At 40.5% G+C, this 110,634-nt stretch overlaps 4 protein-coding genes and 1 long non-coding RNA gene across 5 annotated transcripts; 4 read left to right on the forward strand and 1 right to left on the reverse strand.

Annotated features, from left to right (window-relative positions):
* Positions 1 to 3,522: 3,522 nt before the first annotated feature.
* LOC311005858 (nuclear factor 7, brain-like) lies at positions 3,523 to 5,199 on the reverse strand. The gene is made up of 2 exons (XM_083998468.1): positions 5,107 to 5,199; positions 3,523 to 4,997 (listed from the first exon to the last, which is right to left on the reverse strand). Exon 2 carries the CDS (start codon positions 4,980 to 4,982, stop codon positions 3,582 to 3,584), a length of 1,401 nt encoding a protein of 466 aa, XP_083854594.1. The 5' UTR covers positions 4,983 to 4,997; positions 5,107 to 5,199; the 3' UTR covers positions 3,523 to 3,581.
* Positions 5,200 to 7,886: 2,687 nt separating this feature from the next.
* Positions 7,887 to 8,881, forward strand: LOC311003929. Its single transcript, XR_014596290.1, has 3 exons — positions 7,887 to 8,022; positions 8,153 to 8,263; positions 8,785 to 8,881. It is a non-coding gene; the product is annotated as an uncharacterized lncRNA (long non-coding RNA).
* A 2-nt stretch (positions 8,882 to 8,883) lies between these two features.
* LOC311003918 (G2/mitotic-specific cyclin-B2-like) lies at positions 8,884 to 10,409 on the forward strand (the record flags this gene model as incomplete). The annotated part of the gene is made up of 6 exons (XM_083995830.1): positions 8,884 to 9,075; positions 9,147 to 9,305; positions 9,417 to 9,653; positions 9,852 to 9,992; positions 10,082 to 10,192; positions 10,268 to 10,409. Coding segments are annotated over 6 exons (951 nt in total), but the record flags the coding sequence as incomplete, so codon positions are not given.
* Positions 10,410 to 13,116: 2,707 nt separating this feature from the next.
* Positions 13,117 to 47,802, forward strand: LOC311007715 (CD82 antigen-like). The gene is made up of 9 exons (XM_084000998.1): positions 13,117 to 13,277; positions 24,482 to 24,554; positions 34,007 to 34,079; positions 39,013 to 39,134; positions 39,975 to 40,049; positions 44,110 to 44,208; positions 44,739 to 44,912; positions 45,001 to 45,084; positions 46,402 to 47,802. Exons 2-9 carry the CDS (start codon positions 24,492 to 24,494, stop codon positions 46,477 to 46,479), a joined length of 768 nt encoding a protein of 255 aa, XP_083857124.1. The 5' UTR covers positions 13,117 to 13,277; positions 24,482 to 24,491; the 3' UTR covers positions 46,480 to 47,802.
* Positions 47,803 to 57,906: 10,104 nt separating this feature from the next.
* Positions 57,907 to 88,442, forward strand: LOC311002130 (tetraspanin-18B-like). Its single transcript, XM_083993375.1, has 9 exons — positions 57,907 to 58,056; positions 69,908 to 69,987; positions 84,332 to 84,427; positions 84,632 to 84,826; positions 85,866 to 85,940; positions 86,377 to 86,475; positions 86,580 to 86,747; positions 87,074 to 87,157; positions 87,953 to 88,442. The coding sequence occupies exons 3-9, from the start codon at positions 84,365 to 84,367 to the stop codon at positions 87,998 to 88,000; spliced, it is 732 nt and encodes a 243-aa protein (XP_083849501.1). The 5' UTR covers positions 57,907 to 58,056; positions 69,908 to 69,987; positions 84,332 to 84,364; the 3' UTR covers positions 88,001 to 88,442.
* Positions 88,443 to 110,634: the final 22,192 nt, after the last annotated feature.

The following is a 110,634-nucleotide window of genomic DNA, read 5'->3' on the forward strand; positions in this document are numbered from 1 at the left end:
GCTCAGAATTGCACTGGAGAACACTTTGGACACATTTCTGGGAGAGGATGATTTTTCTTTTTTTCATTTCCAATCTGGATTTGATTGAGAAATCTGGAGCTGTGTACTCTACCACTTTACCTCATGTCAAGTGAGTGCCTTATTTCCTTTTTGCTGCAATGGACATTTTGACACATGGGAGCAGTACCAAAAATAATTTCACAAGTTCAGTTTAAAATCATTAAGCAGTTGAACTGGGGGTAAAAACTATCAGTGCTAGATTTTGCAGTTCATGTGTAAATGTTCAAGATCAGGATTATCAAATTAATGGAGTTTACAAATTCAGTAGAAAGTGGTTCCGGTAGAAATATTTAAAGTGTAAATGTACAGTAACATGAGCAACACTTCTGTTTGTGGACAACACATTAGGCCACTGTTATATGACAAACCCAGTGAGAGAAGAAACCCTGGCTGTGAGATCAGTAGCTCACAAGTGTCATTAACTTTTTTTTTTTCGTGTGGTTTGAGGTCAAAGAAAGGGGGAGAAATCAAGTTCACCGTTAGGGCCTGGTCAATGTAGCTTTTTTTCCCCTCTATAGCTTTTTGAGCCTGTTTCCTCCCCTTATAGAACCTGCTATGTGGTCTATGCCTAATATCTTTTAAGTCATCGTAACTGCTGTGGTTAGTGACTTTATAATGCAGAGCCACCCTGTCCTAATAGCATGTTTATGATCAGCCAGTCGTGCTTTCAGATAAAAGCAATGGCACAGACATTCCAATCTGTACACAATAAATGAGGTGTTTATGAATTATTTAATATAATCATGCTTGTGACACGATGTGACATCACTGAAGTGGATGGCACAGTGATTGCAGTTTCAACACTTCTGATTGCCTATTAGGCCATGTTTTCTTAGCATAGCTCTTCACAGGTTTGTCATTAAAGCAGAAGTAAGCGGAATATTTATGTTAATATAAGTCTTAAATAGTTATATCTTCCGACAGCAATCACATATATAGAGTGTTTGGTCTGAAACACGGGTCTGTCAGTCACTCTGCTCTGCTGTAAGCCGAGGAGAAAACTTTCCTTGTATCCTACAACCTTTATCCAATGAGGAGAGAGAACGGCATAAAGGGGCGGTCCTCTCTGTGTGTGCAGCCAAGGGATGCGTGTGCATGTGGTGACGTAGGGACGAGGGCAGGGACTGCTAACTCCATCTGCTGATAAGAAGTTAGCCAAAACGACCGGATCGCTTACTTCTGCTTTAAGGGTTGGAGCTCCTCTAAAGCTGATGGTAGGAACGTCTGGAAGAGTTTCTCTAACAGAGCTGTCACATCTCAGTATTTCCCAGTTCTTTTTGATGATTTGTTTGATTGTGATTAGACTCATTTTCATACTGTGTCACAAAATACACTTGATCTGGATTCTGTGGTTTTTGCTTTTTAGGGTGGATTTTTAGGGTTTTGCTTTTTTTTGGGTGGATAAAAGCTGTCTGCCCTTAGTATGGTGTTCCTGTCAGTAGGCTTTCTGAATATGGTATGTAAATCAGCATGCTTATCTTTGGACATCTTTAGATCAAGAAAATTAAAATTCATTAGTTTCGAATTGTTAGTTCTGTTCTGTTCAGGTCAGTGAAGTTCTGTCTCTGATCCTGACCAAAGTAAAATGATCTACAGTATGTAGGTTACCTGCCCCACCAAACAATTTTATCTTGGTGAACATTAAAGCAGAAGTAAGTGATATATTTGTGTTAATATAAGTCTTAAATAGTTATATCTTCCCACAGCAATCACTTACATAGAGTGTTTGGACCGAAACACGGGTCTCTCAGTCCCTCTGCTCTGCTCTGAGCCGAGGAGAAAACATTTCTCGTATCCTACAGTTTTTATCCAATGAGGAGAGAGAACAGCATGCAGGGCTGTGTGTGCAGCCAAGGGATGCGCCTGAATGTGGTGACGTAGGGACGAGGACTGTTATGGTGCGTTCAAGGCAACTCGTATTTTTCCGACCTGTGAAGTCGTACCAGTTCGATCTGGTACGAGTTCACGGGTCGGAAGTTATGAGTGGCCGTTATAGTGACTTTCACAGCTAAAACAGGTCGGAAAAACACGAGTGGGTTGCCTGAAACGCTACAAAATCGTAAGTTGTGACTTGAAGCTGTAATTTACGGTTTCAAAAGCCTGCCTGGAACGCAGCATTAGCCAAAACAACCGGATCGCTTACTTCTGCTTTAAGGCTACAGTAAACAAACTTTTCTTACCAGAGGCCCATAAATAGGTTAGAGTAATTAGGTGCAAAACATGCCCCCATTGTTGTACCCTTTTTCTGTTGAATTGCTTCTGAAACAAAAATATTTAGAGTCCATTCAGTAAGTTGCAAGATGAAAACAGCAGGGGGCAGCAGTTCAGCCCCTCATTATGAGCAATGTTGGCATATATTGCTTCCACATCCATGGTAACCAGAAAGGATGTTTTTTTTTTTTATCTCCCTAATTTTATATAGTACATGTGTGCTGTCTTGAATAAAAGAAGCTTGCTCACAAATGGCTCAGTGTGGAGATCAGAAAATGTAGATGCTGGTTCTGTAATTGATTCATTTGCACTGATTATAGGTCTTCCTTGTGGGTTTAGGAAGTTCTTATGTAAATCCCTGTCCTGAACTCTGTCGGGTTAAATTTAAAGTGTGAAGTTGAAGAATGGATATACTCAACTGTGATACAGACTTGAATAAAATGGACCAAATACACAGTAGACCTGTCTCAACAGATACAAGAAAAAATGTTTCAAAACCAAAACAATCATTACTTGGGAACAACAAAAAAACAATTCCGGTGGTTTTAAGTCTACTCCTCACATGCATCAATAAATTAATAAACATAGTAAATCAATATACAGCTCTGGAAAAAAAAAAAGAGACCACTTCAAAATTATCAGTTTCTCTGGTTTTACTATACGGTATGTGTGTGTTTGACTAAAATGAACACTTTTTGTTTCATTCTATAAGCTACTGACAACATTTCTCCCAAATTTGAAATAAAAAGTATTGTTTATTGGTATAAAATGCCTTTTAAAAAATTGATCTGGAGAAGAATTTAAAATAAAGATTGGTCAATGATAAACTAATCAAATGTTGATTGAAAGTAATTTATCATTTTTTTGGTCATCACGCCACACAAAGTCATAATAACAAAAGTATAGGCTAATGTGAAATGACTCAAAAAAAACAAAGGAAATATTTTAGACATGAAAGGTTGTAAGGACGGGTGCAGTTTAACAGGTTAAATTTAGAGCTGCAACTAACAGTTATTGTCATTATCGATTAATCTGTCGATTATTTAAACAATTAATTGATTAGTCGTTTGGTCAATAAAATGTTGAAAATGATCAATCAGTGTTTCCCAAACCACAAGATGATGTCCTCAAATGTCTTGTTTTGTCCACAAACCAAAGAGAGACTCCGTTTATTGTCATAAAGGAACAAAGAAACCAGAAATATTCACATTTATTGATTATTGTTCAATTAATTTGTTTCAGCTCTAAATTCACTGACTTTTCCCTTTAAATGTTAAACAACATTATAAATATGATTGTCCTCTTTATCTCTAACTGCTCTGCTCCACTGTCACTGACACCTTCACTGGTAACAGCTTCACTGGGAGGTTATTATTAGTCTCAATGTATGGAAACATCTTCTTTGTGAAAGTGTGTGTGAAGGTGTGTATGTGTGTGTTAGTATCAGGATCAGAGAACGACAGTTTTCCTCTGTTCAAATCCAGATTCACTCTGATCCTCTGGTACTTCTTCTGCTCTGGGAGAACAGTCCATGAAGTTGATGGTGAACGTGCTCTGTATTTATTTCCATCGAAACATATCATCCATGATCCAAAGAGTACGTTGAATCCCTTCCTCTCCAGAGACTCTGGGAACACACCCAGTCCCCAGTATGTATTGTCTCCAACCTCGACATCCCAGCTGTGAGTCCCTGAGTTAAAACCCTCAGAGCTCAGGACAGAGCCGCAAGAATCAAACCTCTCTGGATTGTCAGGAAGCTGCTGGTATTTGTCTCCTCGTCTCACACTGGTCAGATCTTCAGACAGGATGACTTCTGGACCAGCAGTGTTTGGGTCCAGAACCAGAGGACTGTAGGAGACCATGTCCTTCATCTTGTTCCAGATGTTGAAGGTCAGGTTGCCCAGGTGTTTGGCCTGGTCTATCAGAGCTCCTGAGTCCAGCTGTGGACAGTCCAGCAGGGGGCGCTGCTGGACTCTTTCCACTGCAGCCTTGTAGTTGAGCAGGAATGAGACGTCTTCAGCTCTCAGCTCGTCCTCTGTGGCTCTGACTGTGTGTGAAAGAGCTGCTATCTCTCTGCTCAGAGCTTCCATCTTCTCCTTCATCCTCTGACTCTTCTGCTCCTCTTCCTCCCTCAGTGCAGCCATCCTGGCCTCCTCTTCCTCTTCTAGAAACTGGTGAAGCTTCTTAAACTGCTCCTTAATCTGCCTCTCTGTGTGTCGGGCCTGGACCTTAATGTGTTCTGCTGTTTGACCAAACTTCACTCGAACTTCTACAAAACCCTTTAACTTCTTCTTTAAGGGCTCCAGAGTTTCCTCAAGTTCCTTCTTGAGCTGTGGAGCAGCTTCATCGATGGGTCTGATTTTATGGTTGGTGTGTGTTTCTGAATGGAGACAGACAAGACACACTGGCTGCTGATGGTCCAGACAGAAGAGTCTGAGTTTCTTAGAGTGCAGACTGCAGAAAGGCTCTGAAGATCTCTGCTCTCTCTGCTTTAAGAAGCTCTCACACAGGTTCTTCAACGCCAGGTTAACAGGTGGATGTTCCTTTGAAGATCTTCTCTTACAAACTGGACACAGTCGCTCTTGTTTCTCCTTCCACCAGCTCTTCAGACAGTCTTTACAGAAGCTGTGGCTGCAGGACAGAAGAACAGGATCTCTGAAGACCTCCGTACAGACAGGACAGCAGAAATCCTCCTCTGGTCTGGAAGCCATTTAGTCTGAGTGAAGCTGAAAACACAGCAGACAGGAAGTAGAGTCAGTCATGGCTCCCCTCCCTCCTCTACTGACTTGACTGAAGTTTACTGTGACTCTGACTCCAGGTTTTAGTCAAACTCACCTTCAGTGCGTGCAGTGTCAGCAGGTTGAAGCAGCAGTGTTGGACTGGACTCACTCACAGGAAGTTTTGGTTTGGTCTGAAGCTGAATCTGATTGTCTCTTCTTCAGTCTGCCGCTCTGGGATGGACAAATTCCAATAAAGTTATAAAGTTGTTCTATTCCTGGGACTTTGACCTCTCTGTTAATAACTAACCTGGTTTATCCCAGGTGAAGCCAGGTGAGGGGGCGGGGTTTTGAAAAATGACTGAATGTTGAACAACTCAACAGTAAAATTTCAAGAAAAAGTTGGGAACCCCCTTCAACCCTCTTAAGGACCCCTGGGGGTCCCCGGACACTACTTTGAGAACCATTGATGTAGAGGGGCAGTTCCATCATAACCGAGTAAAATCCCCAGAAAATTTCAGTAAAAGGCGAACTTAACACCTGCTTAGGGGCCCAATGAGCAATTAACTTTTTTAAAGTTATACTGCATAACTTCTGTAGAAAAAATCTACGTAATTACAAAAACACTTAATTGTTGTTGCTGCACTTAAAATTTTGTTGTTGTAGTTTATTTCAAAGCAAAAAAAAAGCAGATAATGTGCTTACAGCAGTGGTTCTCAAACTTTACATCAGTGACCCCTAAATTGACACAAATTACCAGCAAACACCAGAAATACACAAATATTTGTTCTGAGACTGAAGAACATTACTTTTTTCGTCAATGTACGTTCAAATTAGGGCCACTGGCGTGAATTTCTGGAAATATTGTAGGAAAAAATTCATTAAAAAAGTGGTACAATTTCTCCAAAAACTTTCACACATTTCTAAAATAAAAAAAAGCTAAAAAAATAAAATAAAATAAATAAATAAAAATTTAAATAAAAAAATTCTAGGAAAAACTGGTCAAATTTCTAAAAATAAAAAAAAGTTCTAGAAAAAGTGGTAAAAAGTTTTAAAAACAAAAAAGAGTAAAATTATAATAATAAAAGTGGCAAAAAAAATATCCTCTAAAAATAAATAATTTTAGTAATAGTAATAAATTCTAGAAGACAGTGGTAAAATTTCAAGAAAAAGTTGGGGACCCCATTGAACCCTCTCAGGGACCCTGGGTCCTCGGACCCCGCTTTGAGAACCATTGGTTTACTATTGGTTTATAACTTTTAAGCAGACCAGATGACATTCACTATCCTTACCTTTCAATATTAAGTGTAAGTCAACCCCAGGCTGCACTTTTATCTGAATTTGGTTCTATTTCAGATTAAAAACCATAGATGGTAAAAACAAGCAAAGCTAGGATGATGATTTGTAATGACAGATTAGAAAAATGAGGGGAAATTTGTTTTACACACTAATTTGCTCTGCTCTGGTGTGAAAACATGACCAATCCGCCCCTCTACAGAAAAACCTACAGAATAAATGTTAAGACCACAGATGTTGGGTTGTCATCTGTCTCCTTATGTGTATTGGAAAATTTGATGCTTCGCAACCAAATCCAAGTCTTTATTTAAAATCATCATGGAGGACAAACTGGACAGATCCACATGGGAAGACATGACGTGTCCTCCTTGTCCGGTTTGGGTCACTTTGTCTCTTCACAAAGCAAAGAACAACGCAATAAATGAATGAAGTGAGGTTGTAATGATGCGACCATACCAGAGAAGTGTGTCCATCATATTTTTATTGCATGATTTTTACTGTCATTTACAAATGGAAGAGGTTGTACAGGTGATGTAAGCCTCGGGGCGTCCAGGTATTTTATCTTGGATGAATGCAGTAATGATCTTCTCATTTAGTGTTTTGATGGTTGTTGTTGCTCCTAAATCTCCTGTATGTGCTGAATCCAGGCTGGTTTCTTCTCTAATCTGTCTATATATTTAGAACTCAGACTTGACACTAGAGCTGCAACTAACAATTATTTTGTATCATCAGTTAAAATCTGCCTCTGTGGAAAAAAATAGAATCAGCAAAAATTCATTATGTTTGCAAGGTAGAACTAGTCTGTGTTTATCATTATCAACATAAATGTTTTTTGTTGTTGTTTTTTTACTGCTATCATGTCACCAGCTGAGGAGCATTTTCTACTCTTTAAAAAATTTAATAAAAACTGTATACTCATGTTTTGCTGTGGCTGCAGCAACGCTCTCAGACGGGACAGTGCTCTAATTAAGAGGCAAGAGGTGTGACTGGTTTCCTTTCAAGAAATAAAATTGGTCATTCTTGTAAACGCTTGTGTTGACACTCAGAGGCCAGATAACTTTTTTGCATATACTGTATATATATTTCTTTAAAGAGGTTCACCAGACTAGTGTATCAGTCAAATAAAATCGGTCTTTAACCTTTAATACAAACTGTCTTGTGTATAGATTTACACTGATGGCAATAGGTATTATTATTACATGAGTAGAGTACCTGTACCACCTTCCATAAATACAGCTGATGACTTATGTGAGTATGACTGCAGGAACATTTCTAATGAAATGTTTCATAGTGTTGGATACACACTGGAGATCTGTTTGTTATTACTTAAAATTATACAAAATTTAATCATGACAAGATATGACTAAATAGTTATTATGCTTTTTAATAGTTACTTACCGTAAATAGCATGATACTTAGGCCTATGTATCATGTCTATGATAACGTCATGCAATGTTTTTCTGTGTTTAGCCCTTTAATTTTAGACCTGATGCCGTCAGCCAATCAGGAGCGGCCTACTCAGGCTCTGTCCAATCAGATTCCACGGAGCGCTATTTGAAAGCTGCTCGTGTCTTCGTGTTGTTATCTGCTGCTTCTGCTCACGTCGGTGTTCACGGATCTTGTCGGTGCTTTGTAACAGTCGTTTCTCGAGCTAAATCAGCGAGTGGTCCCTCTCAGTGACGGTCAGACGTCAGTCCTGCCGCCGTTCAACATGTCGTCTGTGGAAGTCCGAGCTGCGGTGAGTGACCTGAGTTCAGGTCGTTGTTTGTTGGTGACGCTGCTCCTCTGTTCACGTCCTCGTGCTCCGCTCTATCAACCGTCGCTGTTTCACCTGTGTCGTTAATTATCTCGACGGTTTGTTGTTGCAGCAGCGGCCGCACGCGGTGAACCCAGCGAGGGGGAAAGCTGCAGTCCCGGGCCCGAGGAGAGCTGCTCTCGGGGAGGTGACCAACTTTCCCGGTGCGGCGGTCAACACGAAGGTAAAACAACATGGCGGAGCACAGACCAGACCTCAACGCCCACCTCTCTGCCCCATAGACAATAGACATGTATGCCCATGCTCTCCCCACTGCTCTCAACAACAACAACAGTAGCAGCAGCAGCTGCAGCTGCAGACCACAGACTGTATGAGTCAGACACAGCCCCCACCCCCCCAACATGTGTGGTCAGACATTGATGCAGCACTGACACCATGTGTTCACTATCAGGTGTCTGACTAATCGATAAAGAACAGTTAATGTCAGTATTTTGATTGGGTTTGTGTCAGTCAGCCCAAACTACACATTTTCATAGGTCTAAGGTTTGACTGTGACTTTATCTTAAAACGCATTACTCACTTTAGCTGCAACTTGGTCCTCATCATCCGACAACAGTTCACACCTCACCATTGTAATCCTACACTGAAGAAAAACTGCATCTCTTAGTTTCCCTCACTTGTTAATATAAGTTGCTGCTTTTCCAAATATTTCTAATTGTACCTTAATCTGACTTGTTTGCCCAGAGGAGAGGACCAGTCAAACCATCAGCCAAAGCAGCAGACAAACCACCTTGTGGTCAGAAAGTCAAAACCACAGCGGTGGTTCCTCCACAAGTCCAGGTCCAGGAACCTGTGGATCCGCTCCCTTTGGTGCCGGAGGAGCCGGCCGATGTGTCCATGAAGGAGGAGGAGCTGTGCCAGGCTTTTTCTGAGACGCTGCTCACTGTGCACGACGTGGACGAGCAGGACGGCGACCTGCCGCAGCTTTGCTCACAGTACGTGAAGGAGATCTACAAGTACCTGCATGTCCTGGAGGTGAGTTATTCTCCACACAACCCAACTGCTCATCCTCTTGAGTTGTCTGACAACGTGTTGCGTCTCCACAGGTGCAGCAGTCCATACGAGCCAACTACATGCAGGGTTATGAGATCACTGAACGCATGCGAGCTCTTCTGGTCGACTGGCTGGTCCAGGTTCACTCCAGGTTCCAGCTGCTGCACGAGACTCTGTACCTCACAGTTGCAATCCTGGATCGTTTCCTGCAGGTGAGACCGCCTCGCTCCAGAATTGTACTCTATATCATTATTCAGTGAGTCTCTGAGTGAGACTGAATTATAGGACAAGAATATAAAACCAATACTCCTGCCGTCCTTCAGGTTCAGCAAGTGTCTCGCAGGAAGCTGCAGCTGGTTGGCGTGACGTCCATGCTGGTGGCCTGTAAGTACGAGGAGATGTACGCTCCAGAGGTCGGAGACTTTGCCTACATCACAGACAACGCCTTCACCAAGTCTCAGATTCTGCAGATGGAGCAGGTGATTCTGGAGACGCTCAAGTTTCAGCTGGGACGTCCTCTCCCACTGCACTTCCTCAGGCGGGCGTCAAAGGTGGCCAGCGTAAGTTTCTGACTCGACGATCATGGTCCAATAATGAAATAAACTACTCAAATTAATTTGTGATAAATTGTCTGGACATTAATCTGTAGGGTGAAGATGTGATTGGTGTCCTGCAGTTTTAGCGCTACTGTGGAAAATAACACGAGTGTTGCAGGTGTTTATGAAATGTGCTCAGTGTGTTGTGGATGTTTGTGTCAGTCTGATGTAGAGAGACACACACTGGCCAAGTACCTGATGGAGCTGACCCTCCTCGACTACAACATGGTGCACTACCGTCCCTCTGAGGTGGCTGCTGCCGCTCTGTGTCTGTCTCAGCTGCTGCTTGAAGGGCTGTCCTGGGTCAGTCTGACGTCCACTCACTGTTAATGTTTCTGATTGTGTCTGTGCTGCTGGGAACCAACTGACTGGTTCTGTCCTTCTTGTCTCAGTCTCCCACACAGCAGCACTACTCCACATACGACGAGGCCCACCTGAAGCCCATCATGCAGCACATTGCCAAAAACGTGGTGAATGTGAACGAAGGGAGAACAAAGTTCTTGGTGAGTTGACCGTCAAACAGCAGAGTCGATCGTCTCCTCACACAGATGTGACGTTAACCCTGTGTTTCTGTTCAGGCCATCAAGAACAAGTACTCGAGCAGCAAGCTGATGAAGATCAGCCTCATCCCTCAGCTCAAGTCGGCGCTCGTCAAGAACATGGCGGCTGCTCTGCTCAAAGACGCCTGAGGCCGACTTTGATGTTTCATCAGTGGACATTTCACTTGCACTTTATTTTTAAACTGATCACAACCTGTGGAGAAACTTTTAGTCTGTAATAAAATGTTTTTATAATTTTTAAGCAAACCAATCATGGTGTGTTCATATTTTTGGCCATTGATTCTTTTTGCTTTTATGTTGGAGACATTTTTGCCAAATCTTTCTGGTACAAATTATTCTACTCCACCTGACTTTTATTTTTAATTTTTTTTTTTTTGTGGTCTGAGACTAATTTTAAACCTTCCTGCTACACGATGGAGATCACTTTGGACACATTTCTGGGAGAGGATTTTTTTTTTTTTTTGTTTCCAGTCTGGATTTCATTGAGAAATCTGGAGCTGTGTACCACTTTACCTCATGTCAAGTGAGTGCCTTGTTTCCATTTTTGCTGCGCTGGACATTTTGACACCTGGGAGCAGTCCAAATAAATAATTTCACAAGTTCAGTTTAAATAAAATCATTAAGCAGTTGAACTGGGGGTAAAACTAATCGGAAACCACCAGGTTCATTTTTGCTGTGCTGGATTTCACATTTCATGTGTAAAGTTAATATCAGGATTTATCAAATAAATGGAGTTTAAACATTTCTCTCTTACCTGTGTGAAGTAGAAAGTGGTTCAGGTAGAAATAAAGTGTAGTTTTTTAAAGCTGGAGTAACATGAGTGATGCTACTGTTTGTGGAACAACACATTAGGCCACTGTGATATAAGACAAACTCGGTGAGAGAAGAAACCCTGGCTGTGAGGTCAGTCACTCACATAGTGTCATTAATCTGAGCATCACTTATCTGTTATAAAACTGTCTCCAGCTCGCCTCGTTTGAGGACTGCGCTTTGCATCATTACATTAAGACAATTGAACATTTAGCTCTGCAGGGACAGAGTGTCCATGTTAGTGACGTCGGGGGCTGTAGAATAACATCATTTATTAGGGCTGCTCTGACTGGATGTGCTGTGTGAGGAGGAGTATTGTGCTCTTTATACTGACCCTGACCTCACCACCACCCTCCTCCATGTAGACAGGTCAGTTAGGACCGAATGGTGTGACACAACAGTGATGTGAATGTATATCTTCACTACTGTTATCTGAAAACCCTGTACACAGGCCTTCCAGCATTGTTTAAGTATTGATTTTTTTTTTTTTTTTTTATCTATACAACAACCTGTTTACTGTGTTCATGAGCCCCAGTTTGTTTATTCATTTAATTTTTTAACCATATTTAGAACTTTTGATTATTATTACTAATAACTTTCAGTTATAACAAAACATAATTTAATGAATCAGGTGAAAAACAAAGTATAGTTCACAGCAATGCTAAAAGCTTTAAAGCTGCACTGGGGGACAGAGGTGCTATGAGCTAAATGCTAATGCCAGTATGTCAACAGACTCAATGAAAAAAATGCTGATTAAAAACAACTTTTGAATTGTTTAATTATCTTACCAAATTTAATCACATTAACCAAAAGAAATGGTGCTGTACAAATAGATAGAAATAAAAGTTTTGATTAGTTGACTGTATGCTAACATGCTGCCATTAACTGATCTGATTACATTTAATCACAATCTTAAACAGATTAGCATGCAAACCTTTGCAAATAAACAGCATTTAACATAGTCCAACACCACATCTTCCAGAAATTATTATTTACCTACTGTAATACTTGAGCAACATGTACCAGAAGATACACTTAACATCCTGTAGGTGACATACTGGAAGATTTCCCCCATCAAATTATTATCTGTCAATATTCTTGTCTGGTATCAGCATATAGGTCACGATTTGGTTCAGGTCATGTGTCATAGTAATCATATTTATTTTCAATTAAACATATATAAAACACTTAAACAATATTTACTCTTAAAAGGAATAAGGACTATTGTCTTAATATTTTTGATTAATGTATCCACCAGGATACATTGCCTGATTAGGAGTACAAAAAAAGGTTGAAATTTGGTCAATGTGTAGCCTATTATTCAAAATGTTGTATCAAATTGGAAGGCATATAAATATTGATTACAAAAACATATCATGCAAAATCATTTCTCATTTTTCACACAAAATTATTGTTTTGTGGCTATGCCTTGTTTCTTTTGTTTTTGTAATATTTTTGGGCAGTCGCTTTTTACTGCACAAAACCGAACTGGTAAAACTGAATGAAATCAGTTCAAAAACTAAAATGTATGATGCCCAGAAAAAACAATAATGCACAATTTCTCCCCATCAATGTAAATATTACTATGTTTACCATTTTGATGCTTTTTATAACCTAACTGTGCAACGTATCCTGGGAGATACAATTCACAAAATCAAAAATATAGCCTACAAGATATTAAGAAAAAACGAATTGGAATGTTTTACTTTGGTCCAAGAAAGGCCGTGACATTAAATTATTTTTCACTAGGCTATTCATTTACCATTCCTCCCCGACATTTACTCTTAAAAAAGTCTGTGTGATAATAATAGCCCACACACACACACCCACACACACCCACACACACACACACACACACATACACACACACACAGGCAGAGCAGACTTAATCCTGTGTTGTGAACACAGTCTATGGTTGTGAGGTCGCGTGCGTTGCGGGTGTTTAGGGGTTAAAGGTTGTTGTTTTTTTGTTTTTTAAATTCCCATATCTGCCACACGGGGGGGCAGGTGGAGGTTCCTCGGCTGCTGCTGCTCTCCCTGCCTCAGCTCAGTCCGCTCACTCCGCCACCGCTGCCGCTGCTTTGTGTTTCCCCGTCGAGCCGGAGGTCACTCAGTCCAAGCAGCAGTCCGCTCCGCTCAGCGCGCACAGGACACGCACTTCTGCCCCGCAACGCAGCCGCGACTCTTCTCTCTGCAGGAAAAGAAAACCCCACAACACGTAAGTAACTGAATAAAACTCCGAGTCTGGTGTAGAAGTGACCTGCAGACGGAAACTGCTCCGTGGTGTTTCTGAACACGAGGCGTGTGTGGCTGCTCGGGTGATTGGGTTCGGACTGATGATCAGATTATTGATTGATTGGTGCAAACGGCCACATGTCAAAGATGTTGTATGATTTTAATGAAGTAAGGAGGATGGTTGTTATTATGATGATAAATGATGATGTGGCGCCTGTGTATGATTTATGTAGCCTATCTGAGACAGGAGCTGATCACGGTGTGAGCCACTGAGATTCAAGTTTTTTTTTTTTTTTTTTTTAATGAAGCTGAAATATTCTCAGATTAAAAAGTCATGAAATATGTTTTCATGTCTAATTCACATCTCAAAGTTTGCTAGAACTTCAAAACGTGTGACCTCATATAAACTCTGTATTATGCAAACTGATAAAGGTATGAGTTTACGACATTGAACCTGGTGCAAACAGAAACTGAAGGTAAAGCTTGGTAGGGGAGGACTTTGTTATGGACAGATATTGATAACAGGTCTGAGCTTGATTTGTCCCATATCCAATATTATAAACTGGTATGGGACCATTTTCTTGCCTACAAGATTGAAACATTTTACAGCCATGAGATGGTACTCTTACTCTTTGAAGCTGCATGTTGAATAAAGCAGTATCAAGTTTCATGTGTCTTCCTTTTTAAGCTCTGCAGATGTGGGACTGTCCCATATTTCACTAGTAAAAAGGCAAAGAGTAAGAGAAAAGTCTTATTCTATGAAGCAGTAATGACTGAACATGCTTCTCTTTCTACTAAACTGATCTCATGGGTCCAGTGGACTATAAAATGCTCAAAATGAGACTTGGGTTAAACGTCTCTAACTTAAGCTGAGGAACAAATTTACCAAAAATATGTTTAGACAATACAATGAAACTGAAAAAACTTGATAGTGCTAAAGTTAATAACAGCAGCTGGAGACTGTTTATCCATCCATATGAACTTGAACAGTTTGAACTCAACATAAAGGCGCTTTTTTAAAGATTGCTTGATGTAGTTTGGAGTCAGTCGGACCTGTTGACCTCTCAGGAAACTCAGCTGCGTAATTGAAAATGGAGCACAATCACAATGCAAAAGTATTTTGCCGCATTCAAGACGAATCACACATTCGCAGTTAAGGACCTTGAGTTTAAAGCCAACTGTTATCCGCTCATCTTTTCATGTGTCAGAAAATGGTTAAACTTACCGTGGCCTGGCTGAGACAATTACTGAAACTTATGAAAATGAGAAGAAACGCTACAAATTCAGTAAACATCATCAAATTTATAACACATGCGTTCCAAAACGTGCAGTTTTGTTTAATGCTTCTTGACTTCAGAAGCGGTGAAGACGGCTTCCTGTGTGGTGAGATTGTTTGGTTTGTTATGACGTCAATATCACATCATTCAGGTAATATTTCTATACTGTTAGCTTAGCCAAGACTGTCACTTATTGTGTCCCTAGAACAACACACCTCTGTTGTGTTGACTTTTTGCGGCATGTCAGAGTTTCTGTCAAATTGAGGAAGATGCTTCTAAAATAGCACATTTGTGTCACTGCACGTGTGTTCTTAAACTGCACTGCGTTGAGCTCTCGGGGATGCCATATTTTATCTCTTATGTAATAATCTTTTATTAATATAGAAAGCTAATTAAATTTCTGCTCTAGAGGCCCCTCCCTTGCTGAATGAATTGTGTCTGCGGTTTCAGACCTTGGACATCCTGATCCGTGGACGGGGCTGTGTCCCCTTTAAAGCTGGCCGGGACAGTTGTGTGTTTACGACAGGACTCTGTATTACAGATGGAAATGTGGGTCAGTGTTTTGTGGTGCATGGTGGCATTGGTCAATATTTCATCTCACAGCTCTTCCACCGTTTCCTCAACATGTGTGGCAGTAAATCAGTTCAGCTCAAACATGACCTTAATTACCTTTCCATGCTCTGGGAACAGACCCGCGTCCTGTAGATGGGACTGTGCTGTGCAGGAGTTGGCGAGTGGCGCTGGACGGTTGTCAGATGAGTGTTTTCAGAGTCACCGACCGTCCTGAGCTCTGGACCAGTTTGGCCACATTCTGGTTGCCTTCGCTGTCAAGATCCTAAACACTACCTCGACGCCACAGCCAAGCGTTCGCGGAGAGCAGTTACATGATTGGCACTCAACCCGCATTGGTGATGCATGAGTCCACAACCTGTTTACCCAGTCTGGTGGAATTGCCCTGAAGGTGATTATAGGTTTGATGCAGTTGGAGCTGCTCACATTTCTCCTCCACTACAAACAAGCAGAGGTTTCCAACAACAAGGCAAAGTTTCCTCAACTCTATGGGAAACTTACAGTCAATCAATAATCCGCACTGTTTTGATGATTCCAACCAAAAAAGTTAAATATCTCCTACAGTTTATTAGATGTGAGGATTCACTGCTTTGTCTTGTCTGAATGACAATTTAATTTATCGACAGACGAATCAACAAAACGGTTAATTCACAAAAGACTTGTCAGTATTGAAAATAATCAATAGATGCAGGATTAATAAAACCCAGACAGATTCAGCACTATGAAGTTGTTGTAGCAACTGCAGTGATGTGTTTGAGTGTGAGAGGACAAAGGAGAACTGTTCTGTTGAGGTTTGTATCCTCTGGTTTTACAAGTTGCTCTTTCAGCGGAGTGGGAAAGGAGATGTCTGGGAGGCTTCAAACTGGTTTTGCCACCGAGTGGTCGAACGTTGAAAAAATTATGGTGGGTGGGGTTTACACACTGACAAGCTCATGTTTCTACTAGTTCCATCTTTTCGGAGAGGTTATCACAGTTTGCATCCTTCAGAAAGGTCAGCACATTTAACATCTTTTCAGAAAAGTAGTTCTTTCAGAGTGAATTCTGCTGTTAGTACCTTTTCAGAAAGTTCAACACAGTCTGTATACAAGTCTCAACATTTATTGTTAGGGTTACAATTGCCACATACAGTAACTTGTAATGTGTGGTATTCAAAAATCCCTCATAAAGAAGATGGGTTAACACAGTCACATTGTTTCCCCCTTGCCTATCTGGCTGCCTGGGTGATTTTGGACGTCTGCGGCGCACAGAGAAAGGAAAAATCTCAACTTTTTTGAATACACACTGCATATCATGTGTGATGCAACATGCTACCCAGCTCTCAGTGCTGTGCTGCGTCAGATCCCGGTTCCCCCCAGGGTAGGGCTGCACGATATATCGTTTGAGCGTAGCGATGTGTGCATGTGTGATAGTCACATCGCAGGACGTGCAATGTTTTCCTTTTTTTTTTTTTTTTTTTCCTTGTTAACTTCTGTTTTAAGGCCCCCACATAGTTGGGCGGAGCGGACTCCCTGGACGTCCGCGCATACTAGAGGCTTTTTATGACCGTGCGGACTCAGCGTATGCACAGTGTCTGACAATACAGCTATCAAGATCTCCCCCCTGCTATACAGAACTATAGGTCTCAATAACCCAGGGAAAACCTTGCAGGCAGCATGTTTTAGGTTTGTGATGCTCTCTGATGGATCTGTGTGAGCCTGAGCTGATAGTGAAATAACAAGTAGTTTCAGCCCTAGTGTCTTTGATTATATACCTCTCTCTTCCAGATGCAGCAGGTTAGGGGTTAAATTGATCATGTTGAGTTTAACATGTTTTGATGCGTTCATAGTGCGTCTGTGACAATGGTGTTTTTGTGTTCACACTCTTGTTTTCAGCTTGAGTTCCTCTCCACGAGGTGTGGACCTGCTCCTGAATCTCGGGGCCGATTCCCGACGTCTGAGGTGTAGCTGAAAGGCGGGTGGGGTCAGGGAGGTGGGTGGGAGGGGGGTCAGGTGTCTCCAAAGAGCAGGTCCCACGGTGGTAGGTGGGCTATTTCAAACGGCTGCGTCTGTGTTTTATTGTGCAGAGGAAACGTAAGGCTGCAGCGACCGGCCTTGTGTCAAGTTTCCTCTTTTGTAGCGGGAGAGAAGTTGGTGTCAGAGAGCTGCCTTTGTTTTGTGGGAGGGGGATGGAGGGAGTGGGGCTACTGTTCAGGTGGGGAGAGGAGATGGAGGATCTGTATGTGTGTTTGTGTGCATGTTATAATGAAAATGCAAATTTCAATTTGGGATGTGATGATTCTGAGACAAAAAATAAGAACATGATCTCATTCTGTAGAACTGCACATCTGTATGCACCTGTGTGTCACATGACTGTTGTGGTCCAATCATGATGCAGTGATCACACCTGCAGTGAGACGATGGCTAGCTTAATAAGCTCCGGATGGATAATTACCTTGAGATAGTAAAACTACTTGACTGATATATCATGTTATCATTTAGTTTTTATGGATTTTGAATGGGTTAGTAGAAGACAGATTGACATGGGCAACAATAAAATTAAATGGCTAGAGGATAAAATAAATCCAGGTGAGAGAGGCCACAAAAAAGTGATTATCATCCACAAAAACAATTCAATAACTTTAAATCTTTAAATTGATAAATAAAGACTAAAATGAAAATAAAAATCAGACGGAACAAGATAAAACAACCATCATATTTCATGGCTTTCAGGCCGGGTGATATGATTCCAGAGAAAATCATGAAGGGAAATAAATACTAAAAGTGAGAAAAATCAAGTGTCGGGTCAAATCGGTGTCATTTTTTATTTTGTGGATTCAAACTCTTGAGGGTTTTTGAATAATGTGAGAAGTATTTTGTTCTCTGGTCATGTCAACTCTCTCTCTGTTGGTCCTAATAATCAGATTTAAATTTCAGGCCACAAATAGATTCTGAGCTGTTTATGAAAACAACAGAGGGAGAAAACAAAGGGGCTTGTTGTTGTTGTCGATGCCCCACGAGCCTCCTCCACATGTCTGCATGAGTCAAAGAGTGTGTGTGAGCTGGCGGAGGGCCGACGTGGGGCCAACGTACCACCAACGCTGCTCACAGACACTGAGGCTTCCAGTGCTGCCACTGAAACTTGACTCCACAGAGACTTTCATCCAGTCCACGGAGCTTAACGTCACTGCAGTGACATGAACAATTTCTCAATCTATCAACATAATTGATCCTGATGAGAATCCCATCACCATCAGCTAACGAGCTGAAGAAATGACACTGAAATTTAGAGAAACATTCCTGAATCAATTAACCAGCTGCTGGAGAGAAAATGAATGAGCTGGTGTTTGATAATTCATCACAAAATGAAAATGATCAGAGATTTACACTCACACTGAAATAACAATATCTGCTCATTTAATCACAATAGGTTTTTTGCAGCAATGCGTTGATAAATGTACAGGGCGTCAGTGTTTGTGGTGTTGATGCTGACCAGCTTCCATCTCTGTACATGACAAAGTTTTACCGGCAAAGACCTGATGAGGGTTCGTCCCAAACACTTAAGCGGTGGTTTGTCTCGCTCTGTGGACATTCAGTTAAATGCTGCTGCTGCTGCTGCTGCTGTCACAGGAGTTGTTCAGGTGATGCCGTCACCTGTTGGACGCTTCAGTCATGCCGCTGAGTGTATGTAAAACAGAAACACAAGCATATTGAGGCGTCGACGCAGCATGTGGGGGAGTAGATCAGAGAGACAGAATGAAGTAAACAGGGTAACATCAAGCCAACAGGTGACAGATAAGCGGAAACAAATACCACTGTGTGCAGGCAGGTGCATTTAAACAGCTCAGATATTTATAGGAGGAAATGGAAAGTGAAAGCAAGACATTTGTGATAAAATGTGTGTGCGTTTGATTCTTTAATTTGTCAAGAGTTTGCAGGTGAGAACAGACAAGTTTTTTTTTAACAGCATTTACTCAAATGTCAATGTAAGCTCTGTGTACAGATAAGAGAGAAACATTTTCTTAGCAACAGTTGATTTTCACTTTGTGTTGCATCATCCTTTGCAACTGGAGCGTGTGTGTGTGTGTGTGTGTGTGTGTGTATGGTTGTGCCTGGTACAAGAGGAGGAATGAAATCAAAGGAGAAGTAAAAACACTCACACTGATGAGAGGGCGTTGTTTCAGTTCACGTTTGTTTCAGTTGTCAGGAAGGTAAAGTGTGTGTGTGTGTGCTGTGTGTTTATTGCATCAGGAACAAGAAAATGATAATCACATAATGAGGATAATAAAGGAGAACAGAGATGAAACCCTGGAGAAGAACTGGACTTGACATAGTGTAGTTCCGGTTATAGGAGCTATGTTTCATAGCATAAGTACAATACTCAGATATTGTCAAAAGCTGCCTGCAAGTGTCTCTTTATGACTGACAAATTTTTAGTTTTGAGTCAGACTCGGTCTCATAACTTCCTGTTGCTCATCATGTTTGTTTGTGGTTATTTCACCATGACCTCTGTAATTAGTGCGACGCTCCGGAAACGTTTGTGTTTGTCTTTAGATAGAATCACTTGTTCATTTACACTACAAGCACAAGGTGCTGCTCTCCAGCCAGCGCATGAACATGTACACTGAACTAACGCTGAACCTAAGGAATCGGTTTACAAATGATGGACATAAACGTGAGCCGCTCACGCTTTACAACAGTTTTACATGGCGCGTAATGTATCCACAGTCATGGCCCAACATGGCCGCCGCTAATGGTACAGAATGATGTATCTACTACTGCTGAACACAGTTTGAGCATTTGAAGCAGTTTTGAAAACAGGCAAATGAAGTCGGACAGAAAAACCACATGTTTTTATGCAAATGTTGTCGCCAGGTATTTCCATACACAGAATAACTTACCTGTACCATGTTTTTCAGAATGGGACACATTATTTAAAGAAGAACTATGCAACCGACAAACTACGCAGAATTATTTTGCCTTAAATATGCTAAATTTTTTACCTGAATTAAAAAACAGTAATTGTAACAGGGAGAATGGAGACTTTCTGCCTTCCACATAGCATCTCTCGGCTGAAAACCAACCTTGCAAGATCAGAGCCCCCGACCCGGTGTCCCAGCTCTCACCTTGGTGGCAACACAACCGCGTCCCCTGACCCTTAATCTCTTGTTTATGACAGATAAGACTACACAAAAATCGCACATCATATATGATAAATAACGTAATCCACCACTCCATGGATTGCCTTCTCGTCGGCTTTTTGGTAAAGAAATGCACATGGTTGGGAGGAGGGTTAGCAAAACAGCAGAAAAGCGTCCAGACTTGCATAGTTCCCCTTTAAGTGGTAAACTGTATTCTTTCACATTTGTTATCTCATGTCTGTAAATCTTGACAGTTGATGGATTGTGCAAGATGGTTTTATTGAAAAATATGAGAAGCTTAAAATAAATAAATATTCCAACATGAATTTGTTGATTTTTATCTGTATGAATTGAACTTTGAACTGGTTCATTTTAACACTGTCTATATAATCCACTGGTCGTCTTGTTGTGAGTTCTGGTCATTGTGTGCGTGTGTGTGTGAGGCATTGGCGTTGGAGTGTGTGTGTGTGTGTTTGAAGTGTGATGGCTGCATCACTTGGACACACTGCCATCAACAGTGAGCTCTGTGTGTTGAGCGGGACGCGTTCCCTGTGACCGCCGAGGCCAATCGGAGTCGACACTCAACCCAGATTCAGCGTCTGTGTGAACTGGGTCAGGACTCGAACTCATGGTGCCTCTGATCTCTGCAGCAGCTTCATGACGTTTACAGTTTCATAACGTAACATCCACCAGATGCTGTAGCAGGAACCGAGGGGAGAATCGAGAGTGTGTGTTCCTATTTCTGTTCTTGTTGCACATTTTTAAACCAAGGTTTTTGTTTGTTTGTGTGAAAAGCAGCAGCATGCGTGCGGTCTCGTCCCTGTGGTTTGATTTGAAGTTAATTTCAAGACGTCTCCATGTTCAAACACTTAGAGGCCTGTGAATGAATTGAAACGACGTGTGCATTCCTGCTGCAGCATTTCCATTCAGCAGCTGCAGCTCCGTGGCACTTGTACGTTTTAACAGGGCCTTTGTTCCACAAGCACATAAAAGCCTTTGTCATGTTTTACAACCACCAGGCCAGAATTCAGGGCCTTGAAGGCACCATGTTGCAATTCTAAGGATACTGGTGATATTGTGTTATTTATTTATTTATTTCTCGTTAACAAAACTTAAGCTGACGGGTAGCAAGTGTCATTGTGCTCCAGTGTTGGACCGATCTTATTCCTCTGACTCTCAAGCTGTCGATGACCTACTGGAGCTGGTGAGCTAACCGCTAACATGCTAGCGACCGAGCGTTCCTCTGTTTTCTCCTCCTGCTGTTTCATGCAGGATTTCATCCAATAAAAGGTTTAATTAAGAGATGGTAACAAGACTAAGTTCATAGAGTTTATTTAAAAGACCTCGGCTCCTCTGTGTGAAGACTCTACAGCACTTGATGCCAAGGCCAGTGTGAAGGTGGCTTGTAACGGGGAATTGGTGGAAATTCACAGGTGATTAGTTGGGCATAGTATCAGGTTATTATCCATTCACAGACACCAAGTATCGATCTGTTAGAATTAAAATTGCAAATACAAATTGAAGTTTTTAGCACTAGAATGGCCTACTGGAGTATGTTTCATGACTCTTTTGCTCCCCTTTACAGAATGATCCATATTTTCAGTTTTACTTTCCCAATGCAATTACAAAAAAGAGCATAACAAGGTTATGATAAATCAAAGTGAAAATCCTTCATAGACCAGACCATTTCATGTCGGTGTGTGATCCCTGATGGCTACAACTGGGGCCACGGGTTCAGGGACACTGCCCTTTTATAGGAAGCAGCCTCTGAATTAAGACACAGCTAATATGGCAATAAACACCAAAAGAGCTGAGAAAATGTTAATATGATACATCGGCTCAGTTTAACAGCTAATGGTTCGAACTGTGACAAACTAAGGGCCTGAAAACCTTTTGGTCAGAAATAGTGTGATCAAGGTTGCTAGGCGAAGAGGGGAAATCGCCCATGAAGCAGTCTGTTTCGTTGTGGTTCACAACAGTGCAACTGGGCCGCCATCAAGTCTCCTTCTGTGTCTATTTCTTGGACCTTCAACCTTTGTGGTCGGGGGCTATACATGTCCCCTGCATTAGGAAACAGTTGTAGATGTGTTTTGGACCCATTCTAATCTTTGGTTGGAACTATAGACGTCAACCAATCGAGGCTGTGATAAGAACGATAGTTTACAGCAAGAAGAAGCTGATAGTCGATTCATCGGCTGACGGTCCAGACAGCTCGGTCAGAGTCAGTGCAGTCAGTGAGTTGGCTACAACTCTTTTTAATCACAATAACCTCTTTTGTCCCCAGCAGTCTGCAGCAGAAAAGAATGTGTCAACACAATTTATTTGTATTTAGTTTATCTTTAGTGGTGCCACCGTTAACGTCTTGCTGCAGTAAGACAATATCGCCAGACTGGTGAAAGCAGTGAAAAGCTATCAGCCACTATAGGAGCTAAAACCCCTGCCGCTGACAATTTGTTTATACTTTATAAAAGAAATTTTAATCAATTAGTTTGTAAAAGTTTATTAAGTGTCATCAGTTCCAATTAATCAGCCAAACAGTTGTGGTTAATCCAAACTGATTAATCGGAGCTGTAGTAAATATTGAGAGACACTGTTTGGCTCCACTGCATCAACTACAGTTTAATCTTCTTCACTTGGTTATTTTGTAAGGTTTCATAAAAACACAGTAAAGTTCAGTGAAGTAATCTGGGTCCAGTCTTGTAGCAGCAGGATCAGAGACCTGCTCTTTGTTCGACTTCGGTCTGCTCTGTTTACTGACTCTAATATCTTCCATCTGGTCTCTGGGCAACACTTTGCCAAAAATGTCTTTCCCATTGCATATTCTCTTCCCTCTGTCATCCCTGCAGGTGCCCCCCTCACCCCCCCCCCCCACCCCAAACTGGCACAGGCAGCGTTGTAACAGTAACCCATTTACAGTGATGGGGGGGAATGTGGGTCAAACACTTCATTGCCAGGAGGAAATATTGAGCTCGGACGCCACATTTCACCCAGATCCTCATAGATTTATTGGACAGTAAGAGGCTGTTAGAGAACGGAGGAAGGTGGGAAAATTCATCATGTCAGGCTGAATTTACAGGAAATATGGGCCACCAGGCAGGAGAAAGCTTATCGACATTTTCCATATGCTGAAAACGATGCTGTCATTCATCACACACATGTACATTTACTCCAGTTATTATTTGTTATGGTGATGACAAAGAGACAACTCTTGTACAAACTAAGACTGATCTCTGTTCCCTACATCGCTTGTTGTGATCAGGTGAAGGTGAAATTTTACAGCATGGATGGATGCTGATTGATTTTCTACCTTATTTTACTGAAGTCAGTCGAATGAATGTAACTTTATTTTGATAATAAACATGTTTAGGTTTATTTCTGTGATTAAAACTGAAACTGGCATTCTTATGATATCTCTTGACTATTTATCAACTCTTGTACTGTTTTTATTATTTTAGCCTTATGCTTTTTCACTTTATGGAAATGCATTAAAGGAAATCTATGTGAATATATGAAGTCATGAGTTTATGGAAAGTGTTCAGAACATGTGCAGAAGTTATAAACCTTGGCTGAGGCAGGCAGGGTAGTTGGGGATATACTGATAATAAATATTTTATTTTTAAATCTGATTTTAAATCTTGTTTTTAACTATTGTGACTGAGAGATGAAGTAGCCTGACATACCGTGACACTAATTTCAACCATATGTTTGGTATTTCTGAGGTTCATTTATTCAAATATCTCTGCACAGTCTCGGTGTCTCAACACTGTTCAGAGTAACTTCATTAAAAACAGTAAAGAAGAACTTATCACCACACAAATCTGCAGTTTTCTGACTGAAAATACTCTGATCTGCCACATTAATGTTGATGTATTGATTCCCTGTATGAGTGCTTGAGTGAGGGTGACGAAGCGTGAGAGAGCAGGGCCACAGAGGGGACGACTGTGGCCCCTCCTCCCGTCATTGTACTGGTTTTTACGGTTGTAATCCTGGAGATTTGAGCCGCCCCAGTCCCGATCATGATCATCCAGACCAGCTTAGCAACACAAGTCTGTGCTTCTTCCAGCATCTGTCACCACTTGTTGACATCAAGCTCATCTCACAAAGCAGCTCTGGGTCTACGCTGTGTTTAACCGTATGAGCATGAACGCACCATGATAGAACGACTTCACTGCTGCTGTTTGTGTCGTGAGCCGTGTTGTAACCCTTGTTTTTATATGTTTGCAGATAAGACACCATGGGGAAAGGCTGCGTGACAGCGACCAAGTACTTTCTGTTCCTCTTCAACCTTATCTTCTTTGTGAGTATTTTTTATTTTTTTTATTGTTACCTCCTACCTCTGTCAGAGAGCTGCTTCATGTCTTTCCTATTTTTTGCTCTATGGAGTTGCCTTTATATTTATAATGCAAATGACCATCGATTCAGCACCAGAGCCTGCAGTGAATGTGCTCAGCACGTGGTCCAGTACATTCACAGAGCTGATGTCGTGACATCACATCTGGACGTTGACTCAACCAACTTCTGTAACTCAACATGATCTCTGATTCAGATGATAGAGCATCTCAGGCTTCCTGAAGAACTCACATTAAACATTGACGACTTTGTAAGCATATAACATAACACTACAAATATGGCATGCTATAGAAACTTTTCAATCTGCAGCTGTGAATTCAAAAATACACAAGAAAATATAAAACAATTATGACCAGGGAAATGTGCTGCAAATGAAGGAACCCACCGCAGGAAGAAGCCAAAACAAATCCATCAACAGAAATGATGTTGGTCTAAAAACAAAGATGCACAAAACCTCCAGAACAAATTCAGCATGTCCATACAAGACAAGTCAGACAAGACAGTAGGCTACACAAGAGAGAACATACGACCGCTGGAGTTGTAGGACATTTCTTCATCTATTTCTTAATCTGCTAAAGTCTATTTTTATATTTCTGTATCTTCTTGTAAAGTAAATTGTATCAAATCACTTTGTAAGATGGTTTTGATAAGTGCTGCGCAAATAAAGATAACAAGAACAAGTTATTGGACAAAAAAGTCCACTTAGTGTTATAAATATAATAGAATAGCTACAGTATATACAGTAGAGAAGAACAAACTATACAAGACAAAAATATTGCAATGTGTGTTCACTGGCCAGTAACATGTGAGAATTACATCACTGGTGCAAATGAATAAAGAAACAACTGAAAATTCTGTATAAAAAATTATCTTTGTATTAAAGGTGCATCTTGGCACGTGTCAAAGCATCATCTGTGTCAATTTTTCCATAATCTCAAATTTGTTTATCTGATAAACCTAAATTCTCTGCATGCATTAAAGCAGGTCTATTCAAATGGCGTCCCGCGGGCCACATGCGGCCCAGAAGCAATACCCAAGTGGCCCAGCTCGTGGTTGAGCCAAAAAAAAAAAAAAGCTGAGAAAAACACATTTTGCAAGAATGAACTCAAAATCCCTATAGTAAGGGCAACATATGAAAATCTGGGAACTAAATCCTTACCAAGAAATTTCTTCACAGTTGTCTTTAGGAACATGCGTAGTATGACGTCTTAAAATGTTGAAATTCAACTCCCGTGGGAAACCCCCTAAAAAACGACTCAAAGTTGGGGTACCCGGTAACTGGATTTTTGAACATTCCGAAATGTTAAATTTGGCCTTAAGTAACTTGTGAGGGGTCAAACTAGGGGTTTTTCATGATTCTGAGTTGATTGCAAACATTAGTTTTACACCCAAAACACTCCTTGGTGGAGAAAAAAACAGCCACACCCACTTTTCTTGTTCATCGGAACCCCCATCACCACCACCAATAGAATGTTGGTGCAGGGAAGTTCCATAGTGCAGTTTCAGCCGACGCGACCCGGCTCAGGCTGCAGCGGCAGCACCATTCATCCTATTAACCATTTTTCTACCATTGCAATGAGTCTGGAAACATTATTTTAAGGCCGAAAAACTCCGCAATGTTACTTTAATGCAAATTCAATCATGAATTCTTTGGCCTTACCACTGCAACTTTTCTGCAAATTTGCTATCATAGACCGCTGTGGCTACTAGCTGTGGTCAGCTGTGGCCACAGTGTTTCCATTACGTTTTTTTGCATGTCTGTGTTTTTATTACTAGTTATTGTTTTCATATAACATTAAAGGGATAGTTCACCCAAAATTCAAATTTCACTCATTATCTACTCACCCTCATGTCAACTAATAGCTGTGAGAATTTTCAGAGTCCTCCGTTCCTTCTCTGAGTTACGGGGGGGTCTGCGCAGCAGTATTTGTCCATATAATGGTTGTGAATGGACACCACGTTTCTTCGTCCAAAAAGACACACCAAAAAACATCCAAATACCTCCATACTGCTCGTCTGTAATGTCCCTCTTGTATTGAAGCCCCGACATGAGAAATTGTTCCGCCGGTCAGTGCAAATCACGTGAGATTTGCACTTACACAGGCAGAGCAGTGAACTGAGACACTGGGAGCTTCCGCTACAAACAAGCTTAAAATATAGACTTATTTAATTTTTTTCGGAACAATTTCTCATGTCGGGGCTTCAATACAAGAGGGACATTACAGACGAGCAGTATGGAGGTATTTGGATGTTTTTTGGTGTGTCTTTTTGGACGAAGAAACGTGGTGTCCATTCACAACCATTATATGGACAAATACTGCTGCGCGGACCCCCCGTAACTCGGAGAAGGAACGGAGGACTCTGAAAATTCTCACAGCTCTTAGTTGACATGAGGGTGAGTAGATAATGAGTGAAATTTGAATTTTGGGTGAACTATCCCTTTAAGTTGTATGCGGATCGGGAGCGAGAGAGAAGGAAAGACATGAGGTGCACACCAGATTTCACATACCAGTAAAAACGGAAACATACACATAGCCTACACACAGACACACACTTCTCACTATTGGGTACATGTACATTAAAAGGTTGCTTTCTTCTACTTTTTATTTATTGCCATGGTAAATCGGCCTAAGTATTGTTTAGTGGTAGTTGTAGTTGGTTAGCATTAAAAGTGAGGAATTTTGGAGTTAGCTAGTGCTAGACATGTTGAAGCCATATACAACCTTAGATCATTGACAGACACTTTTTACACCTTATGTGAGAGCATAAGAACTTGAAATATGTCATGTCATTGCGTTGATAACATGCATAAGAAACTTAAAAATTGTGGTAACACTTTATTTGATGCCTATCTCTATAATGCATTATTGTCATACTTATAATGGGTTATAATAATAAAAGTTATAATGCAGTTATAGCACTGTATAACTATGGTTATAAACACTCATAAATGATTATAATGCTTTATAACAATAATCATAACACACTATAAAGCATTTTATCTTGTCTTATAAGGTCAGGTATTAATATATTATAACTATTAGGAACTCACTGACAATGCCCACATTGATAATGCATTAAAATATAGTTATAATGTGTTACAATTGGCTTATAGTTGTGTATAACTATCATAATAAACACTCATAAATTACCATAAGGCCATAACAATAACAATAAGCATAACATATTATAGACCATTATAACTCTATTGTAATACTTGACCTTAAGCCATTATAAAATGCTCTATGATGTGTTATGCTTATTGTTATAAAGCCTTATGATCATTTATGAGTATTTATAATGATGGTTATACACTTTTATAAGCCAATTATAACACATAACTATATTTACGATGTATTATTGACGTGGGCATTGTCAGCCAGTTACTAACAATTATAACGTATTATTATACCTGACCTTATAAGTCATCATAAAATGTTTTATAGTGTGTTATGATTATTGTTATAAAGCATTATGATAATTTATGAATGTTTATAATTATAGTTATACAATGCTATAACCACATTATAACTCATTATAAGTATGGTTATAATGCATTATAGAGATAGGCGTCAAAGTCTTACCAAAATGGCTGTTAGTTGGTAAATAACAGTAAATAATATGGTTAGTTAGCCAACTCCTATGTGCGACTGAATCTGATGACCATCTCTGACCATTTTATTTTCCTAAATGCTAGCTGACTGCCCCATTAGCTATCAAGCTAGGAAAACATGGTGTAGGCCTATTGTCATCGCAAGGATTTTTGCAGAACGGTTTAGGCTATTATAATAAAGGTGATCTACTATACTCAATAGAATACATTAGAGATCAGCTATTCCTGTGTATGACAGAGGTTTTCTTTAATGTCACAAAAAAACTTCTACTATTACTACTGAATATTTAATATAACTTATATTCTACCTTTTTACATTGTTGGACATTAATCTAGCACACACGTCAATGTCATGTCAAAAACCTGGGGGCCAGATCTGTCCTGCGACACTTTTATATGGCCCTATTATGTTAATAATGGCCCACCAATATAGCATTCACATTACTCACATTACAAATCCCATAATACACTACAACAGCTACCACGGCTATGACCAAGCAATAGGCCCAAGCTGGAATGAACAAGTTTGTGACACACTGCAACATCTTTTTCCATTCTTCAAAAACGACCCCTTAGAGCCTGGATGCTCGATGGAGATTGATGCTCAGTGTGTGTGCAGATTAACATTATCATGTTTGCAATCAATGTAGCACCACTGTGTATTTTTTGTACTTTTCCCATCTTCATTTCGAACAAACTTGTTTCAGTTGTTGCTGGTATGTGAAATCTGGTGCATGTCCACTGTTTTCTCTCTCGCTGCTTGCTACCGATCTGCATAATAAATTACATCTATAATAACTTTTTTAATAAATTTAGCGACGCCACAAAATCCTGGAGGGTCTGTAGAAATATAATAGAAAAAAAAATAGAAAAAAGGGTAGAAAGTTATATTGAGTATTTAGTAGTATTATGTAACACAACCTCTGCAATGATAAGGAATGGCTTCTCTGCAATACATTCTATTGGTGGTGGTGATGGGGGTTCCGATGAACAAGAAAAGTGGGTGTGGCTGTTTTTTTCTCCACCAAGGAGTGTTTTGGGTGTAAAACTAATGTTTGCAATCAACTCAGAATCATGAAAAACCCCTAGTTTGACCCCTCACAAGTTACTCAAGGCCAAATTTAACATTTCGGAATGTTCAAAAATCCAGTTACCGGGTACCCCAACTTTGAGTCGTTTTTTAGGGGGTTTCCCACGGGAGTTGAATTTCAACATTTTAAGACGTCATACTACGCATGTTCCTAAAGACAACTGTGAAGAAATTTCTTGGTAAGGATTTAGTTCCCAGATTGGTCAAATATCTGCTAAAATGCCCTTACTACTACTGTAGTTCAGAAAGTGAATGCAACACTCCACGTAGCCTAGCAACACACAACCCACCCACAATGTAGTGTGTTGTTTTAGAATATGCTGATAGAACCACAGCCTGTATATAACATATAGATGGATAGAATAGATAGGATAGAACCCAGGCCTGGTCGGTCAGCCTGGTCTCGAGAAACACTGTGTCGTGCCACAGCTGCTTGTAACGGATTGCTGCGGCGGACGTCCGTCATAAGACAGCCAAGGTCTCGCTGCCCTGTGCTGTGGTGTGCCCCAGTCAGCGAGACCGAGTCTCCCCGTCTGACGACGGACCTCACACTCCGTGGCAGGCGGCTATTTTCGTTGTTTTTGTTTGGTTTTGCTTTTAACTTAAGCTTGCTGCTTTTAATTGCCCCTTGGGGATAAATAAAGATTTTGATTGATTGATTGATTGATTGATTGATTGATTGATTGATTGATTGATTGATTGATTGATTGATTGATTGATTGATTGATTGATTGACACGGGAACCTTTAAGTGACCCCCCCCCCCCCCCCCCCAAAAAAAAAAAAAGTTCCAGAAACTAAAAGTCCCTGGAACTTTTGGTTGTAAAGCGCCACATGTTAACAACTCAACTAAAACTCAAAAAAGTAAAAAACATTTATCATAGGCCTACGTCTTCACTACCACTACCATCATAATTCTTTTACTGACTTATTCTCTTTTTTCCAGCTGTGTAGATTTGTTTTTAGTATTGCTGGGTTTTAAAAATGCTGCTCATTTGTCTTTACCTCCTCCATACTGACAGCTGAAAATGTCTGGCCCAGCTTAAGGTCTCGGTTTTAAAATCTGGCCCAACTGAATTTGTAATTGAATAGCCCTGCCTTGAAGGCATGCTGATCCTGACACTCATGGTGGATTTGTGGTTTGGGGAGGGATGTATAATACAAAAAACAGTTTTCAATTAGACACAAAATTAGGAAAACATCAAATCAAACGTTTTACAGGAAGAGAATAATAACGTTAGATAATAACTTTTTGACATGATTTTGGCATCGAGACATACATGAACAATTAACATGTAGATACAGGATTAAAGCTGAAAAAACTGTTCTTTCCTATCATGGGGCCTTAAAAAAGTGTAATTTAACTGAGCTCAGGTTAAGTTGTTGGTTTAACGTAATTTCAGGAGTTAAGTTCACTGGAACTGATAAAACAACTTCAACAAACTTTAGATATAAAAGTTGTGATCAGTTGGAGTGATTCCAGACAGATTTGACTGAAGGAGCTGTTATCTGTTTATCAGAGTAGATACAAATTTTTTTTTATTATTATACTGTACCTCCACCTTGAAGCTCTGGTTTCACATTCACTCTATTAAACATTGTTTGTTAATGATCTGCTGTTTGGTCTTGATGTGCTGATGACAGCAGCTTAAACTACTGTGGACACACTGAACACACTAGAAAAAACGTGTAAACACATGAAAGCACTGTAAAAACAACATAACAGAAGTGTTTCCGGGGACACAAAAAGCGACAGACACGGCTAAAGACTAATGAAGCTAACAGTACATATTTGTGATGTGCATCAGTCACAGTGAATATTAGTGTTACTGTACAGTGTTGAATGTATAAGTATCTGAAGTTGTGTTTGTCCGCTGTCAAACATTCCGTCTATGAGTTTTAATTACTTTGCAGACGATGTGTTCATGGCCTAGTTACCATGGCGATACTCCCTCACTTTCTCATTTCCTCCCTTGGTGGTGGAAATGAAATCTGTGATCTGAGGTCAAGAGCTTCTTAGCAACCTTACAAACACATAGTACATGGCATGCACGCAGTGTGAGTAATCCTGCACAGTGAATACAATACTGTGAATGGTCGGCTCAGGGTCTTTGGTTTGATAAATAAAGTAGTTTAGTATTCCATTTAAAATACTATTTTCATATCAATCATATATTCAATTCAATTCATTTGCACTAAAACTGACAGGGAACAAACAAGTAATGTTTACCACTGAGGCTGCTGAGGTTGAGACCTCAGTGAATTTGTCAACATTATCAAAATGTAATGATAATTTTATATTGTTTCCAAGCGCTGTCCACCTAGACCCATCATCCAACACTTGCAGGATTTGGTTTCTCTAAGTGAAATCTGCTCTATTTGTTGTTGTTTTTTACCTGCTATGTTTTTAACTTGGTTTTTAATCTATTTATTATTATTGCTATGGCACTGCAAGATGCTGGTTGAGAAACTGTACTTTCGTCTCAGCCTATATGCGCACACATTTGGAAGAAATTACAATGAAGTGTGAAGCTGAAGTTGTTTGGATCACTCAGGAAACTGTCAGCCAATCAGATGAGAGGCTCAGAGCCTCGTCTCTTCGGATTGGCTGACGTCGACCACTGAAAAGCCTGAGAGAGGAGATGTAGAACTTGCAAGTAGTTGTTTTAAAACCTCTTATCAGGTTTCATTATCTTAGCTTCTGGTCGGATCTCTGTGGTTTCCCCCCTTCCTGCCTGTTCTTCATTTCAAATATCAGCTACATTTCACTATCTGAGATGGATCAGCAGTAAATAAACACTGAAGCCGCTGCCTCACTGAACAAGTTTATCTTCTGGGAAACCAGTTCAAAACTTTTACTATGCAGCATCCACCAGGAATTGTAAGGAGTCATGTACTGTAACTTAACAGGAGGCGTTCATCAATGACAACTCATTCATGTTTAGATGTTAGATGAAGAGCTACACATAAACCACGACAATGTTAAAGTTTATTTATATAGCACATTTAAAACAAATGCTGTCATCCAAGGTGCTGTACAAGCTCAATATAAAATGAGACGACAAATATGAAATAAGATAAAATTAGAACCAATACTAAAAACACAACACAACAAGAGCCAAAAAAAGTTAAACAAAAAATAGAAAATAAATCTCAACCTCACCAACTAAACAATAAAACTGAGTTGTAACCTAAGTAAGAAAATAAATACAAGTATACAACTGGAGCTGCTTCTACAATTAATTAGTCTGGACTGAAATATAATCACATTATCTGGCATTTTATGGGGAAAATGATTAAGCAATTAAGATACTTACTTAGAAATACTGATAACAAAAAATGATATATTGCAGCCAAACATCAACTTTTGTGAATGAAACTGTGAAAGAACCAGAAGCTACAGTTCCTCTCCTGACCACCAGAGTGTGTCTTCAATAGTGAGTCAGTCTCCGTAAACTCTGATGTTAAAGCAACTTAAAGCAGAAATAAACATTTACATCCTGGTACAAAAACAGATCTGGGAAAGACACACATCTGAACTGACATGGTAACAAGAAAAGCAACCCTTTTGTTAGCTGTTGTTGTTTGCGTTGCTAGATAATACCAACCGATAACAATAGCTACACTGTGATAGTTTGTGCATGTACCGGTAAGTAATATAATACGCCTACAGGTGGAAGTTGCGCAATACTGTCTGTGCGGCTAATATAGAAATATATATATATAGTAAAATAGTGACTCAAAATAACACACAGTGGCTGATAAACAGCTTAATGTTCAGCTTGTATTCACCTTGGACGCACAGAGCAGCCATCTTGGGTGGTGAGCCTGTGGTCACTGAAGTTCGTCCAAGTTTCAGAGTTGGAAGTCTCGCTTGAGGAGGCGTTTCTGACGAGGTAGCCAACTGGGAACTCTCAAACTCGTGCAGGATGGCAACAACTCCACCTCAGCAAAATCCTTCACATGTGCATACACAAGCACATGCACTGGGCCTTCAACTGACTGCTGCCAACACATTTTTACAAGCAATATGTTTTAGTGAATCCAAAAAGATAATGAAATATAACAGGAAAAGTCACAATTCAGTTCAAAAATCTGTTTTTGCCAGTTGAACATTTATCCAGCTGATATTTTGCTGAGTGAGAAACTTTCAACTTAATTTAAGCTTCTGTCTTTTTACTTTTCTTTGTCCAATAATGTCTAAAAACCACAAAGTTAACCAGAAATATTGTGAAAGCTGGTCAGGAGTATTTGTGTGAGCTCAACAGACTGCAGCTTGAGAAAAAACATCTTCATCAATTTGGCAACAAATGCACAAAAAGACACAACACAAGAAAGTGTTTCTGGGGACACAAGAAAGTGATGGATAGAGATTAATATTAAGATAACAACAGTACATATCTGCAATAATCTCTGTATCATGTGTTATTCACCCAATGATACACCAAACTATCCAACCTTGTTTTTCAAACGCCCATAACTCAGGCCATTCCTCTTTGCCCATTTTTGAAACAACATCAAGTTAGGCTTTTCCAAGATGACTAAAGTTACTCACTCACACAGCGTCCATCTTTATTTACAGTCTGTGGTTGTTGCTGTTTAAAAAAGCCAAACCGAGCTGCATGTGTCCTCCAAACACACCTACCCACCTGTTAATGAGTTCTTCTGACCAGTGTGCATGTGTGTTTGCTCTCCAGCTGTTCGGGGCCGTCATCATGGGCTTTGGACTGTGGCTCCTCCTGGACAATCAGAGCTTCATCGTAGTCCTCAGTAAGTTCTTGTTTAACATTTTTTCCTGTGAGTGAAAGTGAGGTAGGCCGAGTGTTTTTGACAGTAAAACAGAAAACTGTGGCTCCAGGTTAATGTTGCTGCAGCTGTATCATCAGGAGAAAATCAGCAGGTTAATTCTCCTCAGCTTCTCTTATTCATGTGACCTTTTCATTTATATAGGAGTGTGTTTTAGGAGTGTTGTGAGTCAGTGTGTGTCTGATGGTTGAACCAAAGATTAGATTAAACCCTCATCATGTTGTCTGGCTCAGTTTTAAAGCCACAACTATTAAAGCATAAACCAAACAAGTGGCCAATAGATTTTTTTTCCAGTGGACTCTTCTCTTTACACTAATCCACATCTATAGCTGATGTAGGCCAATACAAATGGAGCAATGATGAACAGGCTGAAAACAGGCCAAGTTCTGGCCGCAGGCTGAGTGTATGTGGGTGCGTGCGTGTGTGCGTGTGTGCATGCGTGCGCACTCTTTTCTCATTTCAGAGAAAAAAAAAAGAAAAGTCATAATAACTTCTGAAAAACTGTAGCTTGAGTTTCCCTTTCTCTTCTTTGTTAACTCGACTGGAGAGTCTCAACTACATTTATAATGAACGTCTCAACCATCAGTATGTTTAATATTTAATATAATATTTAATCGCAAATTAATTGCAATTTTAAAAATGTTTTATAATGGTCAAATGTGCCAACTGTCATGTTCTCCAAGAGCTGGACACAATTTTTTTTTTGCACATCAAAGTGAGTTTACTGAGTGTGAGCACATAATTGAAAATAAAGGTACAGAGAAGTAAAATGAAATAAACCCTCATTAAAATCCCACCAACATGTGAGAACTAAAACCATAAATTAGTTTTCACTTCTGTTTCCTCTGAATGGGTTTTTGCTGCCTGAAATTAGATCTGTGGTTAACACAAGCTCCTGGTGTTTTTACTTTCTTTAAATCTATGAGAATAATTAAGTAAATACCCAGTCATCATTTCTGAAAATATTTTTACTCTACATCTGAGTGGTCCATGTAGCAGAGAGGCTGAATGCATACAATCCTCTCAACAGAGATAGGACTGTGGTCTCTACACAAAAAAAGACTTTAAAAACAGTTTTATTTTACTCTGCAATAACGTTATCATCATGACTTCGGCCAGATCAGAGGTTAATGACACATTGTTCTTATTCACTGCTCACACAACAGCCTTAACATCAAAACCTGACTTGGTTTGTGCTGAGAGTCGATGAGCTGATCTTGGATCTCTGTCCTATTTTAGGAGCCAAACTCTTTTCACTTTCAGTTTCCACTGAGTGCAGGACATCTCAGCTGACAGTTTTCTTGTTTATCTCTGAGTTTCCCCAATCTCGTCTTATCTACCACAGTTTCCCAGCACTGACGTTTCACACAGAGGACTTTACGCAATGGACGCTTTTTGATATATTGTTATATCCTCTCCAGCCTCAAAGCTCCCATGGCTTCAACCCATGGTCAGTTTCTTGGGGACAGACAGACAGACAGACTTTTACTTCACGTCCTTCACCCTCTCTGCTCTGAACCAGCACATTCAGTTCTGCAGCAGCACGGCCTCCAAACTTGTATTAATTGTTTCTGTTTTCCAAAAAGCATGTTTGATGCCCACTGTTTTTTTATGTTCGGTCTGTGGAGGTCGCAGCAGGAACACTGCGTTCATGTGGGACTTGTGCAGGATGGCAACACCTCCACCTCGGGAAAAAATCTACACGTGCACAAACACATGCACGTGTCGTGCACTGTTCCGTCAACTGGCTGCTGCAAACATGTTTTTACAAGCAACACGTTTTAGTGAGTCCTCCTGAGTGATTTCCAAAAAGATATTTAAGTATAACAGTTTAGGAGAAGTCATGATTCAGTTTTAAAATCTGTTTTTTTGAACATTTGAACTCGCTGTTGATAGTTTTTCCAGCTGATATTGCTGAATTTTTTAACTCTTTAAGCTTCTGTATTTGTCTTTTTTCTTTATCTAATGTCTGAAAAACACAGTTTAGAGGAAATTATAGCTGGGGAGGAATCTTCTACGGGGGCCCTGAGGGCTCAAGAAATCACATGCAAACGCAAACGTGCTACAAATTCAGAATACAACAAGTGATGGAGGGACTGCTTGCTGAAAAACTGTCCCTGAAGGCAACGTGCATCAGCGGTTACCTCTAAAACGGCTCCGTCTCGTAACGTTCCGTTATTATCTCAGAGCGTGGTGAATGTGCAGGTCACAACTTGTCCACAAGAGCGTTTTGGAGTTGTTGGATTGTGTATTTGATGAGTTTGATGAGGGAAACCAAGAAATCCCATTAGCCTCCGTAGCGTAGCTCTGAGCAGCTCGCTGCTTGGCTCAGCGGTTCTAAAAAATAGCTTGCACCGACAATTATAGGTAACGAACCTATTGCTATGACTATAGCGATTATGGCAATGGGCTAATTTGCCAAAATGTTGAACTATCCCTTTAAGTTGCAGTGAGTTGAGCCCTCAGGGCCACCATAGGATCCATTCAGCCCTTTATTCCCTCAGTATCAGCTGTTGGTTGTCAGACTTTTAATCTGCTCTGGATGTGAGATGTCTCCTCTGTTGATGAAGGCCATGCTGAGTCTGACATGTCTTCAGACTGTTCAGTTGAACACAAGTGTCCAACACATTTCCTCCATTTTTTTTCTTTTGGCTGTGCTGCTTCTGGACTGTGTTTAAAAAAAGAAAATTCCTTTTAAGCCACACGGCCTCGCAGCTCATCTCTCTCGCTCACTCAGCCTTTTTTCTTTACTTGTGCAGATCTTTCTCATCATGGCATCTTTGACCCTGTTCAGTCCTGGAGCATCTCCTCTTTACTTCAAAGTAAACAACATTCAGTCGTAGTTTCAGATGAGCTGGTTAGTCCTGATCCCCATGTTAAAAGCAGATGCATACTGTGATTTTCTATAAAAAGCAGATGCATACTGTGATTTTCTATAAAAAGCATCTTAACTGTTTTATGTCACCCAATAAAATTATATTTTAATGACAGATGTAGTTATGATAACTGGATTCATACAACAGGAACAATGCTGCTCCTTTATTCCCATAACATTTTAATATGAACCAGCTGTGTCAATGGCAGGAGCTGTTCTCCTGTACAAGTCAATGAAATTCAAAATGATTTTAAGGAAAAATAGTTACTCAGCAATGCTTTAGACTTGGTCACAAACAACTTTTACTTTCTGTTCACTAAAAGACAAACTGCAGACTTTTCTGCAGTCTCAGCTGGAAATAGTGTGAGTGTATCAGAGAGAGAGAGAAAGACAGAGAGAGGAGCAGTGTCAGAGATGACTGAAGATGGGTTGATGCTGAAATATAGAGACAGACATTGAGCAAGTGTAATGGAGAGACAGAGTGTGTGTGTGTGTGTGTCTGTGTGTGTCACTGCGTCACTGAGGACATTTGTCCTCTGCAGGTGTCCTCCCCTCAGACACTGGGCTCTTTCTGCTCCGTCCAGCATCAGCAGGCATCACATCAGCCCAGTGCGCTCACCGCCTTACTCATCACCACACACACACTCACACACACACTCATACACACACTCACACTCACACTGACCACATCACATCAGTGGTCTGAGAACAGACAGTGTGAGTCCAGGCTCTGTGGTCATACGAGGGATAACGCTCTGGACAGTTTAGCTTTGTGTCAGCTCATAAATGAGACGTATTAACGCTCAGTGGGACGTTTTACACACCAGGCTCACGGTGAATGAATGAATCAATGACTGGTGCAACATGTGAGAGATGAAATCAGCCTGGTGCTGCTCCATCCTGACCGTCCAGAGGCCGAGCTGAGTCACAACCACAGACACACAGACCCTGGTAGTTTACGGCTGAGAGACGACGAGACGCTGCTGAGAGGACGGACGACGTCAGCCGCCCAGTGTGAGAGACCAGCTGCAGTCAAGTTCAGTTGATCTGTAGCAGGTGATCAATAGCGATCAATGATGATCAAAACAGAGCAGTGGGTCAATCACTGAAGCTCACTAATCAATGTCATCAACACAGTGAACAAGTGAGCACATGTCCATACCTTCTTCTCCTCCTGCTGTCACACAGATGTTTGGCCTGTGGTGTTAACATGGAGGGGGCTGCACTGGTCGCTTCTGGTTGCCCTACATGTTTACACTACACACGTGTACATGTGTACCCAGACACATGCGCACACACACAAGCATTCATTTCCTGTGCCACAGCCCCTCCCCCCCCTCAGCCTAATTTTCCATCATAAACTCGTTTCCCTTTGTCTTGGTTCCGAGCTGCGTGGCCTGTATCCCAGACCCACCACCACAACAACAACCACCAGCAGCACCCCGGGGGTAGTTCATGTTGTTTCCTTGAAGCCTGGGGGACTCTGTTAGGGGGGCTTCAGTCTGCAACATGTCTGCATTGGCAGACATCAACGCTCCTCAGATTGTTTTTGAAGAGAGAAGAGGAACAGTGAAGCCTCGCTGCAGCTTCACCAGGCTGTGATCACGCAGCATGAGTGCAGCTCTGCAGCCGCACATTTGTTTCTAATTTCATTCATTTGGACAATCACAGGCACTTCTCTGGTTTCAGTTTCCACTCATTTTCGGAGTTCGGATCTGCTGCAGTGTGCATGTGTGCGTGTGTGTACAGTTTAACACTCTTCTTCATGAGGTTTAGAAAATCATAAATTCTGTCAAAACCTTCTGGACAAACTCAGACCTTCATGTACGTCAAACACGAGTGGCCTCTGTTCTTGTTTTTCATGAAAATATGATATGAAACAGTTCAGACGTTTGCGTTGTCATTGTAGCTGCAATTTTTCTGTATGAAATACAAACTCACACAGGCTGAACTTCAAATGCTGGATTATTATAGCCTGAGGTTGGGTGTTTCGGTTCTAACAGCTCTGTTGTTTATTCACAGGTAACTCCACACCTGTGAAAGTGGCCTGTTACATCCTGATTGGCGTCGGCGCTTTCTCCATGCTCATGGGCTTCCTCGGCTGCTTGGGAGCCATTTATGAGGTCCGCTGTCTGCTGGGCCTGGTAAGTGATGATGATGATGATGATGAATAACACAGGTGTGGTAGGTAGAGGATCTCTAAACACGAAGTTTTGAACATGAAGCAGCACGAAGTTCTGAAAAAAGGTCGGAGCCTCAATTGGTGACGCTGGCATCAGTCACTGACACAGAGAACAAATTCATTAGACTCATAATATTAACACTGATATTAATCTGGTCCCACTTCTAGTTTCTGCCTGAGCTGTAGTAGTGTTCAGTAGTGTTTCGAGAATGAAGAGCTGGATACCTGCTCCAGATGTGCTTCAGTCTGAACATACAATTCATTACATACAGTATGCCTAATTATTTTCAGTTTACTTCAGTTTGAAATACATTCTGAGTCTCCTTTCTGAAGACTTAAAGAAACTAAGTCCTGCTAGTGTTGAAAGGTGGGCGGGGCTTGGTCACTGCTTTGTTGTGACATCACAAAGTCACAGAAGTCCTGACAGCTGATTTTAAGGCTCAGTTTCTGAATACAGCCCGTGTGCTTTTCCTGTGGGCTGACACTTTGATACTTTCACAGTATTAATATAGAAACTAGAGCTGATTTATAATCACACTACACATGGACATCTACCTTTATACTGTATGGAGCTTTAAAAACAAAATATGACATCTTTAAAAATAAAAAAGGGGGGGGGGGGGGGGGGGGGGGGTAGCATCTACCTGTCACCTGCACTGTCAGGCATTGGAGAGGGAGTTACCTTTAAGTTTATAAAGGACCCAGAGAGGCCCCTCTGCCACTGACTGTACATATGGGCCAGTTGCTTGTTTATGGTGATGCTGGAATATGTTGAACCGATGTGTGGTGTTTCTTTCTTCAGTACTTCACCTGCCTCCTGCTGATCCTCATCGCGCAGATCGCAGCTGGTGCCCTCATCTACTTCAAGAAGGATGCGGTGAGTTACTTCCTCTTCAACAGCTCTCAACACACACAGTTTTCTGCCTCAGATGCTGCATTGAGGCGACTCCAGCAGCTGGAATGCGGAGGTTGGCAGCACACCTGTTACCGACGTGCCGCCATCCTCTGATTGGCCGATTCACGAATCATCATAACCTGTCATTATATGTTCTCTGGCTGCGGATAGAAACTAATTCTACCCCTCACTAGTTAACCACAACAACTGAGATCAGTGTGTGAGGTGGCATGTGCTCCATGTGACACCAGCAGACGGACTGTTTGGTGTCACAGCGCCCCCTGGTGTTCAGTCTGAGGTCTCCTCCACAGGGAGCGTGTGATTTATATAGTGAGGTTTTGTCACTTTCTGAACCTTAAAGCAAATCATTTTCAAAATAAAAGCTTTTTGGTTCAAGGTAAGGCTCTTGACAAGTGTAACTTGAGCCGTTCACCATGACATGTCTAATAGCATTATTTTCTTTCATATACAGGCCAAAGAACTGCATTTCACTTTCTAATTCAGTTTCCCATTGACTTCAGATGCAAGACATTTTTATTTTCAGAATGAGCAGGCCAGTTTCAAAACAAGGGCATATTTGGCATCAGTAATCATACATCAAGATCCAACCCAACCCTAACCCTAACCCTAACCCTAACCCTAACCCAACCCTAACCCTAACCCTGTTTTCTAAGCATTTAATATTATGAAACTTAATATTAAAATGCCATTTTAACCATGAACCATGTTTCTAACTTTAGACTTCAGACTTAGAAACAACCTAACTTTGATGATCATTTTGTTTAAATGATCACAACGACACCAAAGGAGGACGTCATTATGACTATTAAACAACATAACATTTTAATTTGCTTTAAAGGACCAAGATATTTGATTTGTGTAATGAGACACTCAGTGTTTAACTGTTAAAATCTGTAGTATAAACCGTGTCCAGAGCTTTTAAGACTTCCTGTTAATGTTTGCATGTTCTTTCCACTAATTACCCTAGGGCCTAATGCAACACATCTGTGTTTCCCACACACAAGGACTCAGTGTGAAAGTAATGACCCTTAAATAGTTTTCATCAGCATCGGTGTTAAATTATGGCTCAATATGTGAATGAAGCTGCCAGTGAGAGTGAACTGAGACAACGACACAGGTAAAAAGGCAGCAAATAAAAATCAATGAGGCTGTGAAAGACATGGAGTGATTCTCGTACTTGTTGCTCTTTACACGTGACATGTTGTAAACAAATTGTCTCATAATGAACACAGGCGTGACATTCACTCACTGTCCTCTGTGGCTGTCTTCCTGGCACTCTCTCCCCACCCATTCATAAAACTCCTCTGTGTTTAGTTTAGTTTATTGAATTCATTTGTAAAGGACCATGTACAAAAGGAGCACTGATCTCACTTAGATAAGATGCTCTGCACCAGATTATTGCAATTAGCTATTTCCATCTGCAAACCCTGGGCACATACAGTACAGTACAATATGAATATAACATGTACATCCCTATACAAATACATGTCAGTGACACATTATATTTTATTCATGTACACCACATACTCACACATAAATAAACAGGTGAAATCACCTATTGATTTAAATATAACAGCTATACTAATAATAATAATATTAAGTGTGATTAATGCTAATTGCTAATCATTGTTAATTATCTTATGCGCTAAACAGAGATAATACCATTAAGTTGTCAAAGATTAACGTATATTATACAACAGTTAGTTCCGACCGGTCCCAACCGAGCAATTTGATTGGACAACGAGACGTTCCATAGTGCTGATATACAGTATAACAGCACTGGGACTTTTTACAGACAGTATCACTCCGCTGTTCAGCTGGACAGGAGCTAAGTCAGAGCCAGGCTCCCCATACAGGAGCTGCTCCATCTCTCTGCTGCTACTGCTGCTGCTACAGTTATAAACGGACGTGAACATTAAAACCTGGACCTGACCTGGTCCGTCTAATTGGCGATACATCTCTACTAAACCCGGCTGGGAAAAAATCGCCGCGGGGGCAACTACGTTTTGACGGTGGTGTGTTTTGATATTAGCGTTAGCTGTTGTTAGCCACGTAGCTCAGCTACTTAGCTTCAACTGTGTTTATATTGATTACATAGCAGATAAACAAATGTAATATACGGTATCGATAACGTCTCTGTATGTCTTCACGCTGGTCCTGTTGCTCCGGTGCTAATCAGACACCGGCTCAGAACCAGAACCAGCACTGGAAGCAGCTCGGTGGAGAAGCTTGTAGCTAGTAGCAAGCTAGTATGAAATGTTGCTGATATACAGTACAACAGCACTCCCTCTCGTGTGATATTGCTTAAATATTTGAAGAGAGTGTTGCAGCGGTGGGGACACAGAACAGTGATGGACCTGGATAAAGACTAAGGCTACACAAAGATAACTTGAATTTGTATTCAACCTGAGGAGGTGGTCCTGAAAGGTCAATATATTGCAGCTTAAGGCCATACATGCAAGCCTTTTGTTGCCCCTGGAAACACTAAGGTTGTGTTGTGAGTTTTTGCAGCACATATCAAATTGTCCAATTGATTAAGTTGTTTTCTCTGAGTGTACATTTGTGTCTTTTCATGTGTTTTCTCAGGGCCACTGTAACTTTAACCTGCTCTTCATGATTAGAAAAAGAGTACTGCTGTGTTGGTATAACACAAATACCTGTTGAACGGGGATGTGATACAGATGTTAATTCAAATTTACAACCATGACCCACGTACAGTATGTCTCCAAACTAAAATTGCTGCATTTTTCTGATTTGCTCCACTAAAAACAACAGAGTCAGAGTGCAGGAAGCTGTCACAGTGCTGATCCAGGTTCAGACCAACAGGAGTCTGAGTTCTCACGTCCTCACTGACTGCTGCAGCTGTGTGAAACATCTGCACAAAATGAAACGCAGTAAGAGTGCAGGAGGTGCAGAGTAGACAGCTCTGTTTATTATATCTGAACATTTGGTGGAAGCTCTTGGATCCATGTCTGAGCCACTGTTCTCTCTGCCAGACAGAGATTCAGGGCAGAGCCCCCCACCCCACTTACTTCCTATACCCCGCTCCCCTCCTGCTCTGAGGAGGAAAACACACAACTGTGCCTGGTTTTCAGATATGCAGAGCTGTGTTCACTAGAGACCTTGAATGCCTCAACATTCAGGTCTGAAGCAAGAAAGGTTTAACAACAAAACACACAGATTTCCTGCATCTGCCTGTGTGTGTGTGAGAGAGAGAAAGACAGAGAGTGAGACAATATTTCTACCTCCTGCCTCTGTTCTGCGCATGAATTTGCAGGCAGCATTGCAGTTGGAAATGAGTGGTAAAAGCAACCATTTCCTTAGCTTGGCTTTTGCTGTGTAGAAGTTTCACAATACTGTCGCTAGACATAAACAAGACTAAATGGCTGATAAGCAGTGTAATGTTCAGCTTTTACTTACTGTTGATGCATGGAGCAGCTATCTTGGATTGTGAGCTCAGGGTCACTGAAGTTCGTGAGTTGGAATTCTGATTTCATGCTGACGAGGCCAAGGCTGTCTTTACACTATTTTCTTGACTGTCTGTTTAAATGTTAGAAGTGATCCATAATGCGTGCCAGTGAACTATGCATTTAAACAACATGGAAATTGTTGTCATGTAAACATGAAAACAAGGCTCTGTTTAGATTACAGACATATGAAGGAGGCCTGAATCCGATCAGACAATATCCGATTTCGTGCGTGTTTTTCCTGTTTACTCGTTCATGTTACAGATCCGATATGTTCACTTGAGAGGAAAAAATGGGAATTGTGTCACTGGAACCATGTAGTGTTAAGACAGCCTAGAGGCTAACTTGGCTAAGCTTGGCTGGGTAAAGGTTAACTGTCTGCTCCTGAGAGCTGCTTCACCAATTGCTGATGACACAAACACACACTTTTCACCAATATCTTCACAAATAAATTATTTCATCTACATGCAACAGTTTACAGTTTACAGCACACTGAAAAAGTTTTATATCCTCAACACGTGTTTAGCTTCTAACCTGAACCTGTTTTCTTCCAGTTACATGGTGAGATGTCCAAGATGGTCACTAAGGTGCTGAACGGCTACCCCGGGAACAACTCCACCACAGAGCAGGCCTGGGACTTCATCCAGAGGACTGTGAGTCTGAATTACTGACCTTTTAAGTTTACCTGCGGTCAAATGCAAACTGCAGATACCAATATCTGCAAAGTGAATTTTGTCTGTAATATTTTCTACATATACCATTAAATTTTAAACTGTTTCCAAAGATGTCTGCACATGACTAACCAAGCTAACCAGTCCCACTTTATTAGTCCTACCTAATTAGCATAAGGACAAAGAAATTCATAAATGAATAAAAGCAGAAATGCATAAGTAAATAGAAACTGGCATTTTCATAATCAAAATTAATTGATTCTATGCATTTAGTTCATTTATTTCTGTCATTTTTCGTTTTTTTACACTTTACACTTGCACAGCCTAGGACTTATAAACTTTACTGTATGAGTGAAACTAAGTGGACTGTCAGTCAGAAACCTGATGAAGAAGCTGCTTGCTAAACTCCCTGTCTCCCAAAGTCCACTGTTTGAGCCTCCAAAGTCAACACGTCGTCTGAACCTGTGGCTCTTCATTTTACTTCGCTACTGACCACTGTCACCTGTCTGCAGATGGAGTGCTGTGGCTGGACCGGGCAAGAGGACTGGAACGGTAACATGGTTGTCACCAACAGCTCCCACCTGCTGTTCCCCTGCTCCTGCCAGAACGTCTCCATGGCCACTGGGAACTTCTCCGACAGCGGCTTCTGTGATGCCGCCGGGCCCGACTGGCCCGTCTACGACGTGGTAAACAGCGTTGCTCGTTGTCGTCATCTGTTCACCCTCACCTGCCTGTTGGTCCGTCCTTCATTTTTTCTGCTTTTGTTTTAATCAGGGCTGTGCCTCCAGTGTGGAGAACTGGCTCCTCACCAATATTGGAGTGGTCCTGGGAATCTGCCTCGCAGTGGCCTTCATCGAGGTACAGCAGTGTGATTGTGCATTGTTAGCAACATAGTGCTTCTGGCACAATAGTGTAGAATTATATTTGAAGCTCCATATTTTCTTCCTGTTTTATCTGACATGTTGATCTATTGAAGATCTAAAAACCATCTCAGTGTGGTTTTACATCTCCTCCCTAAGACCTCCCTCTGGAGCTCCAGTAAAAACAGGTCAGCCAATCAGAAGAGAGGAGGCACCAAGCCTCTCTTCTGATTGGCTGACTGTTTTCTGAGTGATCTAATAAAAATAGAGCAGATTTCAGGTAGGGTGGGTCTAGGTCACTGCTTTGTTGTGACATCACAAAGTCACAGAAGTCCTGACAGCGGGTTTTAAGGCTCAGTTTCCGGACCAGTCCCAGCCTGGTCAGATGCGTACAGAACTGATGAAGCCTCTTGGATGAGAGGTGAAACGTCTTCCTAGACAAATAACTAAGTCCAGTTGCTTTCGATTTAACCTCCTTTGAAACAGACTAGTGTGTGCATTTCTGTTTCCAAGTGCAGACCAGTATATGGACAGGAATTTTATGAAGGAATTTGTTTTTGATCACTTGGGACTGAGGAGGCACAGATTAGGAGGTAGAGAATATGCATATTTGTTTTTTTCATACCAAAAGAAAGCAGCACACAGCCTCTGTGTAACAGAGGGGCGAATAAATTAGGAACATCCTCTAAAAATAAATGCATTTCTGTCAGTGTTGAAATCTTGGACTGACACAACAATGTCAGATCTTCCCTTTACCATCTTAAAAACATATCAGTGAGTAGAGGATTCATGTTGAGGCAGGACTCGGGGAACCTGATCCCTGCTTTCAGTATAGGCAGCTCAGATTACTGTGATGGTCTTCACCTGAGTCAGAGCTGCTGCTTTACAGCCGTTCTCTCTGTTAAATTCACGGCTGCTTGTCTGTAAATCTCTGAGGATCAAAGTACATCTGACTGTGTTTTACATCTGAAGCCTCGCAGCTTCTCAGGTCATCAGGTAGAGCTCTGCTTACTCTTCCCACAGAGCTAACAACACATGGGGAAGCAGCGTTTAGTTTCTGCGCACCACAGAGCTGCAACAAACTTCCAGGCATGGAATCTGCAGGACATAAAAAATCTTACATTTCATATTTACATCCCAGATATTTTTCTTACCTCCTGCAGGAAGTATACAGGAAGCTGATGGATTATAAATTATATACATTTTTAGCAAAAACATTCAATCCATCAACTTCTGGGTCCAGGGATAGACAGATAATTAGACATGTTGTTTAGCATCTCTTTTTTGATCATCATCTTTCTGCTTTATTTCCCAGCTGCTGGGGATGATCCTGTCCATCTGTCTGTGCAAGAACGTCCACACAGAGGATTACACCAAAGTGCCAAAGTACTAAAGCTCGACAGAGGAAGGTTGAACTACAAATGTACAGAAAGAAAGAGGGAGCAAAGAAATGCATTTTCCAGCCTATTTCTGGTTAAACGTGTCCAAATGTAAAAAGAAAAAAAAAAGTGAGTTTTTGCTTTATATTTTGTTGGATTGTTCTTCTTCTGTTGAGGAACTTCCATCTTTGTTTTATCAGTCCAGTTTCTTTGGAGCACTTTAGAGACTTTTTAGTTTTGAACTTTGGATCAGAGGATGATGCTGAGATGTTTGAAGACCAGAGGAGGGAAAATAAGTTGGGTAAAGTAAAGTGTGGATTAGCAGGAAATTTAATGTAAGGTACATGTTCCTCAGATTAGAGCCGCCGGTTTCCACATGGCTGTTTCTCTGTAATTATCTCTTTGTGGTTTGAGTTTCCCTAAAAATCTGAACAGACATCATGTTTGTTGTCAAACAAAGCTAAGTTTTGTTTTTCTTTTGAGGTTCTGCAAGACATCTAAATTTGGACAACTGGAAAATCCACCTTGTGGTGTGTTTTATTTTTTATTTTTTATTTTTTATTTTAATACACCAGCGTTTTGAGTTTTTGTGAAATGTTTTTAGTACTTTGTATATAATTTTAGTCATTACGTGTGTGATTCTGAATCCAAAAGAATAGAACCAGTGCTTTCTCCGGCAGCTGGTTTTTCCCTGAAACTTTGAAAAAGTTTTCTTTTTCATGTTTTCTTAATTTTGAGTTGTCAGGATATTGTTATGGAAATAATAGAAATAATGAGGTACTAAAGAGGAAAATTCACGATACTTGTTTTCTTTAAGTATCACTCTCGGTTTACAAATGTCTTCTGACAAACAAAAATAAGAGTTTGTTTTTAAAGAAAGCTTTAAGTTCATCTACAAGCGATATCCCATATTCTACCTGCCATAACCTGAGGAGTGAACTGTTTATTTTTAACCACTTTTGAAGGATGTGAAGAGTTGAGAATTACACAACAGATCATTTTGGAACAGAAGAAATATTTTGGGGTTGAGGGGGAGGGGAGGGTCCATCTGGAAATTTTAATTTGTTTATACATAAAAAATCATCAGAAATACATCTATGTACACTTTTAACATTCAACCAAGATATTATGTTGTTTTTATAATGTACAAATCCACTCTCCTGTTTTTAAATGTACAGTCTGTATGAAAAACATTCCATTAACCTGATGAAAATGAGAAAGAGGGTACGACTGTTTAACTAGATGGACTTGTGGTACTGTAGCTAGCTGGATTAGTATGTGTGTACTCACAACTTTCATTCATCCTATTTCATTTTGCCAATAAACCGATTACAGAAGTTTGTTGTGTGGTGTGTATTCAGTTAACAGTTAGCATGCTCACATTCAGACAGACAGGCCAAGGCTGGCTGGTTAGCATGTTAATTTGAGTAGACAGGAAGGGTCTTGTTGGTCAGAATAACTTAATTAGAGGAGCCAAGGCTAGCATTACCTCAGTAGATAGGAAGGAGCTGGCTGCTTAGCATGCTGACTTCACTGGACAGGCCAATCTACTTAGCTGATTTCAGTAGAAAAAAAGTTATGAGAGTTTTGGTTGAGGTAAAGAATCAATTTTGATGCAGAACCCAACCTTTCTTCAGGTAATGGCAATGTCATCTATGTATAGCTAAAATCTACAAAAGGTCAAATGAATGTGATTGTATGTGTCACTGTTAGCATTAGCACTATAGACTTGAGCACTATATACAATGTAAAAAAGCCCCCTTCAGAGTGGTGATAATCCAGTAGTATGACTGATAAACCAACATAAGCAGGGCATGGATTAGGTCAAATTCAATTTCCAAGACTGATGAAGATAATGTGAAAAAATCAAGAGCTCGAGCAAAAGAGTCTGAGGTGAGATAGTTAAATTGATGATAAAAAAAAAAGCTTAATGACTCCAGAGCAGATGAATGGCATAAGACCACAGCCTGCTCACAGTCAGCAGTTCATGCTCAGACCACTGGAGGGCAATGTCACCATATATTGTAATCCCAGCACAGATGCTTTTTTTCTTGACAACCTACAGAGAAGCACTCAATTAGGTTACTGTCTGTTGAACATTAATGAGCAAAAACTTGTGTGGACAATCTTAAAGCTTGTTTTGGCGTTTTTTTAAAGAAGTGTAATATTTTCACAATATATTGTAATGTATTACTAATACTGTATAATGTTTTTGAGAAAGATGCATCAGATATATTATTTATATTACATAAAACTTGTGATTAAAGGTAAAGGGCTCAGGTAGGCTATTTGGGGGGTAATGACAGCAGCTTCCCCATACTGTTCACACATTCTCTTATAACAGTGAATGGTGCACTGCCTTTTACACCAACGCACTCCCACATCCGTCCAACAACACACACACACACCAAATCCCAAGCAGCAGATCAGCTGACTGTAGACTACAGGTTTTCAGCACTCAAACCATTTTTTGGTTCTTTGAGGTCTTTTTCTCTCCGTGTTCATCTGAGCCTGTTTTTGTCTGTTTCGTGTCTCTATAATACCGTTTGTCTTTCTAGTCATTTTCAAGTTTTATTTGAGAGATTTGTAGCCTAAGTGTCTTTTCACTGAGCCCTGTGACTTTCAAAAAAGAAATTTTAACTGACACTTCTTACAGAGAGCAGACTGGAGGTCAGGGGCCCGCGACCTCTTGGGTCCCTTGGCCTATGGCTGCAGTCAGAATATGGATGAATGCTCATGAGTGCCAGTGGAGTCGTAAAGTTATGTGTGTACAACACATGCTGCCATGTCCACTGCCTGTCAGTAGTGTGTTGACTGTGCTTGTCTTGTCTTGATTTTTGGTTGGTTTGATCCTAACATCTTCTTCTGTACCGTGTGAAAAGCTGCTGCTGATGAAAAGACTAAATAAAGTTACTGTACATGAGTGTGTTTGAACACACAATCACATCAGACGTCCTTCACTGACATGTGGGAAACAACAGCTGACAGGAAACAGGCAAGACCAGTGAGATCATCATCAGCCATGTTAAGCGTAATGTAATTTCACCTCACAATGAGGAGTGTTGAAGGACCAGAGAGGAAGTCATTAGTGATGCTGAAGGAGTCTATGTGGGGTCATCGTTTCATTTGTAACAGCAGCTGAGGATGTTTAAGAGGTTAAAACTCTGTGAAGACTTTTATGATGATTGAAAAATACTCAAACTGCACCACGGTGGAGGTTCATACTCACATCACATACAGGCTTATTCACTCTTTGTTCCTGATACTGTTAAATGACGCTGCACTACTGATGGTTTCCTCACTGCTCTGCTGCTCCAGGTGTGACTGACACCTTACACCTTGTCAAAGCATCCAAACATTAAAGCAGAAGTGAGTGATCCGGTCGTTTTCGCTAATGCTGCGTTCCAGGCAGGCTTTTGAAATCGTAAATGCTTCAAGTCACAACTTACGACTTTGTAGCGTTCCAGGCAACCCACTCGTGTTTTTCCGACCTGTTTTACCGGTGAAAGTCACTATAACGGCCACTCGTAACTTCCGACCGGTGAACTCGTACCAGATCGAACTGGTACCACTTCACGGTCGGAAAAATACGAGTTTCCTTGAACGCACCATAACAGTCCTCGTCGCTACGTCACCACATTCACGGCGTTCCTTGGCTGCACACACAGCCCTGCATGCCGTTCTCTCTCCTCATTGGATAAAAACTGTAGGATACGATAAATGTTTTCTCTTCGGCTCAGAGCAGAGCAGAGGGACTGAGAGACCCGTGTTTCAGTCCAAACACTCTATGTAAGTGATTGCTGTCGGAAGATATAACTATTTAAGACTTATATTAACACAAATATATCACTCACTTCTGCTTTAAGTATATATGTATTATAGTTCACCCAAAATTCAAATTTCACTCATTATCTACTCACCCTCATGTCGACTAAGGGCTGGGAGAAGTTTCAGAGTCCTCCGTGCCTTCTCTGAGTTACGGGGGGGCTCCGTGCAGCACTGCATGTCCATATGACGGTTGCGAACGGAGCTCACTTTTCTTCGTCCAAAAAGACACACCAAAAACCTTCCAAATACCTCCACACAGCTCGTCTGTAATGTCCCTCTTGTATTGAAGCCCCAACATGAGAAATTGTTCAGAAAAAAATTAAATAAGTCTATATTTTGTCTCAATCTCAAATCCCGCGTGATTTGCACTGACACCCAGCCTGTGTCTGTGCAAATCTCGCGCGATTTGCATTTGTAGTGAACTGAGACACTGGGAGCTTCCGCTACAAACAAGCTTAAAATATAGACTTATTTAATTTTTTTCGGAACAATTTTTCATGTTGGGGCTTCAATACAATACAGGTATTTGGATGTTTTTTGGTTTGTCTTTTTGGACGAAGAAAAGTGAGCCCCGTTCGCAACCGTCATATGGACATGCAGTGCTGCACGGAGCCCCGCTGTAACTCCGAGAAGGCACGGAGGACTCTGAAACTTCTCCCAGCCCTTAGTCGACATGAGGGTGAGTAGATAATGAAAGAAATAAGAAATTTGAATTTTGGGTGAACTATCCCTTTAATGAATATCACTTGAGTTTATTCAGGTTTACAGCTGCACTGCCAGCTCTGCAGTGATACCTGTCAGAGGTTTTGGGACTTTGGGAAAAGCTAAAGGGCATCACCAAGTTCCTCTGGAGGGAAACATGGCTGAACATGGTCATGAGCTTTTGAGCTACTGCTCCTTCACTCCAACGGGAGCCAGTTCAAGTGTATCTGATTATTGGATTGCTCCTGGGGTCCTCCCATTGAAGGTCCTCCAGGCACGTCCATCTGGTAGGAGACCACATGGTAGATATTATGCAGAGATTATACTTCTTATCTGGTCTGGGAACAACTCATGATCCACCAGGAGTGGATCATGAGTTGAGGAGGAAAATAGACTGTAATTTATATCTGTAAAGTCTCACTGTCTTTGTACTTTACCTCATCCTTTTGCAGTGATGGATGGATGGATGGATGGATGGATGATGATGGATGGCTGGATGGATGGATGGATGGATGGATGGATGGATGGATGGATGGATGGATGGATGGATGGATGGATGGATGGATGGATGGATGGATGATGGATGGATGGATGACGGATGGATCACATTTCAGTCAATATTTGTGGAGAAATTCCAATAAAATTCACAAATATAAACTTTACTGTGGCTCTAGAGGAAAAGTTAGAGATCACTGAAGTAAATATGATTCATCATCTGGATACCAAAAACTAAATTAATCATGAATGACACTGGTGAGTTCCTAGACGACATAAGGAAGAGCTAAATCTATATAAAGACAGTTACAGTAGAAAGAGGAATTTTTCTTTAAGCCGTGACCTTCAGTAGACATCACTCTTTAATCTTTGCAAGTTGTTTGTGTCAGAAATGATTGGAAAAGAACAACCCTCACATCCCTCCACATCTGAGCTGCTGTTGTTTGTGTAGGTTGTGTTTTGATGGAAAAGCTTTTGAAATGCTGCATGAGTCATTTTTTCCCCCCGTCCTCTGGGCTTTACGCTTGACGCTCACAGCTCCTGGTTCCTTATGCATGTTCAGGAGGCCAATGTAGCAGGGACGACCTCACCAGAGTTATTGACATAGCTGTTAACGTCCACAAGGTCCTCGCAGGTGTGTGTTCCAGCAGCAGGAGAGGGTTTGTTCTGTATGTGCTCAGACCTGGGAGTCTTCATCCTCCCCCTCCTACATCCTGCTCATCCTCTAGGTTCAGTATTAGGAAGATTTATTTTGTGTTTGAGAGTGAATGGACTGAGCTTATGCAAACAATGCAAATGTGTCAGGAAGAAGTGCCTAATGAGTCTGAATATGAAACCTGGTTTCCAGTGTAAACCATACAGAATCTCAGCTTGTCATCATGAAGCACAAAGCAACAATCTGGTCAGACCCCCTAACCCTAACTACTGCTGCTGAAAACACAGTTTCTCAATGAAGTTCTTCTTCCAGACAGCACATACACAGATAGTATATCAGTGTTTATCAATGATGATACCAACTATCATTATTGATAAACAGGTGGAGGTGGAGAGTCAGTAAACATAAGTACCGAAGCAAACAAAAAGAACTACACAGGGTCAACAGGATTTCGGGGTGGATATCAATCAAAAATTAGAATTTTCAATGCAAATTGTTTTCAAATCCATTTTAGGAAGAAAATTACAGAGACATTTTGGTTTTACATAAGCCTATTTCAAGTATGCTTCATACTGACTGGCTAATGGAGGCTGATGAGATTTGCCCATATAGAGGCATCAAACCAGCTCAGTCAGTCCATAAAAGTCTCCATTTGACACCAAGCTCTACGGTAGCCTTAGGGGGTCAATTCACTACAACTTAAGAAAACACATGTAAAGACACAAAGTTCAGAAAACAACTTAATCGATCTGAAAACACATACGCTGCCTGCCAAGTCTCAAAACACCTATAAATAAACAAACATGCTGCAAAAACGTATTCTATTTAGTCTTTAGTCAGGTCTGCCACCTCTTTGTTTCTGTTGTCAGTGTGTTCACTGTAAAACTGATGAAGTTGTCCTCTGATTTCGTATAACGTCTTTGCATGTAGGCCTATTTTTATTTTTTTTGCAGTGCACTGATATTATTATTAACTTCATCAATACTTGCTCTTTTTGAAAAGCTTAAATGGTAAATGGTCTGTATTTACGTATATAGCGCTTTACTATACCTGCAACGATACCCAAAGCGCTTTTACATCATACATCGCATTCACCCATTCACACATACATTCACACACTGATGGCGGAAGCTGCCATGCAAGGCGCGAACCACGACCCATCAGGAGCAAGGTGGGTAAGGTTTCTGCCCAAGGACACTACGACAGCAACGACAGAGCGGGATTCGAACCGTTAACCCTCTGATCATTGGACGACCCGCTCTACCATGAGCCAATAAAGCGTTTCTTACTGAAGGGTTCAAAAGCTTTTAAATGTTTCTTTCCACACGTCACTATGCAAGCAAGGCTTCCAGCTCCTTCAATCACAGCAGCTCACACAGACAAATTTACCCCCTGCTTATACCGAGCCCCAGCAGGCAGCCGTTGTTTCCCTCATGCTTGCTTCTCCTCCGGAGGCCTGTCAGGGTTCATCCATCAGTCACCTGCAGCGGGGACATCTGCGCCCATCACATGTGACAGGGGAACACACCGTGGTAATGGACAGAGACAGAGCAAGCACCGACTTTACTCTAAACCCACAGCTCCTCGTCTCCAAACAAAAAGACTGAATGTCTTTTCTGCAGCCGACAGGACAGAAAGCACGATTCTCAATTTCAGCGGCGAGTGATGTGAGACAGACAAGCTGTCACTCTGGATGGCAGACAAGACGATGCTCTGGGTGGTGCAATCAGAACTAGAAATAGAGTTGTTTGTATTCAGGGCATCTTTGTTTCATTTCTGATGAGAATTTTATCAGTGTGGTTGGACGTGGCTGCTCTCTAAACATGAAACAGCTGCTCCGGCTGTAGAATGTGGCTTGTTGTGTTCGCCACATGGTTTTATGGCCTTGACATGATTTTCATGTACAGATATTCAGCACGTCACCCTTTGTTGATTTTGAGTTTCTGTTGTTTAAAAAAGGAGGTGCTTCACTTTTACATCCTGCACATTAGACACAGGATTAAATGCTAATAGGGAACTTCATAGGAGCTCATCACTGACATAATATGACATTTATATCATACTCTTATAAAGTTGATAGGGTGAATGTTTCCTAACTTCATCTGTTGGCTATTTGGTTCTGAGCAGGTAGTGAACAGTGGGACACCCAGACCATCTGATCCACGAAGGCAGGAGCATAATCAAACCATCAATTTGACAACACATAAACTGCAAAAAACTCACAACACAACAGAAGTTCTTCCGGGAATGCAGAGAGATGACTGACCGAGCTGGCGCGCTCTTTTGTTCAATGCTTCTTAACGTACTTGGCTACCTGTGAGTGATGTTTGAAAATTGTTTGGTTAATCGTAACATCATATATCCCATGTCCCATGATTCAGACATTATTGCAAATATGTATTCTTTGAAAATGACTAATATCTGCATTATTGGTCTGGCACTATCTCCAACAGTCTCCTATAGTTACTAGTCCCTCCAGCTAAGCAGTGGATATGGTGGTTTTTCATCGTATCCCTCGCTGTTTCTTAATGGTTAAAGTCAGTGAGGAGGAGCAGCTGCAGCCTTCGTGCTCCTGGACAAAACACAGTCTGAGATAAGTCCTAGTGATGTGTTATGGTTTCCCTGCTGGGACTGGCTCTCTCGCCCACTGTGAAAGAGGCAGGTCTGTTGCATTATTTAAAAATCACTCTCCCAGACCGAGCCTCTAGTTCCCCCTCTTCTCGGAAAGCGGGAAAGCTGTTAATCTGTGTTTGAGGACGGCGAACGTTCCCCACAGCTGAAAATGTGCATGTCAGTCAGACCACCCGTGGAGTCAGTGGCAAGCAGAGGTCTCACCCATCTTCATCACTGCTCCTGATGGTGTTGAACAGACCGAATCCCCCCCCCCCCCCCAATGTCCCGGACATGCTCGTCCAGATGGTGCTGCTCCATCAGTGGAGGGAACAGAGGTGCAGTGTTCACAGCTCAGCAGCCTGAGGACGAAGCTGCCTCCGAGCCATGACACTGAGCTGTGTTGTAAACTCATTCATACAAGGAGCTGGGCTCCCATATGAAAATGTAATATACATATATGGCCCCATATAAAGGAAAATGTTACCATGTGTCAGATTATAAAGAGATATATTACAGTATCACCTATCCACTGGACAAATTAAGATAGAGTTTTATAACATATGATTTGTTAATACAGGATTATGTGTTGCAATCATATATAAACACTATAATATGTTCAGCTGTAAGAAAAGTGTGCGTTACTTTCTACTCATTATCCAATAACCCCAACAATGCAACCCCACACCTGTCAGTGACAAATTATGATCTGTTCAAAATCTGAATTTAATGCTCACTGTAGTGAACACAGCTGTATTTCCCTCTGCACACCTCGTTGACTCATGTCCAGCTGTTAAGCATCAGCCTCTAGCAGAGGCAGAGCCCACACTTGTGCTCATATTGTGATATTGTGGATCTGTGGCTGCGTTTGGATCTTTTTAAGGAGGGATCTTGACTGAGTAAAATGGACCAGAATTAGCTATGAGGCAGCCACCTTATAAGAGGATAATATAGGATACTATATGTCTGACAATGTCTTCTTTGGTCTCTTTGGCACCTCTCCCATAACCATACTAAGAATTGTGAACCCAGCTAGCTTTTTACTGTATTTAGGTGGAGGTGTTGATGTCCGTGTTTGACATGTTGCCATATAGTGATTTGTGTTTTCACAAGAGAAAGTCGGACATGCAGCCGATGTAACATCCTACAATACCACGCCAGCAGGGGGCGCTGTGTCAATGGCAGGGGCCATTCTCTGTGTTACTGTACTGTATAAAAACAGTTATGTGGTTGCTTTAAATCTAAGGGTGACTGTGCTTTTGCTTTCAGGGTCCACAGTTTTAGAATGACCTGCCTGATGAGATAAGACAACCGAATGACTTGTTAGTTTCAGTTTTGGTTTTGTTATTCGTGCCACATCAGAAGTTAAAAGATATCCCAGAAAACTGAACTAAACTGTGTCGAGCGGCTCCATGAAAACATCTAATGATCAAGCCTGAGTAGGTCACCTTGCCCAGAGGCATCATGGCTGCACTGGCCCATCAACTGCATCCGCAGCAGTCAATTATCCAGAGCCCAGTGTCAGTGAAAACACAGAGTTGCACGAGTGAGCATAGACTCAATGTGTCATTCTTTTCATCTTTGCCCTCGTTTTATATTCTTTAGCTGTTTCATGTAGCGTGTGAGTGATGGCTTCCCACATTTAGCTGCTGAAGATTAACATAGTTTTCTGAGGAGAGAACAAACTCAAGATCAGAGATGAGAACTGTGCATGTGTGGATTCTTTAGAGGTTAATTTGCATTTGTTTTAATATTTAGGACACTTTATTGTTGGGTTTATGAACTACAAAGGCGTAAAAAAAAATAAAAATCAACAGCAACTATTTCACATCAAAAATTCATAACAGCTGTCACAGGTGTTTTCGGTTATTCTGGTTGAGTAGAGTTCAGGTTTGGTTTTGTTGGGAGTTACATGAGGTCACCAGACTTCATGTATTAATTGGTCCCTGACAAAACTCCACCAACACAGTCCCAGTTTGAACCCGATGGCCCTGATTTATACTTTATTTCAGCTCCACTAAACACAACATACCACTTACCCTGAGCTGAACTCAGCAGCAAGTAAACAAAATACTGTGTGCCAACCAGTATTGCAGTTGTTCCATCCACTGGATCGACCTGCTTGCGCTATGAATCAATTCTGAACATACACAAAATAAGGATACGTTGTAGTTATCTTGATTAACTAACTGTAACACTGTCTCTCTATAACCTGTATAATGAAGCTGATTCTCACTAGGCTCAGTTAATCTTGGGTTTTCCTCTCTGGCTGCAAGTGTTCATGTAAAAGAGGCAGAGTTGCTAATTAACGATAGTTTAGAGCAGGAAAAAGTCAATAAACACTTACAAATTACATTACCCTTTTGGATAATGGCAGAAAATAAACTCAGTGATAAACAACCGTTCATAATACTTATTTTGTTCAGCCAGATGAACCCCATGAATGAGCACCACGTTATGATTGCAAATACAATGCCAGAGGTGTCCTAGGCTATAAACCAGCTGGTAACAGTTGGTGCATTTAAAACAAGGGTTAGGGGGTTAATGTGTGATTCATTTGTGATTGATCCTCTTTAACTATGCAGACACTCATACACCTCTGGAAAAAAGCTGCTGACAACATTTCTCCCAAAAGTGAAATAAAATTTTTTTTTATATCATTTTGAGCATTTGCGGAAAATGACAATTGGTCAAAATAACAAAAGATGCAGTGTTTTCAGATCTCAAATAATGCAAAGAAAACAACTTCATATTCATTTTTAAACAACACAACAGTAACTTAGGAAGAGTACAAAAATCAGCATTGGTGGAATAACCCCAATGTTTAGTCTAATCACAGCAGTGGTTTTTATAGCCTACTCTTCCTCCTTAGATAAGATTTGGTTCAGGTGTTCACCTGCCTCAATGAGGTGTGCCTCTGTTTTTAATGCAATAGACACTGACTGCCACTCATGTAGAGATACTGATTTAAAAAAAATAAAATAATGTAATGGTCTCTTAATTTTCCCCACATTTTGTTAAAAACGCCACTTCCGGTCGTGCTTTTATTCTGAAATGAGGAAGTCGTGTCACCTGTAGTACGTAACGTCTACGTGCAACTTGACTGCGGCTCAGCTCCAGCCAACGGTCCACTCCACTCACTGAGGAGCGAGCAGCACAAGTGAACAGAGTCGGCGGAGGCGTAAATCTAGCTACACTGCCTGTTTGTGAGAGTTTGTCGGATTTATCAGTTTGTCACTTGACTTTACTTCAACAACAGATAACAAGTCACGTAACGGACACAAAAGCTCATCTGTCGGCGGTAAGTTACAGCGGTTTATTTACAGCAGCATCTAATCACAGTGTTGTAACCAGCAGAGGTCTGTGATTAAACACCAACTTCAAATCCCTACTACCCTACAACAACACGGGGTTTTAGTTTTTAAACCACGGTTTAACGACTTAGAGTTCAGTGTAGGCCTATGTGACTGATAAAGTAGGCTAATATTCACACAGGTCGTTTTAATGGCAGAGACTAGACAAATGTTTAGGTAAAAGGAGTGGTTGTGAAAGAGTGAGGATCATTACAAACTCCCACATTAAAAAACATTAGGACAACGTGTTGGTGCGCCTTGGATTGAATTCACCAGTGTTATTGTGGAGACACAGAGCAGGAACTGTTGTCTGTTACTATTGATCTAAATCAAATTAGAGCCCCAGACCTCCTGAAGCCAAGTTTACACCATATTATTAAGGTCTGCACCCTTTGATCAAATGCTGATTGGTCTTGAACTTAGAGGTCATCTGTGCTCCATCTTGTAGAGTGCTTCAAAGACATTGTATATTTTTTTTTAACACTTACATGTTATAAAGGTGTTTTATGAAATTATGTCCCCCACCAGTATTGTCTTAAATTGTGTAGGCCTATACTTTTTAAATGTGTTAAATGTCAGGGAGAAAAAAGCAAAACATATAAATAAGTAAATTAATGAATAGATTACAATCACTCCAATAAGCATGTGAAATAAACTAAAATATTGAGTCATGTCAAGAAACCAGCACTTGCAGCAGGCTATAGAGTTATTATTATTTATTTATTTATTTATTTATTTATTTATTTATTTATTCATTTTGCCATTTTTGCATAATAATTATCAAAACAGTTGCAAATTAATTTCCGGTCAATCAGCTAATTGATTACTGAACTAATCCTTTCATCTTTAGAGCACTGGTTGGTTTCTTGGTGTTGACCATGTTAAGACAGAATAGTTAGTACAGAATTGAATCTGGATGAGTGACAGGTGAGCAGGGAAACAGCAACTCGAAAAGGTCCTTCTCCTGATGGACAAAAAATCATTAGTCAAAAACGACGCACATGTGACTTATATTTAGATTTGTGAGGAGGAAACACAAGAAAGATACTGAGCTGTTTGAGAGCAAGACAGGGAGCCACCTCCTCACCACTCAGCTATATTTTTAGAGCAAAATAAAATATCCAAATGAGAGCAGATCACCTGGCATTGAAACCAAACAAGAATTTGGCTGATGGTCGGCGTGACTTTCAGTGTATTGGTGCAACACATGCTGGCCCTTTCCATGGTTTTGTTTTTCTTCTGAATGTGCATCGAAATAGAAAAAGAAAAAAAGAACAGGTCACAATTAGAGCTGAACAAGTATCGTGCTTGTATATGGGCATATATTGCAGAGTGCAATTTCAGTGTGAATGGTCATTTTTGTTTCTACTTTTCACTTTAAAAAATATATGATCGATGATGTGAATTTTGTTTTGCTGAATATTTTGAACATTCTTGAATCCTTTTCTTATTGTGAAGCATTTGTAAATGCTTGTGTCATTGACTGCTGCTTTGTGGAGGCACTTGTTGCTCTGCTTTTTTGAGCCACGCGTATTCATTAATGTGACTGTTCATCAGGTGTTTTTGTTATTGTTAACTTTGGTCGCTGATACAGTTTTTCCACGGTGTTTATTTGACTTCTTTTTGTTCTGTATTGTTTTCACTAAAACTAAAATGTGTCCAGACTATGGACACATCATTTTTCTTTGCTACAAGCATTTTTTTTTTATGGATTGCCCAGTCCTATCGTCAAATACTTTGATGGAACGCACATGTAAAGTCTACAGTATGTGTAGGAGACACTGTATATTTAGCCACGTTAGCACAAACCACCTCCTCAGACTGAAAGACTTCAATAGTTATTGAACACATTACCACAAACTCTTGCACTGTTCCCCCTCAGGATGAATTATAATGACCCCTTAACTTTTCTGACATGTTGTAAATGTTAGCATGCTAACATTTAATACTGCCCTGCTAAACGTCAGGGGCTGGTTGCACAAAATACCTTAGGTTAAGATTTTTCTTGAAATCCAAGTTGAGGTTTCTTTACAAAAGCTGCACAAAACACCCGTAAGTCTTCTCATTAAGATTTCCCCATTTCTTCAGGGAAATTGGTTTAACTGATAACTGAGTTTAAACAAAACATAAGCAACCATCTCTTAATAATTAAGGAAAAAACTAAACTTATAATGACTGTATATTGGCAACAACATACAGTGGGTTTATGGTGATGTAGGAAGAGAATGAACATGTTCCAAGAAGCTAACATTAGCATTTAAAAGTGCCTGCACAGAGCCGCTAGAATGGCTGTACACTTGGGTCTTGCTGTTTAATGATAAACGATGAATTAATCATCAAAATTGCTGCTGATTAATTCTCTGTCACTTAGTCAATGGAGCCTCTATTCTTCATATATTTCTTGTGGTTATGGAGGATGTGGAGCTGTCATATGGGGATAAAGGCATCTTGAGGAGCACTCAGTCTCAGGATGTTTTGCTCTGATTCTTCTTCACCCTTTTTCCTTAACTCTGCCATCGCTCTCATCACTCATCACCACCACCACATCCTCAAAGTTCAGGTCGCGTCCCAGGGCGACGTCGACAGGCACTATGTGGGCGAGGGGAACCACAGGTCCATCTGTCCCTTCCCTTCATGTGCAGCACTGAGGCACTCGGTCTATTTGTGGATCACAGCGTGATGACTGCCGCCTGACAAAAGGACTGACGTGCCACAGGGGGTGTGATCCTCAAAGACCAGCACTTACTTCACTTCCCGTCCTGCCAACAGTGTGTCTCGGGGGTGAATTGAGGAGAGGCTGCTGGAGCTCTGATAAACAGAGACCTACGGGACTGTCAACCTGGGTCGTCTGCTGAGTTTGGATTGCTCTGTTGTTGCTTTGTTCTCCATATGGAAATTTGAGGAGCTCATGGTTGGGTTTTATTGCTGAAGCAACTGGTCAGGTAATTAATGAACACTAGCTGTAACTAACCATATTTTCCAAGTGCCATTTATTTTCCATAACAATGTCAGAAAATAGTCAAGGATGGATGTCAACATCTGTAAATAACTTATCTTGTCTTACCAGCTGTTAAAACCCCAAAGATATTTAGTGTATGCTATGTAAGTATATGTTTTTGAAACTGTTGGAAATGCTACAAATTAATTTGCTGACAATCATCTTTTGTTCATAGATAGGAAATTAATGACAACACTTTTGATAATTAATGCAAAAATATCAAATGTTCTGTTGCGGTTTCTTAAATGTGCGGTTATGAATACTAAATTGAATATTATTGGATTTTTCCTGTTGTACTTTTTATTTTTAAAGCCTTTTTTGCATGTGATTCCTTAAATTAAGCTCTCATCGTGTTTTATGGCTTTAATGTAGAGTTATTTTTCCATCTTGGTTTGTAGGATTTTTTTTATAGATCAAGCAAGATGTGAATGTGTTTCAACAAAAAAAAAAGAATTAGGCTAGACATTTTTATGACTGAGTGACTCAATTAGACAGGAGAGGAAGAAGGAAGACGGAGAGTCCTATCCGTGATTGGTTGATTAAATTAGCAGGTCTTTAACACAACCTCTGCTCCTGTGGACACAATGCCAATGTCCCACTGCTTTTCAAAGGTTTCCAGTTTTAACAAGATTAAATTCGGTCAAACTGAATTAAGAAGCAGATGGTGAGCCCCACCCACCACACAGTGACCCCCCCGTCCTGAACTCTGCTCTGTCACAGCACAGCCACTTCACCAGCCTCTGCTTCCTGCTGGGCTGGATGAAAAAAAAATGCAGCGTGGTTTCCAAGTCCACCACAAAATACTCACTGTGAGTAGCTTAAGGTGTGTAACGGGGAGCAACCGCCATTCCGACATCCCACCAGTCCGACATAGGCCAATTGTCTAAATGACAACACTTAATTTTCTATCAAATGTCCATCATTCATTCATTCCATTCTATGGTCGGAATGACGGTACTTTTTTAAATTTTTTTAAACATCCTGCCTTTCCGACAATTCCTATTATAGCGTATTTTTTCCTCAAAAGATAAATAATAAATAGTGGAATGTCGGAGTGGTGGGATGTCGGAATGACAGCATACCCTGTGTAACATATTCTAAAAGAAATCTCATACCAGAAGCTTAATGTTGTAGAAATGGAAGAAAGTAAATACAGGAGGATCAATTTTGCCTTATGACAAATCAATGTAAACAGGAGCATCAATGAAGAGCCTCAGAGAAAATGAGTTTAGCTGGATGACTTTTTATGGCTGCTCCATAAACTGAAAGACTCAGTAACCATAAACTTATACAAGGTACAGCTGACAGACCTGACGGGCTCAGTGACGATCCGCTAAACAATGGTTCATCCGGGTCTTTAGTCTCTTAAGTAGTGCAAAGAACTTTGATTTAAATGGTATAGTACAGGGGTTGGCAACATAATCATTGGCACGCCGGTACCTCTCTGTGTTATTTGAATTCTTCCATAAATGACGGCCCCAGCCTAAAAAATATAATGGCTGGTTTTAGTTTGAGTGACAGCAAGATCTCCCGCCCACATTCCCAAAGACCTATGCGTCAGATGTGTAAGATGTATTAGCAATGTCAACACCGCCCGCTAAAAAAGCTAAAGTTAGGACATTTCAGCCCTCAAAGACACAATAATTTGCTTTTGTGTTTTTGAAGGGCCGTGCTGTGTGCACTTTATGTTTTCAGAATGTTGTGTGCCGAACGTCAAGTGTGGAACCACATTTTGAAACGAAGCACGAGAAGACATTCAAAGACCAAGCAGATAAAGCCGAATCAGTTAAGCGTGATGTGTCCTGCCTGACACAACAAAAGGTGAAGACGTAACCAAGGCGTTAACTGAACATTTTGAGGAACGAGGGATTAACATCAGGAAAGTGTTTTCAGTGACAACAGACGGCGCACCCGCCATGGTTGGGAGACAAAAGGGAGCTGTCAAACTGATTGAAGAAAACGTCGGCCACCCCATCATGAAGTTCTTCTGCATAATACAGCAAGAAAATCTCTATGCAAAAGTGTCAAATTCAGATCTTAATGAAGTTATATGGCTACGGTGGCAAAGGTTATTAACTTCATAGTTAAAAGATCTGCGCTGACACACCGACAGTTTCAATACCTGGTTGAGGAGATGGACACCGCATACACGGATCTCCCTCTTTACTCAGCAGTGAGATGGCCGACTTGGAGCGATTTGTCAGCTGCTTTGATGCTATCAAGGCCTTTGAGCTGAGAAGGGCCAACATTATCCACAACTGGAAGACGGGAAGTGGATTCTGAAACTTATGTTTCTTTTGGACATTACGGGACACCTCAATGAGCTCAATCTCAGAGGTGCAGGTGCAGAGCAAGGTGCAGGACAAACTGTTTTGGACATGTCTCAAACATGTCCAAAACGGCTGGCAATATTCTCAAATGACATTGCTTCCTCCACTTTCCACTTCTTCCGATACTTGAGTGCGCTGACATAACTGCTTGTAGCACCACACCTTCAACACAGCAAGGAGCGTGACAAGCTTTCATTTTGAAATGAAAGCTCTGAAATCACAGCAGCCTGACTTCACATGGCTTTTTATTTATTTCAGTTCAGACTTAATGGCTGTTGATGGTTTGACTTGTGGGTTGCGGTGTGATTCAGTCAGACACGTCAATGTGGAGGGTTCGTTAGGAATCATGCAGCTGAATTTATGATGAAGAAAAGTTGAACATATTTTAAAACATTTCGTGATGGGGATTGAATAACAGACAAGACCTTTACCAGGGTTCAGCAGGGAGTCAGAAGTCAGAAGTTTTCATTTTAAGCCTAATAATCTAACAGTCAGTCAGACTTTGCTTACAGCGGGTAGCTTTTACTGCACTCTGCCACGACTGAATGCTTTGGTAATTCAGTCATTGTGGTTTATTGGGTACAAAAGAAGTGGAGCAGCTGTAACACAGCGGCTAAATCATGAGAGCGTTTGGAGCCGAGCCATTCGTATGCACTTGGCACGTGGGAGCCAGTAATTCAGAGCAGAGTCTGAATATGGCCGCTGAGAGAAACCAGCAGATTGTAGTTTTTTTTTCTCCACGCGCACCAGTTTATTCACCCAAACCTGAACCAGATGGCCCCAGCTGTAATGATGCTGACGTTTCTTTTACACTGCAAATGCAAAAGGCAATTATTCATCGAGGGAGAGGAATCTACTGCCTGTGTGGTCCAGCCTCAGTCTGAGAGCTGGATGGGACTTGGTGGTGTTGACTGTTAACTGTCTGAAAGGTGGCTTTTAGTCCCCCCCAGGTGTATTGATTTGACTTAATAAACAGCAGTTCATAGAGGCAACAAGAAGCATGCAGCATAGATCGTCCTGCTGTGCATGGCACTCAACCATCTGAGGGAGGCTGGACTCCTCGCTTTCCGCCTCTGCATCCACCTCTTTGGGTTGGAGTGTAATTGGGCCTCTGGAGTATTACGTGTCTACCTCTGAGCTCGACATCGTTACTTTCATCTTATTTAAAGGTTTGGTTTGCTCTCCACTGTCAGACAGCCCAGTGCTCTGAGACGCCGCTGAGGACTGAAGTGTTGGCAGCTATTGGGAATAATTCTCTTTTCATCACACTTCCATCAGTAATAACGCAGAGCCGCAGCTTTTAGACTGATCAAATAACAACTTTTAGTTTGTGGCTTTTCAGAGTGTGATAGTGGTGTTGTTTCAGGAACCATTTGTTGCTGGTCTTCTTTCTAGATGCCCTTTGTACAAAATCTCACCTCCCTACTGTTCCTTTTATTCTGACCTTGTTGATGGTTAAAGTTTTCTGGAAGATCAGAAAAGTTGTTGAATGGAATTGATGTCGGTTGAGAATTTTTTTTTAGAAATTCAGCACTTTCACAGTTACACAATGTAAGATAAGATAAGCTTGTGGGAGCAGCAGCAAAGTTGTACCAGTGGTATATTACATACTAAAAGACAAATAATGTTGTGTAATTAGGGCTCCATGCATTGCAACAATATGTATATCACAACATGTTCAATGATAGTTTTTATTGACCCCTTTCTACACTAAAACTCTGGACATTAGAGACTTAGTGAAAGAAAACCATTAATTGTTTTTTGTTGACAGATCATCAGAAGATTGATTGACAGGAACATTGTGAACATTTTATTTAGTCATGAGAGAGAAAATGATTTGATCTATCAGAGTGATTTGAAGCTGAAGAAAAAAATAAAAATAAAAATGCAAATGAGGCACAAAGTGACAGGACGAGGGATTAAGAATGCAGCTTTACAGACAGGACGTCTGATATGATGTCATTTATTCAAGCAAAACATCCAGACATGAAAGAGAATAAGATAAGCAATAAAGTCTGGAAAGATGCAACAACATGAAGTGAAACCAGGGCATCCACATTGCTGTGGTTTCTACTTTAAATGCACAAAAGTGGGAACTACACACAGTCAATCAGAGCCCTGTTAGTTGGGCAGAGAGATTAACACAACTATTCTGTTACTTAAAGTGTGAACATTTAAACATTTAATCTACATAAACTATGGGTTTCAGGTCACATCTGTTTTTATTTTTTAACAGTCCCCAACTCCCCCACCACCACCACCCACCTCAGCAGCACATTTACAATAGGCCTATGTGATACTGTATGGACACTAAGTAGAATAGCAACACGCAACAGTAAATGTAGGCTACAGTAGCATCTGTGGCCTCTGTCTGTGACCATATGACTCTTGACTCATGAGTTTTAGTAGTTGTGGTTTTTATAGTGTTGCATGACGGAATGGCCTGGATTGTTAGTAGTCTGGATGCAATTGTATTTATGATAATGTCTCTCATATGTATAGCACATACAGTTGAAAGTTTTTAAAATTTGGCCTGATCACAAACCCAAACAATCTTTGATAAAAACAGGACATGTATGTTCATATATAACATGTGACTCTGTAAAATGAGAATGAGTAATCCTGAGTCTTACATCCAGTTACTGTTGCAGCTCTTTTGTATTTTAATGTGATCAGATTTTAAGCCCCAGGTCTGGCTTTTATCTTTTTATTGAATAATTTTTAAGAAGGTATTTAGTATAAAGTTTACTACTGTGTCTCTTCTCAATAGTGGAAAAATGTGATAAATGATATGATGGGACGACAGCTGTGGGGTTCTTTGCTACTTTGGGGCAAATATGACCAAACCATACACGTACAGTCCTGTTGAAGCTGATTAGCCAAGTTTTTAGTTGTTAAACTTTTAGTAAATGATCAACAGGATTTGGTTTGATGATGATTTCCAGAGGCTTTCAATCTGTTTGGGATAAGTGGTCTAAATCATATTATACATCATAAAAGACGACAATCCGTACATCCGAAAAGCTCCACGTTTCATTGTTGAGTGATTAAGAACTTGGTTGGTTTTCTCACCCAGAATGTGCTGCAGACAAAGGCCTGGTCATATAAGCGCTCACAGATCGATATGTGGCAGCCCACAGGACAATAGTCACATCAACAGTTCAACAAAAGCTTTGTGAAACACAAAGGAGCTCCAGAGTACTGAGGGATTAGTTGTGTCCACTTTTATTTGATCTCCAGCGTCGTCTATGTGTTGGTCTATTGTACAAAGACATGAAAATTAACCAGAAGAGAACGTTGGTAAATTTCCAAATTTAGAATGGCAGATTTGTGAGAAAAAACATTCACAAATTTATGTGAGAAGAAGAAAAAACTTGTCTATGTATTGGTCTGTTAACTGCTCATTAATAATCCTCTCACTCTGTCACGACTCTCTTCATGTCTGTTTACTGCTCACACGTCCTGAGACAAAACACGTCGACAGATTGAATCACGTTTTGAAGAAAAACACATGAATCATAAACTCAAACTTTATTTATTTTTTATAAACTAAATCATGTTGACAAAAAACACTGAGCATTAGCATAACATCATGATGAATCACCGCCTTTATTCAACAGCGTTGATCAATTATTCCTAGTGGTTGCTATAGAAACAAGTAGACACTATGTAGACAACTAGGCTTAAGTCACAGTGTTAACATGTGAGCTTTTTGTCCATAGGTGCTGAAAAACTTTAGAGTGACCATCCTGCTTATTGAAGCAGTATGTGGTACTTTTTGTTCTTTTTGTAAGAGAGAAAAACATAAATTGTTTTGTTGTTGTTTTTTCATATAGGCTACACTGAACAAAAACATAAATTCAACACTTTTGTTTTTGCTCTCATTTTTCTTTTTCTATGTACACATAAGGTCTATTGTTGTATAATATTGTTCACAAATCTGTCTGTGTTAGTGAGCGAGCGCTTCTTCTTTACCGAGATAATCCATCCACCTCACAGGTGTGGCATATCAAGATGCTGATTAGACAGCATGATTATTGCACAGGTGTGCATTAGGCTGGCCACAATAAAAGACCACTCTAAAATGTTCAGTTTTATCACACAGCACAATGCCACAGATGTCGCAAGTTTTGAGGGAGCGTGCAGTTGGTGTGCTGACTGCAGGAATGTCCACCAGAGCTGTTGCCCCTGAATTGAATGTTCATTTCTCTACCATAAGCCGTCTCCAATGACCACACCATCCCAGGACCTCCACATCCAGCTCATCTGCATGCTCATCGTCCTCATCGGGGTCTCGACCTGACTGCAGTTCAGCGTTGTAACCGACTTGAGTGGGCAAATGTTCACATTCGATGTCGTCTGGCACTTTGGAGAGGTGTTCCCTTCATGGATGAATCACGGTTTTCACTGTTCAGGGCAGATGGCAGGCAGTGTGTATGGCGTTGTGTGGGTGAGCGGTTAGCTGATGTCAACGTTGAGGATCAAGTGGCCCATGGTGGCTGTGGGGTTATGGTATGGGCAGGCATATGTTATGGACAACGAACACAGGTGCGTTTCATTGATGGCATTTTGAATGAGGTGCCGTGACGAGATCCTGAGCCCCATTGTTGTGCCATTCATCCACAACCATCACCTCGTGTTGCAGCATGATAATGCACGGCCTCATGTTGCAAGGATCTGTAAACAATTCCTGGAAGCTGAAAACATCCCAGTTTTGCATGGCCAGCATACTCACCGGACACGTCACCCATTGAGCATCTTTGGGATGCTCTGGATCAGCGTGTACAACAGCGTGTTCCAGTTCCTGCCAATATGCAGCAACTTCGCACAGCCATTGAAGAGGAGTGGACCAACACTCCACTGGCCACAGTCAACAACCTGATCAACTCTATGCGAAGGAGATGTGTTGCACTGTGTGAGGCAAATGGTGGTTCACAACAGATACTGACTGGTTATCTGACCCCCCCCGTACCCCTCACAGTAAAACTGCACATTATAGAGTGGCTTTTTATTGTGGCCAGCCTAATGCACACCTGTTAAATATTCATGCTGTCTAATCAGCATCTTGATATGCCACACCTGTGAGGTGGATGGATTATCTTGGCAAAGGAGAAGCGCTCACTAACACGGATTTAGACAGATTTGTGAACAATATTTGAGAGAAATAGGTCTTTCGTGTACATAGAAAAAGTTTTAGATGTTCGAGTTCAGCTCATGAAAAATGATAGAATAAAAAAAAAAAAGATTTGCACTGCCTCACTATCTAACCTGGTGTACAGTAGGTCTAGATTCTTGGTGCCTTGCCCTGAAAACGTTGTAAGTGTAGAAACATGTCTCTTTTCCTGATGTAATAAGTAAATAGATAAATAATAATAATTCAAAAAAGAATAGAGTGATTTATAATTTGCTGCAAGAACTGAGGTTGTCTTAAAGGATAATTTCCGTTTTTTACAACGTGGACTTTATTTCCAGCATAAAATACGATCATTTACTCACCCAGACAACTTTGGTGTCATTTAGTCGTTTTGACGAAATTAGCCCCAGTGGAGCGGCGCGTATATCCGTATAATGCAAGAACACGGGGCACGCAATGCAGCCTCTAAATAACACATTATCCGCTGCAAATCTCGTTCATTTCGCCAATATTTTGTTATGATACACTAGTGCTATTCCCCTCCGAGCCCGTGGTGGCATGTTATCAACATCCGGCATCTGTAGGTTGACTACTAACCTCTGATCTGGATGATGTCATCTCCGACCGCTGCCCGGCTCTGATAATAATGATTCCGCTTCGGCATTCAGGTCCATTTTTAGCTCAACTAGCTGGAGCTTTAGTGAGTCCAGGTTGAGGAGAGGAAGCCTGTGGAAGCTGAACTTCATCCAGCTGCTCATTTTGTTCTGACAAGTCAGAAACATGCAGAAACGAACCATAGCATTAGCCGCGCCGCGCCGCGCCGCGCCGCGCCGCACCGCGGTCGGAGATGACACCATCCAGGTCGGAGGTTAGTAGGTCAACCTACTGGCGCAGGATGTTGATAACATTCCACCACGGGCTCGGAGGGGAATAGCACTAGTGTATCTCAACAAAATATTGGTGAAATGAACGAGTTTCGCCGCAGATAATGTGTATAGAGGCTGCGCTTGGGTGCCCCGAGTACTCGCATTATACGGATCTACGCGCCGCTCCACTGTGGCTAATTTCGTCAAAACGACTCCAAATGACACCAAAGTTATCTGGGTGAGTAAATTATTTATGCTAGAAATAAGGTCCAGGTTGTAAAAAACGGAAATTATCCTTTAAAGACACCAGTGACCTGTGTTTGATCAGAAACTAGAGTAGCCGGTGAATTCATGAAGATTGTTGGCTAGTGTGTTTATACAGGGCTGATTGTGAGTGCTGTCTTTACCTTCATGTAAATGTATTTCACATGCAGTACAACCATCCTGACTCCTTGTATCTCCTCTTCACAGCTGATGTAAAGCAGCAGAGGCCAAAAGTTAGACGACTGCTTTTCTACGGCCTACATCTGAAGCCAAGAGCCATTAATCAGGTACATATGGTATGATGCTTTCTGTTGCTACTTCGTCATCTCACAGTCTTCAGTTCACCTCAGTTGTCAAATCCACAGATTACAGTTTGCAGTACACATTTAATGTCCATCCCATGTTTCTGTTCTGATTATGTTTTCCAAAGACTTGGATGTTTACATCCACCCAATGCATGAAAATATTTATTCACTCCCTGTTGTATGTCTGCAGTTAGATGGTATTTTAAATCATTTAGAGACCAGAATAAGTATGAATAAAAGTATAAAAGTATGATGTAACTCATGATGTTAACTCACAGTTAAAACCCCCAAATTAGAACAAATAGGTTAAGTACATAATTCTTCAAAACATACTCGAAGTTGAATAAGCTCTGGAACTGTCTCATTAAAAGCTTTGTGATGAGTGCAGGGCTCTTGTAGTGGATTACACAGTGAGGAGTGCAGATGACATTTACACCGACCGGTCTGGCATTTGACCTTTGGGCAGCGTTACAGCAACATGATGAATTTAAATGAACTTCGTTCATGTGTTTGTATTCAATAATGAAACCTCACACAAGGCTTTGAAGGACAAGCCTTGAAGAATTCTGCATTTTATTTCCAACAATGTGTCTCATTGGCTTACCGTGTCTGTGGCTCACCAATAAGACCATTGGCTCCTGTAGCGCAAGACATGTTTAAAAACATGTGAAAATGCTTAATATTTAGTTTCACCCACTGTAGTTTTAGTTTAGTGTGTTAGTGTGGAAATAGTGTGGTTTTGTGAGGCTGAATCCACATTTGGTGCTGCTGAGTATTTTGGGCAGCAGGACTGTGTGTGAGATACTGGCTGGGACAGGATAAAGTACAGTGTGTGTGTGTGTTCATAGTGAAGGAACATGTCACCCAGAGCGACATTGTGTCTCACTGATGTGTTTTTAATACTGTAGATTTTGACAACAAAGGAGTGCTGTGGCCCAGGGGAGTCTGATGTATCAGGCTTTGATCCACACACACTAACTTGTTAGTGGGAGACGTTCACTGTGGGTTGTCTGTAGGTTTTGTTCACAAGAAGAAAAATGCAGGATATAATCGACATATTCTTCAGCGTTCTTGGGCAGGGTTTAGGTTTTCTTCAAAAGCAATGCTGCCATCACGATGATGGTTTGTCACTGTGGTTATTTTCCTTTGATATATTTTTGGCTCCCACCACAGTGCTTCTGTGTTTGTTGTCGCTTGTGGATGGTAAAGTTGCTCTGTTTTAAATAGTTTGACTGATCAAATAGAATTTAAACTGTCTGGAAACAGAGTAATGAGTGTTCATTCTCCATGCAGGTCACATTGCAAGACCTGATGAAATTACATCCAATTAACACTCATTTATTTACGTTGTCAGATGTCTTTGATGTTCAGGAGCTCTATCAGCTTCAGTAGAGACATATTAGTTAATTTATAATCAGGGTTTATTTACGCAGTATGATTGATGATGGAGATAATATGAGTGTGAGTGTCTCTGTGAGAGTGTGTGCGTGTGTGTTCGCTTCATAGATTTAACCACCTGGTGAAACATGCGGCACACACGTGCTCATGCCCACATACTTATGCTCACACACAAGTGTGACAGTGTGTGACTGTGACAGATGGTGAGTTTGACCATTCAGTCCTCAACATATTCAAAAGATTTAAATTTTCAACTCCATTAGAATGAACTTTTTAATGCATCATACTAGTGCTGCACGATTTTATAAAAATGTGCGATTGCGATTATAGTGGAAGACTGCGATTACGATATTGTACATGTTGCTGTAATGAGTCTTTGCTTTGCTTTATTTTCAACACAGAAAATAACGATAGATTTTAGGAGTGTATTTCTCAACTCAAACATACACATTTTAAGTAACATAAGAAATACAAAACCTGTGGTTTTTACAGTAGTGTTTTCCAAATAACTAAATAAAATATCCTATTTATAAGCAAATAAAAGTGCTTTTGGTTGAGTGTGTAGATCATTTTCTGAACCTCCTCCTTCTCACAACTCAGTGTTTCCCTCATAGTATATTAATGTGTTAATATACTAAGGTGTTAAATAGGTAACTTTTTGTGCAATTTCATAGTCAAATGCGTTGCCACCATGTCATTACACTTTTACAATGCATTCCCCCCCCACCTCCTCCTCTCTTACAGCACACACAGGTGCTTCACTGGTACCGGTAGCACAGATACACCCACCCACACTCAGACAACGGAGGAGAAGAGAGGGGATGACAGATGAGTGTGGCCATTACTGTAAAAAAAAAAAACGGAAAAAAAAACGAAAGAAAGAAAAGAAAACCAAACACCAGAGCTTTCTGGTTCGCCCCAACAGGCAAAAATATTGCAGTTTTTTAAACACACCATACGTGTCGCAGAGGAAAACATTGTTAGCTCTGTAACGCCACTCACTCAGGTCCAAACGCGCTGTAATCATGTAATGTGGGGAGAGGGTCCTGTGAGCATACGGACTGCTGTCTACTGTATGTCAGCCGGGTAGTCATGCGATCATGCCTGCTGCACACACTACAGGAGAGATAGTCCCGTTTACAGGCTGCAGCACTATATTTTCCTAATCCGCTGTGTTTTGTTTTGAAGTGTCAATCCGTAACATATAAAAACCGTCTCAATGCAGTTTTCCATCTCCTCTCTTGGCTTCTCTCTGGAGCTCTAGTAACAACAGGGCGGTGTCACCTCTTTTAGTGATACAATTTAAATTGAGCAGATTTTAGGCAAAACACTCCAAAAAACCTACACATGTTGGATGGTGGGTCCACGTGGGCGGGGCCTGGTGACTGCTTTGTTGTGACATCACAAAGTCACAGAAGTCCTGACAGCTGTATTGGCTGTATAAGGCTCAGTTTCTGAATACAGACTGACTGTGTGCCTGAGGCTTTAATACTCTCATACTCCCACTCTATTAATATTAGGGCTATCAATTGATTAAAATAAGTAAATGCAATTAAATGCAAAGTAATTGCACATTTTTTACTTATTGAAAATATACCATAAAGGGGTATTTTTCAAGTGTTTAATAATGGTTAAACATGCTGCTTTATGCAAATGTACGTACATTAAAGACCTGACCAATGGCGGCTCCATCCAAGTGGTAACTGTCAGCAGAGACGGTTTAGTGTGTGACTGTGAGCTGATTGATTTCAGGCAAGTGACTCCACATATGGATTTGATGGGTTTGGTGACACTAAATGAAAAAAGAAAAAATAATTTAAGGGAAATTATGTGAATGCACCTTAACTGTAATGCCTAATACAGAATCTAAAACTGCTTTATAATAATATAAATAAATTCATAATTTACAGTGTGGTAGCATACTAGCAAATATTTTTGTATCTTATGTTGAGGTTATTGTATCACTGCTATAAAAATAGATAGAATCAAATGAGGACAGAGAAGGAGAGTTGAGGAGAATTCATCAAAAAAAGACACAGCTGCATCTCTGTGTTTTGAAGAACAATAGAAGCTCTGCTCTTTTTGAAGATACTGCAAATCAGTCTTGACGCTGTTACATCAGTTGATGATTCTGACTTCTTAAAATAAGGGAAAATAAATAAATTAAAGTGTCATTATCCTTTAAAGTAGCCCTCAGTATGACCGACGGTAAGCATCTCCCCCCGAGAAGAGGGTGATGGCATCCTCCCCTTCCTCACGTCAACTTTATAACAGCTCCCAAACTAACAGGCTGGAAAAGCAGAACCCATGGCAGCACTCCCTAAAACCTCACCACACAGCTGCCAATACTGAGTGTAGTAGCATTTTAGGGATGTGTTAAATTATTCAGCTCTATCCGAGGGTACAACTCGCCCCTGTGTGCACAGTCAGCACTCACCATTACATCATCTTCACCTCAACTTAACTGTGAGGATGAAGTCATGTCGCCATGTCACGAAAACATTTGCATGACTGGAGTTCAGCCGTGTGTGTGTGTGTGTGTGTGTGTGTGTGTGTGTGTGTGTGTGTGTGTGTGTGTGTGTGTGTGTGGTGTACACATATACTTTTTCTCCTACAAATGTGCCCCATATTAAAAATGAATTGATGTTGTGATTTGTAGTGAAAAAGAATTGGAAATTGAGATTCATGTTAGCATAACAGTTGGAATTAGCAATTTCTAGTGTGACAATTAACTCAAAACTTACATGGTTACATGTTCACATATGCTGCTAGAAGCTTTTCATCCATTGCAAAAAATGCAAAATGCCACTCAGGTGAATAGGGCCCTGATATTGGCAGTTTTTAACAGCTATAATAACCCTGCTAAAATTTCCCATAAAGACTCTGTTGCTACTGTACCTACTGTCTACTTATAGCCTGCTCATTAGAGGTGTTACGGGACGTTAAGTGGGAAATTGTATCATCAGACACACTCTCCATGTGAGCCGTTTAAGGGACAAACTCCTGTAAGTGAGCCAGAACCATCTCTGAGAACCAGAGCGGCTTCTGCTCTCGGCTCTGCAGTCTTTCTTAATGATAGTTGAACTTCTTCAACTTGCAGCTGTTGCTCGCTGCGTCACCATGGCGACAGCAGAAACTGCTCAAGAGAGAGGCAACACAGGAGCTGACTTCACCGAGTCCGAATGGATGATTCTCTTCTGTAGCTTCAGATCTGGAGCTGCTTTAAAGTCTGATCATCTGGTCGGAGTCAATAAAAAACTGTTAAACTACTTAGCTAAACTTACAGAGTGCTGGGATGAGAACAGGTGAACAGCAGCAGCGTGAAAGGATTGGTTAAATAAATGCTAATATAATTATATATAATAGACACCCCTGGTATGTGTGAACGTTTCAAAAATGAGATTATTGAGGCTCACTCAAGGAGATGACTTACATGGGGTCACTGACTAGGTACAGCCAATGAGTTCACAAGACTCCTTTATCCTTTAATTTCTTTTCTCGATTATTATTTGTTTTTTCAGCACAAAGTGTTGCACAAACAAGTACTTGTTTTTGTCTGACCTGCCTGTTTAAAATCTTGAGAAACAAGAATCACGTTATTTCCCATATCAATAGAATCCAAATCCGAATATACTTTATTCCTGTAGGCAAATTTGTTTTGACTGTCTTCATGATACAAAGAGTAAACATGTTCCAAAAATACAAAGACAAAACTAAAACCCAACTAAAATACACTAACACTAACAGACAACAAATATACGTAGCTAAAACCTGCACATATTCTGTATTTCGTGACAGGAGGTTGTTTTGGAGACCAGACAGTTTTGGGTGAGAGAGAAAGTGCAGTGTTGAAAACCATGTCAGTCGTATACAGTAGTACTATGAACTCTTTACAACATAAGGCAGTCGAGCTGAACGTCAGCAAGTTGTGTGGCGTGAACTGTACAGTAATACCTTTTTCAGTCATATATTTTCTTATCTGATGCAGCTTTAGGAAATCTTAAAGACAAACTAAATGGACTCACTTGCCCCATGACAATAAGGGATGAATTGTTGTTTTTCTTATCAATTTTTTATCAATAAAATACAGTAGCAGTGAAATTCTCTGAGAGCTGACCAGACTTGCTTAGTCCCCCCTGTAAAGCCAGAATGATGCAATATAATGGACAAGTCTAAAAATATATTCATTTGTTTCCTTAATTAGAACAAAATTGGTCCTTAAAGGTTTTCTCCAAAAGGTGAATCTTGAAAGAGGGTGAGTGTTGTACATTGTACAACAAAGGCTGAAGAGAAGGGTGCTCTGGGAGTTCAGCTCTTGTCAATTTAATTCTACAACAGAGAAAAAGCAGAAACATCGGTGTATGTTTTTTATCCTGCGCGTCTTTAAATATCAGTGCTGCTGGGTGGTACCTAGTCCTCAAGTTTCCAACTCCTGAGTGTTTAAATTGCTATCATGGTAATGACTGCAGCACTGCAGCTAATAAGGAGAGAAGCGAGACTAAATGGACTCCAACTGGTTTGAGTGCCTCGTTGAAGTGGCGGACAATTTGTGTAATTAAAGTGAAAGTGTGGATGAACCCTTGAGAGCTTGTGTTCTCCCTCTCTTCTCCACTTCTGTACGCTCACATATGTTTAACATTCAAAGCAGGAAAGTCAGTCGATATGGACGCTCGCACCTCCGCCACCTTCAGGGACACCCCTGCTTTTATGTATTCTTCTAACACCTGCTTATATTTGGTATGCATCTCAGGGCCTTTCCTAAATCAAATAGTGTGAAAGAAGATAATTTGATGTCTCCCTTGCCTGCCTCTATTTATGGTTATGACGCATGGTGGCAGTCCCTCAAAGGCAGGAGCTGTCCATGTGACTGGTTTTCATATCAGGTGGCTTTCAGCAAGGACAGAGGCAGAAGGGAGTGGTAATAATTACCTCTTTGAAAACTCTCCCCTGAGGCTGGCTTTGTCCAAGATCTCTCTTCCCCCGGTTCACGAATGTTTCTCATCCACCTTCATTTACTTACTTCACATCAAAATCAAAGGTGAGAACTCACCCAGGATTTAGGGATGTTTACCTCATGAAAACGTCCTAGAGGTGGTTTGAAGAACTCTTTTTATCTGTTCATGAGTTGTGCTCATTGTTTTGAGCAGCGCTCTGAGTCGATATTGTTTAGCTTCTCTTTGAAAAATATGCTTTTTGTGCGATGTACCCAAGTTTTTCAAAGGGTTACTAAATAAATTAAAATTTTGATTTGGTCATACTGTAGGATACATTAATAGTTAGGTGGGTTTGTTGACATTAGAGAAATTACATCTTTACTTACCCTTTGAAAAAACTGACAAAACAGTATCTGTGAGTCTAGTCTACACGAACTGATGAAGCCACTTGGATAAGGGGCGAAACATCTTCAAAGACAAAGGGTAAGTCAGGTTGACCTGATTGAATTGCCTTTGACCTGCACAAATGAGAATTTGCACAGACAGCATCTGAGTGTTTTTTTCCTTAAAGTCCATATTGATCACTTATATTTATAATTTATTGGTTCTTCCTCACACTCAGAGTGTTTAAAGATAACAACAAAATGTCAGTGGGACTGAGAGCTCAATGCAAGATGCAAACATACTACAAATTCAGAAAACAGCTTCATCAATTTGACAACACATTAGCTGCAAAAACTCTCAACACAGCGGAGGTGCTAAAGACTAATGCTATGCTAACAGTACATACCCCAAACTATCTGATTGATGTGATATTTATGTTATAATAAACCAAACAAACTGACCTACATTTTCAACACCAATAACAGGTAGCCGTCTTCACAACTTCTAAAGTTAGGAGGCATTGAACAAAAACATGGCACAGCCGGGTCCCCCACTTTTTTGTCCATTGTTTTCTGAATTTGTAGCATATGTGTGACTTTGCATGTGTTTCTTTGAGTTGCATGGAGTTGTGCTCTCAGGACCACCCGTACACCGTATTCAGGGCACCAAAGCCTGCACAGATACACAACAGTTTCCCCAATGAGGCCACAGCACTGTCCGTGTTTACATTGCTCTTGTTACTGATGTATGGATGCAGAAAGAAAAAGTCCACTGGGCCTATTCCCAGCCACCTGTTCATTGGTCCACAGCACAGCTCTGATGGATGAAGGCGATCAAGTCCAGTGGTTCCCCAGCACTGAGGGAACACACTTCTATATGTGCTGCACTTCTCTCCAGCTTCTGTGACACTGTGATTTATTGGACTGGAGTGTCCTGTCACTTGTGGCTAATGACTGCAGAAACGGTTACACAGACTGGCTGTGGGAAGCCTGGGGATTCACACTGGGATCCTGTTTCATGGTACAATATGCTGACTGTGCAGTCCCTGACACTGCGGGCCAGGGCTTGTATTATAAATGCTAATAAAGGAGTCGAATGCAATGAGCGTCAGCGTAACAGAGCTGAAGTGAAATGTTTGACGTCAGCAAAACATACAACTTTACAGTATACTGTATGGACATTTGTAGGAATAATTCACTGAAACTTTCTACTACATTTCCTGTGTACAAACATGCTTACTTACATATTATAACTCTAACCCTAAACTGTAACATCTTTATGGCCCAGTCTTTCCCAAGATTAATTGAGTTATTAATAAAAAATAATATAGCAGTAAGTAATACTGACAGAGAGCAGAGCAGGGACAGCATTACAATTGTAAATGTACTGTAAGTGTTGGGATTCAGCTCAGTTTAACAGCTAATGATAAAACAGCTGGATTTCCTTAAAGTGATAGTTCAGGTTGTGTGAGGTAGTCAGGTAGTCCATGTTCTCCCTGCTGTAGATTAAAATTTATGGAAAGCTGTCTGTATATGACATTATGCACTGCTCCATTGATTGCTTTCTTGCCAGCTTTATTGAAAACAAATGCCTATGGCGATGAGGAGGGTTAGCAAAACAGTGGAAAAGGGACCTACATAGTTCCCCTTTAAAATTGCATTAGAGACCACTTTAATTGCAGATATCTGCAACAACTTCACTGAAACATTCAACACATCCTAAATGTAAATTTCACCTATCTGTAATTCAGTTTTGACTGGGCATACTTAAAGTGAACAATACTGTCAGAATTGTTGTACATGATATGACATTGCTCATACAAAACTTCCCAATTGAATACTGGGCCAAATGAACAGGAGGAAGAGAAAAGAGGCTTTCCTTTGGATATCCAACCAACAAATAAATCACTTGAACAGTGCTAGTGGCTGTTGTGGAGAAGATATTTTGAAAAAGACATGAAATCGAACAAGCTGGTTCACTTAACTTGAAGCTCTTCAGGCTGTCCTGACTTCATGGTCAACACAAACCGTCAGCTCAATAACCTGAACTATCACCTTAAAACATCTTGTTTTTTCAAAAACAACTCTCGTACATTGTCAAGGCGGGAGGAGATGCACCTTGTAGGCACAGCTGGGTGGTAAGGTGAAAATTCTCCATAGACCTTCTCATTGAAGTTCAGCCTTGAAGTGGTGGTCTACATTTTCGTAGACTGCACATGAAGAGGTGCACAGCTCTGATGTCAGTGTTGTGTTCAGTTTGTGCACTGCCCCCATGAGGCCAACTGCTGGAGCTCAGACTGGTTGATAACATTGTGGCAGTTAGAGTCAGATTAGCAAACACGCACTGAGACGCTAATGCTGTCCCAGTGTTGAGGATCAAACCCAGCACCTGAAGCATCTTTGGTGTCCGTTCACAGCAAACTGGCTCTAGGCTGAGCGACTCTCCATGACTGCAGAGAGGAGAGGGAATTATGTGAGGCCATTCTCTGTTTGGCTGTGTGAAATTACCCAGCTGCCCCCAGACCTATTTTTGAAAGGAGCCACAGCTGCTGAATGGGACCTGAGCACCACTTAGTTTTACTGTGGGTGCCTTTATGGACGTTGCAATGCAAAATCTGAGCAACGCAAAGAGCACTGTCCTTTTTCACTGATGTGCCATACCAAGGCAGGAGAAAACCTCTTGATCCAGCAGTGAGTTACAACCTGAATTAAAGCTGCAGCTTCCAGGTGGCTCACACACCACCACAGAAACCAGGGAACACGTCCCAGCTGCAGCACCTCAGCCCATTCACACACACACACACACACACATTTAGGATGTATGCCGGTGGGAAGCAGGTGAGGGATGGAGGGAGAAGAGCTGTTGGTTTTTGCCACTGCACACACTGGTTTCTGGTCTGTCCAGTGGTGGAGATACAAACAGCTCAGCTACTGAGCCGCTGAAGTCCGTTCATATGAACATTTGAGCAAAACAGTTAAGATTCCCACAGGAAAAAAAAACTCACTGCCCTGAAGCGATATATTGACCACTGATTGAGAATCTGCTCGAATGATAATCACAAGAAGTCATCAAAAGGGGATGTTGTTTAGCTCGATGGGTAGAGCAGGCACCCCATATGCAGAGGCTATAGTCCTTGCTGCAGCAGCCCTCGTTCGATTCCACCAGTGGTCCTTTGCTGCATCCCATTCCCCCTTTCACTGTCTCCCCATTTCCTGTCACTGTACAGTTGCCCTATCGTTTAAAGCAGAAGTAAGCGGAATGTTTGTGTTAATATAAGTCTTAAATAGTTATATCTTCAGATGGCAATCACTTACATAAAGTGTTTGGTCAGAAACACGGGTCTGTCAGTCACTCTGCTCTGCTGTAAGCCGAGGAGAAAACTTTCCTTGTATCCTACAACCTTTATCCAATGAGGAGAGAGAACGGCATAAAGGGGCGGTCCTGTGTGTGCAGCCAAGGGATACGTGCGAATGTGGTCACGTAGGGACGAGGGCGGGGACTGCTAACTCCATCGGCTGACAAGAAGTTAGCCAAAACGACCGGATCGCTTACTTCTGCTTTAAATCAACAGAACCACTCCAACCTTCAGCTGCAAAGCTCCTCCACCTGAGTCAAACTCGCAGCATACACATGAAACATATGCTCACATTTAGGGCTGCACAATTAATTGCAATGTATTTGAAATCGCAATATGACCAAGTGCAAAGGCCTCTCACTTTACACACTCTACAGGTATAATGGCAACGTGACAAGAAACATATCAATACACCAACAAAGGCAGAGCAGAAGACTGAAAGCTCGTGAAGATGGATGTACAAGGCAATATCCAAGAGTTTAGAACATGGTCTTGCAAATATGAGTGTTTTTGTATTTTTAGACTTCAGGATGCACATACTGTGAGAAACACTGAATGTAAACAGATTTGTAATGTGGTTTATTTGTAATAATAATAATAATGGTTTACATTTATATAGCGCTTTTCACGATACCCAAAGCGCTTTTACAGAAACCACTATTCATTCATACCACATTCACACCGGTGGTGGTAAGCTACGTGTGTAGCCACAGCTGCCCTGGGGCAGACTGACGGAAGCGTGGCTGCCAATTCGCGCCAAACGGCCCCTCCGACCACCACCAAACATTCATACACATCCACACAGGGCAAGGTGGGTAAGGTGTCTTGCCCAAGGACACTATGACAGTGACTGGGACAGAGCGGGATTTGTACCTCGGATGCTGGAGCCTCCATGGCTCTAAGTGAAAATTACTACTTCTCTTTATCATTACAAAAACACATATTGTGAACTACATGTTGCTGAAGTGTTTGCGTTTTGTATTCATCACGACACTGTCTGGAGTGATTTTTCCAATGTAGATGAATGTGTAACTTACTGTACAACTAATTACTAAATTTGAAATCCGACCAAAATTACCTGAAAAATCTTGAATTTACAGTTATCAAACCATCAGAAAACCTGGACACCACAGAAAACATGTACAGGGAACTAACCAGTGTCATTTAGTGGATAGAGCTAAAGGACACAAGGGGGTTGATAAAAAATTATAAATGAGAGAAATGACATACCTGCAGAGTCATTTCCACAGGGAAAATAAAAACAGTGACTAAAAGAAAGAACTCTGTGATATAAATTCCTACATTTCTCAATAAAAAGTGTACAGAATCTCAAAAACAAGGAAGGAAAAAAGGCCATGCACATATACTTCATGTAAAACATTGACGTCAATCCCTCAGTTATCAGTGTTTTTTTGTTTTTTTTAAACCCTTTGTCATTTCTAAAAACTTGAATATGAACGTTGTCTCCTGCCAGACTTGGAGGAAAATTACACCCTGGCACGTCCATGTTTCTTCTCACAGAGCCTGTCAGTCTGCAGAAAGGTCGGTGTTTGAAGCTGCTCACTTGAGCATCCAGAGGTTTCTCTGTTATAAATGGCAGCTGTGGTGAATTCACAGCTGCTTTTCGATGTATTTGTCGTCATAATTACAGTTGTAGTAATTTAATTCTGATTGATTAAGTCGTGATTACTTGTAATGGTGACAGCTGTTTTTGCATTCATGACCCCTGCTGGTTTTTAATCAAGACGCCCGTTTATGCCTCTCTATAATTAAGGCAGCACTTTTGTGATTGCAATAAACATGAGTGTGTAATCATGTTTTCTCTGACATCACTACAAAGCTCGTCATGTTTTAGTGTTTTGTATCTTTGACAGCTCTTCATGTTTCCTTGTCTGTTTTTTTTCTTCTTCTTCTTCTAGCCGCTGTGACTGTGTTTGTCTCTTTGTGCATGTCCATCTTTGTAATTGTATGTGTAATTGTGTTGACCTGAGTGATTGTCAGAGATGTGCTAATCCAGGGTGTGTGTGTGGACAAATTCCCAACACACCGTACTTACCCTTATTCTATTAACCCTGACCTCACCCCCAAAGAGGCTGCAATTACCCAGAGTGCACTGATGGTCACAAAACCTGTGTTTAATTTCAGCAAGAGCATTTTACCTCATTAAAGTAAAAGCTCCACTCAGAGCAGTCAAATTAGCAGCAAATACACATTTACATGGCAGAAAGTCAGAGCGAGGTGGTGAATAAGCAGTAACCACTGATGTCAGCCATCGATCAGATTCAACCCCAGATCATATTTGACAACAACTGTTTAGGGAGTAAAAAATTCTGACAACTGATTAATCTTCTGATATTTCTCATGTTTACATAAACACGTTTTTTTTTGCAATGATCCCTCAAATGTGCTTCATAAACGTGAAACAAAAATGCATCGGAGGCTCAACATTTCACTGTTTGGCAATAAATAACTTTTTTTTAATTAATACTGCAGTAAAATCTTGGAAAATGTCCGGTTGTGAAAAAAAAAAAAACAATTGTTCAGTAGGAACCAGTGGATTAAGAGCTGAGAAGTCAGAAAATAGCCCAACAGATTTTTCCCCTGAGGCCAAATCACAGAGACACAAAATTATGCTTGTTATGTTTTGTTCCATGAATAAACTAAACAAATGAACAAGTTTTAACATTATGACTTCAAAAGGATAAAATGACACAGTCATCTCAGTGGTGATGCTCCTGGTTAAACGTGCAGATATTAAACTGAAGTGCTCGTCCCCTCAGATGTGACAGGTGGCTCTATTCTAGTTTTAACTGGTAAACACCATCAGGGCTATAAGTGCACAGTTGGTCCTCTTCACACCCCCACTGATGGCCCCACTCACACCAGCACGTCCTCCTCAGCACCAGCCAACATCCCTCCATGTGTCGCGCTATCCCACAGGGACAGGCTGTCAGTGTCACGTCCCTACAACTGACACAAACTGTTACCGTCCATGTGTCACCTCCGTACGTCTTTGTCCCGCTCCCTGTTCGCTCAGATCAGCTGCAGATAGAGAGACTGAGGCTGGGGTGCCGGACGGTGCTGCCCTAAAACAAGCTGCATGAAGCTGCAGAGCTGTGTGTGTTGTTTCTGGAGCAGGTGCATGATGACTTCTGGTTACAGGAAAACTCACCCATCTGTGTGTGCAGGAAGAAAATCACTGAGTTTTTATAAAGTATCAAAACAAAACAATTTGTCCTGTTTCCTGAACATTTCTTATTTTGGATTTGGAACAAGAGATTGGTGATGCTGCAGTTTCAGATGATTATTCTTCCACACCAGCATCAGTTGCTCTGATTGTCCAAGTTCTGGTTGTCCATCGGTCTGTCTCATTGTGAACATGAAGTCTCAGTAAGAAAGAACTTCTTCAAATATGGTGCAAGCATTCACTGAGACTGGATTGGACCAACAAGGTTTAATTCTAATCTACGATTAGCTTTAATCAGATTTAGGTAAGGTTTAAAATTAAGCCAAACTCTGTTGTAGCATTTAAAATAAACTAGGTTTAGCAAAGCCATGTTTATTCGGCCCAGTCTCCTGTTCAGGCCCACAACAGTTTTCTCTGGTGTCTGGACAAAAATTAATCATTTTCATGAAACTCAGTGGTTTGAGTCTTCCGGATGAACTGGATTTTCATCAATCCATCTCAAAAAGACAGAATGAGCAAAATGTTTACACTTTACAGCTTTGATCTGTGAAAATAAATTAGTTGGTTTTATCATGGGATATAAACCTCTATTTCACTGTGAACAAGTCTGTATTGATGGACAATAATCATTTGCTGAGGTTGTGCTGATTCAGAATAAGTGCAGCACTGATGATGAAACTCTAAAAGTGTATTATTGTTAAAAAAAAAAAAAAAACACTTAAGTTGGAAACAATGTAAAAATGTGACTTAGGACCTAAGAGCCATGTCTATAATAATAAAATGAAGTGATTCCAAGTTTCAAAGGTCAGTGCTAATGAAAACATTAAATCACTGGGTCGACAAAGTGTCAGACCTTAATAATCGTCACAAAGAGTATTGAAGATAGGGAAGAGAGGAATAAAGAGAATACACAATCAATGAATTACGATCCTGTCATATAGATGTAGTGTGATGTAACATTTACTGTTACTGTGTCTCAAACATGTTGCATCACCTGCTGCAGCTGAACACCTGAATGTAACAGGTGGTTGATGGTGTTTGAAGAGGTCTGTGTGTGTGTGTCTGCAGGGGCAGGGGGAGGTTTCAGCAAGAGGCTCAGCCATGGAGGGCGACTGCCTCAGCTGTATGAAGTACCTGATGTTCATCTTCAACTTCTTCATCTTTGTGAGTGCAGCACTTCCTCCTCACTCTTCTTCCACTGTTTAAATTCAGACCTAATGAAAACATGCACAGAGAGGGGGGGGCATCAGTGGCCATTAGATACATCACCCAATAATAGAAATAAATAATCAATGATCCTGTTTTATTCTCATTGCTGCTGCAAAACAATATCAGAATATAAAGTATAAGTGATGCTCTCTCTCCCAGCTTGGCGGCTCCTTCCTGCTGGCTGTGGGTGTCTGGGTGCTGGTGGACCCGATGGGCTTCAGGGAGATTGTGGCGGCCAACCCCCTGCTGTTCATGGGGGTCTACGTCATCCTGGCCATGGGCAGCATGCTGTTCCTGCTGGGCTTCCTGGGCTGCTGTGGAGCCATCAGGGAGAACAAGTGTCTGCTGCTGTTTGTGAGTCGCACTCCACAGTTGATCTGTGATTAATGTGCTAATAATGGAGAGTTACTGGTGGGATGGTCTTCTATTTAACAGAAAGTACTTGAGAAAATATTTCAGAGAGTTTGAGAATTAATGCATCATGCATGTATATGCAAATGTAACTTTATTACAAATTAATCAAAAACAGTGACAAATATTGTCCAGAAACCTTCAAAGGCCTCATCTCATTTGGCATAAAAAACATGCTCATAGAACAAGATGACGGCAGCTGAGGTGTGTGTAAATATGCATATACAGTGTTACTGTAAGTAGGAATACCTGCTGATATCAAGAAATGTTATTAAAGAAAGTACATTGTTTTTTCTGTTAAATGTCTCATAGAACAAATCGAAGAGATCTGCATCAGTTCAAAGCTGTGCAGTATTTGTGAGTCACAAATGAAACATTTGTTGATTTCAGCCTTTTTAGTCGTTTCTATTTGTATCGATCGAGTCTAAAATCTCTGCTGCTTCACCACAGCAGCTACTTCTGCTTTATTCATGAGGCTGTGTGGCTCTTATTTACAGTCACACTCAGCGGACTCTCCACAAGTCAACATGTTCACTGACACAGTGGGATGTTGTTCATGTCGTCATCTGCTCTGCTGTGTGCAATAATGTAAAGAGAAAGACTTGGTAAAACGTGGCAAACCTGCAGAAGGAATGTTTCAGGAGTTTAGGAGCTTAGAATGTTTTATTGTAACGTTAGCCATGTATTTCATAATGAGAGCACACTGTTGTGTTTAAACAGTTGAATGATCCTTTATATGTATCTGATTAAATTTGTATCAGTAAACATTATCAGTAGTTGGATCAGAGCTTCAGTCACTGTGGTAGCTGACCAGAGTGAGACAGTGTGAGGGCGCCACCTGGGGGAGAATGATTGTAATGGTAATTCCTGTCAGTTTAATATAAATCATATTACAATGAACAATGAAGCCTTTGTTCAGACAGTCTAAAAGTTTACACTTGTTATTTACTTTTCTCACTTTCTCTTCTTTCTCTATTCTCAGTTCTTCATGCTCATCCTCTTCATCTTCCTCGCGGAGCTGGCGGCCGCCATCTTGGCCTTCCTCTTCAGGGAGCATGTGAGTGCTACCTCAGTGCAGGCAACTAGGTCATTTCTTTAGATATAAAAACATGTCCACAAGTCATCTGTGCAACAGCTCATCATGACCCACAGGTTTTGTTGCTAGGTGACGTCCAACAGTCGTAGCAGTCATGACAGGAGCAGAGGGAATGGTATTATTATAACCATGACAACATAGGTAGTTTGACATTGTTTCAATCCAAATCATGACTTTGTCCCAAATCCAACTAATGACCCTTATTCAAGTAACCATGGTGAACGTTTGTGGTGACTGAAACCACAATAACTACGGTCCAGTTGGAAGAGGGTTGTTGTGGGAAACGCTACTGTGGGTCGAACCAGAGATTATAGAGAACGGTGCCATTTGGCTGAATGACATTCGGTCTGTGTTTTCACCTGGTGGCTGACTGACTCTTGTGTCTGCGTGTCCTCAGTTAACCCGGGAGTATTTCAGCAGGGAGCTCAAACGTCACTATCAGGGTCACAACAACACCGATGTCTTCACCTCCACATGGAACGCCATCATGACCACGGTGAGGCGTTGGTTCACCAGTTACCGCCCCTCCTTTCTTGTTATTTTCCCGTGATGACCGTCACCACATCATCCTTCCCCTCCACCCTTTTCCTTCCTGCACAGTTCGACTGCTGTGGTGTGAGTGGACCCGAGGACTTTGAGGAGAGCCTCTTCAGACTCCTCAACCCCAACAAGATGGTGCCAGAGGCCTGTTGCCAGAGGAACAGTTACCAAGGAGACATGAGCGTGGAGCAGTGTGTGAGCGGCAGCGTGGCCTTCAGGCACAACAAGGTCTCACCGAATATCAATATCATCACTGTGTGATGAAGCAACTATGCAAATGGTGTCAGGTGTAAAATGAGTTAACTGTTACATCTGTTACTGATGCAGTGATGTGTGAAAGAACATTTGATTCATAAAACTGACAAAACACTATGACTGGATAACAACAGCAAACCTCTGACTTTTTACTTGAAACCATGATTGAATTTAATTCTGTTGCATCAAAACTTTAAAGAGGTTAGTTCAGGCAGCACATTATTACAAAGATGCTGAAATTCACTCTTAAGAAGATTGCAGTGAAGATGGTTTCACAACGTGGCTGTTTTTTCCTGCAGGGCTGCTACTCTGCGATGGTCGATTACTTTGAGACGTACATCTATACAGCTGGAGCTCTGGCCATCGTGGTTCTGACCATTGAAGTACGTGCAATGTCTTCTGACTCCTTTTATTTTAAATCATTGATAATTTATTCTTTATTCTTTATGAAGAAGACTATAAGTTATAAGTGCATCATTTTAACATCATTTAAAGAAAGATTTTATTCAGTGCACATTAACAGTTTCTTATTCTACACTAATAAATGAATAAAAATTTGAGTTTTGAGTTTTTGATAATGATTTATGATAATGTCTTTATTAATAGTTGAGTTTGCAGAATTACTATGTCTTCAGAGGTGCCTGGTTGTTAGCTGTGGACCAGTGGCCTCTCAGGCCTCATACTGTTTTCATTCAGGTTTAAACATTCAACAACTGCTTGTGTGTGTTAAATTAAAACATGACCCTGAATCAGATGTTACGGCTGATTAGAAGCCTAGAGTCTAGTGTCTGGTTTACAAATGGTGTGTTCCCACATTTGTCTGAAAGCAAAATTTAAGCAGCTCAGTAAGGGGAGTTCAGGGAAGCTGAGTTCACTGAATAAAATAAGATTTATCCACAAAGTAAAGGTCACTCGGTAACAGAGTGGTTAGAGTGTAGACAACAGACACTATGAGCAGTGTCCACAGTTTGCAGTCCGCCATTCCCCTTGCAACAGAACACACAATTTATACTCCATTGTTCAGTTTGTGCAGCAAGTGGAGGCGTGTGAACATTTCTTACGAATGTGGCTGTTGTCAGTGAATGTGCTAACATACAGTACTCAAGGTCTTTGACCACCTCAACTGTCCGTCGATTAATCATGATTTCTGATCCGTGTGTGTCTCTGTCTCTCTGCAGCTCTTCGCCATGGTGTTTGCCATGTGTTTATTCAGAGGAATCCAGTAACAGCCCCTGGCATCACCATCATCATCATCGTCATCCGCTGTGGGAAAGGCACAAAGCAGAGGGAAAACAAAGCTGTAAAATATGAGATGTATTTGTACAGTGATAGTTTATGTGTCTCATTGGTTTTGTGGCATCATTTTGTACTTCACAGCAGCAGCTGCTGCTGCTTCGGGCACAACAGACACACAAAGGAAATAGTCTGTGACCTGAGGCCCAGGTTATTATGGCACTTGAAGGGTTAATACAGGTGAGTCCAGGTTCTACAAGACGAACACAGAAGTCACTTCAGTCCAGGACCTGTCTGTGTCCAGGCAGCTGGAAACACAGCACATAGTTTACAGCCTGATTCCTGTTGTGGGCTTCACCCTAAGAATTCTGGGAAGTCTGCACAGGTCAGGCAGCATGGACACAGCACATATTACACTGCAGCCTCACAGCAGTCAGAGCCGTCAGGGTCACAGAGAAGAAGACTTGACCAGTGGAGGTCAAGCATTTTGAGCCAAACAGAAACCAGAACATCGAACCTCACGCAAGAACTGTTTCAACTCTTTCACAGTCTCTAAAACTGGATTACACCAACATGGTTTAATTTGATCTCAGATAAGATCTAATTAGAGTTATGGTTTAAAATGAGTTAATCCAGGTTCAAAATGAAGTCTGTCTGTTGCATCATTTCAAATAAAGTTTAGCTAAGCCAAGTTTATTAATTTAAACAATGTCTGTAATGATCTAGCCTTGTTGGCTAACTCTGGCCCACTTACAGTTTTTCTTTTAACTCTGTTGATTAGTGGTGCACTGTCCCTATGAAATAAACTAATAAATGAAATGAAAATGAAATCAATAGGGACAAGTTTGCAGACCACATGAGATTGAAGCTGTTCCTACGCATGGTTCTTGCAGGAGGTCCGATGTCCTCAAAATGAGTCATTAAACATGAGTCTTTTCACAGCAGTTAAGATTTTTTTTAAGTTGTATTGTGTGTTTATAAGAGTTTGTACATTTGTGTAGTGAAGTAGTTTATAAGTTCATGTCATAGAGAATTTAGACTGAGGTAGTCTAATCTGAGAAGCTGTAAATTCATCTGCACAAAATGAGACTGTGTGAGAGTGTGAGACTGAGAGTGAGTGTGTGTTTGAGTGAGCATGTGAGTGAATAATCCTCAATAGGATTGTGCCAGTGTACAGTGTGTTTTGTCTTCATGCACAGTGTAATAATGTTTATTTTGTTGGTGGTTATAAAACTAGAATTTTATTTAAAATAACTAATTTTTTCTGTGTGTATTTGAAAACTTTGTATAAATGGCACCAATCAATATTAAACTGATTGCTGTGATTTAAGTGGTGAAGCATTTTATTTAGGTTTCATACCCAGATTTGGACATTTCAAATCAAATCTTTAATTTTAGTATGAATCCTAGTAGTCTGTGCAGAAATGTAATACATGACATATGTGTACCTATATCAAAAGTAGTATTTCGATGTCAAATGTCAACATTTTTAACAGGCAGTATGAGATAACATATTCAAAAAAGTAAAAATTCTTCATTTGATTTCATATAATGATTTTTTAAATCCAATATAAGATTTGCAACCGTATTATGTTAACAATTGATATATATACACACACATTTTATTATTTTTAAAGTATATTTTTAGGGCTTTTTTGTCTTTATTTGACAGTACAGTTGAGAGAGACACGAAATGGGGAGGCAGAGAGAGGGGGAATGACATGCAGTAAAGGGTCGCCCGATGCGGGATTCAGACTGGGGCTGACTGCAGCGAGGACTCTGCATATGGGCTCTACCCACTGCGCAACACGATGCCCCTAAGTGCTTTTATTTTATATGCACATGTATGTCATATGTAGACATTCAATATACAAATATTGTATTTGCATTTGGAAGAAAACACAACATCAACAAGTCACAACACAGACCCAAAGGCAAGTGCAGTACGAATAATGGTTGTGTTTCTGAGTTGTTTTGTGCTTTTAATCTGAAAGTAAAAAGCACATCCTCCTGTAGAGACTTCTGTTTGTGCTGCTCAGTGGAGATGACTGTGACTCAGCAGTTTGGCAGTGTGTCTGTCTATGATTCTGTATGCTGCTGTTCCTGCACATACACAAATCAACAGCGCACCCTCAGACAAGTAGTTCCCATTGCATCAGGTATAGTTCCCCACCCAAGCAGCTGGTGGTGGCATTACACACACCTTGAATATCCACTAGCCAGTAGTTGTTGTTCACCTGTCTCCAAATGAATATTGTCGCCAATGGGAGTGCAACCCATGGATCCATGGTGCAACCAGAGGATGATCTGTTCCAAGAGGTCGCAGGTACTGTAAGTTGCAAACTACAGTATGAACAGTTTCATTGTGTCAGTAGTTCAGATCTCCTCTTGTTCCTAGTCTGTCTTTGTGTCTACATTTCAACACAACATTTAGGTGTGTCGGTCAGTCAGTCTCATATTTTTGAGGGAACTAAAATGTGTTTTCTGTGGTTTAATTGCAGAATTGAGACTTGCACCCAGTCCTTGAGAGTTGGCAGCCAAATAATAAAGTAAAACTAAACAGATAACTTTAAAATGCTTTCCCATAATGTTAAAGTTGCTATATTTTGGTTTTGCAAAGATAGATCTACAGTGATTTGCCACACAGACAAAAAAGAAAAAAGAAAAGACGGACTGTGCCCCCTATGTATGTGTGAGCAATAGTCTCAGCCTGGCCACCCCCATAAAAATGGTCTGGCTCGGGCTCCACTACTGGCGTAAACCCCCTAATGTAGGAAGTCCCCTGACCTGCTGCCGCTGTTGAAGACCAGAATCTTCTAGTGAGTCACTGACACTGACTTATTTTGACTCTGGCTCACACACACACGGAGATAGGAGATAGAGGAGCTTCATATTACAGTGAGTTGTCTGATGCCTGGTAACCAGAGGCTTGTTAAGCGACACCACTGACAAAACAAAAGTGATATGAGGCCAACGTCCTGGTGAACACTGGGCTCCACAATCTTGATTTTTGCTAATTAAAGTTCACATTCAATATTTGAACCTGTCGAGTTAATGCGTCACCAGATGTGGAGGACACCTCTGGAACAGGTCGTGACTGCTGCTCTGTACCTGGGACTGGTTCTGTCTCACATGGTTGGAGAAGGTAAGGTTCAGAATTAAATCTCAGACTAGTTTTAATCATGTGACCTTAGTTAATCCAGATTTGAAATTAAGACAAACTCTGTTGTGCCATTTTAAACTATAGCAAACTATAGCAAAGTTTATTTATTAAAAGTTAATTCAAACTCAGTTTGATCGATAGAGACATATGTGCATATCAAAATTACAATGAGTAAACTAGAAAATTTCCTCTGGGAAATTTTGATAGGACCACGGGGGGGCTACTGCCGGGCATACCATCTCTGTCAACATGGGAATCAATCAAACCTACGATCTTAAGGTCAAGACAGAGCTAATCAGACAGACACATGATCATCTTTCACTGAGCTCTGATATGGAGGAGCTGTAACCTCCATATCAGAGTCACCTGTGTGCTGGTATTTGTGTGTGTCTGTGTGTGTGTGTATCTCTTTAATCACATGAAGTTACCTGTGTGCGTTTGTGTGTGTGGGAGAGGAGTGCGCGCATGTGTATGTTACCTGTGTGTTATGGTGTGTGTATGTGTAACTGTAATCACATGAAGCTACCTGCATGTGTTGGTGTGTGTGGCTCCAGGTGGATTGTTTCTAAACATGTTAACGAGGTGGATTGTTTATAAAATTAACGAGCTCTGGCCTGAGGCTCAGAGGTTACCACGGCAACTTGAGGTGGTTGCCAATGACGATAGAGGCCCCCCAGGCTGAGACAGACAGAAATATCAAGAAAAAGAGCAATTTTCTGCCTCTGCACTGGTCTCGCATTTAGACTTACTGTGACAAAACGGTAACTCCTATCAGAAAAAAACACAGACCAACAGTGCTGTAAGGACTTCCTGAAAAATTTGGTACGATTTGGTGTTTCCACAGTAAATATTTTGGAGACACTTGCGAGTTTAAAACCGGGGTCCGTTCTGCTTCTCTCAGAAAATCTTTGTATTGGAGTCAATGAGGAGCAGAGACAGACGTGGCCGCACTTAGAGGCTGACAATTCAAATTCTGTAAGTCTCTCTGATATTTTGAGCACATTGCGTGAGAGAGAACAAGATTGTCTACAAATCTGGAAAAAAAACCATGTGTCTAGAGTGTAAATTGTGTCCAGGGCGAGTGTGGAAAGAGAAAAAATCTGGAATTTTTCTGGGCTCTCTCCCACTCTAACCGATTATGTCACGCACTCTGACACGAACATTCCGTGCAATACACACCCATTATAATCTCATAATTTCTCCAAAAATGATCATGATCATTGATCAGGGATTGATCAAAAACTATATGACCTATACACCAATACACAAGACTTGTGTCTACTGTTTAAAGTTCAAATGCAGTCTCTAAGTGAAAGTATGCCTGAGCAGTAGACGTCTGAAAAACTCCAATGATTGTTCTTTTTCGCTCTTTTTTTCCGCCCGTTCCATTGATTTCAATGCAAAATTTTGCGCAGTTTTTTTCATAAACTGTTGAGAAAAGTAATAGCACACCGATCCCGATCAAGCCGCACGTTTTGATATATAATTTGTAGTGAATCGAAATTGGTCCTAATAAATACACAAATATGCATGCTGTCAGGACCTAGTAAGTAAAAGGTTAAAATGTAACAATTTTAACATGATTGGTATGTGACATTGCTCAATTTCACATATAACTAAATTAAGATAACCACCCGATATTCAAAATATAAAAACAGAAAGTGAAAAATATACCCTGTCAATATATTTACCTTAAATTGACAGTTTGCAGGATGAATTAGCCATTGTTGATGCAAGGGTGCGACACCAGTTAATTAGGATCTGAGGAGCTCCATGATATTTGGAAAAAAAACACCGGCCCAGGTCCTTCAAAAATTGTGTGCAGGTGTACCTACCTAGAAGAATTGATGCTGTTTTGAAGGCAAAGGGTTGTCACACCAAATATTGATTTGTTTTAGGAGTCTTGTCTCTTTATTCAATGCATTTTGTTAATTGATGAAAAAAAGTAACACGTCCATCTTTGAAAGCATTCAGCTTTTTTCCACACCTGCCTAAAACCTTTGCACAGTACTACTACACACAGACATCTCAAAGCGTTATGCTGTTTGGAGCTTTAACTATGTGATCCTCTGTCTCCAGGCAGTGTGGTCAAAGTGCTCTGTAGTCCTGGGGAGCAGGTCACTCTGCTATGTTCGTACCACTATGAGGACCAGGCCCACATCTCCCAGCTGTCAGTGCAGTGGAGGAGCCCCCACAACGAGCTGCTGTGTCACTACATCAAACACAAATTCTACCAGAACTGCACAGCCGGCTACAGCATCGCCTACAGCCCGGGCAGCATCACTCTGACCATCCAGCAGGTCAGCATGGAGGATTTCGGGGTTCATGTCTGTTCTGTGAGCAAGCGCCACGAGTTCTCTGACTACAGCATCTCGCTCGCTAGGACGTCAGGTGAGTGTGACAGATGTGGGAAGGGTATTTATGTGAGAGGTGAGCTGACATGATGTGTTTGGTTCTTCAGAGACTGTTACCTCAACACCAAAGAGCAGAGGGAGGAAGTCAGGTAGGTTTACACACACACACACACACACACACACACACACACACACACACACACACACACACACACACACACACACACACACACACACACACACACACACTCACACATTTCTATATATTTTACCAATATAAATCTTTTGTAGTTTGTGCATATGTACATGTTACATGCCTATATTGTACACACACACAATACTTACATATAATACGTATATGTATATATCATGCGTGTGTTTACAGTTGATAAGAAAAACATTTAAAAGCATATATGATTTATGTGTTGTTTTGATAAACTGACATTTATAAATTAAACAAAAAGTGTGACATCCATGACAGAAGCATACAGTATAATGCCATATAAAAAATGTATAATGGAGATATTTTCCATATATGTACGTCAGCAAACTTTGAGATGGGTATATCATATATTGTGTATAGATCAAATTATATCTTACAGTAATATAGGCCTATCCAGTGGATATATTGGTTTATAAAAAAAAAAAACATGATTTACTTTTCATTTCCTCTCAAATGTCCAATTGTTCCTTTCTTGTTCTTCCGTTGTCCAAACACGTAAATACCAGCAGGAACCAGTCTGATCTTTTACTGGTTCCTGATTCATACAACAAAACAGAAACTGCATCATTTAAGATTTTACAGAAACTTTTTTTAAGTGATGGTATCACATTGAATACTTTCTATTGGAAAGTCAAAGAAAAACTCAAACGAAATCCCACGAAAAGATGTAAACATGCATCAGACTTTTAACTACGGTGACCCTGAGAGGTCAATTCACTGTCGCCTAAAAAAACACATGCAAAGAAACAAACATCATATGTCACCAATCATTTATAACTAAAGCCTAGCTGGGACCGTCACTTTTTATGTTTACCCCAGGGAGCACGTCTGTTGTGTTGTTGAGTTTTTGCAGCACATATGTTATCAAATATGATGATGTTTTCTGAATTTCCAGCACGTCTTTGACTTTTGTCTTGTTCTTAAGCTGTAGTGTGTTGAGTTGAGTTAACCCCAAATCCATTGGTTCCTATACTAAAAACGTGAATCCCTTTAAAAAAAAAACTCACATATGAATAGATATCAGTAATTTCCTAAATCAGCTGCTCACTGAAGATTACAAACATTTGTGAGGGACTTTTCAAGCGATGGATTAATCCACATTGATCTTTTCATGGGGAAAACACACCTGTGATCAGTAGTGATTTGAACAGTGACAGTTGGAGCTGCTATGTTGTTTTCAGGTTATTTGACATTTCATGACAAAAAAACTTTTAATATAAACAAACAGATGAAAAGTGAACTAATGAAGTTGTTTTTTGTCTTTCAGGTCTTTCCTGGACACTTGTTGTGCTTCACGCTTTGACATTATTTGTTTATATGTAGGAGATGAACAGTGAGATTAACACATTAATTATTCAGTGAATGTCCACACAGCCACAGAAACAGGAACAGACACTTCAGCTTAGCTGGGAAACAAAACAAATATAAATCCGCACAATGGCTTCACCTAGCTTTAAATAAAGTCTGTTGCATGGTGTGTGCACATGTGTGCATGTGTGTGTGTGTACAGTCATGAGGGTGACACACTTTACAAACGCGGCCTCTCACATGCCTGCACGGGACTGCATCATTGTCTCTGCTGCTGCTTCTATTGGACAGTATGAGTGTGTGGGTGTGTGTATATTGTGTAATCTCTTTTTTTACCAGCTTGGCCAGCGTCCTCTCAGAGGCTCTTTACTTGTTTCAAAGCAAAGATAGAAATTCTTTTTAACTCAGAGGAGAAATATTTTAGTGTGTTTTTATACAGTCACATGTGGTTCATGTATTAAAACCATTAAATGCTGCTACGCACTTTTTACTAACTAATGCAGTTTTGTCTGCACGCACACGTCTGCATGTACACTTCCTAAACTCATCTGTGGCCCTGCGCTGTCGACTCTCACATCAGTAGGACTTCCAGGAACGACTGAGGGAACGATTCCTGGAAACACTTCAGCAGGCTTCATGTGACATAACTGAGCTCCGGCCTGATACACTCTGCAATTGTCTGCTGACAACCTTCACACAAACTGTCTGACACACACACTCACTCAGCTCCATCAAGTAGCCAGGAGTTTCTGTCACTGACGACCTCATGTACTCAGTGACAGATTAAACCAAAAAATAATGAAGGTAATCATTTACCACTGAGACTTTCCTCTCTCTCAGTGTGCATAGGCTACATTTTATTTAGTCAAAATCCAGTTCATACCTGTGGCTGGTCAACAGGGGGCACTCTCCCCCCACCCACATCCTACAGCCTTTGTTGTTTTTAAATGAGGCACTAATAGTGAGTGAAATGTATAATCTGTAATAAAAGGTACATTAAAAAAAACTGCAATCTGCATCAATATGCTGTGTTGTGAATGATTCATAATTATGTAGTTCAATTTCATTGTGAATATTAGACTTCTTTTATGCATTTTGGGCAATCTGTTGCTGTAGCCTGCTGTGAGGGTTTGAAAAGCTTATATATTCTAAATCTGCTATTTCTTAGCTTGCATGCTTAGCAAACTGGTATAGAGAGGGGCTTTAAAAAGAAATTCCATTGGCCAGGTGCTTCACCTAAACCCAAAAAAAAAGGTCTCATAAAGATTTAGAGCCAAAATCTTCTCACTTTTTCCTAGAACTGCATTTCTCAGTTTCTGGCCACTAGGGGGGAGACAAACATAAAGGCAGAATCTCGTCTCCACATGCCTCATCACATCGTTATGTAAATCTGAGATTTCATCACTGCACGTGACCCTTTTATTCACGTTACACGTCACATCATGTAAATGAATATATAAATTGAAGCAGGTTTAAGTCAGTCTGGAGTGTCACGGAGATTTGTTCCATCAGCTTCCACTGATGACGCCGAGGAAACTGTTCCAGCAGCTGTAGCTACAGTTTATTTATGATTTATCTGCAGCCCAGGGGTTTAAACTGATGAGCGATAAAGACATTTTACTATGACATGTAAATTATCTTACTGCTTTTCATAACCGACAGGATACAGACAATAAACCAGCCAAGAGATGCTATCAAGAAATCTGCAACTTCCAACTTCCAGTCCCTTGCTTGTGTCATACTCCAAAAACTGTACTCCTTCATTCCCCATAATGCAGTACATGTCTTTTGTTTGATTCTTGTTGCTTAATGGGACATTGATAATAACACCATATGAAATATTCCCCCCTGAAGAATCTCCTCTTCAGTCCCGTCAAGCTCGGTTTTACATCATTTTCTCATATGTTGCTGTATTATGACCCTCAGGGCCGCCATATGTTTGCACCAGTTTAACACTTTAGTTGTACATAAGCTTGAGTTGAAGATCTGTAGCTACAGGGAACAGTTAAAGGGACAACGAGGAGTTTCTATTCGGTTATAAAAAAGTCTCATATTAATGTGGATGAATCTCCGCTACCCACACTTGTTAATGGGCCCATTTTCGATAAATATATCGTTCTGTCTCTATCGTTATTTTGTTATTATTAGTGGTGGCGGAAATGCTGGTCGAGCCGACCAGCGTTTCCTTCGTTGCGAATCATGAGAATAACGCAGCCGCATCGCCGTTTATGGTCGGAACTACGGTGGTATGTGAACCTCTTTGAACCTCTGACTTTAATTATTGATGAATGAAAACATGAGTCCGTCTTGCGCCCGGTCAAAGAAATGTACGGTGCGCGCGGAGGCTCATAAATGTAGTGTGAAAACGCTTCGCTTTTCCAAAACTCCTCGTTGTCCCTTTAAGACTTACACACCACAATCAAAACAGATGCCAGAAAAAGCGTATCTCGATGAAATTACAGCCTTTGCCGCAGCAGAGCCGTAAAACCCGTCATTCCAGTTCAATGGGATCGAGTCGGTTTGTTTCATTTTATCTGCGTCTGTAAAACCCACATTGTTGGCACATCCCAGAGTATACATGGTAAATTGCCGTGTGTCAACAGCTGCTGTGGATAAAACCTCATGTTACATACGCTGTTATACAGCTGGCTGCACGTCACAGGTCAAATGAGACGAGTCAAACATCCTCTGACCCAGAATCATGTCTGATTTGCTGCAACAGTCTCTGAAATTAAAGGATCTGCATTTTGTTGAGGAGTCTGTAATTTGTAGATGTGCAAACAGCCAAGGCCTCACGTGAACTCAACTGCTGCCGTATGAAAGGCTGGTGTTAAGTTTCATCTGTGTCTCCGTTTAAAGGCACAGTCTTTATCTACATACCTAATCCTCAAGTGTCTGATATTAAAGCTCCATACAGTTTAAAGGTAAAGGTCCATGCGTAGTGAGATTATAAATCAGGTCATGGTTCTATATTAATACGGTTAAAGAATCAACGCATCAGCCCACAGAGAAATGCACATAGACTGTATTGTGACATTGTGATGTCACAACAAAGCAGTCACCAAACCCCACCCACCTGGACCCACCATCCAACCTGAGGCAGAAAATAATCAGTCACAATTGAGCTCCTTGAAACCCATACACCATATTTATTCTAATGCAATGTTGGAAACCTGTTTGATAGAAACATAATAGTTTGTTAATATAATACTGATCAGAATGGCTTTTGATACATATGAGCTTGAATACAGCCACCGTCATCTTGAGTGATATTGTTTTGCTTTCACTGATTTCCTTATTTTCCTAATCGTGATTGTTGTTAGATGTTTGTGCTACCTGGATCTTTCAGCCTTTGCCTCAGTGTTGGTGAATATGTTTCTCTGTTCAGAAAGAGCTTCAGCCTTGAGTACAATACCAACTGTTGAACAGAGGATCCATTAGAGGCTGGTTTTCTCTCCACATGTTCAAGGTTGAGCTTCAAACTCTAACAAAGAGTTGAGAGCGACTGTTTGCTTTTAAACACTGAGTCATCTCATATAGACAATTCTGGCTGTAATTGGGTTCAAAAACCCGTTTTAATTTTTTAATTCCTATGAACCCATCTAGAGGATTAATAGTTGAAACAATAAAGTCTGAGTCACATTATCAAAGTAGAACCTGATTTTAGATAACTATGAACCACATGCAAATGTAATGTAATGCATGTTCTGAATTTCAATGCATGAAATGTACAGTATGTACGTTGTATGTATGTTATATATTGTTAACATGCATGGCTATAACATCGCATGTATAAAAAGTCATGATATAAATATTTTCAATATATGCTCAAATTCTTCTATTGGTTTCTTGTATGTGTTCCAAACTCATATATTCATATTGTGATATTGTGATATAGGGGGCATACATGCAGACAGTTATAAAACATAAACCAATTTTAATTTCAAATGCCAGATAATCCATCTTGGACACTTTAAACTTGAGCCATCTTCCACTGTAAGAGGCAGGGCTGTACTGAGGTCAAGTCCTCAGACTTGTTTTTGGGAATTTGTGCTGGGGTTAACAACCAGAAACACAAATTATAGTTGCACCGCTTCTTAAGGGATAAGAGGTTATGATGAATACTTTTCTTACTGTCAACAAATGTCACAAAAAGACCAAAACTAACAACGAATGTCTCATATTTAACTCTTAATAACACCTCAGTGAACACCATGAACCACGCACTGTGGTTTATCTGGACTCAGTTCCACACACACACACACACACACACACACACACACACACACACACACACACACACACACACACACACACACACACACACACACACACACACACACACACACACACTCCTGCTGCCCCAAATACTCACCAGAGCACTAAATGTGGGTTAATCCTCCACTGAAAACAGTTACTAACAAATCCACAGATTCTCCTGTTTGAGTAAAGTTTGCCTCATGGGCAGAAATGAAAATGAGGCTATAACTTTTAACTCACTTGTTGTTGTTGTTGCTTTTGTCCCCTTTTTTCACCCCCCTTTTTGTCTATTGATTTCTATTTTTGTACATTTTTCTTCAGAGATGACAGATGAGCTAGAAAAAACCTGACGATTCAACAATGAGATCCTTTTGAACAAAAATAAAGCAGTCACAGTAACATGTAAGGAAAGCATGTGTCTGAATCAATGAAGCATTTCTGCTTCAAGATAAAACACACACAACAAACAAAGAAACATCTGCAGCCAAGCAACACGTGTAGCCGCAGCAACAACAAAGGCAGTGCTGTGTTGTCATGAAACCTTCCCTGTGTTGTGTGTTCATGTCTCGCTCTATCACTGACATGTCTGCAGGGAGTTACTTGTGTGCAACGTGAGGCCGGAGGCAGCGAAGAGCTTCACTGTTCTTGTGCTTCATTTGTTGCTATGGTGAAATGAGGCAGAGCAAGGAGGGGACGCTGCTCAAGGACACCTCATATTTAGTGTAAGCCGGAGGCAATCCAGAAAACCAGCCAAACATACAGTACATGGTTCAAAGGTTCTAGGGGGAAAAAATTAACACACTGGGAGAATTTTCCAGTTGATCCAGTTTCAGGAATTTCCAGTCCAGTTTACTGTAATAATGTAAATCCTTCACTGTGTGGATGCTACGCCAAAAATATTTATTAGGGCTTCTGCTCTCTGCTGCTTTTCCTGTTCCCATCAAATAAAAAGAAGAAATGCTCCATAAAAAGTGAATTATATCAACATTAAAAGTGATGATGCAACAGTGTCGTGTTCCTCACTAGTTTCTGCCTCTCCCGAGTGGCCAAAAAATCCCCTTGTTATAGTTATTTATGAAGGAGATGTGTCACATGTTTCCTGGCTTCATGTCAAATTGACATTCTGCTATTGGAAAGAAAAACATTTTAAATTTAAAGGAACATAAACATAAAATGTAAAAGGTCAGTTCACACAACTACAGTAAGGAGAAAATAAACAAAAAATATAATAGGCTAAGTAAAACAAACACACTTGCCTCTCATGTCACAAAATATCTTTCTTTTACATTTTCTCATCAGTAATTTGTCTCACTTGAATCAAAACACACATGCTGGTTTAATATATGTGTGTGTAATATATACTGTATATATGGGCTATATATATATATATGGGATATACATATATGTGTGTTTAGTGTAGTTTTTTTATTTGTTCAAAATGTACCACAAAGTAATATTTTATTCTCTTGCACAAGATTAAAAAAATAAATAAATCATGTTGCAGGATATTATGGGCTCCGTGCACCTTTACCCAAAACGATGACAAATATTGTTCCACATTGTTATGGTGCTGTTGTTTTTGAAATTTTCAAGTGGGTGATGAATAGGTCAAGGTTGGGGACAAGTGGTGTAACTCAAACCAGAACTATCTGCATGGGGGGAAAAAAGGTTGAATATAAAAACTTGTTATGAACCAATCCTTCATCAGAAGAAGAAGAATTTTCGATACTGAACAGCTGAATCCTGATCTGATGAAAAAGTTTGTTTTGGCTCTTTGATAGAACAGTGAGGGAAACACTGGATGACCACCGGAGCGTCTCTTCTTCTCTTATCTCATCTCACACACTTCCTGTTTAGTTTTTGACGGCATGTTCTTTCTCCGGAGTAACTGTACTAGCCTGTTCTGGTACAAATATGTTACGCAATAGCCTGGTTGTCAGTTGCCATAGCAGCAGCAGTAGTGATTTCAGTGAGAGGGGTCTAAAGTGTAATAGTAGATCTTCAGACAGTGATTTGAGAGATGCGTTCTTGGCATTTAATATGAGGTCTGTTATGTTAAACTCTGCAGTTTCGGTCTCTCAGTCTCTCTAACAACGGGCCGCTCACAATAAGCTCATAAAAGATGGCAGCTGAGCAGTGAGTGAGTATTAATCACAGCGTGAACCAGAGTTTTCCTGGAAGTGTCGTAAAGCTTCGTTTTATGGCTTTGAGAGAGAAAGAGAGTCCAGATTTGATGGATGTAGCGTTAGGAGCTGACACATCCTCTACAACTCCACATGGCAAGAATTTGCTGTCGGAGAGTTTGGAAGCGGAGCAAATGTCCTGAAGGCTGGAGGGACTCCACCATGAGGGTCACAGGCCTACTGTCATAAATGTCCATGAAGAAGAAGAAGAAAAAGATGATGATGAGTCAAATCAACCGTCCTCTTTCTGAACCAGAACCAGGGAAATGTCACATAGATAAATATAGCTACAACATGTGTGACAAATGAAGTCAACAAAAAACATCAATCTAATTAATTACATGCTCTGTAATTAGTTAATCTAATTAAATTGTATTCAACATTTTTTGCTGTAAAAGAGTTTCAAAATATTTCACTTTTTGGCATATGAGTGAATCAACTTTGATGGTTGGACAGAACTTGGGGTGTAATGATAGATTGATCAACATCCATTATCCAGTCAACTGTCATTAAGTCAATAACATCAATGAAAACATTGATCAGACATCAATACATACAGTATCATCATTGGCTGTTTTTCTAATTCCCCTGGTGTCTTAGTGATGAGTATCTGCTGTGAAATCACACTTGAGTTGCAAAGACGTGTGTGTAGCTAATTACTATGTTCTAAAAATATTTAGTTGGAGACTCTAAATAGGATCAAGATTCGCACTGACGTCCTGTTTTAAATAGATGCTTGGTGTTCTCTTAGTTTTATTTACAGAAGGTGAACATTTCTAAAGCTCAATAAATCAGAATGTGACACTTTATAATGAACAGGAGGCGCTTTTATTGAAAAATGTAGGTGGCGTCATGATGCCCGTATGACAGATTTCCTTCCTGCCTGCTGTGGAAGGACAGAGGAGAACAGAGTGATTCAGGAGATCCTTGACCCCTGCCACAATGGGACTAGACTGTGGAGTGAGCAATTTTAATATTCCATTTAATTTAAGATCTACTAAATTATTATACAAAATGTCTTGTCTATTTATATTATTGTGGATGAGTGGAAGTGTGGTTGTTGTTTTTGTTTTAAGGATGAGCTACTGGACAATTGACTTTCCCATCAGGGAGGATTAAGTTCTTTCTATTCTATTCTCTATAGTCCAGTCATTTTATGAGAAAAGGTTAAACAAATTGCAACAGAAGCAAACTCAACTGATTTTGTATCCTCAGCATGTCCTGATTGAGGGAAAAAAAGCCCCGAAGAATCCCATTAGGGGAAAGTTTTGAAAAACACCCAAACATATCCCATTTATACGCATATAAAAAAAAATTTTCACATGAGTAGGGTAAAATTTTTAACCTTTAGATATCTCCATGAAAATTACTGAGTTGATTACTTACATTAAGACAAACAAAAAATGTATTACAAGTTTTTTGAAATTCTTTGTTAACATGAGCAAATTTGCATAAATCTGCATAAATGTGCATAAATTGCACCGTTTTGACGGCACATGTATATATGAAGTTGCTGTGGTGGTACCGGCATGAAAATTGACTCCATCGGTCAACCGACAAGTCGACCGACAAGTCGACCACTTTAAATTTCAAGATGACTGTAAAATCCCCTGATTCGCACAAACTGAAATACGCTGCTATGGCCGGGTTTTGGTTGATTTTTCAAGACAGCCACATCCTTAGTAGAGCAGGTATGACATGAGCCAACAGTGCATAATCCAATTACGTATGGCTAATTTGCATACATACAACACCTGATCTAAACATTGGGTAGAGCAGGTGAAAATGTCTTGTTCAATCTTGTTAATATTACAGTTAAAAAGCTTAAGGAATGGAACCAATTTAGGCCCATGAGCATTAATAGAGACGGAGCATGTCATCATGCCTGCTCTACTAAGGATGTGGCTGTCTTGAAAAATTGCAGTCATCTTGAAATTTAAAGTGGTTTCGTGTTGGTTGACCGATGGAGTCAACTCATTCCAATTTTCATGCCGGTACCACCACAGCAACTTCATATATACATGTGCCGTCAAAACGGTGCAATTTATGCAAAAAAAACTTGTAATACATTTTTTGTTTGTCTTAATGTAAGTAATCAACTCAGTAATTTTCATGGAGATATCTAAAGGTTAAAAAATTTACCCTATTCATGTGAAAAATTTTTTTTATATGCGTATAAATGGGATATGTTTGGGTGTTTTTCAAAACTTTCCCCTAATGGGATTCTTCGGGGCTTTTTTTCCCTCACTCAGGACATGTTGAGGATACAAAATCAGTTGAGTTTGCTTCTGTTGCAATTTGTTTAACGTTGACCCCTTTTTTGACCTAAAATTACTGGACTACTAATCTACTGTAAAAACACATCACATCCAACCAAAGTCACATAAATAAAAAGACGAGACAAGACACAATAAAAATTATGTCAAAAGAAAATGAGCACCAGGTGAGGGCTGAGAGAGAATAAAAAAGATGTAATATAAAAATGTGATTAAAAAAACTCAACTTTGACCTCTAATTACACTTTTATTATGTTTTCCTGTTCAGAATTTCGCAAACTATGCTTCTCTTTGAATAAACTTTATTGGAATCAGATCCGTCCGGTTGGTTCCCTACCCTAACCCTCCACCCAGTGTTCTGGCCGTGCAGGAAATCGTGTGTGGAGTGAGCTCACACAATGTACACAATTAAATCGCACAGCGTCTGCCCGGTTCAAACCGCACTTAGCTGTTATTACTTTGTGCACTCATCAGGCTGCAGCAGAAACCATTAAGGTCAACACAAAGACCCGAGGCTGACTGGAAACAGACCTGATGTTTATGTTCGATGTCCTCGAGTTCTGACCGTCTGTCTGCTGCTCATTTAGATGCGACTGGAATTCATCTTTCTTTTATGTGATTTAAAGCTGAGACACAAACCAGACTCAAGGTTAAAAAAAAAAAAACACTGCTCGTCTGTTTCACATGAGCTCAATAATTAATTCTGTAGTGAAGTAGAAAAGAGGACGGGACATGATGGTGCGAATGTCAGGCTGTAAAATCTAAAGCAATATAAATTTCATATCAGTGTTTCTAAAACACATGCACACACAAATGCATTTTTTCCGCATAAGCAATGCCTTTGCTGTTTTAATGCTTCTCTACTGATGATGATGAATCATGGAGGTGTCTCACCACGACATTATGACCATGAGAAGTAAAAGACCTGAGAATTAATGTGTGTAACACTGGACATTTATAGTGGTCGTCCTGATTTTATCACTCAAATAATCAATAATGTGTAGAGAAACTGTTTTCTTGTCTGTAACAACATCTATTGCACGTCTGTCCGTCCTGGGTGAGGGATCCCTCCTCTGTTGCTCACCCTGAGGTTTCTCCGATTTTTCCCTGTTAAAAGGGTTTTCCATGGAGTTTTTCCTCAGTCGATGTGAGGGTCTAAGGACAGAGGATGTTGCTACGATGTCATGTGAAGCCCTTTGAGACAAACCGTTTGTAAAAACGGGCTATACAAATAAAATTGCCTTGCCTTGCCTTGTTCCCAAAAGTAACTGAAGTAAGACCTTCACACACACACACACACACACACAGAGAGAGAGAGAGAGAGAGAGAGAGAGAGAGAGAGAGAGAGAGAGAGAGAGATTTATGTTAGCACCTTTAAGCCAACTCTGAAATTATGCAACCAGACAGTGTTAAGATCATGTCATATGTGGATGTTCACCATGAGAGAGAGGGACAGACAGAGGACGAAGGGAATACAGAGAGGGATCAGAGTTATGTAACTGTGTTGAAATATATCTGGAGTCACATGCTCGGAGTAAGGGCCTGCAGTAACACACGCGCACGCACGCACGCACGCGCACGCACACACACACACACACACACACACACACACACACACACACACACACACACACACACACACACACATACACACACACACACACACACACACACACACACACACACACACACACACACACACACACACACACCACAATTTGTGCAGCTATCCTTGTTAGGACATTGCCTTAACTTCCACTCACTGTACAGTAACCCTAAAACACACACACACACACACATTAAAGACTGCAGTGTGTTTCGGAGCCATGGGAAGAAGACCATGGACGTGAGGACAGAAAGCTCCATGACCAAATAATACAATACTCCAACTGTAGATAAGTAGTAGAGTAGTACTACTGCTGCAGTGCTAGAATTACTGTTTCTACCACTGTACTAGCAGTACTGAACTGATGCTATTAATTACTATTACTATTACTATACTATTACTACTAGTACTATACTACCATATTGTATCACTTATCATACCATACAATACTGTACCATCTCACACTGCATTGTATCTTGTCATACTATACCATATTGTACCATACTGTTATATCACATTGTATTGTATGATATCGTATTGTTTTGTACTGTCTCATACTGTTTATCATATCATATCATATCATATTGTATCAAGTTGTATTACACTGTATGATATTGTACTATAAGATTTAGTGCTGTAACTTATCATACCATACTATATAGTATTTTATCATATTGTATCGTCATACCTTACAGTACTCTGCCATATCATATCATATCATATCATATCATATCATATCACATATGTGTTGTACCGTACCATATTATATCATACTGTACCTCTCTTATCATATTGTATAACATTATATCATATATACCGTATTGTATCATGTTATGTTCATCATATCATATCATATCATACCATGCCATTGTATGATATTGTTTTAGCAGATCATACTGTATCATACCCTATTATATTGTTTAATACGGTATTGTACCATATTGTATCATACTGTACCTGTAGTGAATTGGTGAGGAAGCTCCTACAGTAGTGAAGCCAAGATGGCACAAACATACCGACAAACTGTTCCAGGTTCAGCTCTTGTTCAGTCTGTTCAGCTCTGATCTTTTATTCATATTTTCTTCTTCTTACTTCTCTGGATTTGAAACCAGAGCCGATTCAGACCTCAGCTGAACTCGCCACTTTCACTCATAGTTGGCTCAGAGTCACATGTTCATGTGCAATCAGTTTGTGATTCATCCCTGTGAGTCAAAGACGATTTTTAAAACTCTGTTACACAAACCAAAAGGGAAAAAAATCAGGGTGTCCAAGTTTAAAAGAAAAACAAACAAACGAAACGAAAAGAAAAGAAAAGAAAAGAAAAAAGAAAAATTAGGCAGAAAAAACTGCTGGAAGTTTTCACCTGAGAACACATACACTCTTCCAACTCTGATACTTTATATTTCATGTATTTCTTGACACTTCACTTCTAGGTCGTAAGTAGGCTATGTCCAAAATACACACCATGTGGTAATATTCACACTAAGTAAGCACCATACACTGCTCATACCACACTGTTTTGCCAGTTTTTATAGAAAAACAGAATCTGTTTCAAAGACTTGACTGATAGGAAAGCAAAGTGATGATAGATATCATTGCCATTTCGGAAAGATGCTGATAGAATTCAAAAGATTTCCAAAAAAAATATATTCCAATATTTTGCTCTCAGTGCAAGTTTCCAAAGATTGTTTTCATATGTATTATCTATTGATTAGCTTTATTTTGTTGTAGATTTTCACTCTCAATATGAATTTGAATAATTTCAGAGGTGTAAACTATGGTGGCCCTGAGGGCTCAACATACTACAACTTAAGAAAACACATGCAAAGACACAAACATGCTGTTCAGAAAACCAAATCCAAAGTTAATCAGAACACGCACATGCACACAGACACACAAACACTAACACACACACATAAACGCAGAGTAGAGTGTGTGTTTGCACTTCAGTGTTAAGCTCCCACACGACTTCACTTACTCATCATTAGAGCTGAAAAAGCATTGATCACCATTCCTTTTGATTAATGATGAATGGGATTGTGTGGCAGACACACACACACACACACACACACACACACACACACACACACACACACACACACACACACACACACACACACACACACACACACACACACACACACACACACACACACACACACACACACACACACAGGCTGACTCACACTCATACTGATATTTTCATTAGACAATTTAAATACCAGCTGATCTTGACCTTTCCCCCAGTATATTAGCCTCTTGATGTGTCTGCATTATTCTGAAAATAGAAAAAAATGTATGCTCTCAACAGTTCAATAATGGTTGATAATGATTGAGTTGTTTTTAGGTGAACAGGGACAAATAGAGAGAGAAGGCTGAATTGTAAATAACCTGAAGATAATCCTGATTTTGAATTATGTTTTGATATTGAAGCAGAACTAGGCTACTGTAAACAAAAATTGAGACAAATTATAAAATAAAATCCATACACGTATCTCCTCTGACTCATTGGGTGACTCAGCTGCACCTAGATGTACTGAAATGACCAGCTATAGATAACTCTGCTTCCTGGAATTAAACATGTAACAACCCAGATGTTTCTATTCACTGAGTTCATTGTCTGTTTGTGGATCAAACAGATCAAATTCCCTCACAAGAGAATATTCTCCATAAGTGCACACAGGTCATCTTATCCTGTTCCTTCTGAAAAAAAAAAAAAAAAAATCAAATGACTCCATTGTTTATTATTCTTCAGTGAATGGCAGAATGTAAAGGGCCATTGTTAGAAAAAAATGTGTGAAGGGTTCAAGATTTCCTTTCTTCCCCTCTTATCCAGTATAATGTTATCACTAACAGGATATGACACACTTGAACAATTGTGGTTTTGGTGGTCTTAAGCTGAGTGGAAGTGCAAGTCATTGCCGGGCAAAGGGAGCGGGCTACATAGAGAATGAGCGATAGGCTCAGTGTGCCAGCCAGAAAAACGAGTGCAGACAGGAAGAGAGGAGAAGGCCACTGGAGAGCAAAGGAATTAACACAGAGCTTAGTTTAGAGCTTGTATTTATCAAACTTGTTCTCTCTTTTGGGGTCATGTATGAGCTTCCAAATTAGACAACAAGTCTATCTAAAGTTAATTTCTATCACTATCAGTAAATATAGACCTGAAGATGATCTTCTAAATATGTGTAGGACCTACTGTATCACGCATAGAGTGCGTTGTTTCACTGCAGATCATCAAAAATGCAGATCATATGATGAAGATGGAAATGTCAGAAAATAACTATCTATTGGGAAATTATGTGAACTGTTACACCAAAAATACCAAAAGAATAAGATCCCTTTGAGTTGTGAGGTGCTTCTGTGCATTGGAGAAAAGCAGTTATCTTGGTGGTTATCTTATGATACAAGAAGTTACAAGGATTTGATTGAGAGTCATCAACAAAGGACCAATAATCACTGAAAAAAAATACAGAATGAAAAAACTGGCACATAAATTGAGATAACAAGAAACACAACCGGGCCTCGAACTGAGCAAATAGATAACTTACAAAACTCATACTGGTTACATGTAAATAGATCTAAGATGTGAGACTGGACTGAATGGATGAATGGTTTTCTGCAAATCTAATAACTTGTCAGAAAAGAATGAATTGATCTAATAAATGTCAAATAAATGGCAAACCAGAATAACAAGGTAACTAGATTTGAGGTATTTCTGCAAGTGTGGGGACAGAAAATAGAGGTGAGAGGACCTGTCATAGTTGATATTTTAACGATTTAAAAACCAATCAAATTTGTGCATGACTGTCTGAGGTTGGGAATCCACAAACTACAACAAGTTATCCACAGCTTCAGATATGACTTTGTGTATCTGTCTCCTGTTTCCATAGCCTCCCTGATGTCTGTGCGGTGCTGCTGAGAGGCTTAAATCTCTCTCCTCGTGATCAATAGAATCTCATCTGATCTAAACAAAATATTCCTATTCTCCAAACCATCAGGCTATGACATCATGTGGCTGACAGGTGTGAATTGTTAGTATCCTCTCAGGGCCACAGGCTTAAATGCAAAGAAGTGCTGGAAAATATCCTTTGAACTGGGAGTCCATGCATCATTTACAACTATTATGGTCCCGAGTCAAAATGTGAGGCAGCCGAAGTGGTTTCTCCGTTTGTAATAGAAGCGTATTGATTGAACAGTTTGAACATTCCTCCAGCTCCCTCTTTTGCTGCAGACCTTTTGGCTCTGACACAGTTGGCAGTGAAGCTGCAAACAGGAAATGGGCCACATCTCTGCAATTCTTTCTCCAGTCAGTTTAAAAATTGCTCAGTGGGCAGATGAGTCCTCATTGTTCTGGTGCAAGGACAGGTTGCCAGACAATAGCTCCCCTGGCAGAGACAACAAAAATGTCATCCAGCCTACAAGCAGCCACATTCACAGAGTCTGAGGGCTCAGATTACATCAGAATGATGGTGAACATCCAAAATATCCTGCATATATCAGAAACCAACAAACAATTGGCATCTGTTAATTCAATTAATCAGTGTTTGAAAATATGACTATATGAATTAGTGAGTGTAATCTTTCTCTCACTATTCTCCTGGGTGAATGAAAAATTAAAACACGTTTTTTTTCCCTCATCAAATTAAGATTTATAAGTCTTTACTGGTGGCATAGTTGAACAATTTGAGAAATGAGAAGATGAATACCCGTGGCATGCCTGTGCAGTGTCGAGCTAGAGCCAGAAGTTGATTAGCTTATCTTAGCATGAAGAGGGGGAAACAACAAGCCTTGTTCCCCCTACCAACACCTTTACAGCTCAATTGAAAAGTAGCAGGGAAACTCTGATAGTAAATATACAGATTTGCTCTGTACAGTATGCACACCTGGCTCAGAGTTAGCAATAAGCTATTCATAAACTGTTTTTTATGGTGGCCCTGAGAGCTCAATACACTGTAGCATAAGAAAACATGCAGAGACACAAACATGCTACATATTCAGAAAACATCTGATGCTATAAACTCATCTTGTCAATTGTTATTATCTGTATAGTGTTTCAAAGTGATGTTGGTATACTTTTTTGAGCTGGAATTGAAAATCTTCAACATTTAGGCCTACATAACTAATAATTATTCCATGTAAGAAAGTTTACCAGAGGTAAAGTTTTAATACCTGAACTGAATTCGTTCATGTGGAGCAGATTTGTTGTAAAGTTGTTTTATCACTTTTCTTTTTATTATAAATCTCAAGCAAAAAT

The sequence above is a fragment of the Trachurus trachurus genome (genome assembly GCF_905171665.1).
Source record: "Trachurus trachurus genome assembly, chromosome: 3".
Lineage (NCBI taxonomy): Eukaryota > Metazoa > Chordata > Actinopteri > Carangiformes > Carangidae > Trachurus > Trachurus trachurus.

Coding starts and splice junctions, on each gene's coding strand:
- LOC311007715 (XM_084000998.1), top strand. CDS start 24,492: ATGGGGAAAGGCTGCGTGACAGCGACCAAGTACTTTCTGTTCCTCTTC. Junction 44,913..45,000: donor ACTGGCCCGTCTACGACGTG/GTAAACAGCGTT, acceptor TGTTTTAATCAG/GGCTGTGCCTCCAGTGTGGA. Junction 45,085..46,401: donor TCGCAGTGGCCTTCATCGAG/GTACAGCAGTGT, acceptor TTTATTTCCCAG/CTGCTGGGGATGATCCTGTC.
- LOC311005858 (XM_083998468.1), bottom strand. CDS start 4,982: ATGGCTTCCAGACCAGAGGAGGATTTCTGCTGTCCTGTCTGTACGGAG.
- LOC311002130 (XM_083993375.1), top strand. CDS start 84,365: ATGGAGGGCGACTGCCTCAGCTGTATGAAGTACCTGATGTTCATCTTC. Junction 84,428..84,631: donor TCTTCAACTTCTTCATCTTT/GTGAGTGCAGCA, acceptor TCTCTCTCCCAG/CTTGGCGGCTCCTTCCTGCT. Junction 85,941..86,376: donor CCTTCCTCTTCAGGGAGCAT/GTGAGTGCTACC, acceptor GCGTGTCCTCAG/TTAACCCGGGAGTATTTCAG.